This window comes from Mercenaria mercenaria, chromosome 5 (assembly GCF_021730395.1).
Source record: "Mercenaria mercenaria strain notata chromosome 5, MADL_Memer_1, whole genome shotgun sequence".
NCBI classification, from domain to species: Eukaryota; Metazoa; Mollusca; class Bivalvia; order Venerida; family Veneridae; genus Mercenaria; species Mercenaria mercenaria.
Window position 1 is genome coordinate 36610243 of NC_069365.1, and position 137273 is coordinate 36747515.

The 137273-nt window shown below is 33.7% G+C and overlaps 3 protein-coding genes across 3 annotated transcripts; 2 read left to right on the plus strand and 1 right to left on the minus strand.

The window, feature by feature from the left end:
- Positions 1-26983: 26983 nt before the first annotated feature.
- On the plus strand, positions 26984-98593 carry LOC123556896 (uncharacterized). The gene is made up of 11 exons (XM_045347962.2): positions 26984-27089; positions 45436-46081; positions 67044-67109; positions 67373-67855; positions 72289-72546; positions 76867-76934; positions 77680-78259; positions 79491-79537; positions 84359-84448; positions 86746-86836; positions 97585-98593. Exons 2-10 carry the CDS (start codon positions 45451-45453, stop codon positions 86833-86835), a joined length of 2313 nt encoding a protein of 770 aa, XP_045203897.2. The 5' UTR covers positions 26984-27089; positions 45436-45450; the 3' UTR covers position 86836; positions 97585-98593.
- LOC123558297 (uncharacterized) lies at positions 31873-35210 on the plus strand. The gene has a single exon (XM_053543208.1). The coding sequence runs from the start codon at positions 32123-32125 to the stop codon at positions 32996-32998; it is 876 nt and encodes a 291-aa protein (XP_053399183.1). The 5' UTR covers positions 31873-32122; the 3' UTR covers positions 32999-35210.
- Positions 36193-38014, minus strand: LOC128557295 (uncharacterized). The gene is made up of 3 exons (XM_053544533.1): positions 37416-38014; positions 36809-36988; positions 36193-36502 (listed from the first exon to the last, which is right to left on the minus strand). Exons 1-3 carry the CDS (start codon positions 38012-38014, stop codon positions 36193-36195), a joined length of 1089 nt encoding a protein of 362 aa, XP_053400508.1.
- Positions 98594-137273: the final 38680 nt, after the last annotated feature.

Sequence of the window (137273 nt, forward strand, 5' to 3'; positions counted from 1 at the left end):
TACACGCATAGCGATGTTAATTAATAATGTTGTTCTTGCAAATTCTACCATTCTACAAGTTCTAAATCAGTCTCCAAATGGAGTATTCATTAGTAACTAAAGAAAACCATTGCAAATGATATATTCGATAGATATTTGCGCTAAGTCTTGAAAAGAAGAAACCGCCACAAGGACGTAGATCTGGTGAAATAGCACTTTTTCATCTTTCAGAAAACTTTAAACGATTGCACTTTTGTCACCGCTACGTTGTCAATAATCAACTGAAGGCCACGCCCTGGGACGCATATGTGGTCAGGTTTTCGAAGAAAAATAGGGCTTGTAGACTTGGGCTGTCCGTGCGGATAGATGGATGGATGGGCCGACGGACCGTTGGGATAATTACTCTCATGTTACTTCTTCTGTCCATTCATTTTTCTCAACAACTGATTCACCTAGGACATTGAAACTTTATAGGTATGTTGGTCTTGATGTGTTCATGACACTTATTGATTTCGGAGTTACTGAAATAAAGGTCAAGGTCACAGGAACCTGAAATGAAAAATGTTTCTACTCAATATCTGAACAAGTATTTCTTCTAGGACCTTGAAACTTCAGAAGTATGTTGGTCTTGATACATACATGACCCATATTGATTTCGGGATCACTGGGTAAAAGGTCACAGGGACCTGAACATTGAAAATGGTATCTGCTCAATATTTAGACAAAATAGTTCACCTAGGACCTTTAAACTTCATACGTTTATTGGCCTTGAGGTGTATATGACTTCTATTGATTTCGGAGTAACTGGATCAAAAGTCAAGATCAGAGGGACCTAAAATTTGAAAAAAAAATGGTTTCCTCTCAATATATCAACAAGTACTTCACCTAGGACCTTGAAACTTCATACGTATGTTGGCCTTTATGTGTTCATGACCCTGTTGATTTCGGTATTACTTGATCAAAGGTCAAAATCACAGGTACCTGACCATCGAAAATGGTTTCCTCTCAATATCTGAACAAGTATATCATTGAGGACCTTGAACCTTCATACGTATATTGGTCTTGATTTGTACCAAACACCTATTGATTTTGGAGTCACTGGATCAAAGGTCAAGGTCAAAGGGACCTGAACATCGAAAATGGTTTCCTCTCAATACCTGAACAAGTATTTTACTTCGGACCCTGAAACTTCATACGTATGTTGGTCTTGATGTGTACATGACACCTTTCGATTTCGGAGTCAATGGGTCAAAGGTCAAGGTCAAAGAAACCTGAACATTGAAAATGGTTTTCTTTTAATTTCTGAAAAAGTATATCACTTAGGACCTTGAAACTTCAAACGTATATTGGCCTTAATGTGTTCATGACCTCTATTGATTTCGGGGTCACTGGGGCAAAGATCACGGCTCATTTTCTACTTTTTCCCTTTTCCTTCAATGGCGCTTATTAATATGGGTGTAATTTATTTTATGCCTTTATTAGAACTTAAGGAGGTAGGTTACCTTGTTACAAGGGTAAATTCAAGTTAGTTTAGCCGCAGCATTTTTTTGTATTTCGTGTAATATGAAGTTTTAACTGCTACAATCTCAATTTCGTTTGCCTCTGTCCCTTCAAGTTCAGTTTTTATCCAGGTTTGAAGAACATGACCCTCCAAAGGTATTTCTTATTGAAAGAAGAAGGAAAATACGGATATTTAACACTTTTCAGCGTATTTTAGTTTCATTGATATCCGTAGAAGTCTGCATAATTGATATTTTTACTAGTATGCACGTTAGCTTTCTAATATAAGCTCAAAATGTATATGTCGCGGGGCTCGTGTTTCCATGGTAACGCATTTTCGCACATTTTTAAACAACTATGTATAAAAATACGGGGTTTCGACGGCTTCAGCGCCATTCTGTTAATGACCAACATGGAATTTTTGGGTAATATTATCAGCAAAATACCAAGCACTTTACATGGTACCCTATTTTTCTCAAAGTTTAAAGTAACCATGGCAACAGAGATGTTTAAAATAGCTTATATCTTGCTTTTTGTCGTAATTTCTTATATAAAATATTGAATAAGATCATCTTTCTAGTTAATGTAGCTTTGAAACATATTATTTCTAACGTAAGTTATATTTTCGTGTTATTTGTATTTATTCAAACAATTTTCACAGCTAAGAATACTCACAGCAGTACCCCTCGTCTGGCATTTTTCATGAAAAAATCGTTCAGCATGCTGCTATTATTCTCATGGATATTGTTGAAATGAAAATAAAAAGCCGAAGCTGTTTTTCTTAAATAGACCAGTGTCAACGCTTTTGAATTTTACATTTAGATACATAGGTCACGGGCTTCGTTTCCATGGTAACATCAATTTAATTCAAGAAACCACAATTTTCTACTGAAATTTGAACAATTTTAGATCTTAATTTTAGTATATAAGTAACAAATTATCAACGGAACCTGAAAAATAGGTATTACAAATCAAACTGCTAGATTTTTTATTTGAAAATGGCCGTAACAAGTAACCTTTCACCCAACTGTATTCCAAATAACATTGGTTACCATCGTCCATTTTCTTACATTCCGCATATCATTTCAATAATACTACATAAAAAAAGCAAAATATTGATTATTATTCAGAGCAATGGATTCATAAAAAATATTTCAGCAAATAATGGTTATTTGAAAATAGTTAAAATAAAGAAAATGCACAGAATTACGTACTTTCAAGATAAAAGCTATTAATTTTGCGCGGTAACTGACACGTAACGTCATGACGTCAATGTCGTCATTTTAAGGCAACATTGTTTTGAAGCGTTTCTGCGGCAATTTATTCATTATTTCTGCACTATTAAGCCATAAAGCATCAGATCGAAGACAGGTTCATGATTTGTTTTCAGAAGAATGAATATACAAACACATTTAGTTTGTCGTAAACGTCGTCGTAAATCGTTACGTTAGCTTCCGGTTGGACATGCGCACATACAGATATGAAGGTAATCTACCTCCTTAAGTCATTATTACCTTATTCGGAAAGCCCGGCTAAAACGCCGTAAGGCATTAGCTGCTTGTTTTAAATAATTTCGTTTAACAGCTTTGATTGCTTAATCTATATAAAACTTTTCAGTGACTCACTTTCCTTACGGTGTAGGAATAGGTTAACAGTACTCTTTGAGTTGAGGAAGATGGAATAAAACACTTTTTTTGACACTTTTTCCATTTTTATGCATTTACTGGTCTTCGGTCACCGTTTCGCAGCAACTGTCTGTTTTCAAGAAAGCGCTGTGGCTTGAAAATTTATATCCTGGTCGCATTTTATATTAGGTGCTGTGTTATTGTGCGATCACCTAAATGTGAGAACATTATCAGTGTTTTAGCACGTTTTACCCTGTTTGCTTTTTGCTCCTTAGTTAACACGTAAGACACAGTTTGCTACAGTACTGATACTGCTTATTTCACGATTTTTCTACGGCTCCTATTGCTATCTGCTTGTTCTTCTAATGCTACTGCAAATGCCATAATTTTGCTCCTGCTACTTTAACTGTCAATTTAATGCTTTGGCTACTGCTAGATTGATTGAATAAGTCAGCAGATGAGAATGAGAAATGTAAACTCTTTTATAGAATAATATCGCTCAAATGAAGTCGCACAACATCTTACAGAACCCGTGCATATCTGTCGATACAAACTAATAACCTACAACTAATAAGAGAAAAACGAAGGAGCGGGGTAAGGGGTTGGGATCATTCAGCTGTGAGAGTGTGTGTGCGCAGGGGAAAGTGGAGGGACAGCATTAACCTGATAAAATGTGTAGGATTTGCACTAAAATGTAAATAAAGGAAATATGACCTGCTTGATTGGTAGCGATTTTATAAGATGCCTGCTGTTTAGAACATTTTCATTTTGTTAATTTCTTTTGATTCTCATAACATTTGGATTTCTCATAACCCATTGTCTGTCCACTCCTTCCAACAATGATATCAGTAAAACAATCAATTTCTGAATATTCTGTTAGTTATCTCATGTATCTCATACATGCACGTGTCACAAACGCCACATCTTTGTTATAGTTATCTTTACATGAATTGTTACCGGTAAATGAGTATAAAATCATTGGTGCTTTTTATTAGTATAACAGAATGCCTTCAAGCTGTTAATTGATTTAATAAACGCATCGTCACTTTAATTCGCACATCTTGGCCTTCACTGATTCGTGTGAGAATTGTTAAGCTTGCTGACAGAGTTCTGGCAACAGAGAGTGGTCCGACACTTCCCTCAGGTATTTTCAGACCATGGCTATTTTTTTCACTTTGTTTATACTCGTTTAAACCTCCTGTTTCTTTTACCAGAAGTACTGACTTTAAACATAGTGGAGTCCTTATTTTCAATGTGCATTTTGCCCATACTATTCTTTATGTTATAATGTACGTGACCCCCACCTCCTCTCCACCACCATCAAATAATCTGGTAATTTGCGTTCTCTGTCTTCCATTTCCTTTGCACTGGGAGTCTATTTGCGGATGGCTAGGTTTACGATGTGTTTGGATTTGGTTATGTTCGAAGTGTTTAAGTCTTCCAGGGATTACATATTTACTCATTTATATAACTCATTCATATAGCTGATTTCTATCGATCTGTTTTAAATGAAAATGTAAATGCAAGCATATATGTACTGAAATATATGATCATAATGCATAAAAACGTTTCAATGAACATGCAAACAGCCGATCAAAGAGGCTTTACGCTGTTTAGGTTCGGGAGAGGTATTTGGCGAGTAAGAAAATTTGGGATGAGAGCATGTGTTTGTAGGTTTCAGGACTGCAATCAATTGGAATTTCTGCAGTCAAACATGTGTTAACGACTCAACTCCGAATAAAGACCATTTATGGTCCTACAATATGTTGTTTTAGTAATAATGTCAACATAACATTAATGATACAAGGTTAAATCTTTCAAACAGTAGGTAACCAAGAAACATCATGGTTTAAAAGGAATACTAAAGAGTAATACAATCATAAGCTGAATCTTAAAATAATACATGTTCCGGTAGGATAATTTTTTATCATGAGTAATGACCCTTTGATCTTTATACTTATATTGTACATAGAGGTTCTTGTCCGAATTTAATAGATAACATCTTGATGCAGTTTGATGAAACTTCCAAGCAGCAATTGGTGTTAAGCATAACTGCGAATATTCTCGGCACATTTCGCTTCGGGTTAGTTTTTCCAGTGTAAGTTTGTTCCAGCTTCTACAAAATCCTTGCATGAGTTTAATAACTGGACTGCAATTTCAGTTGTAACAAATTGCTTGTGTCGGATGGAGATGGTGACATGTTTTCGACAAAATCACTCTATAGATCCTTGCGTTTACTTTCCTCTGTTATGGTTTACCTTTACCACCTATGTTTTTACAACTACTCATAAGCCTTAAATGAACTGTTTTAACGTTTCTTCTTTTAATATGTCATAAACTAGTATTACATTACCGACAGGAAAGTGCTGGAAAAGTAGCTACTTGAGACTGCACAAAGTTCCTCTCCGTATAACACCGCCAGGGGAGCTGCGTACTTTAAATCCTAATAACGCTTCCGCTCCATGTGGTGCTTTACACAGAGAGTGTGTTTACTCAGCTCGAATAAAGCCTAAATTTGCAAATAAAGAAAAACAGAAATGTAATAATAAACAACAGTGACAAGAGAGACAATCTTTCACACAATACGCCCGTCAAAACAATGATACTGAAAACTCTTTATGCGGCAAATAAACCTGTCTGGTTGGTTAACGATCTTGGCCGAGATATTATGTCCACTACCTTTTAAATGTGTGACATATTGCAAATGTTGTTATTAACTTCAAACAAATAGTGCGTATCGAGAACTGATGCTAACGTATAAAGCTAACAGGGGTTGTAATACTCTAGATGCCAGCGACACTATCGAAGTTGCAAAACCTTAACCTAAAAGTGTTGACTGGAAGGCGGAAGGTTACCCTTACATTTTATCTGTTATTATTTCCCTTGGTTGCGTTTTGAGTTTGAGATTTGTTTTTAAAATTTAGTTAATTTCTTTTTCCCATTTTAAGGGTCAGTAGTGTGGCATTTGGTGGGCATAATCAGCGACAGGAACTATTGAAGGGCAACAAAAAATAAGAAAAGAAAACTGGTGTGCTTGTAGATCTATAACAACAAAATGTCATGGACTGCTCCTCGAGTGTATAAAGTAATATGCAATTTGTAAAATAAAGTATTTATATAAATATAAATTATTGCGCGTGTGAAGACCAGGGCCTCCGCACTAAACACAACCAATGTATTTTATACATTAAGACTATTACCACAGCGATTCGCTTCTCATGTTTTGCCCCGATGTGTCAGAGCGCCGCTAAATTTATAATCTGTCCAATCCAGAGGTATGTTCGAAGCAATCTGAACACTCTTCGTGTAATTTAATATGTATCACAATAAGACGACCCTTAATTAAGTGTATGAAATTTAGTTATGCCCAGAGAAGTGCGAACAATTTCGCGTTGGTCTACGGATCGCGGGGTCGCGAGTTCGATCCCCGGGCGGGCGTTATGTTCGCGTGACGATTTGACAAAAGACAATGTGCCTGAAATCATTCGTTCTCCACCTCTGATAATTCACGTGGGGAAGTTGGCAGTTACTTGCGGAGAACAGGTTTGTACAGGTACAGAATCCAGGAACACTGGTAAGGTTAACTGCCCGCCGTTACATGACTGAAATACTGTTGAAAAAAGGTGTTAAACCCAAAACAAACAGTCAAACAAATTATTATTGACGGAATAGATGTCAACAAATCATCGTGAAACTTATCTTTCCATTAAAATAAAATTTAAATAAATGTATGCATTAAGTCTTAAAACGAAGTTAGTATACCTTTTCATCTGTGACCAGGAATACAAGTACATATACCGGAAGTCAGGCCGTCAGGCCGAGCGGCGATCTGTTCAGGGTTTGTTGACCTCCAAAGAGGTAATGAGACAGCTCTACAAGAAGCAATAGCATTTGTTATTTGCGGAACATATTTTTGGAGCTGTTGATGCCGAAATTGCTATAGGTAATATTCCAAAACAAAATAATGTCATTGTTGTTTTGCGGCTATTATCGTAATTTGAAAGGAAATCTATATATCCTTTCTTTTGAAAACTGAAGGTTTAACTGTTCGTGTTAATGTAAAACTATATATATATATATTGCAACTTTAGTCTTAAAATAAAATAAATAGTTATACATGTACCACCATATTTGCATAAGTATTTTTAACCTGAAATTTGAAAACAGTAAACTCCGCTTGTAACCGTAGAATTCATATCGTTAGATCCGGATATCGTTACACCCGAAGCTGAGTTCGGCGTTTGCCGAAACCGAAAGTAGGTAAGGTGTGCTTGATTAAAGAGAAGTGCAACTCATAATATAGAATACGTTCAGCTTCTGTATACGGTTTATTTTCATGCTACTTACTAGTCAAGTATATACGTCATTTTCATCAAAGGTTATGAAAATATATTTATAATCATGAAATAATATATATACATTACAAAAGGAATGTCACGTGAAAGTACAATAACTTTGAATTTAATTTCATCGTAATAGCAAAATGTACGTTCATTTTGCATGAGGACATGTGAAACTACATGTACAATTTACTTTAAGTATAACTATTAACTCAAATATGTTTCGCTCATCAAAAAGCATTTAGCTGTAAATGTGTGAAAATTACTTTCAATTCATTGAATTGTTTGTGCGATGGTTTGTTCAATTACCCGTAATCGTCTGAGCGCCGGTCATTCTCACGAGTTTACAACGTCTCGCCAACTCTAATTATCTCATTATACGGGAAAACAAAGCATTGGGGACCTGAAAATCGCATCGTTATATCCAAAATATCGTTACATGCGATATCGATACATCCGGAAAGGAAATATAGAAGGCCCGAGTCGGCACTGCAGCCACAGCATCGTTACAAGAAGTATATCGGTACAAGCGATATCGTTACAAGTGGAGTTGACTATACATTGTTACATATAAAACGTTACCATAACACTAAATATATTTCCTTTAAAATCAGAATAAAATAGTGTGAACGTTCTTTCCCAACATCATCTAAATCTGAGAAAAAAACACTCATTTTCAAAAAGTTAACTCTACACAATCGTTAAAATCAGCGTCAAAAGTTTAGATTATATGTAATTTCTATATGCAAGATAATAAATTTATCTTTTTAAAGAAATATATTGACGTTATATCTTATAAGATTATAATGGTGCGAGTGCTCTATGTCAATATTTATAAAATTTCATTTTGGAGGGATGTCATTCCCTTTGCTGAGATTTCGATACTATTATCCCAGCCTAAGCAAAATTTGTAGGAATTGTAAAAAGAAAACTGTTACTGATCTTTCATGAATAATCAACGTTATCGTTCAATTCTTATCAACGGGATTTCAGCTTTACAAGAGCGGAGTATATGATGACAGCAAGTGCTCGTCTGAACGCGTAGACCACAGCTTTAAATTAATTTGTCATTGCTGGGTACGGTTTGGAAAGTGGGAAAGAATATTATAACTGTAAAAACAGGTATGTTTGTTTCTAAACATTTTTTTTATAAATGAGTAAAAATGGTCAATCAGCAGCGATTCTTAATTAGTATTCCATAAAAAAATCTGATATAGCCTCACTTTAAAATTAAAGTCTACAGAAGCTACTCAAGTTTTGAGAAGTTTGGTAAGCAGTGGGCAATAACAGTATTCAAAGAGCGCTGTGTCATTTAACATTATACCAGATGTTGAAAAAATATATATCATTGTATCTCGATTGTTTGTAGTTTGACTTTGAGCTGGAAAACAGCTGTTGAAATCATATATATCACCACACCTCACATACGCCTAGTTTGAAATTTAGCTGGTAAACAGATGTAAAACATTACACCTCGCAGATTCGTAACTTTGACATTTTTTATTCAAGTTTGTCAACATATGTTGAAAAAATATATACTATCTTATCTCGAATACTCGTAGCTTTATTTTGAGCTTGTAAACAAATCTTAAAAAGATGCAGAACTAATAATGCTTATTCGTTTAGGTTTTTAGCTGGGGAACTACAAGGGGTGATGAAGAATATATATAAAGATGGTGCGGAACAGAAACAAACAATGTGGCATTGCTTCCACAGCTAGTTATCCAACAATGTAGACTTTATCACCTTTTGATAACAAGTAGTCTTCCGCATAGTCATAATAATGTATATTATTGTCATTTTTAGTTTAATTCTTTAATTATTAATATTATCACATAGCTGTCTCAAAGTATAATGTTTGTTAATTAAAGCGTAAAAATATTTTGATACAGGTAAGAGTAGCTCTCATATCACTTATTTTACGACATAAATGAAAATTAGAACTAGAGATAGACCATAAATCTTAAACAGTACACATACATTAAGTAAAGTCTTGAAAGTGATTTCTAAATCCTTAACCAAAATGCGTTTGCAAATGTGAATTTTATAATAGTTTTGTTAATATCAATAACAGTAAGTTAAATATTTCATTTAAAGTTGTGATTCAAAAATAATGACTACTCTTGTCTTAGGCCAGTACTTATAAGCAGAGATATCTATCAGTTTACTTCCCTCGCAATTACACAATTGAGTGGAAAATGAAAATGGTTTTAGGCACAATATCATACAACACAATATCATACACAACAACAACATATAAGATTTATTCATGTGTATTTGATATACCCTTTAAAACATGCTTCATATAATTTTGTCAGCTTACTTATGGTAAAACATTAACTTTTATAAGTATTTGCTAGAGTAGATAAATTATTAAATACAGTTTTGCTTGTATCAAAATGTCACAGTAGAAGAACTTTTGTAATACAGAATATGTATGATTAGTAAAGGTACATCTATACTGATCTCTATTTCCTAGTATGCTTATTAGAAAAGTATTGTTAATGAAAACGACGGGATTGGTATGGTTAAACTTAAGTCATAAAACGACCTTTGTATTCTTTTCAATGGTTTTTGGAAGATAATAGACTATATTTCAAGTTATTAAAACATCCACTTTTATAGGAAATTGGATTGATATAAAACTGTTTAAGACATTTCTAACTAGTCTCTTCAAGAATAATATCTGATTCAACATGTTTTGAATAGTTTCAAGATTTTCAAAAACAAACGAAATAAAATACAGTAATTCGGCTGACACAGAATAAGTACTTGCGGTCTCCTCGAATTCTCACAGAGATTGTCTCGTCCTGGCATTTAGCCGTTTGAATGTCATTGAAATTCGTACTTGCATTATGTAAACTTGAGATGATATTAACTACAAACCTATAAAACAGACTTAGACTTACTATTTAGTCATTTAGTCACTGTGTCTATCCCAACTCTCATACAGTTTTGCAAAACACTTTATTTTGCCGAACAGGCTTAGTTACACACAATGTCATCATTTTTTTTATATATATAGCGAGTCCAAGGCTTTCTAGAAATAATTTTGTGGTTGAATGACATTACTGTCTGTTCTATGTGATTTTTATGCGGTTTTCTCCAAAACAAGCAGCATATTTGAACAAATCATTAAAGCCGAAAGTTTGTCATTAGGTTTTATAAAATCGCTCATATATATTTTTTATTTTGATATAAAGAATAACTTACATATATTTTTGTGCCTTAGTAATCGAGCACATGAACCAGGTCGGTAGTTCAAAGATCAATGCGTCATATTTTGCGTCTAGAGCATACCTTAATAACCATTCACGGTATTGACTTCGAACTTAGCATGTAGGTAAGCGGCAATGACACGATGTGCACATCGCATGAACCTGTCGAAAATGAATTCAAATCTGTCCTTTGTATTTTGAATACTACTTCAAAACTATTCAAGTATAGACATTAAAGTTGGAATATTAATTGATGGTGATGAGGTGATGTGAGGAGTGTTACCATGGAAACGAGCCCTGAGACATAAGACGAGGTAAGATTATAAGGCATTTTACACTGTTTAAGGAACACATTTTCAGTTTCTAATTGTATTTCAAAACTATCTGCAAGGCAAGAATGACACGTGATTTTTCCATAAAAACTTAGACGAGGAGTACTTCTGTAAGAATCTTAATCTTTGATATTTAATAAAACAAAATGTATTACTAACTTTAAAAAAAGATGTTCTAAAGTGACATGAAATGGGGAAGGAATTTATTAAATACTTTTTTAAAGAAATAAGAAATAAAGATATAAGAGATTTCAAACAAACTTGTTGCCATAGTTGCTTATAACTTTAAGAAAGATAGGATACAATGTAAGGTGTTTGTTAGTCTGTTTAAATATTTACCCTAACATCTTATTTAGTCCATAACGAAAATGGCATGGCAACCGCCTCGGTAGTCTAGTGGTAGAGCATCCTCTTCGAGTGCGGAAGGTCGTGGGTTCGATCCAAAACCAAAGACGTAAAAATGGTACTAGTAGCTCCCTCACTTGGTGCTCAGCATTAAGAGGATAGTGCTAGGACTGGTCAGCCCGGTGTCAGTATAATGTGACTGGGTGGGGTATCATGCCACGTGTCTACGGCGTGATATTCAAGTGAGGCAGCACTATAAAGTTGGGCATTGTGCTCACTGCTACAGGTGGACACCGTCGTTTATATGACTGAAAAATTGTTGACAAAGACGTTAAACCCGAACACACACACACAAAGAAAATGGCAATGAAACCGTCAAAAACCTTAACATATTTAATTGCTTAAAATGAGAGAAAATGCATTGTCATGGAAACACGAGCCCAGCGTTATATATATAATTATAGCTTATATCAGAAAGCTAATGCATATACTAATTGAATCATAATAAACACGGACTTCTACGGATACGTACTTCCTAACTATATAAAGATTTTACTTGAAAGGATCTAGACAAACACACGTTTTAAGAACTAATATATTTAATTACACGAATCATTGTTTATTGCTACATTTCAATACATTTGAATCTACCCTGGTTGCAAGGTACGCATCAGCCTTAAAATTAGACACTCAAATTGGAGCGTTATCGAATACATGAATATAAGTTTTAAAAGCCAACGATTTATCGCAAAATGTTTAACATATATAATACTCAGTTGTTGCAATGCGCACAGCCTTTTACTGAGGTCCAGCGTCCAACTACATCTAATTTCTACACTTTCAGTTGGTTTAATACATATTGTACCATTGCCGGCAAAATACTTATCTGTGGTCGTCAGAGTTTAAAAATATCTTAAAGTCACATTTGCCCGAGGCAATACACTTAGAGACTTTTGTCAAAAGATAATTAGAGGTTGCCTTTTTAGAAAGTATAAAACAGTACATAATAAACTGGTTTCATTTTTTTTTTTTGCATAATTCGATCATCAATACAGTTCTAGTCAACGCATATCGGAAATGAGCCTCCATGTAAGCCAGCTAGAAGACTACTTCAGTATTACTTAAGTTTATTTATGTATTCTTTTAAAGAAGACGAAGACTGGATTTGTAACATTCAATCATTATGATATCATGGGTAATTATTGGATTTTAAATAAACTGATACTACTTAGAGGATCAGGGTAGTTCTTACAAATACATCATGGTAAAAGTGTTAATATCTATCTCACTGGATCCTATTAACGAAAATTGTTGCATAAATATCAATTAAAAACATTAGAGAAAAATGTATAGGAGGAAAATAAACCTACATCCAAAAAGGAGTAATTTGATTCAATAAGCGCTGCAACAGGCATAATTAAGTTTACAGTGGTGAAGTACGTAGAATTGTCCACGAGCGGTAGTAAATCAAATACATGTATTTCCCAAGCAGACAGTGTCAGATTCATTGAAATCTTTGGCGAAATTCAGTTCATATTTACCATGGATTAGGGTTTCAATCAATTAATGGTATCCACCCGAGATTAGAGTTGTCAGTGAAATTTTGTCAGGTTTTCTGGAATTAATATTTTTATATGAATTTCCCGTATTTCCGAGGACCCGCTTTATATATTTTTCTGACTATATACATATTTTTGTATTTCGGAGGACTCAAATGTTTCCGCTTATTTCCTATACTCGTTAAAGATTTCCTGTATTTCTGAGTTTCTATTTTTTGCGATTGAATTTGTCTTGTAGAGAAAGAGAATTCTTGTTTTTTTTTTGATGATCCCCTATATTTCCATTCCTTCATGAAAATACTTTCTCATATCAACTAATAACAAAATTGTCCTAAACAAACAATTTACCGTTTTGCACTTTCTCTATTTAGGTACGACGGTCCTGCAAAAGGTTCTGCCATTCGGTTCAGATTTCTTAAATGCTACGTTTTATCATTTTTTATTACAAACATTCAAAGTATTCCCCCTTTAATGAAACACATTTTTGTAATATTTTTACCCAATCACGAAAAGCAGATAAGTTGTCTTCTTTTGGTATCTGTTTGAGACACTGATAAATGGTGCTTTGGAGAACAAGAGAACGCATGGACTTATATTTCTTTCGAGAAAGCATTTTCTTCACCCTTGAAAATAAAGTCACAGGGACTCAGGTCAGATGAATAAATCTGATGGTTTACAACTTCCACCTTTCAGAAGCCAAATAAAAAAATGACAACATCGCACTTGTGAGAGGAGACGTTGTCGTGTATAAGATGAACTCATGGCCATCCTTTGCTTGGACGATAGTTATTGTAAAATTATTTCACTTTCTTTAGTAAGAGGAACCTCCGTGGCCGAGTGGTTAAGTTCACTGACTTCAAATCACTTGGCCCTCATCGATGCAAGTTCGGGCCACACTCGGGGCGTTGAATTCTTCATGTGAGGAGGCTATCCAGCTGGACACTGGATTAAAAAAATGGAGTTTAGATGAAAAGATATTACATCACGAGGATGATAATATTCAACAACAAATCATCGGCTTGGATATATAATTTCGATTCTAACATGACTTCTGTCAAAGAAATAAAATAAAAAAAGCCTTTTAAATCAAGCAAAAATAATAACTTGCTACTTATTTCAGCGCGTCGCATTTTATATGCGCATGTCATTTCTCTATATATAGATCGGCTCTTCCGTTTACACCCCCGAAAACTGAATACATCCAATTTCCGAGCAACAGAATATTTTACAGATCTATTTCAAACGGTGTGTCTTAAAACTAAAAGAAATTAAAAGAAGACAACCAGATTTTAACATTTTCGTATTTTAATACATTATATTCAATAATATAAAGAACAGTATGTCAGTCATTTTATGCAGTTTAAACTACAGTCAGCACATTGCATTGTACATATTTACATTAATTCTGTTGGATTTTAATATTACCAGATAAAATTTGACAGCTGGCAGCTGATTCTGACATTTGTATGTCGATGTTGTTTGGATGTGTTTTCATGCGTGTAGACATTTTAGTTTCACTGTCAGTTTCATTCAGTGGGCACAGAGGCAGGGATTTCGATCCGTTCATTATCTGACATAATTGGACATGCAGGCAGTTGCTGAATTTCCTAGTCAGACCCACTGTGCGACAATATGTCACTGATTCTCTTGCGATCCTCTTTAGATGGCCTTATATATAATGGTAGACTTTAAACATTTTTTGTAAGAGACAAACATTACTAGTATATCAATGCTAGACACACCGGCTAAATAGGGTTTCGAAGTAATAGTTGCGCGTTTACCGTGATTTGTGAATCTCTGATTAAGATTGACTTATAATAATAATAATAATAATAATAGTAATAATTTCTTTATTTTACGAAGGTAAACTCACTATGCAATCGCATAAGCAGATACAAATGAAATCACATATTTACAATGAGGCCTTCAACAGGGTACAAAGTATTTAAAACTAGAGCTATCACTAAAGGTGATGAATGTACCCCCCGCATGCACTGACACAGTACATTGCAATTTGACGCACACAAGATTGCATAATTATGAGGACTGTATGTATACAGACTTTATGTATACAGTATAGTTACAAAAAAACAAAGTCCCATAACTATGCAGAATATTTATCTAAAGGAACGTAACATGCACCATGCACAACTAGGGCTGGTACTGATCACTTGTGTGAAGCTTTATTAAATTGTGTGCAAGGGTTCGGAAGATTAGGCGCGCACAAGATTGCATATGCAGACTGTATGTACATAGTATGTTAAGAAGAAACAAAATCTCACAATTCTGCAGTTTATGTCGTTGAAAGAACCTAACATGCCCCATGCACAACTATTGTTGTTACTGATCACTTGTGTGAAGTCTCATCAAATTGTGTCAAGGGGATGAGGAGAGATGGTGCGCACAAGATTGTGTCTATGTATATAGTATAGTAACAAAAAAACAAAGTCCCGTAACTCTGCAATATTTTTCTGAAAGAACCTAACATGTCCCATGCACAACTGCTGTTGTTACTGATCACTTGTGTGAAGTCTCATTAAATTGTGTCAAGGGGATGAGGAGAGATGGTGCGCACAAGATTGTGTCTATGTATATAGTATAGTAACAAAAACAAAGTCCCGTAACTCTGCAATATTTTTTTTTCTAAAAGAACCTAACATGCCTCATGCATAACTACTGTTGTTACTGATCACTTGTGTGAAGTTTCATTAACTTGTGTCAAGGGGATGAGGAGAGATGGTGCGCACAAGATTGTGTCTACGGACAGACAGACGGACGGACGGACGGACGGACAGACGGACGGACAGACAGACAGACAACCTGAAACCAGTATACACCCCCCCCCACTTACAACTTTGTGGACGGGGGGTACAAAAAATGCAATATAAAAAATAACAAAAGGTAAAAACACATTTGATCTGAGCACCTGTAGCATTATGATTATGCAGTGCAGACTTCATCAAATAAAAGGTTTTTTTTGTAATTGTATTTGAAAGAGTTCACATTCGCTGCATTTCGGATAATAACTGGTATAGAATTCCACACTTTCATTGATAAAGATTTGAAAGATTGTTTCATATAATCTGAACTGAGTCTGAAATGAGTAATTAAACCTCGGGAATTAGATCTTAGGTTGTATGACTTGTTGTCGGAAACAGTCATCAACTGAATAATATATTCCGGGGTTGAACCATGTAGCGCTTTTAACGTCATTACAGCTATATGTAATTTATGTCTGTTTCGACAGAAAGCCATTTCAGTTCTTTAAACATAGCAACAGAAGAGGATAGCAAAGGTTTTGCTAATATCCATCTAGCAATACTTTTCTGAAACACCGATACTCTTGAAAATTATGTTTTGGGAGCATTACACCAAATTATCGCATCGTAGTCAATAATCGGAATGATGTAGGCATTATAAAACATTTGTTTCATTTTTAGTGTAAGAAATTTTGAGATATTTCGTAGTAGTGTAAATTTGTTAGATAATTTTTTGCAGACATTTTCTATGTGAACATCCCATTTTAAATGCTGATCGATATGTACACCTAAAGCTTTTTGATTTGTGACAAAATTTATACGACAGTTATTCACTATTAGATTCAGAGAGGCAGAATGTCTTATTTTATACTGGGAACCTATCTGCATCGAAGTAGGTTTTACAGGATTAAGTACCATACTGTTTGCAGCGCACCATTTATCTATGATATGTAAGTCAGACTGTAAATTTGTCTCAATAAGAGAAACTGACCGATCAGCCACATATAAAGTTGAATCATCAGCATACATGTCAAAGTTAGAATTTTTCAAATCGTTAACGTATAAGACAAACAATAAAGGGCCTAAAATTGAACTTTGAGGCACTCCTGTTTTTATGAATGATCATTAGAAACACTAGTATTTAATTTAACAGACTGCGTTCTATTTGAAAGATAAGATCGAAACCAGCCAACAGAGGAGGGAGGAAAATGGTACAATTTCAATTTTTGAAGCAAAATTTCGTGATCAACCAAACCAAATGCTTTACGGAAATCAAGAAAAAGACTGCCGACTACGTTACCCGAATCTATTTCTTTCAACCATTTATTTACAAGGTGAATTACGACAGTGTGACACGAGCGTTTTTTTCTGAAACCTGACTAAGCCGCATGCAAAATATCAGTTGACTGAAAAATGTTTTGTAATTGTAAAGCAACATGCCTTTCAAATATTTTTGATAAAGTCGGTAAAATAGAAATAGGTCTATAATTATTTGGGTCGTCTAGTGGGCCAGTTTTATGTAAAGGTAGTACACAGGCTTTTTGAAGTTTTTCTGAGAAAACACTCTGGTCAATACATTTATTTATTAAACTGGTTAAACAATTTATTAAGTAGTCAGAGGACATTTTTATAACACGAGGTCCTATACCATCAACACCAAGATCAGAGAAATTGTCTTCATTAAAAGGAACTCTATTGATATTATTCGCGATATTTACAAAGTTAACATTCATCGCATTTGCAAATTTCATGTCGCCTTCTATGACTTCATTATTGATTTTGAGAACTGAAGGGAGTTTCACTGAAGCTGAAGACTGACCAGAAAGTGTTTTAAGATTAGACCATAGATGCTTTGAATCCAACTTTGACTTAATGGCATTACTAAAGAACTGCTTTTTACTTTTTGTAATTAAACATTTAGTTTTATTACGCCATTTTTGTAGGAATTCCAATCTTTCATATGATGAAACTTATCTCTCATTCGACGTGTTTCCTTTATAGAATCTGTATACCATTCCGGTTGCTTAAGATGCTTAACCCTTTTAAGTTTGAGTGGTGCATGTTTGTTTAAGACGTCATTTAATCTATAGTAAATTATATCTAGACACTTATTAGGATCTGCTACAGTTTCAGCATCATCTATACCGGACAAGGCTAAGTCATGTAGATAGTTTTCTTCGGAAAATTTACTAAACGATCTATAAGTGATGGTTTTATGCTTTACAAATTTAATGTGTTTACTGACTTTACAGATAAAACTTACAGGATAATGGTCACTTAAACTTAATTCTGAGACATTGAACTAAATAACATTTTCCATATGTGTAGTATAAATATGATCAATAGTTCTTGTACTAGTCTTAGTAACTCTTGTTGGTAAAGTAATCAATTGAGTAAGTCCATACTTTAAAACAAAAAATTCCCACTTCTTATTTTCAAATCCGTAAGTATTTGAATAATTAATATTTATATCACCCAGCATGTATATTTCATCACAATAGTATGTTGCTTTACAGTATTGCTTTTCAAATTGATCAATCCAAGACTGCCTTGAATTAGGTGGCCTGTAAGGAAAGACAATTAGAAACGGCTTAGTGTTTTGAAAACATATTTCTAACCAAATACATTCTATGTCATGAGATTCAATATCAATTCTTCGTAAGAAAGGTATGTTATTATTAACATAGACCAACAAGCCACCGCCAGATTTATCTATCCTATCCCGGCAAACAATATTATAGCCATTAATAAATAATTCATGTTCAGCAACCTTTTCAGATAAGAAAGTTCCATATATTCCAAAACTTTCTATTACATTATTACCTTGCAGAATACAGTTAATTTCATCATATTTTGGCATTAAATGCTGTACATTTAAGCAGGCAATCTTTAAGCCTTTACCATTTAGATTAAAGGGGTTATCTGTAATAGGCAATTGATTGTCAAACTTTTTATGGGACGAAATCGTTTTTGTATTAAAAACATCATTCTTTAAATATTCCTCTTCCCATTTGTTTATACTAGCAGAGGTAAAAGTATCTTGAGTCAAAGAACTATTATAGCTAGCAATTAACATGGAAGGCATGGAGGAATCGTTTTTTAAATCAGATTCGTTTTCAGAAAATACCTCCTCACAAGTACAAGTAGTATTAAAACAATCAATGCAAATGTCATTCAAAGTATCTTCTTTACAAAAATAGTTGCAGCTGTTATTTTGATTCTGTGACAAATGTACTTCCTCTTGTAAAATCAAATCTAAACTGTTATTTATAATATTGCAAGTACATGCACGGCTCAGACAGTAACAACAAATTGTAGATTCATTCGTCTCGTATGACAAAATATCATAGCTATCATTTAACAAAAAAGAATTGTTCTGAAAAACTGTTTCATTAACATGAATAGCAGAAAAACAGGTACATGATTCATTGAAGCACTTTACGCAGGGTCTAGCGGAAAAATTATTGGAAGTACAACTTTTAAATCTTAGATGCGGAGAGTAATCTGACAAAAATGAGTACTCTGACAAAATTTGGGGATTTTCATATAAACAAATACATCTAAGTTGTAAACATTCACAGCAAATTTCTGTTAAAATATCAAAGCGATATTTGTGAGCAAATGATTTACAGGCGCTCGTAAAGCCATAGTAAAATCGGTGAGATCTATATTGATGTCCATGAAAGCCTCTACCATACCGCTGTCCTTGGATATCTCCACCAAAGTGTTGACCATGAAATCGGGAGAAGTATGACTGTTTGCGAATACCTCTAATATTTTGCTGACCGCGAGAACGTGGATGGCTGAAACCAGACGGAGACTGCACTTTGTCATTTGTCCTTTAAATTACTAGTATGGGTCAACATTTGTTCACATTATTTAAGAAAACTCGCGTACTCGCATCGTTCAAGTGTATTCCATCTCTTTGGTAGTACTGCCTTACTGGAGTTTCGTCCCCAAAGATAAACATCGAGAAGTCCCTGATGTAGTTGGCCGGTACTTCTCGACAAATCTCTTTCATTAGGAAGTTTACGTCAGTTACATCACAGTCGTTGCGTGGGCACAAAGACATAAGATATGCACTGATATTACGTGCATGTAATTCCATGATGAGCGACTTAAATTGCGCTTTGATACTGTCCAGTGGAGTGTTCCTTGCGTGATCGTTGCCCCCTCCCACATGGATAATTATCTTTCCGTACTTGGAGATATCATTAGTAGTACGGACAGAACATTCTGTACATGTCCGCCATGGATCGTTTTTACATCTACATTTCGGTTCAGACCCCTCCGATTGATGCCCTTAATTAGGGAGTCACCAATCAGCAATATTTTGTCGCCAGGAGATACTGATTGCTGATACTTACAGATGTATTTGATGACGGTTGAACATTCACAGTTTGGTCCCTCGGCACTTCTGATGTACAATCAGTGACGGACGGATATGTGTTATTGTGAGTTCGAGTCTCTATGACACTGGTAGGCTCTGGTGGGTTGTTTGCAGTTATGACTGGTAGGGATATGGGCTGATGTTGTAAACTGTCTGCAAGGGACTGTAAACGCCGTATATCAAGTCTAACGATGTAGACAACTTGTTTTCAAGTACAGATGTGGAATCATTTACAATGCTTATCTCTCTGATTCTAGTTTCATTTTGGACGACTGACTGATTTTTCACACTTGATGGGATGTTTCTGTAATGTGGTCCTTTAACATGGATCGTATAGATGCGATTTCATTTTTCAGGTCATGAACATTCGTTTCATTTCATTTGGTTTTTCATTCAAATTCTCCTGTACCGCTGTAAATCTTCATACGGACACAAGTTATCAGTAGTTTTTACACAAGGTTAATACAATAGTATAATATTTTTTGAAAAAAAAATTCAGTATCATTTGTGGAGATTTCATTCAAATTTCCGGGAATTTCATCAGTATTTGACATTTCCAAATTAAATGAAATTGGAGAAGAAATGGTCCTGTCAGATTCGATGTTGTTCAAAATACATAGCAGGTCTTTATCAATGAATTTCCTTTGATTTTAGCCATTCACTAAAGCAGAACATTTGGTATGATAAAGATTTACCGTATATTGGTGTATCTTCCCTTCATAAATTCTGTACTTGGTCTCAACCAAATTCTTCAGCTTTTTATCAAACACTGGAATTCGCAGTTGAAGTCGGCTTCCAAATTCCTTTCTTCTTCGTGAAAAAACTGTGAATGGCTGGTTGAAGCGCATTGTAAAGCGAGGAGTTCAGCACTGATTTTATACCGCCCACAGTCTATGTTATGTTGATGTCATTTCTGTTATTTGAAGATCTGTGTTTTTACAATGTTTTACAGTTATTTAATTCATAGACCCTGGTTTCTGTCAACTTTGCTTGAACTTCTGAATCAGAAACGTTAACTTTCTGTGTGTCGATCTGCTTTATCTCGCTCATATTTCAAAGATACTCCACAAAACACATGGAATTTTATATGAAACTGTTCGTATTTAAATGATCTAACATTTATTTCACGTTTTTAAGTTATCCATTTTCATGTGAATTAATTATTAATATTTTTCATATATTTAACGTCAGTTGTTTTTTTTTGTGCGTAACGTCATTTCCCGCGCAACGTCAGACTCAGCGGAGACTCGTGGCATAAAAATATAAAGCTTATTTATGCCACTGGGTACTTTTGAATACCAGACTTTGCTGTCGGGTAGCACTTTTGACAATGGTATGTGTAAGAAACTTTCAGTCTCTGGATTCAACTTTGATAGGTACTTTTCAAAACTTTTAACCGGACAATATTCATTTTTGTTTCAAACATACTTGGTCGTTTGTTTCGCTCTACACTACCAAGGCCATGGTGATTCTTATCAATTCAATGAGTGACATTTTACATACTTGCGTCATGCGTTTAATAACTATGCATTTTACATATCTAAAACCAATTTAAATCGGTATAAACTACAAAACACTGTTTCTTTATACTATGTAATTCTTCCCGGCCGCGTCGTCCTAACTGACTCATTATATCAAATACGTTATTTTAAAGTTTATGGTGTCTCATTACAAATGCAACTCTGATATAAAACTACTAGTAGCTTATTTTTGTATGCCTTTGTAATAGGAATCTTTGTGCATACTTATGTCTTTGCATTGTCTTTTTATTGTGGCATACATCATTGGTTCAAGTAATTGTTACATTGTAAAAATGTAACACAGAAAAGATAAAACACTACTAAAATTTTGTACAATTTAAAAGCTTTATAGCCCAATTTTTGTATGGTTACCTCATTTGTCTTGTCTTTCATGTCATTTATTTGTTGCGAATGTAACTATCTTGAAGCGTTTTCGACAGGTTCTAGGGGCATTGGCCATTTCGCAAACTCAGCTACCTTTTGTCTTTGACTTTTCTTTGATTTTTTTTATATATCTAACATAGAGAAGTAATTGGCCGTTTTCTTTTACATATCTCAAGGATGACATCAAAGTCGGTCCTATTTTTTCTCCAGTGGGGTTTTTGCTATCCCATTTGACACCTCTACCACCCCCACCCCCCGCGGGAGGCGTTCTCCTACTTTACCAATTACGGTAGGAAAAGCCTGTGGTGCTTTTCTTTCTCTAAAATATTGTAACTCAAATTAATATGTGTAATAAGAAACTGCTCTGACATTATTTTGCGTTGAAAAGCGACTTTTGAAAAACAGACCTCCCATAATCGTTACGGGAGGGAACCCCCACGGGAGATTGGGTGAGTTTTCCTAAATCAATTTTAAATCGAACTTAAAGATTATCATTGTGCGAAATAGAAAAAAAATATAGTTAATCCCGCGGGTGAAAACCTCTTATTGTTTTATTGGGAGTACATCCCCGTGGGAGGCTTGAAATAATTTATTTCAATACTAATATTACATTATTAGCCCAATACTAGTTGACAACTACATTCGGGGACTATAGTAATGCACTTTTCTGTCCGTCTTTCCGTCCGCCCGCAATGGCGTGTCCGGACCATAACTCTGTCATTCATGAAGGGATGTTAATATTACTTGGCACAAATGTTTCCCATGTTGAGTCAACGTGTCATGCGCGAGACTCGGCCTCCTGGCTCAAAGGTCAAGGTCACATTTTGAGGTCAAAGGTCAGCAAGGCTTTTTACTTCTCGGTCCATAACTCTGCCATCAATAAAGAGATTTTAATACTAATTGGCATAAATATACCTCATAATAAGATAATTTGTAACGCACAACATTCAGACCCCTAGCTCAATGCCATGGTCGGACTTGTCAGTCAAATGTTTAAATGACATGAACAGGATCTCTTTTGTGTCCAGTCCATAACTATCTCATTCATTAAGGAATTTTAATATTACTTGACACAAATATTCCCCATGATGATCCAACGTGTCATGCGCAAAACCCAGACCACTGGCTCAAAAGCCAAGGTTAAAATTGGAGGTCAAAGGTCATCCTAATTTTCCTATCCGGCCAATAGCTCTGTCATCCATCAAAGAATATCAATATTACTTGGCATAAATGTTCCCAATGATGAGATAGCATATCACGTGCAACACCCAGATCACTAGCTTTAAGGTCAAGGTCACACTTGAAGAACAATAGTCAATAGGATTTTTTTCCTGTCCGGACTTTAACTTTGTCATGCAAAACAAGATTTCAATGTCATTTGACACAAATGTTCCCCTGGATGAGACAACGTGTTATGCTAAAAACCCGGGCCCATAGCTTAAAGGTCAAGGTCACTTTGAAGTTAAAGGCCAAAAGGGCTTTTATTTTTCCAGTCTGTAACTCAACAATCCTAAAAGGTATTTTATTATTACTTTGCACCAATTTTCACCACCATGTGTAGGATGTCATGCGCAAGAACCTAGGTCCTAGGTCTAAGGTCAAGGACACACTTAGCGGCCAAATGTCACACACAAGAATGATTTTGTCCGAAGTACTTTTTCTTCATGCGTGGATATTTTGATATAACTTGGCACAAATGTCACCACCATGAGAGAGATTGCCTTGCACAGGAACTAGGTCCCTAGATCTAAGGTCAAGGTCACACTTAGAGGTCAAAGTCAAATTCAAGAATGACTGAATGAATTTGTTTGGAGCATTTCTTTTTCATACATGGAGGGATTTGATATAACTTGGCACAAATGTTCCCCAAAATGAGGCACCCTTGTTTTAAGAATTACTTCCTATTGTTGTTGCTGCAAATAGCTTAAATTGTAACTTTTTTTACTGGCTGGAGGGAAGAATCGAGGCCACTTTTCTGTGGTAAAATATGCATGTTGTATCCAATTTTAGGGTAAAGTTCGACTTGTTTTTTTTAACTGGTCAAGAGTTATTTGTGGACTTCTTATTATTATTAGTCCCCTACTGGTTGAAAACCAGTTTCGGGGACTATAGGAATGCACTTTTCCGTCCGTCCGTCCGCAATTTCGTGTCCGGTCCATAACTTTGTCATACATGAAGGGATTTTAATATTACTTGGCACAAATGTTCCCCATGATGAGACGACGTGTCATGCGCAAAACCCGGACCCCTAGCTCAAAGGTCAAGGTCACAATTGGAGGTCAAAGGTCAACAGGGTTTTTTTACTGTCCGGTCCACAACTCTCCCATCCATGAAGGGATTTTAGTATTACTTGGCATAAATGTTTCCTATGATGAGATGACGGGTCATGCGCAAATTCCGGACCCCTAGCTCAAAGGTCAAGGTCACAATTGGAGGTCAAAGGTCAACAGGGCTTTTTTCCTGTCCGGTCCATAACTCGCCCATCCATGAAGAGATTTTAATATTACTTGGCACAAATGTTCCCCATGAGGAGATGACATGTCATGCACAAAACCTAGACTCCTAGCTTAAAGGTCAAGGTAGGTCACAATTGGAGGTCAAATGTCAACAAGGCTTTTTTCCTGTCCGGTCCATAACTCTCCCATCCATGAAGGGATTTTAATATTACTTGGCACAAATGTAGCTCATAATAAGACGATGTGTCGTGCACAACTTTCAGATTCCTATCTCAAAGGTCAAGGTCACACTTAGCAGTCAAATGTTAACATAGCATGAACAGGGTCTGTTTCGTGTCCGGTCCATAACTCTGACATTCATTAAGGGATTTTGATATTACTTAGCACAGGTATTTCCCATAATGAGACAACGTGTCATGCGCAAATCCCGGACCCCTAGCTCAAAGGTCAAGGTCACAATTGGGTGTCAAAGGTCAACAGGGTTTTTTCCCTGTCCCGTCCATAACTCTGCCATCCATGAAGGGATTTTAATATTACTTGGCACAAATGTTCCCCATGATGAGACAACATGTCATGCGCAAAGCCCAGACTTTTAGCTCAAAGGTCAAGGTCACAATTGGAGGTCAAAGGTCAATAAGGTTTTTTTCCCTGTCCGATCCAGGACTCTGTCATCCATCAAGGGATTACAATATTACTTGGCATAAATGTTCCCCATGATGAGACGACGTGTCATGCGCAACACCCAGTACCCTAGCTTAAAGGTCAAGGTCACACTTTGAGATCAAAGGTCAAGAGGATCTTTTTCCTGTCCGGTCTATAACTTTGTCATGCAAAGCAGGATTTAGATATCAGTTGGCACAAATATTCCCCTGGATGAGACAACATGTCATGCGCAAGAACCAGGTCCCTAGGTCTAAGGTCAAGGTCATATTTAGAGATCAAAGGTCAAATTCAAGAATGACGTTGTACGGAACATTTCTTCTTCATGCATGGAGGAATTTTGATGTAACTTGGACCAAATGTTCACCACCATGAGGCACCCTTGTTTTTAGAATTACGTCCCTTTGTTTTTACTATAAATAGATTTTATTGTAACTTTTTTATAACTGGCGGTAGAGAAAAATCGAGACCACTTTTCTGTGGTACAGCATGCATGTTACATCCAATTTTTAGGTGTAGTTTGACCTATCTCTACCTATTGAAGAGTTTCTTGTGGACTTATATTATATAGATTTTTTTTTAAAGATTAATTTCCCTTTGTTGTTACTATAAATAACTTACATGATAACATTTTTATAATCAGCCAAAAAAATTCAATATGAAAACAGCTGTGGGTTTTGATATGTGCACATTTTAATCCAAGTGTGTTGTTATAACATATTGTATATGTAGTACAATATTGTTTATACATCATTGACAGATATCAGTTCATTATGTTATACTGCAGTAGAGAAAATTAGGTGCCATCCAGTAGGGGACTTTGTATTGCATGGCAATACTTCATTCACTTGTTATTTCTAGGATAAGTTCCCTTCGTTGTTACTATAAATAACAATAAGGAAAATGAGGTGACTTCCAGTAGGGGTCTTTGTATTGCATGGCTTCATTCACTTTTGTTTAATGTAATTGTCGGAATTTTACTAAGCGCAATAGTTATATAATTATAATGCCACGCATAATGGTGATCAAGACTGCGATCTCGAAGATGTCACTTAACAAGACCGGGTCATAAAACATACTGAAGCATATACGATGTATTTGGCCTGACTTACTGGCCTGACTTACATCGCCGGGATAATTAAACATTAAGTACACACTTTGACAAATATACAGCGCGAAATCATTTTTTTTAAAACATCAGAAATTAAGAAAAATTCATCACATGATATAAGATGAAAATCTCCTTTTAAAATGATGTACACAATAAAAAATCATCTAAATCTAACTAATCGAAATAAGTAAGAATTCACTAAATTCCCTAATTGAAATACATAGTCAGACCGTTAAATTTAGTTAAATAAACATAAATAAACATTTAAAGAGAGAGTCAGCTTGACATCAGTTCCGGCTTGAATTTCTTTTTTTTTTCGCAGGTGTAAGCTACAGTTATGATTTTTTGTGGCTATATACCAATAAAAGAAAATGTTCTATTTTTCATATTAAATGTAACCACTTCAGAACAAATTTGATACAGTTGCTAGATTTTCGCTGCGTTGTAGTCCTATTTTCCACAAGATATCCTTGCATTTGCTTCAAGAAAACGAAGAGAAAAAGGGTAGTTGAATCTTATGTCGTAAAATGCAAGTTAACTGAAGTCAGGTACCCTCATATTGCCGCATTTCAGAAATGGGTCCGCAGAATAAATACCCTACTTTCGTTTTCAATTAAACAACTCGAAAACATTCGAATATTAACATGAAAAGTGTTTTATTTTATGTAAAATTCCTTCCACGAGTGAGTAAAATGCCCGTTTGACACCCGATTATCGCGCATATGCGGGAAAAATGGGGAAAAAATAGGATCTATTTATTAGGGACTATTTCGAAACTTACACCACGGAAGCACATTTTTGACCGAAGTACTGCTATATAACCTTGTACATTCGACCATCTCTGTTGATATGTAAACAAGGTTATTTGTTTTATATTATAATACATCGTTCAGTGGAACTTTGGAATCTTTGTAAGTACAGATTAATTTATATCATAGTCAGTTCACTAGGAAGTATGATTTCATAGCAGAATGAAACTATATTAATAATACAAAGTAAACGACAACCACTTCCTTGTTGAGCGCGTAGAAAATGATATCAGCATACCAACATGAAGAGTCAAAATTTAAAAAGAAAACAAACATCGACTTCGACGTTCGTTTGCCAATTTAAATGGCTGAGATATTTTATCGCATCTATGCGATATGAGTGGGTTATAACATGTATTTGTACTTCTGACTATAACTGAAGCAGACTGACGTTATATGTTGATGATCTATTACTACCCATACACTGCAATCCATATTTTTCTTTTTCATACTTGTATTCCACTCCTATGCCTTAAATATATTTTATTGCATTATCATTACATTATGAATATATCTTTTAAAATATCACAGCTTAACAATAGTGTATGCGTAAAGGTTTGGATAACAAGTTCTCGAAACATTATTACATACCCTCACCTTAAAAATATTCACTTACATGAAATGTGGCTAAAATGTGTGCGTGTTTAACGTCTTTTCTAAACATTTGTTTCTGTCAAATAAACGACGGTGTCTACTTGAAACAGTGAGCACAATGCCTCACTGGAATATCACAATGTAGACGCGAGACATACCCCACCAGTAACATTATACTGGTACCTGGCTGCCCATTGCCTAGTACTATTCTTTTGATGCTACTAGAACCAGTTTTTACGTCTTTAGTATGACGCGACCAGGGATCGAACCTACGGCCCCTGTACTCAAAGCGGGCGCTGTACTACTAGGCTACCGGATAGTGCAAACAATCTTCTTTACAGGGTTGTAGTAATGCTAATGCTAATGCTAATGCTAATGCATTAGTAGTGCATTATTTTTTTCAAATAATGCCAAGTAATCATTAATGCCACAATTTTAGCATTGAAAATAATGCTAATTTAATGCCAAAGTAAGTAATGCTAATGCTAATGCTTAGCATTACTTTGGCATTATTTTCGGTATCACTGGAAAAAAACATAATACACATGTATGCTGTTATTAACACAGGTTATAGCAGTTCTCTAATAGATTGTTGTTTGATTTTGATAAACTGTCTAATGGTATAATTGCCTTTTGTTCAATATACACCTGAAAGATTTTGAAAAATACATTTAAAACCTGGGACAACTCCAAATGGCATATTTATAATAGCCATAGAAGTGTGACATAATTAGATTTGTCACCCAAAATATCAAACAGAATCTATTATCTTTTGACACCTTTTTATCAATTAACACTATGCCACTGATAGTGATGTTTAAGACCTTAAGGCAGCTAGCTTTTAAATGTCATGTTAAATTAGGCTGTTAGGGAGTCATTAAACAGGTACTTGACTTTCTCCAACAATTTAAATCCTCATGCATGCTGTACTTCAACATAAGGTGTTTTGTTTTGTTTTTTATAAAGTAATGGTAAAAGAAAAAAGTAAGATATAATACAAGGAAGTCAAACATGTATTTAACTATTCATGTAGATGACCTAGGTAAACTAAAATGAGTTAATGAAAAACAAACAGTGTATGTGATAATAACATGCAATGATTCTCAAAAAGTAATGGTAATGCTAATGCTAATGCACCCTTAGCTATATAATGCTAATTTAATGCATTATTTTGATAAAAATGAGTAATGCTAATGCTAATTTAATGCCATCTTTTTCCAAATAATGCTAATTTAATGCATTACCTTTGCAAGTAATTATTAACAACCCTGCTTCTATATAGTGTTCACAGCTACAACTAAAATTAGTGACTTACTGATTTGTAAATATATCAAAATTCAAACTGATGCATTTTGTTTTTAGTAGAGAATGATATATTAAATACTTTCGTTTGCCAAAGGATGGATCTCCGGTTTATTGTGCTTTAAACCGTGTGCATGGTTAGTAAAGACCTTTTAAAAGCTGATATGGTTTCTAATAGTCTTATTTCAATACAAAGTTCATTTCACAACGAAATAGAAGATAGAATAAATGATCTAGAAAATATTTCCGTACGTCTACTTAAGATCTCATAATCCTCTCTATTTCTTAAATCATGAGTTCTGTTATATCCGTCTTTTGGACAAAGATATATATCCTATTTCCGCATTGAGATTGTTTAGTGATACGGTCCGCTTTGTTCCAGTTACAATTCTTGCTGCTTCGTCTTACGTTTTCCAAGACTAGATATAAACACAATATCAACAGATTTATGAATATATGAAAATTACTACTTTCCATTTTGAAAAGATTGTTTATCTGAATTGCATATTCTTCTTTTCCTTATAATTCTTTTCATATATATCTTATTTTCAATCATTCAGCTATTTTATTTAATTTACAATTTGTTTGAACGCTTGTACAAATGTGATTTATACATGTATATACTATGAGTTAAGGTCAAATAAAATATAGTATTTAACTTGAGACTGAAATTCGAAATGGTTATAATTATGCAACTTTGTTTACAATATCTTAATCGTTATTTTCAGTGGAATATCAAATTAGTTCGCATTTCATAATGTTACCTTCTGACTCCGGGACATACTGTACTATATTCGAAACTACCTTAAACATGTACGATACCCATCATTCTCATATTACTAGCTGCATAGTTACTTAACGCACGACCGACTTCAACAACAGACACGTCAAAACAGTATACAAGTCAACGCATTTTTTTTTTAATTTTGAGGATATTATTACCACTATACACCGTTATGGGAATTTTAATATGTACACATATTAATATTAGTGAATTCGATCCCCGGCCGCGTCATACAAAAAAACGTAAGGAAGGTACTAGTAGCTCCCTCGCTTGGTGTTCAGCATTAAGCAGGTAGTGCTAGGACTGGTCAGCCTGGTGTTAGTATAATGTGACTGGGTGGGTTATCATGCCACGTGTCTACGGCGTGATATTCCAGTAAGGCAGCACATAAAGTTGGGCATTGTGCTCACTGCTACAAGTAGACGCCTTCGTTTATATGACTGAAAAATTGTTGAAAAAGACGTTAAACCCGAACACACACACGCACACGCACACGCACACGCACGCGCACGCGCACACACACACACACACACACTTTTGTAATAAAAGGTACGAAAACTTAGCCAGTATCCAATTGCTAACACATGTCAAATCAGAAATATTACCATAAGATATGGATAGATAGGCATTTGTGCGATGCAGAAAAGTTGGGTATCTATTACTATCCCTTTTAAAATGTTGTTAATCGGATTTCTTTCGGAAAAAAATGAGGCGGCGAGCGAAAAATTAATTAAGATATTTTTTTTTGAGAAAATCAGGAGCGAATGAAGTGCGAAGAATGATATTTATCATGTTTTGCTCCCGATTATCTAATAAAGACCTTAAAAATGAATGTACAGCTCCATTCCATAAAAAAAAAAAAATCAACAGGAATTGAGAAAACAATGAATACATTTTAGTTGGGTACGTTTTGACCTGCAAGCGCACAACAAAGCGAATTCGTGAAAAAAAAGTAATAACACTGGCACAGTACAGTGTAATCAAATAAGGCATGCGTTTGAAAGTATTGTTAGAAAATATGTAATAAACACCAATGCATACAACTTAACTATATATAATCATGAAATATATTCCGGATTTTCGTATCTGTAGTCAATCACGAGTTGTCGTTCGTGCGGGACGGTATTATGCACTTCCGGTGATAATGTAAACAATGGGGAAATATTATTGCTCGATAACTTACTCCCACAATTTCAGTGGAAGGGTTGGAAAATTTGGTAAAAATGTAACCCTGCACAAGCTCCCTAAACATCAAAGTACTCGACAGGCCTGGATTCGCGCCATCAGCCGAAAGAACTGGAAACCGACGAGTTATACTCGAGTGTGTTCAGACCACTTTACGAACGGTGTTTGACCGGACTCTGTTGAGAGAAATAAAATTCCATGTGTAAACTTGCCTCAGAAAAAGCACTGTGAGCGATCAGAAAGGAAGGAACCACGCTTGAGACCATCCACTGTACCAGTTGACACCGTCAAGAGTGATATTATTGATCATCATACGTAAGTATAGTGACATGTTTTTTCTTCTACTTGTATACGGTGCAGGGCCAGTGACGGCGTACATGTACATTGTAGATATATTATTTTTACATGTACTATACAGTGTACATTTGATGTATATTTAGAAAGGTTGAATTGAAAAGATTGAGAGTAAGTCTATGGATTGCTTTGAAATTAAAATACTTGCCTACGGTAGTTACTAAATGATAATTATAAAATATTCTAAAATTAATTATAAAATATTCTAAAATTTGATTAAAATTTAATTTTTTGCTACATGAGCCAATTTTATTCATAATAAAATGTCAATATGAATAAAAAACCCCAGTCATTAAATAGAAATATCATGAAAACAACTATTTGAACCGCAGTTTGCCTTTGCGCGCAACTGTATAATTAATTATACAAATTACTCTACAATACTTCTTAACATGCTCAGCTAAAATGATAACCATTGAATTAACTGGAACCATCATTGCTTATGTCCATAATCTACATATATACAGACTGACATGCATACACGTATAAATTTTCATTAGATTTGGTTTACACAACAACATGTACATGTTGACATTGTATGTGAATATAATGAATGTTTATATAATTTCCATGTGACACTGATAAATATTTGACCATTATTTTAAATAAGATATTATAGCTACATGTACATACTGATGATGTTTGCCTGTTCCTCATAACTTTTTCACAAATAATAATATAATCCATACCTAGATGTAATGTTGAAATTTTCATCATATTTCAATAGCCTGTGTTATGTATTTGTTGCAGGTACTGTAAACAAGAGAAAACCTCCACATTACCTGCAGCCAGCTCTAACACCAACTGTAAGGACCAGGAGTCACAAACCTATCAACAACCCCTGAGTAGTGCTGAAACATCTGTCTGTCTACCAGAGATCACTATTGAGAACATTCAACACTCCACAGGTCTTATAATGTTCTACACAGGCCTTCAAGACTTTCAAACATATGATGCCCTATTTAGTTCATTAATTGACCAAGGTGCAGATAAGTTGTCAACAGAGATAACCGGCAGCATGAATGAAAATAAATTGGGTCGTAAAAGCAAGTTAAGGCCCATAGATGAGTTTTTGTTGGTAATGATGAGGCTAAAATTGGGACTTCTTGTGAAGGATTTGGAGTATAGATTTAAAATTTCTTCAAGTGGTGTGTCAAAGATTTTCAATGAATGGATTCTTTTTATGTTTGAATGTATGCAATCACTTGTTTTCATGCCAAAGCTTGAAGTACTTCAAATAAATGTTCCTAAATGCTTTGAAAAATTCTCAGACACAAGGGTGGTACTTGATTGCACTGAAATATTTATTCAGAGTCCATCATCATTAGAAAACAAAGCTCTCACATTTTCTAATTACAAGTCACATAACACTTTCAAAGCATTGATTGGTGTGAGCATGACTGGAGCTGTTGTATTAGTGTCAAGATTATGGCCTGGCTCTACCTCAGATGTTGAAATTACTAGAAGCGGTGGTTTATTTGAACAACTTGAAAAAGGTGATGCTGTAATGGTTGATAAAGGTTTTGTTCATATTCATACAGATCTGAAACCAATGGGTGTTAAACTTTATTGCCCTCCTTTTAAGTCCAAATGCCAGTTCAGCAAAACTGGAGTTGAGACAACCCGCAGGATTGCATCAGCTAGGATACACGTGGAGAGGAAAATGGAGCAAATAAAAAACTTTCGCATACTTCAAGGCATAATGCCCTTGGCTATAAGTGACTTTGCAGATCAAATGTTCTTTGTTTGTTCAGCACTTACAAACATGCTACCCCCACTAGTGTCAAAGTGAAATGCTAATTTTTTCTATGACTTGAAGAAGTTACTAGTTAGTATATGTTTAGTGTTGTTTGTTATAAATGAATATATATTGTAACATGTTCTCCCACATTCAAAGACAACAAAATATGTATGAAAGTAGAATGATATCTAATATATGCACAAACATGTTTTATATTCTATGATTATTGGTTATTTATACTAAATTGATTTAAATACTCCATGATCATATTCAACCTTTCATGAAAAAAGTTTTGATATAATGTTCTACAGAGAGATTTTGTTTCATTGGATGAATAGTGTCCAGTCATTTATACAAAAATGATTTTTTTTCTATTTTCTGTTGTATTTTAATGAATTACATAATCTGTGAAAAAATTAGAAGTGAAATGTGAAAATAAATGCCTTTATAAGATATTTGTCAACAGTTTGTATCTCAAAAAGCTGATTTATTTTTGTGCAAAATGGTTGTAACTGCAGCTACAACCGTTTTGCACAAAAATATTTGTTAAACACAAACATGGAATGGGTTGTAAGTGAGAAGTATAGTACAGTACTGTGTTTTAAATTGATGACATCATTGATAACATCACAAAATGTTGACATATAAGTATTTTTTCAACTTTGATAGTGAAATGAAGATTGATTTTGTTTTGAAAATGTGATAAGGAAATTGAAAAACAAGATAGGCAATGCAATTTGCTTTTTATTTCCCTCGATAACAATTTCATATGCAACTACAATGTGTGTTTGGTGTAAAAGTAAAAATCATAATAATAATTATTAGTAGTAGTACATTTAAAATAACTATAATTATTAAGACAAGTTAGGAATATTAGCCAGACATCTACTGATAATGATCAGATTTAAATTTACCCATTGACAACATGTCCACTTAAGACAGGTTAAGGATATAAGACAGACATCTACTTATAATGGTCAGATTTAAATTTACCCATTGACAACATGTCCACTTAGGACAGGCTAAGGATATAAGACAGACATCTACTTATAATGGTCAGATTTAAATTTACCCATTGACAACATGTCCACTTAAGACAGGTTAAGGAAATAAGACAGACATCTACTTATAATGGTAAGATTTAAATTTACCGATTGACAACATGTCCACTTAAGACAGGTTAAGGATATAAGACAGACATCTACTTCTAATGGTCAGATTTAAATTTACCCATAGACAACATGTCCACTTAGGACAGGTTAAGGATATAAGACAGACATCTACTTGTAATGGTCAGATTTAAATTTACCCATTGACAACATGTCCACTTAAGACAGGTTAAGGATATAAGACAGACATCTACTTGTAATGGTCAGATTTAAATTTACCCATTGACAACATGTCCACTTAAGACAGGTTAAGGATATAAGACAGACATCTACTGATAATGATCAGATTTAAATTTACCCATTGACAACATGTCCACTTAAGACAGGTTAAGGATATAAGACAGACATCTACTTATAATGGTCAGATTTAAATTTACCCATTGACAACATGTCAACTTAAGACAGGTTAAGGATATAAGACAGACATCTACTGATAATGATCAGATTTAAATTTACCCATTGACAACATGTCCACTTAAGACAGGTTAAGGATATAAGACAGACATCTACTTATAATGGTCAGATTTAAATTTACCCATTGACAACATGTCAACTTAAGACAGGTTAAGGATATAAGACAGACATCTACTGATAATGATCAGATTTAAATTTACCCATTGACTGCATGACTGCTTATTAGCTTAAGAGTAAGACATGTTAGGGATATTGGAGAGACTTCTACTTATAAACTAGTGATCAGATGAAATTTACTCATTGACAACATGTCCCCTTAAAACAGGTTAGGGGTATTAGACAGACATGTACTTATAATGGTCAGATTAAATTGATCCATTGACTGTATAGCTGCTTAAGACAGGTTAGGGGTATAAGTCTGACACCTACTTACAGTGAAAACATATAATTCATCAATACTAGGGACTTTTATAACAGCTAGTACATGTAGTTCTATGACAAATTGACCAAATTACTGAAGTAAGATTTAATAAGAATACAGAAGAACAGCATTTGACTAGCAAACATTTTTGTTGATTTCATACATTTGCAAATAACACATTTTTTAGCTTTTCCAAATAATTTGCATGGTATCAAGTACACACGTTTAAAGTTTTATGATTAAACTTAATTAAAAGATAATCAAAAGGAAACATTAGGGTGGGGGGGGGGATCATAATTATTATGACATTATTATTATTAACATTGAAAATATATAAATAATATTTAATCTACAGAAAATTCTTTTCATTTGGAAGCTGTTTAGAATATGAAAATATCATTTAATTTTTTTTACAACTGTTTATGCACTGCATGTACTGAAATAATATTAGTATTTTACTAAAGACACAGTTTTCAAATTCTTTTTTCAGTACTCACACCTTTATGTTTTATAAGTGGGGCAACCTATGTGAATGTTTCTAGATTGAAACACACCATTTTCATAATGTTCAGATCAAGATGGTAAATATCTGTTAGATTAAAATATTTGAATATTAAGACATAGCATACTTTCAAAATTCTAAAAGCTATAGTAACTGTACTGTGTAAAACTATTAGTTTACATGATAACATGTTAAGGTAAATTAATTTTTATATTTATAGTATGTCAATCATTTTGACAATTTATGATTGAATAAAGTGTGATTCAGTTAATGTTTAGCCACTTGTTAAAATAAATAATGTGAAAGTACAATTCAGTATTGTTCTTTGTTTCTCTTTTGGTCCTGAATTTAGCAAATCCATCAGTGATTTCAATGTTTTCCAACTAGTTTCTGAAAAACATAGCCTGTGTAAAATTCATTCAATTGACGAAGAATGTCTTCCCAAAATGACTTGTCAAATTCAATTGGTATTATTATAAAGTCAGACACTGTATACACTACAAATTCACATTTGTGTATCCCACTCACACCCATTTGACCTTGAACTTGAGTGTAGTATCTATGTGTCTTTTTCAACTGGATGGTGTTGTCATCAGCAACATAACAATAAAATTCTTTGTGTTTACATGCTTCTAAAATTGAGCAGTTTCTCCACTTATATGGACACTTTATCTCCAATAGAAATGTTTCTGACTCACAGGTAACTATCCCATCTGGACTTGCTCCTATGTATGAATAATCAGGATGCACAATCAAGCCACTGTCTGTCAGTCAATTTTATTGTTTTTCCTTCCTTCAACTTCTTGTGTGCTTTGTACCTCTTCTTAGCAATGGGCTCCTGTTTCCTGCCCCATTGTAAAGCACTGTTATCAAATGAGGAATTTTCACCAAACACTTTAGAAAGTAATGTGTCAGTCTTGGTTGAATCTTTCCTGGACTTAATATCATGAAAATATGAAGCTGTAATTCTCCCTTTCCTTGCATTTGTCCACAGTGAATTCTCATGTTGCCCTCTTGTTCTCAGTTCAGTTTCACTTCTCACCTCTGAGCTACATGATGACATAAAGGTTTTCACTTCATTTTCGCACATCTGCTCATCTTGAACAGTTTTAGTCAAATCAATGAATCTATCAGAGGTTTAAGTAATGTACTCACTGGTTTCAACTTCTTCATGGTATGACACATTCAGGTCACATGACACAGACAAACTACTTTCTGATGATGGTGCAATGATGTCAAACAAGGCTGCTTTTGACTGATTTCCAAGTTTTGCACATAATGTATCTCTGAATTTAACAGGATCTACCTTGTACTTTGGTGTTTTCTTCTGTTAAGGTGAAATATTATCTTCATACCTTATTCTTTTGAAAGTTAGATCTTTAACTGGTCTTGTTTCTTTCTTCCTTTTACTAGGTTGGTTCCATTGACAGGGCTTGGAGGTACATGGGACATTGTCATCATCCTCCACTGGTGTTATTGGTCTCCCCTCTAAGGCAAACAGTAACCCTGCCACATGGGTACAGCCTTCACCATTTCTGAAATAATAATGATAATTTCTGTAAGGATAATCCATTATTGTAAATAGTAATATCAAAATCTATATTCATCCCATGATAAAATATCTACAAAGTACTCAAAAGCCTATGCAATTTCATATTCTAACTGTTATGAAGTGTCACCTTGTACTTTGTATGTATAGATCTTTGAACTATTTCAATAATTGATGTAGCTAATTAAGATCTATCATCAAATATCATATTATTCAAACTTGTCCTGCAAATGCCCCAGACAAAAGATAATAATGATGCATGTACATTGTTATTAATATAATATTATATGTACTACACAACATTGTTTGCTAAATTGGGTTTCTGTATAAGCTTAAATAGTTTGAATGTATCTATTCATTGTATAGAGCTACTTGTATATTAAGTCTTTAAGATATAAACTGACATCTCTTACCCTGCAGGACATGTGCAGTTGGCCTTCAGTATTTGGAAGGGAGCATGCTTGCTTATCAAAACCCATTGCTCATAGACACCTTTTTGCATGGATGGGTAGCATTTAGATCTTACATAAGAGACTGGGCTGTCTGGACTGATCTCATTTATCATCATCTTATGTATGTACCCCTCCTTATAGAAGTTCAATCCTCGAATGTACTGGCGGTAGCATTGCATTTTCCCTGCATCATTGGTTCTGTGACTAGTGTGAATAAGGTAGTTTTCAATATCAGTTATGCTGATTCTGGGGAACTTGTCATCGTTTCCGCTCCACCCAGCTGTCAATTCAGTAATGCATGGCACTTTTGACTCTTGTGGGTCAAGTGTAACAACTGTTTTATCTTCGTTAATTGAAGAAATCCCTTGATCATGCGTCGTGTTCTTGGATTTTTGAATAGTGTCAACAATACGTTGAGCAAGTGTCAATTTATTGCCGCTGATTTTTAAATGGTTTGCTCTTAGAAAAGACTGAATTTCTGATTTAGAAAAGTTAATGATATCTTCAACGGTAGTTTGTGGTGAAATCGGGAGATTCGTAGTATTTAACAGACCTTCCATATTTATTTACAAGTCGAGTGGATGTTCGCGCTATGTAAACATTAAAACCGGAAGTCGATATTACCGTCCTGCACGAACGACAACTCGTCTTCGACTTTAGTTACGAAAAGACGGAATATGTGTTTACTGCTATGAGAATGTAGTATTTTTAGCTCGACTTTTCCAGTTTTCGAAGTTTTTGATATTATCAGTCAAATATCTGTTACTATTGAAGATTTTGACTTGAAACTTAAAATATTTATTTACTATCAGTCTACACCAAAAGAAACAGTTTTGACAGATATGCCCCTTTATAACTTATTATTTTTGGTTAAAAGATTTATATAAAGTCCAGTATCTTTGTTACTTTCAAAACCATTGACTATTATGTCCCTTTTACTGGCAAAGCTCTTATTCATAGTCAAGCACTGAGAAAAGTCGAGAGCTCTTGTTCTATGTTTACCTTCTTAACGGATTAAATTTGTTGAAACAAAGTCTCAATTAAGGTCTTCAATGTAGATTAACGTGCATTAACATTATTCTACTCGAGGATTGGAAAATTTGAATATCTAAATTAGTATGAACACAAATAAAAATGTAAATTCCTTACCCACATACTTTCGTATACAAAAACTATTATTTTTAGAAACTCCGAAACATTCGAAGAAAATGGCGTAACTGCATAAGGGGAAATAACTTTAATGCAACAAAATAAATGTATCATGATATGTATCTATTGTTAAGTCCATTTTAGAACAATCTGGTACTGGAATTATAAGCATTTGTAACTGTTACGTCCGTAAAGAAGCGCTTGATTGTTTTCAATGGGCGAGTACAAGCCAAAAACAAATATATATTTTTTTGTGTTTCTGAAATAATACGAGCGGCAAATCCGATGAATAGCTTTTTGATTTGTAGGGGCCTCAAGTGTTTATTTTGAACCAGTATTTTATGCTGAAATGTACAGTTTTCACATCGTAAAATAATACGAAGTCCAAGTACGCGAAAAACTTAAACCAAATACTTATGACCAGAAATACTCGGGTAAAGTTAATGAAAGGCAAGACTGTTTAAATGCTTAAAACCCTATTTGAGGGCAATCTCGGATTCTTACCTACCCGCTTCTTTGTTCCGATGAGGTCTATAATACGAAATGCTGTGATATTTCCAAAACGCGACAAAATGGCAGGTGGACGCTTCTGAAAATTGCAGGTTTTTCGGTAAGTTGCTGTGACTTGATAAGAGATTTTAACCACCATAGAAGAAGTACATTGCCTTAACTGATAAGAGTTTGATACTGTACTTAATAATTTAGTATAAGGGCCCCCGTGGTGGAGTGGTTAAGGTCGCTGACTTCAAATCACTTGCCTCTCAACGATGTTGGTTCGAGCCTCACTCGGGGCGTTGAATTCTTCATGTGAGGAAGCCATCCAGCTGGCTTACGGAAGGTCGATGGTTCTACCTAGGTGCCCGCTCGTGGTGAAATAATGTATGGAGGGGCACCTGGGGTCTTCCTCCACCGTTAAAGCTGGAAAGTCGCGATATGACCTATCATGTGTCGGTGCGTCGTTTAATTCAACAAAATAATAGTAATAATAATAATAATAATTAAGTACACTTGTTAACTTTTCCATACAAAGTTGCCCCCCCCCCCCCCCCCTTAGTATGTTTACCCTACCAAAATTTCATCTGCAATACAAGACTCACATACATTTCTTTTTTGCTTTGTTCCTTGGGCTATAATAACCATGGTATTTTGACTGCTGTTCAAAATATGTGGTATGTTTTGTTGTGTTGAAAATCCTGGGCATTTTCGAAGACCGTATTTATACGTCTTGTATATCTTCGTAGGTTGAAGACAACAACCTACAGCCAAACTCCAAAAGTTATTTCTAAAGGAGCCAAAGATCTGTAAAGGTCGACTGCACCCCCCCCCCCCCCCCCCCCCACCCCACCAGCGCTAAACAAACGTATGGCCATATCTTTTCGGCATTCTTTACCAGGTTTTTATCCAAAGTCATCATTCGGACTATCTCATTAATTGTAAGAATTACATTCATGGATTTAGAGTGTTAAGGTATTTGACCCCTCATAGTAATGCTTAAAAAATGGCATTTGCTTGGTATATTCTTAAAATTGATCATGTTTTGCATTGTGTTGCACATTTTAAACAATTTTTACCGTGCCGTATTTTTGTAAGTTTTGTATAATTTATGAAATTTTCTCAAGCTCAAGGAGAGACAAATTTCAGTGTGATGGCCACTATCTAAAACGTTTGCAAATAATTCATTACAGCATTAATTTTGATAAAAGAAACATCAAACTTTTGTTAAACAATTATAAAACACAAAATTAAAACTGTAAATATAATTTTTTCTAGGGTGCCTCAAGTAAACAGATTTAATGAGACAGAATTATAACTCCAACATTGAAAAAGTAGGTTTATGGTAGGAATTGAATACTCTTCAAAAAGGAGGTACTCAATATTACGGGTCCATACCTTAAAAATTCTTTCCGATAACATGTTAGGCAGAAACTCTTAATCTGCGATGGATTTCATAAGCTCTACTTATTAGATTGTTGTGCCTGTTACCAGTATAAAAATCGTTAACAGGTTCATTTCGTCATGTTGTTACAAACTCATTCACCAAAACATGTCCACACACACAAAACTAGTCAATTCGTAATGGATGTAAATGAAAGAATTAATGACGGCTATTATCCACTTTCAAAGACAACACATGTAGGGCATTATCCGTGGTCAATTTCGGCTATTAACCATTTTTCAAACAAGGATCAATATAAATGGTTTTGACATAAAAACGGCAAATGTTAACAACTTACTCTAAAGTATGTCAGATAATGGAATGGTAGAGCTTTATATACAGTGAACAACAAGCATAAAAATCAATTCTAAGTATTTTTTATGAATTTTCAAACTAAACTTACATAAATTTTGTAAACTATTTAACGTATTGTGTATTGTATTCACAAAAATAAAGTAAAATAGTTTGAGTTCCATGAAAGCAAATCACCATTAATTTTAATCTTTTTGCAACATCTAGTGGTTAAAATCTCTTATCAAGCCACAGCAACTTGCCGAAAAACATGCAATTTTCAGAAGCGTCCATCTGCCATTTTGTCGCATTTTGGAATTATCACAGCATTTCGCATTATCTGGATAACAAGATTGATCCGTCAGAGTGGAGAATGCTTCATCAAATAGGACAGTTTATTTAACAAAGAAAAATATTGATTGCAGAAAAGTGCAAACTACACAAATTTCCTCCAAGCTAATTAATAGTCTGCTAATGCAAATTGTGACGATTTTCTGTACAATTAACATGGAACATAAGTTACGAAGTTGTATTTTTGAAAATAACCCAGTTAAATTATCGTGATACATTCCGAGCGTTTCTGAAATAAGACTGACAGTTTAAACATATTCAAAGGCAGTTTTAGGTAGTGGTAATTGGTGGAAAACTGGTTAAAGTACATTTTGTTTTCTGAAAAAAATGTTCCAATTATGCTGAAAGTCGTTAATTCATATCGAACTGACAGTTGACAATTTATGCTTTCAAATAATATTTGATATTTTGCACTGTACAAGGTTTCATTGATTCTATACTTGACATCCACAAGTATATGACAACTTCGAATTCTTCACCTGAATCAGGTCTAGAGAACCAAAACGACATTAAACTTTATAATGTTTATTCAAGTCGTTGCCATGTTAATCAAACCAGTGGCCTCTAACTACAAACCTCTTAATTAGTTGTCCTCATTACTTTCATTGTCAAGAAAACTGAAGATTTTTTATATCTTCTCGATGGTGTGCGCGCAGGTTTAAGCACATTTTCATTGTGCCAAATCAGGGTATATTACAAGTTAAAGCATAGCAAAAGTTCCTTCTAGGGCACATCTATATAAATATAAAATGATCATCTTGTAAAATTTTGGTTGCAATGTCTGTTTTATACTGCCAAAAATGTCAAGTAAGTATTTACGCTAGTTATTTTACATAAATTGTTAAATCCAACAACAAATTAAATCTGTTACCACTTTCAGTAGAGTGTAGAGTAAATACGGCAATAAGAAATTGACCCGGTCAATCCATTACGATTCGAAGCGTAAATTTGTTGCGCATAATTAGAGGGTCGCAATTGGGTTTGTTTTCACATATTAACCATGCATTTGAAGGTATAGTAGTCGCAACTTGTCCGCGGTGGTTGACCTTAGGCTAATTATTCATATCGATTATTTCATTGTAGAAATATGGGGTGCCTAGGGTTGCCTTCAGTTTAAAATTTATGAATGCAAAGAGCTGAAGAGTTTTATGTACACTCCTTTTCAATAATAGGTTGTATCTAATTATGTATTATAATACAAAGGTCAACCATCGGGGTCAAGTTGAGTCCATTATAACGATAATATTTAGTTTACATTTAAATTTGCTGATATATGTCAATCTGGTCGACTGAATATACATATGTTATGTTCTTCAACAATGGAGGAAGTGAAAGAATCAATCAATCATCCTCGGGTTTAGTAATATGTAATCCACGGAACGCGTTCAGTCAGAGAGTCGCCTCAATTAGGAAAGAATAGTTTAACGTCAGAGGCTATTCCTAAGGTCACGGAGTTTAATTGGCCAGCTTGTAATGACAACAGGTTTCGATATCAGTAGCTCAGTCAAGTGTGACTTACCGAATTAAAATATTCCTTCTCAAGAGAAGGAACAATGAGACGCATTTCTTGTGATAACGTAATGATAAATCTGTATCAATATTTTTTTATACGGCATATTAAAATAAAAAAAGAGCTAAATAAATTTCTTTTTTATTAAAAAATACCCATTTTACCCCCCCCCCCCCCCCGCCATAAAATACCAACTGCGTCAAAATTCTGACTAACTGACCAGACACACATTGATGATCTCAGAGAGAGACTATTTCCCAAATATGCACGGATTTTTCATGCAATGCAAAATGTCATGTCCTAATTGCTGACATATATTTACAGGTTCGTAGCAAGTTTGGCATTTTGTTATATAAATAGTATCAAATAAATTGTGACATATATTGTCTTGTTCTTTCTTCTAACTATTTGTTTTATCATACATACACATTGCAAATGTTCTTCAAATCCGAAACCAATCTGGACTATGTAAAACAAAGAAGCCTGTAAGTAAGACAGTTATCGCTACGCTCGCTCGGTTCACAAATCCCTCGCAGGTCTATAAACACAATGCAAACCTATTACTCGAACAATAACTATTACTTATGTTGTCAAAAGATCATGGACAAGTTGTATATTTGGCAAACTTGCTGAAATAAAACTAGAGTTATAGCCCTCTAAGTATATTATATCCAATTTCCATAGTTAAGACATGGAAATCATTTCATTCAGTTTATGTAACATAAAATAAGCAAGTTTATATGTATTAACAGTACTATACATTATGTTTAAAACAGTACACGCTGTATACATATTAAGATACACATAGTGTTTGTTTGTTTGTTTTGGGTTTAACGCCGTTTTTCAACAGTATTTCAGTCATGTAACGGCGGGCAGTTAACCTAACCAGTGTTCCTGGATTCTGTACCAGTACAAACCTGTTCTCCGCAAGTAACTGCCAACTTCCCCACATGAATCAGAGGTGGAGGACTAATGATTTCAGACACAATGTCGTTTATCAAATAGTCACGGAGAACATACGCCCCGCCCGAGGATCGAACTCGCGACCCCGCGATTCGTAGACCAACGCTCTTACCTACTGAGCTAAGCGGGCGGGCACACATAGTGTAAATGTGTACTACCACTGGTTGCGTTTTAAACAATCAGCTGTTACTGTGCGACATTTACAAATGCAGCTCTAAACGGAAACTTAATTCATATATTTAAGAAATAATATATCTCATCGGTGATATTTCGCTGAATAAATCACTGTTTGGAGTTCAGATGCGAAGGCATTATATCACGAGGGCGCAGCCCGAGTGATATAATACTACGCATCTGAACGAAACAATGATTTATTCAAGAGCAAATCACTAAATAAGATATATTATTTCGATTCTAACACGTTACCAAGGACTTTAGAGTACATCCTTGTTGGCATTCATTAAATATTTGCCCATTTTCAATCGGTTACTTTTCCAGCGCGTCTCTACGCCGTTTCACGCTATGACGTAATAATTGTGACGTCAGAACAGTGAATTGTTGTTTAATAATTCACTGTTACCAGCCTTCTTTGTTTAATAGGAAAATGAATCGGATCGTGTTAGAATTAGTATTATTATACCTCACTTTTGTCTATAATGATAAAATTCCGTCAGCCGATAAAGAGATATTTTGACTATCAAGACAAATCTCAACCTTTTTGACACGTGACCAAGCGAAAGTGACTGTCAGGTCATGTGACCGCGCTGATATTTTTGATGTCATATTGGATTGTACAACGTATAGTGGTGACGTCACTATTAAATGTCTGCACAGGCGATTCAGACGAAATATGAAACTGTTGAATTAAATGATTTAAAAAATAATTAAGTTTTTTTATATACTTTTATTCGGTATAATAAAATGAATATCATATGCAGCGTGTGTGACATTGATATTGTCGCTCGTGACGAAAAATGCAGTAGTGTACGGAGCTATCAAAACTAGAAAGTCAATACAGTACAGTACAGTAATAAAGTGAGTGGATCACGTATCAAGTCATTTGCTGTAGAAAGGAATTGCAGTCTTGACGACCAAGGAGCCACATTGAAAAGACATACCTAATACCTTGCAACAAGTCTCTTGTTAAACAATGTATTCAAAAATGATAATTATACATATTGTTAAAGATCAATGAGTTTGTGTGAGATGTGTAAGAGGCACTGAAATCCATTCTTTGGTGACTTACAAAAGAGCTGACACCAAATTATGATAAACATATTAAATTCTTTAATGTGTCTCATTGTAAAACTTCGATTGTACTGCGAAATCGATAACTGATATGTAGCCAGTTAAAAAAAAGGAGTGTGACGACCAAAAGGATAATGATCGCCAGGTAGATAGTTGTGACCTTCTTTTTTCATTTAGCAGCTTTGAACACAAGGTCATTTCTTAGCAAAGGAGCTTTGAGCCAAGGGTTTTCCTTTGTCTCCCGAAATGACGATAGTTTTGTGTGCTAATTGCTAATTTTGTCAAATATAACTTTGAGTGTAATGCTCACTGTATTAATACAAAATTGCATTCTATTCATCAAGTCATAGGCAGCACAAAAAGATTTAAGAAGAGTATGCTGATGACTCTGATACGTGCAAATTATGGTTAAACGGTTTATATAATCAGCCGTATCGTTGTACTTGGTATAATTTTTTTTTCTGATTATAATGCTACAAACCTAAATGTTCGATCTTTCAAGACAAAGCTTTATGACCTTTTTTTCATTTCAGAGCATAGGTGCAGTCATGGTGACCCAGGAGAATGAGTATTACATACGACTGATACTTCTGATGCTAAGAGCTGGAACTTTAGTTTTGAGGCAGACACTTTTCAAAGAGTTAGAAGATCGGGATATACAACTAAACAGTTTCCTTCAAATAAATAAAGACGCAGTAAAGCAATTAAAGGAATCAAAAGTATTAACTTTAAAACAGTACAACATCCTTTTCCCAGATAATGACACAATGCCTGACATATGCAAATTCGATATTTCCTTACTTTCTTGTTTATTACTGAATCTGTTTGTTCCGTCATTGCACAGATCAGATGAGAAGGCAATAGAAAATATACGAACATTACGAAATGATTTTATTGCCCACCACCCGAATGGCTGCATTGACGGAAGGACATTTTCCAACAAATCGAATCAACTTCGTACATCAATTTTGAATCTAGGAAAAAGATTGAGTAGTGAAGAATATTCGAGCCTCGCCGAAATGATTAAGAGTGTCAATGATGATCCGATAGATATAAAGTGTGCACTTCAAGACTTCAAACTAGATGCAGCTGGTACCTGTGAACAGTTTATTGAGCACGTCAGCCAGCAGATAGAACACCTTTCTCTCACAGTGGAGCAGCTAAGAAATAATCAGCAAGGTCTGTCTAGTATATTTACGTATATTTATATTTCTTCTCATGTTGCATCAGCTACATGTAACATCTCGGAATGTGAAAATTTGTGTATAATTCTTCTTTAAAATGAAGATAAGACAGGCAGAACGTCGTGGTAGAACATAATATCTATTCCCTAAATGGTTTAGTTAACCATTCTAAGGTAATATATAAAGTATTATCAGTACGATCAGTATATTTTGTTGGGTTTAGAGTGAGTCACATTTTTGGTCTCATGCTGAGATTGCCAATTGTTTGTATTGGTTCAGGCATAAGCGGGATCCGAATAGTCTACCGACCGTCCGTAAACTAGCTGGATGGCTTCCTTAAATGAAGATCTTTTTACATTTTAAGCGAGATTTCAAACTCACATTAATGTGGGCCAAGTGATTGGCAGTCATCTACTTTAACCACTCGATTACAGAGGCCACCAGGTCAAGGTAAATGTCAAAAGATTGAATCAAAAGTTAAATGACAGTATTGTATGTGTCGGTTCCAGGTCATAGTCGTCCACTAAGTTGTAGGCTAATTAGACTTTAGTTTCCTGTTTGATCAATATGTTTATAATTTTTTCTCCCGTGAAAAATCACCCCCCCCCCCCACCCCCACACACACACAATTTGTTTAAGAGCCAGGTGTTTATATGTAACACCCATATTTAATATCAAATAAACCGCTGTATACATTCGCGTAGGGTTATACCTGTTTCGAATAGTAATTCCGATAGATTCATTTAGTTAATTTGATTTGATAAATAAGCAATCGTTAACAGGTAGGTAGTTGAGTATTTTGCAATTTAAAGAAAAGTATTTCGCTGCAATATATATATATGCAAATGACTAAGAATATTATACAAAACTATAAATTATATAAAATGTACTTGTAATCCGTCTACAATGTATTTCCGTTATAATAACTTCTTTTGGTTGTAGGCCTACTTTGCAAATGCATGGCTCTGAGGCTGTGTTTGTGATGCTTTGTGTGTCTGAGGAATCTACCCTTAAGGGGATGCATACTTTGAAATTAGAAAAAAGTGGGTGGGGTATGATAAAAATTTACCTGCAAAAAAGTACAAGGTTTTGGTACATGAAATGGATACTGTTTCAACTGTTATAAGTACACAAAGGATTTCTCACTAAAATAAAAATGAGAAAAACTGAAACAAGAACGTTATTGTTGAATTACATAAGACTTATTGTGTACATTCAAAGTCTACAATTAATACTTTTTTGTGCGAAAATAATAGTACTTCACCTTGTCCAAACATTTATCAATCTCCTACAGATTCTAATTTAAAGAAAAAAAGTGAAATAAGTTCACTGTCTTGCTTTTCATTTTGCATATGTAAGCTAAAACACATTATTTAGTTTGTTTACAAAGTAGTGCATAAGAAAAGATATGGTGGTCAAGGAATGCCACATTCCAAAACTAAAAGAGTATATTCCCCTTAATACATTAAACATTTATAGTTATAGAAGTCGAGTGGCTTACAATAAGGGCCTAGAAATGTTGCCATTATTAATTTTCAACTTGGTACTCATGAACTACAATGCACTTAAATATCAAAACACATTCAACAAACTTTTGAAAATGTATTGTCTTAAAAATCCCTAAAATAAGGTATGAAATTTGGTTGAGAGGTCCAATCAATGTGTATATGTGCAAAAGTAACATTCTAATCTTGTTAACAAAACTTACTAATACACAGCAGGAATGTCAATGATCAAAACTGGACGAATATACAGTTATCCTCACTTTAATGTCATTTACTCACATTTTACTGTGAGTAAATCAATTATTTACTAATTTTGTGTTCCTATACTACAAAAACAACAACAACAACAGGTTTTAGGTAACAGGCATTAGTATTTGGCAGCATTTCAATCGACATGTATTGGCAGCAAAAAATATATATTATATTATATACAAGCGGTACATAAAGCTACTTCTTAGATATTAAGTAGCGAAGTGTCTTTAACACATCAGAACTTGAATGTTATTTTTACGTACATAACTCCATGTATCCGAATAAGAATTGTTCACATTATCCATAAAGGTTATGAATGTTCTGCGTCATTATATAGATCCTGAGGGCGGCAAATGTTCCAATAGTAACTGCTTCTCAAACTACTTATTATGTAAAATTCCATTCAAGTTTATTGTTATTTGTTCTGTAGGAGATATAAATAGTAGGAACATGACCAATGCGATGTGTCTGACATCAGTATCTGAAAAAGACTAACTACATATGTTAAATATAATGTCAAAAATAAGCAAAGACACAATATCAAAACGTATGCAGCAGTTCTTTGCAACTGAAAAAGAAACAAACTTCATCATTACTGAAGAGACTGTAGACTTGCTTGATGCTGAGGGTGGGAGGGTTAGTATGCAACAAAAACAACTTCGGTGTGTAACTGCCAAATACCTAGCCTCGAGTGATTGACAAAGGCGAAATCCCCAATAAATAACGCTATAGAAAATCGCTCAGTCGAAACAAAGAAGCGCGAAACTATCAAACCTTGAAAAACATAGACTAGCTTAAAACCCAAAATAGACTAGCAACCACATACTAGTAACAGCGAAAAACGTAAATAATTTTATTTATAATTTGTCCATGAATTCTCCACCATACTTTTCATAACTCTGTTTGCACGAGTTGCACGAGAATGCTGTCATTCACGTAAAAAAAAAACGGAGTCAGATAAGTTGTAAATGCAATATCATCTAAACGTAATTAATGGATTATGCAGTTCAAGATAAACTTTATCTCATAACGTAATGAACAAGTATAATGTTGTAACAACAACTATACTTACACTGATGTAAGTAGCAGTCGGTTTATAAGTGACTTTATTGATTCATTTTGTGTTTTGTTATTGTTGTCAAAAAGTATAACGGAAGTGCCTCACAACTGAAGCGGAAACCAGTTTGATGCACAAAGTAGTCCACTGTAAGTAATATTTTTTGATAAATGTCCACAGAAATTAATAATTTTCTAATATTAAAGACGAATATCTGAATAGGATTCATTATTTGATAAGAAATTATAATCATCGACATGTTTTTTTTTAAAATCATACACGTGCTGACACCTAAGTTGTCTCCCGTTGTTTATTAGAGTTACCTTTCGTCCGGCACAGTAATACTTTTTCAGTGAATCGCCGAGAAGTCGTGGGAAAATTAAAAACCATGTAAATAAACTAAAATTAACCACCTTTTCAAGATGAATTTCAAGCGATCGACATTATGCATTTAACCCGCCTGACCTGTGTAGCATCTTAGATATCTGTTGTAAGGTATTCATTGTGTAGAATGTCATGTTATGCCCTTGCAATGCTAATCCCACTCTGATTTTTTTGTTTACATTTTTTATCAATGAGAAATATGGCGTCCATCCCGAGCTGAAATGACCTGGCGTTACATTTTTACATGTTTAAGCAAACCTGGTGTGTTAGAAAGAAATTTTCATCCCTTCAACATTATTTGTAACACTGTTATTGTAAAACACCTGTTTTTGTCCTTATACAAAAGCTTAATATTTTGTGTTGAATGTACTTTCACAAAGACCTCTGTTTTCCTATTACATTCATAGTACCACATCCTTATCCACAAAGTACTGAATATTACAGGTGTCCATCAGTATTATATCAGTTTAAGAATATGTTTTTAATCTTTCCACCATCGATTTCTTGAATATGCACCCCTTCCTCATTTCTGTATGAACTGTGAATGTAGCAATATGCGTCCCCTTAACTATTTTCTTTCCTTATCGCACAAAAAGTACCCATCACATCTATTGATTTAGAATAAAATAAGTTATTTTTAACAACAACAACAAAAATAAAACACAACAAAAACATCCCCTTATCACAAGAAAACAACAACAAATCATTCAGAACAATTACATTCGATTTTTATCAATGGTTTACACGTAATAGTGATTGTTCGAGGAATAGGTCTGCATTGTGTTTATAGACCTGTGAGGGATTTGTGAACCGAGCGAGCGTAGCAGACCTATTCCGTGAATGATAACTGACTTACCTACCTGTTTCTTTGTTTTATATAGTCCAGATTGGTTTCGGATTTGAAGAACGTTTTCAACGTGTATGTATGATAAAAACAAATAGTTAGAAGAAAGAACAAGATAATATGTGTCACAATTCATTTGATACTATTAACTGATTAATATAACAAAATGCCCAACTTGCTACGAACCTGTAAATATATTTGTCAGCAATTAGGACACGACATTTTGTATTGCATGAAAAATCCGTGCAAATCTGGGTAATAGTCTCTCGTCTCTCTCTGAGATCATCAATGTGTGTCTAGTCAGTTAGACAGAATTTGACGCGAATGGTATTTTATGTGCTTTTTTCATAATTATTAAAAAAAAGAAGTTTATTTAGCTCTTTAATTTGACACTTAAATATATATTGCCGTATAAAAAAGTATTGATATAGATTGATCATTACATTATCGCAAGAAATGCGCATCATAATATACCCTGATTTGGTACAAACCAAATGTGCTAAAAACTGCGCGGACACCTTCGAGAAGATATAAAAATCTTCAGTTTTCTTGACAATGAAAGTAATGAGTCCAACTAATTAAGAGGTTTGTAGTTAGGGCCCCCGTTTTGATTGACATGGCAACGATTTGAATAAACATTACATGTATACAGTTGAAGTCGTTTTGGTTCTCCACATCTGATTCACGTGAAGAAGTTGTCTGTTACTAGTGGATGTCAATACAAGTATAGAATCAATGAAACCTTGGACAGTGCAAAATATCTAATAATATTTAAAGGCATAAAAATGTCAACTGTTAATTCGATATGAATTAACAGCATTCAGCAAAATTAGAATATTTTTCAGACAACAAGAAATGTACTTTTAAATTAACCAGTTTCCCACCAATTACCACCTCGTCAGTCTTATTTCAGACACGCTCGGAATGTATCACGATAATTTAACTGGGTTATTTTCAAAAATACAACTTCGTTACTTATGATCCATGTTAATTGGACAGAAAATCGTCACAATTTTCATTAGCAGACTATTAATTAACTTGGAGGAAATTTGTGTAGTTTGTATTTTTTGCAATTATATCATTGTCAGTATTTTTCTTTGTAAAATAAAGTGTTCTGTTTCATGAAGCATTCTCCACTCTGATGGAATAGTATGCCCGTATTAACTTTCAGACAAATATCAAGACCTGCTTAGAACTGAATGTTAAAACTTTATAGTAAAGTCATATTTAGATCAATTTTCAGGATATGTAAAACTGGTCGGAATTTTTTCACATCAAGGTCCATTACTAAGGGAAAGTGAGTTGGCAATTTTTTTCACAGCCAGTGCATAGACTTCTGCAAGACACTAAATAATGAAGATTGGCAGGTCAAAATTTACAGAAGGTCTTTGGAACTCAAAGAAATGTATGTGTATTATGTTGAAATTTCAATGAATCGACAGAATGACCCCCCAGGTCTTTTTAACTTTCTTCATACTTCATAGAAAAATAATTGTACATATACTGCAATTTATTTCGAATTTCTACATACCAACTTTCATTTTCCAATAAAATGAAATACTTTCTGTGCTTTTTAAAAGAAATTAAAATGTTCACTTTCCTTAGTATTGGACCTTTAAACGTATTTTTTTGAAATAATTGATACTATATTTACGGAGTCAATCACGCGTTCACCTAAAACGTTATGCACGGACTTCTCGTGATTCTACTGCATTGTTTCGGTCGCTTACGCATAACTTTAAATTTAATCTGTGACATGTGCGTTAGTGTGTCGACAATTTGACTCAGTGGTTAGAGCATTGGACTAGCATCGGAACGACTCGGGTTCGATTCCCGCTACAGGCACTTGAGATTTATGTGTAGACAGTAGAAATATGACAGGTCTGGAAATTCTTATAGACCTCATAAGCGGTCTATAAGGTGTTTATAGACCTCATCGGAACAAAGAAGCCGGTAGGTAAAACTGGTTATACACATATTCGTTCTATAGTATATATATGTGTTACATATAGTAAATACATAAGAATCATTTACTGTTAAAATTGATACACTGAAAAAGTTTTGCATGTCCTTGAGTAAAAACCAGTAAATTTAAGACGAAGACATAGCAAACCATTTAAACCACAAACATTTGAATAATGGATTTGTATTTGCACAACATCTTATCTCATGCTTACTGCATTGTCTCTTATCTAGGTTTCAAAGTAGGATGAATTGTAGATGGAACTTTTACCGTTCACTTGTTTATTATTGTCTACATAAATTGCACACTAGTTTCTACCTCCTTTTCCATGAAAGTCTGTATTAGCAATGAAAGTGGTGGGTAATTTAGGAGTCTCACAGGTAACTGATCAGCGGTTTATACACATAGAACATTTCCACTCAGAACAGGAACGCAATTAACGCGGCACTGAAGCTCTGATGTATCCATTTTTAAATGCTTTTTCCAACACAAAAACAAATCTTTACACCAGTGACGTCTGTGCTGCGTCAAAAATGTAGTCGTGTTATGCTTATAACACAGTCCTATTCTATTTTTAAAATATAAGGGCCATTAGGGTGGTAACTTTTCAGTGACGCTGGGTATATCATAAGCAGTCAACCCGACCAGTGTATAGTCTAAATGAATATATAAAACTGAGGGTGATTTCTTCAGGCTCTTGGAGATAATATACCCATACAAATTAGCACCAGGTCATATAATAACAAGTAAAATTTTGATGCAGAGCATCAAGTAGCCGGAGAGCTGTCGGCCAGTTATATTTTTCACATGAAATCTAAGATAGTCCAGTCCATGGGGACCTCCCGTGTGCAAAAAAGGCTACCGGCTAATTTTCATATCAATGTTTAGATGTTTAAATGTCTGAAGTGTCAGAAAAGTTAGGGTGGAGTTGCCGCGTCATGGTACGTTTTCAGAAATCAACGACAAAAATTAAAAGAAAATAGGGGTTTAGATAGTTCCTAGTGAAATGTCATTCATTTATGGACTGCTACCCAAAAAATGGCACATATTTGTTCTTGTCCGCACAATAACCCATTCTTTCGGTTTCGATCTGCAAAACTTGCCTTGTGGGATGTATAAACATGAACACCGTCTCGTTTCATTCAGAATGTATTCTAGCAGGGAAAAAGTGCAATTAAAGCACCCGTTTTACACGAATTTGCGCTAGAAACGGGAAAATTAGGATTTATTTACTATGGAATTCCTTCCACTACACCACAGTAGCTCATTACCGACCTTATTCCAACAGACAGGAGACAGTCATAAATTATGCCCTTTAACCGTGTTACTTCCCTTGTCTTACATGCGCTCATGTAGATTTTTATCGTCGTTTTTTTTTGTTTTGTTTTATTTTGATTTATTCGTTTTTATTTGATAACGCGCTGCGTAGTTTTGTCCATTTCCGGCCGAACTAATCAATCGTAGGCCCAGCGAAATTTGAATTGGGTGACTGATCTCAAATACAAGTCGATGCCTGGATATGTTCCAAAATATGATAGATCTATGTATTATTATAAAAGGGGGCCTTAAAGCGGCATGCCTGCAGCTCGTTCGACAAAATTTTTTTATATATCTTGAAGTAAATGCTATATTTTTTTAAGAAGGCTTTAAAACGTAATTACTGACAAACTTTATGTTATGGAAACACATGAGAGTTTGCTGTTTTTACTACATTTTACGATGAAAATCGAAAAGCGTTTGTCACGCTTTTACTCCAGGTAAACTGTCTCGATTATAAATATCTATATTTTGAAGTCATTATTCACAACTTCAGCTATAGCGCTATTGGTTACGACGGCGGGAAAATGTCTTTATTGCCGCGGCGGTCCGTGGTTCGATTCCCGGCGCGGTCATCTTTTTTCTTGATTTGGAACTTTTAAAATACTTTTAAAACAAAAATTCATAATCTGATATTCATAATATGACCAAACTTCAATTTGGAAGAAAGATTATTTTTAGCCAAATCTGGAGGCATGCTGCTTTAACTCAAGGCCAAGATGTTATTTCAGAACATGTCTGGGTACTGGCAGAGGTGTTTTTATTTGTTTTTGCAATGTTTTTACTGTGATTTTCCGATGTATTTTGTCTCATTTGCCAAAATTTAAATAAATTATTGAATATTTCGTTAATATTGTTAGGCAAAATCATATAAGAGGAGACCGGCGGTTCCCTTCCTGACTTACATACAAAACACGCAAGGTGAAAACTGCCATCGTCCATGGACTACATCTGTACTCTGCAACTTTATTTTTGTAACATTTAAACCTTTATATGATAGAAGCTATTAAAACTTTAAAAACACATTTGTAAAAACTACTTATTTACGTTCGATATCTGTCACTACACTAATTTATTTATAGACTACACGCTTATGGTATGTATCGACAAATGTGTTATCTTATATACTTAACCACTCTAAGTATGTTGACTAGAGCGTTATACTCCATGTTTTTTTTTAATTGATGCCGTTTCATTTTTCAATATTGTTCTATTCTATTTTTTGCTCTATCAGACCGAAAGTTTGAATTTAACGGCGACTAATTAGACATGGTGAGATATTACTCAAGATCATACCGTAAAAATTCAGATTCATTGATCTAATCCACCAACATCCTCGTCTAGCAGACACAAGGGTGACCGCAGTTAATTGATTCGATTCTGTTATGTATTTTAGCGCGGCTGATTTAAAGCTCGTTCGACAACAAAAATAGTTTTTTTTACATCTTGAAATACACTCTATATTTCGCAAGAAGGCTTTAAAACGTAATTAATGACAACATTTATGTTACGAAAACACATGACAATTTGCTATTTTTACTACTTTTAAGGATGAAAATCGAAAAGCGTTTATAATTGTCACGCTGTTACTCCAGGTGAATTGTCTCGATTATAAATATTTATATTTTGAAGTCATTTATTCACTACTTCAGCTATATTGCTATTTGTTACGACGACGGGAAAATATCCTTATTGCCAAGGCGGCCCGTGGTGCGATTCCCGACGCGGTCATCTTTTCTCTTGATTTGGAATTTTTAGATTATACTAGAAAAAATCCAAAACAAAACATATTCTAATGTTCATAATATGACCAAACTTCAATTTGAAAGAAAGATTATTTTTAGCCGAATCTGGAGGTCAGTGCCTTAAAATATTTAACTGCAATATGTTTCTCGGTAATCGAAAATATTTAGCAACTTCAACTGTTTATTTGACATTGATTATAAAGTATTATATACACTTTTCTCTTGTTTATCCGATTAATTATTATACTGGAATATGTATATTTACAATTTTTTGATAATCAGTTGTTTATTTGTCATATTTTCTAATTAGTTTTCCAAGACTGTTTACATTATAACTCGTTTACTCATTCATTTCGATTGATTTGTAAACTTTTCTTCATGCATCATTTCCTTTATTCTTTCATTGCATCATTCAACCAATCAGTCAATGTATCAAACGACCAATGATTTTATTATTCATTCTGTCATTCTTCTCAAGAATTTCCTTAATGAAATTTAGTATACAATTATTCGTTTAAATACTAATTTATTGTTTTAGTCGATCAATCATTTAATTAGACAGTCTGTCAATCAATTAATCTATGTATCAAACATTCATTTAGAAAATTTATCGATTTGTTGTTAAAACATTTAAGTCAATCAGAAGAACATTTCATTTCTTGTGATTTGTAGATGTCAGTCAGTCAGTCAGTCTGTCTGTCAGTCTATATTTTTCTAATTAATTTTCGAAATATTCATATATTGGATCAATCAATCAATTGTCTTAAAATACTTTATAAACATTCGATCATATTATCAATATTTTCAATGGAATATAATTGAGAGCATATTTTACAGTAATGAGTCAAACAAAAACAAAACAGCTCCTTCTCTGTATCTAATTCATATCTTTTCATCAGACGCTGAGGACGATCAACCCCTTCGTAGCAGATTAAGAGATGCAAACCTATGAGATAATCTTAGCCCCTGATACATTATGTTATGGGGTGTACGAGTATGTGGTTGTCTCACCAGAACACATGGTTCCGAATGCCTCATAAGATCCCCGTGCCCAGTTTGAGGTTACCTCATCAGTTATTTTCATCCAGTTTACGTTGAATAAAATTATTTTATTATAAATACTTTGCTGTTCAATTACTTCCCTTATCTGGGTCTAAACTTGAAGAAATCATAGCCATCACGCCTGACATGTCAGATGCACAGTTAGAGTTTTGTACATGTATCATTTTTAACAAATTTAATTTCAAGTAAATATTACATATAAAATTTACTGGAATTTACGTTGTATGAAATTTACCAGCATTTGAAATATACTTTAAATAATTTTACTTCAAATACCTGCAGTAAATTGAAATTATATTTTTTCACATGAAATCTAAGATAGTCCAAGTCCATGGGGACCTCCCGTGTGCAAAAAAGGCTACCGACTAATTTTCATATCAATGTTTAGATAAATGTCTGAAGTGTCTGAAAAGTTAGGGTGGAGTTGCCGCATCATGGTACGTTTATAGAAATCCAAGATGGCGTCCACGATGGCCGCCAAAATTATGAAAAATCACTATTTATCATATTTTTAGTTATAAGTTTACGGAAATTCGAATAGTTTTTAATCTTGATGTTCACAAAATATAGCAAACATATTTTGCCACCCATTTAAATCATTTTCTCTCAAGTATTTGTACATTTGTTGTAAAAGAATAAAAATGTTCTTCAAAATAATGCGAAAAAAATGACTAAAAAACTGATGCTGCTGTATATTTTCACTGCTCATATTTATAGTTTCGGTGATTTTTACAACTTTTTAGTTTAAGGTGTAAAAAGCATTAGGTTATTTTACATAAATATCATTTCCTGGTATATGAATGCATGACTCTTGGTCTATTATCATTTTAGTGGGTGGGGTAAATGGAAGGTAATCCCTGATTTTCTTTACTGATTCTTTTATTAATTTTATACCCCCACCAAACATGTTTGGAGGGGGTATATAGGAGTCATTTTTGTCGCGTCCCGTCCCGTCCCGTCGCGTCGCGTCCCGAAATCTATTATCTCAGTTATTACTAAATGGATTTGATTCAAACTTAAAACAGATGTTCCACCTTATCACCCACATCATGTGACACAAGGTGCATAACTCTGACACCAAGTTTTCATGAATAATGTCCCCTTTTACTTAGAATTTAAGTTTAATTTTGTTGTATTTTCACTATATCTCAGTTACTACTAAATGGATTTGATTCAAACTTAAAATAGTTGTTCCACCTCATCACCCAGATTATGTGACATAAGGTGCTTAACTCTGACATCAATTTTTTATGAATTATGTCCCCTTTTTACTTTAAATTTAAGGTTGATTTTGATGTATTTTCACTATATCTCAGTTATAACAAAATGGATTTGATTTAAACTTACAATAGATGTTCCCCCTCATCACCCACATCATGTGACACAAGGTGCATAACTCTGACACCAATTTTTCTTGAATTATGTCCCCTTTTACTTAGAATTTAAGGTTAATTTTGATGTATTTTCACTATATCTCATTCTGATTGGCTTAGAGCCAAAGGGAAGTAACCTTTTCTTTAACTTTTGTACTGAGTTTCTTCCCCTTAAATTCCAGGAATTAATATATTTTTAGAAATCCTATTTTTAGATTTTCAATTTTTTTGGTATTGTTCTAACTTTTTTATTATCAGTCCTATGTAAAAAGTAAATACATTTTTCTGTGGTAACATGGGTCGGGAAGACACTTTGTTGTATTCATGTTTAGTGTATCTCTAATATTAGAGATTTTTATATTTACCTCATCCCTCATCCAGGGCACATAATTATACTAGTATTACCTATATGTGTGAAGTACTCCAAAGACGAGTAAACTTCTTTTTACGTATTAAGGTTTTTTGACATTTTTATATTATTCTAAGTATTTTTAAGATTACTTATGTTTGCCATTCTTCTGTGACAAAACTTTATGGTGGGGGTATGAGTCACTCCTGTGACAGTTCTAGTCCACATTGTTTCTTAAAATATATGGTATTTATGTGATGTTTGCCTTGATCTTATGCATGAGTAATCGTTACAAATATATCTTTGCTTCGAAATTCGACCATGTATCATTGTTGCCATGGTAACAGCTTGAGGAAAATAAGAGGAAAGGTTTAAATATTTGTTTCAAAAATTTGTGATTTTCACAAGATAACCAACCAGTAATTTATATTTTTTTATCCAATGCCAGTACATAAAATTCAAACTAAGAGAAGTAGAGATTTATATTTTAAAAATGTGTATTAGGACGGATTACACCAAACCGGAAGTGACTACTCAGTGTTACATGTGAAGTAGTCCAAAATGTAGTTCCATGCTATGGATGAAATCTGGTATAATGAGTGTCATGAGGAGGTGACAGTTAAATTTTTGGCTTATGTTTATTGCTTATAGTATTGAGAATAGATCTAGACCATTTTCATTGTAAATTTCTTGAAATAAGTTCTATTCTTCGCGAGAAATGTCTACCTACGCGTAATTGCTAAACGGCTGTTTTCATGGGGGCATTTTTAGAGGGTGATGTTTGTCAGAACAGATTATTTTTCTTATATACAACATAACATGTCAATATTTTTCTATTTTTGATAAGAAGACATGTTATACTAAATGACCATATATGGTTTTTATATCATTGAAATGCTGTAAAGTGCTGAAAATGAGGTCTGAATGTTTTGTTATTAATATGAAATAAATAAGGAATTGAATTGGTAGAATGTAACCTATTAGTACTCGGATATTTGAAATTTCAGATGATAGGGGATATTTTATTGTTGTTATTCTGATGAGCTTTGTTTTATGAAAAACGATTTGTTAAATTAGTATTGTATGTTATCAAATTAGATTTCACAACAAAATCTTATAGACTTAGTCGAAAAATAAAATCTTCAAAAGTGTACCAGTACTCGGATGATAAAAATGTTTGGATAAAATTTTAATCATTACCACATATCAAGTGTCTCGAAGTTGATGTTATACATGCTTAAAATAACAAGTACATTGTTTAGATTTGTGGTACCATAGATTAAAGCTTAAGATTTATTGATAGCTCATGCCAAAAAAAGGGAAGGAGTATACTTTGATTGTAAAATATTAATATTTTTTTTTAAATTCCATTTCTTGAAAATTCTCCTTCACAAAAACATAGAATCCAAAATGGCCACAAACTATCATGCTATAATATAGAAAAATCTTATTGTATTGTTTTCTTATGAAATCTATAATTATCGCTTTTTAATCTGTTTCATTGCTCGAAAACGTTTAATAAATGCCAAAATACATGTATAAGTAAAAAACATATTTTGTGTGAAAATTTCGTGCATCAGTAAAACAGAAACAGTAATAAAAACGACAGGTTGCCCAACACGACATAAACGAAAATGCTGCAGGCTCGGTTTGATTTACAAAGCATTAATACTTTTTTTTTAACATTTATTTTATTTCTCTAGAAGGTTCCTCATTGTAGACATTTCATTGTTGTTATATTTTCTGGTCCTTATTATTCCTTACTGATTGAAAACCAGTTTCGGGGAATATAGGAATGTGCTTTTCCGCCCGGCATTCTGTCATTCCGTCCGTCCATCCGCAATTTCGTGTCCGGTCCATAACTCTGCCATTCTAGACAGGATTTTAATATTACCTGGCACAACTTTCCCCATGATGAGACGATATGTCATGTGCAAAACCCAGGCCCTTAGCTGAAAGGTTTAGATCAGACTTGAAAGTAAAAGACCAAAAGGGCTTTTTACCTGTCCAGTCTATAACTCAAAAATTCTTGAAGGAATATTTATATTACTTCGCACAAATTTTCACCACCTTGAGTGTCATTTGCAAGAAACAGGTCTCTAGTTCTAAAATCAAGGTCGAACTTAGAGGCCAATGGTCAAATTCAAGAATGACTTTGTCTGGAGCATTTCTTCTTCATGCATGGACACTGCTCCTACGCCTATGAGATTTCATCAACAATATTATTTATTTCCTTACTTACAGATATACATAAGAACTGTAGTATCAAATTGGTGCAGCATTTTGTATATTTGATTTGAAAAAAATGAGGATGGGGGAAATTTACAATAGATAATAATTTCAGCAATAAGATTTTTTTATTTGTAATTCTAAAATTGAAAATTTCTGATTTCTTTGAGCGATGCAGATAGATAAAGCAATGCAAAGAAAATAAACGAGTATGAAGGTATCTGCTTTTTATTTTCATACCGGCTGAATGTAACTAAATGTTTTCCCTTCAGCTTATGCCCTTGCTAGACAATGTAGGGATGTTACAAATTTTACAGATGCACAATGTACACTCCCACAAGCATGAAAATACAAAATTTCCAGAAAAAGACAATTGAAGATTAACCAGACTCGAAACAACAATTTGACAATCATAGAACTCTTTGAAAATACAAGGACAAACCTTTCCATTACAAGACTGGTGCATATAGAGGCATATGTACATGTAAAAGGAAGTAGATAGATACGCCGTCTACTAAAAAATAATAATTTGATGGCGCTTCAGGTATTGGCTCCAAATGTATGCCATACGAGGCAGATACAGAATAACTTGACCAGAAGTACAGAGCGGGACAAAGCTCTCAGAACAGAGAGACAAAGAAAGTTTAGATACAGCCATGTGCTTCAATGCTTCAAATTTAGCAAAGATTTTGTAAATAGAAAATCCTGCTTCTTTCACTTGCCCCAAAAAGCAGGATTCGTTTTCAATATAAGAGGCCAATTGAAATGAATATATTTGTGTTGTGTTCTAAACTTTAAATTTTCAAAATACAAGAAATTTATCGGGGTTGGAAAAAAGTTCAATAAACATTTATTTTCTGTGCACTTTTAGTCTGTAGTACTGAAAAAACAACAACAACCCAAAAACAATACAAAATATAGCTTTTATGTAAATTAACATAGCTTAAATAGTCATCAAGCTTACACAGTAGTTGTGAGCTTTGGAAATAATTGGTGGCCATCTTGTGGATTGTTACAGAAATCCAATCTTAAAGTGTTATAATTTCACTTCTGCTTCATTAAAACATGCATCTTATATATACAAATTATCCAAAAAAACTCATATATGCGAGTACTGGTACACTTTTTATATACATAAATTTTCGCATAACTTCTTCTTCTTGTTTAAATTTTGAAGCATTAGCGATTGATAATTAAAAAAAAATTTAATACTGATTACTTGTTTAACTATTTCTTTTTGATAAGTAACAACAATAAGCCTTTCTTATATTTTCCTGAAGTTGTTACCATGGCAACATTGACACAGGACCAAGTTTTCAAGCAAAGAGATCTTTTAAAAACATACAATTGTACAAGAATTAGGTAAACATCCTATAAACACCATTTTGTTTGTAGAAATGTTGTGGAAAACTAATTAAAAATCAGAAATTAAAGCAAACCTGGGATTATTTTCTTATATACCCAAACCACTTAATTTTGTTTTGATCATCCGAGAACTGGTACACTTTTGAAGATTTATTTACCGACTAAGTCTATAAGATTTTGTTGTGAAATATAATTGATAACATATTGAACTTATCTAACACAATCTTTTTTTTTATAAACAAAGCCTATCAGAATAACAATAATAACAATATCCCCTATTACCTTAAATTTCAAATATCCGAGTACTATTACGCATTTTTAAAATATGAATTTCTACTTCTCTTAGTTTGAATTTTTAGGTACTGGCATTGGATTAAATATAAATTACTGGTTGGTTATTTTGTGAAAAAAAAAATCACCAAAACAACAAATATTTAAACATTTTCCCTTATTTTCTTCAAGCTGTTACCATGGCAACGGTGATATATGGTCGAATTTCAAAGCAAAGGTATATTTGTAAAGATTACACCTGCATAAGATCAAGGCAAACATCATATAAATACCATATTTTTAAAGAAACACTGAGGTAAATTAATAACAAAATCAGTAATTAAAGGCACTCGCTACAGTTTTTCCGTACGGGTCGATATTTACCCCAACACCGTGCCAATTTGGATCGATGTAGCTCACTGCAGACTTGGTGGTTGGACTTCTGCGCATGCCCGGAAGTGATTATCTAATGTCGCGTACGGCAAAAATTCGCAAACTATTGTATGTTCGCATGCATTTAATCTACACAATGTATAATATACTGACTAAAGGTTAGGGTAAGTATCACCATGGTTACAAAATATATACATTTAAAGTACTTTTAGTTCAAATTGCTTCAGTCCGACATATACTGGAGTCTGTTTTTTATACCAGCGATCAAACTCTGCATTGAGTCACAGCTGTTTCTAATACCGTACCGTACCCGTACTGTACATTCGTAAACTATAGGTTTTGTTAAAAAAAGGCAGAAACTTTCATCGTTCTATGCCATCAAAATGCTTCAGAAACACCTTAAAATCCGCTTATTAAGAAATCTGCCGTTTGATAATTTTATATATATATTTCTAAGTCATTTGCTCAAACACTGAAATAGTATTTCGTACCAACCTGCGTTGTATAAATGCCCGCCACACCCCACCTCGTTGTAATTTGATTTAAGTGAAATCTAATATGGTGACCTATCAATTGTTTTGTTGTTTTAGATTAGATAGACATAACCAAAGGTATGTGCAGAGTTTGATTAATTTCTATTATTTGAAACTCGATGAAATAGCAGAAGTACCAACTTAAAACTGACAAAAATATGCAAAAATAGCCCTTGGGTCTGCTGAACAAGTATTACTTTCTTTACAAAATCATGTTTTTTTTTTATTTCTCTGAGCATGTTTCAAATAGATATATTTTTTTCCTTTACAAAAATGCTTAGATAATCAAATTTATGCTGATTATTGTACTTTACCGAAAAATATTTTAGGATTACAGAAATTTTGAAAAATGTTTAAAATAGCACCATATCAAGGGGCAAATTAAATTGAAACAAAGCTGGTGACCTAGTATTTTTATTTCATTTTTCAATACATCATAACATGATCTTTTAATACAAAACATTTCATCAAAATCTATTATTGAGAAAAAAATTACGAAACTAGCGAGCGTCCTTAAAGCAAATCAGGGATTACCTTCCATTTACCCCACCCATTAAAAATGAAAATAGACCAGCAGTCAGGCATCCATATACAAGAAAAATGATATCAATGTAAATAGAAATAATGCTTTTTACACCATAAACTAAAAAATTGTAAATGTCACCGAAACTATAACTATGAGCAGTGAAAATATAGAGCAGCATCAGTTTTTTAGTCATTTTTTTCGCATTATTTTGAAGAACTATATTCCAATTTTCATGCAGTGAAACTAGAGCTTCCGCTGGGTTTGCTTTGGGTACGACATTCCACTTAGTTGAATGGGTATTTTGCATTCTTGGATTTAAGAATTTCTGCATGGCTATAAATGTCTGCGGGATGCACACGTAGTTTCTAAGCCAAAATGTAAATGTCCTCTGCTTCTATTTTAAAGGCTGGTGATGTCTCTTTAAATGTTAAACATATTCTGGCGAACGTCTGTAGAAATTTACTTTGACGTCCACTTGTTTCAACATATAGCTTGACATGGAAAGTATATCGTGAAATATTGGTCATTGAAGATCCTGTGCTTTTGAATTGGCTATAAGTTTAGTCCTTTCAAAAAAACCTTTATTTGCTCCACCGGGATCTATGACAGTATAGTTTTCAGCAGTGTCCATGAAAAAGAGTTGAGGCAGAGACTTGGCACCTTGTCCATAATATACAGGATCGTTTGAATGTAGGCACTGTAGGAATTGAAGTTTGAGGTGATAGTGGCCTTATTCTGTAAGGTGACTTCGGTAGATGAAAACAGGGTCTGGAAAAATAAATTTACAGATCCAACATTTTCACTCTGTAAGGCAGTATTTGCAGCCGGTTTTACTCTAAAATGTTCATACAGCTGCGTGTCTTTATGTCTAAATAGAATGTCTATTGTGCCGGGTCATTGTCCGGCGTTCTTCGTGCGTCTTCCGTCAACATTTGCCTTGTGAACACCCTAGAGGCGACATTTGTGACCCATATATAAAAAAATATCTCTAGGTCAGGTTCGAAATTGAGTCTTGTGGGGTTAAAAACCAGGTCAGTAGGCCAGATCAAAGGAAAAGCTTGTTAACACTCTACAGGCCACAGTTGTGACTCAATCTTTGTAAAAGAGTTTGCCTAAATATTTCAAGGTCAGGTTTGAATCTGGGTCATGTTGGGTAAACACCTTGGCCACCCGGCCAGATCAAAGGAAAATATTGTGAAAACTGTAGATGCCACAGTTGTGACTCAGTCTTAAGTAATTTGGTCAAAGTGTTTGTCTTGATGATCCATGATCAACTTTGAAACTGAATCTATGTCACTAGACCAGATAAAAGGAAAATTTTAACACTCTAGATACCACAATTTTAGTTTAAAACTCATTTGAATTAGTTGAATGTTTGCCTTGATGATCTTTAGGTCATATTTGAATCTGGGTCATGTGGGGTCGAAACCTAGGTACCCAGTCAATTCAAATGGAAAACCTGTTAACACTCTAAAAGCCACAGTTGTAACCCTGTCTTGATGAATCTTTGTCAAAAATGTATGACTTGATGATTTCTAGGTTAAGTTTGAAATAGGTCATATGAAGCTCAAAGAAGGCCAGATCAAAGGAAAAATGTGAACACTTTAAATACCACAGTTGTGACTAAAATTTTTATGAAACTTGGTCAGAATGTTCGTCTTTATAATCTCTATGATAAGTTTGAATCAGGGTCATGCAGGAGTAAAAGGCAGGTCACCTGGTCCAATATAAGAAAAAGTTTGTGAACACTGTAGAGGCCACAATGCAATCTTTATTAAACTTTGTCAGAATGTTTGTTTTGACAATCTCTAGTTTAGGTTCGAAATTGGGTCATGTGGGGTTAAGCTAGATCTGACCAAAGTAATTTACACTCTAGTGACCACAATCAATTTAAGTTTGAAATTCATGAGAATTAGTCAGAATGTTTGTCTTGATGATATTTAGTTCAAGTTTAAATCTGGGTCATCTGGGTTCAAAAACTAGGTCACCCAGTCAAATCAAATGAAAAGCTTGTGAACACTCTAGAGGCCACAGATGTAACCTATCTTTATGAAACATTGACAGAATGTTTGCCTTGATAATATCTAGGTCAGTTTTGAAAGTGGGTCATGTGGGTTCAAAAACTAGGTCAGTAGGCCAGATCAGAAGAAACAGTCGTGAACACTCAAGAATGTTTGCCTTGAAAATATGAAGGTCAAGTTTGAATCTGGTTTCTATGGGATAAAGAAATAAGTTCATCCAGTCAAATCAAATGAAAAAAACTTGTGGACACTGTAGAGGCTACAGTTCTGACTACTTCTTTATAAAACTTAGTCAGAATATTTGTCGTTTTAATTTCTAGGACAAGTTCGAAAATGGTTCTTTGAGGTCAAAAGCAAGGTCACTAGGCCAGATCCATGGAAAATTTTGTATACACTCTGGAAACCACAATTCAAATGTGAACCTCATGAGAGTTAGTCAGAATTTTTTTGTGAACACTCTAGAGGCCACAGTTGTATCTCAATCTTTATGAATATTAGTCAAAATGTTTGTGTTTATACGGTGGTGTACATGGAACGTTCAAGCCAATTTTTAAAATACTAGTCACATTTAACTTATTAGACTTATTTGCATCCCGAATATTTTCATGTAATGGTAGGTAGCATACAGACAGATGATTGTTAACCAATGTTTACAGGTAAATAGTCGGCAGTTGGCCAACCGGCTACTTTGGTGAGGTTATCATGTGTCCGTCCTTGATGCAGTATGCCACGGTCTACACATATGTAAATAGTAAAAGGCTAAATTTCTGGACAAATATGAAAGTAATCTGTACGAAATTTTCATATATATTCACACTTCACACATATGCATTGCAATTGCAAATGTCCTGTGCCCCTAACACTTGTACAAATATTAGACTCGACAGTGAAACGATGTATGAGTATTTTTATAGCCATTTTAACAAAGTTGTTTTGTAGAACACAATCCAGCCATTATAATATGTATCAGATTTTATAGATCTACATATTAATATTTAATAAAGTACATTGAATAACACTGTCACCATCTCAGTGTGATTTCATCCTCAAAAAAGTATTGTAGTTGATCAAATAATGTACATTTGAGCAATTTTATGTTGCTTAATCCATGCATAAACTGCCATTTGTTGAAATACCGTATAACAGGTTTTTTTTACTGCTGTAAAAATTTGACTTTGGGGTAAAAAACACATGGTTATTATTTTATACGATTTCAAAATTTACGAAATCACAAGTTCTACCAGTTTATTTGACTTTATATGGCAAATACATACGAGTCCAATATTTACGTACCTGATTTGGCAGCAGGTAAAAATACCCGTTATACGGTATAAAGTAAATATGAAGTACATGGGTTGTCAAATTTTTCGTTGAAAATTCATTACATAATATACATTTACAAATCTGGTAATTGTTAAAACCCTTCCATTATAATGGATTTATTGTGAAATATGCTATCTTAATTCCACCTGACTAACTGAAGAACTTTAAATTAATTGTATACCATCTTACAAGTTATAAGACGTATATGATTTTCTAAAATCGGAAAGAAAGGAATGTTAGTCACGTGACTAAACAACCGGATTTGTATACCTTACTATGGTTTATGATTATGATTATTATGATTTGATAATAAATTTGTACCCTGAAGAAGGCTCTGTAAAATCCGAAACGTTGGTCTAATACTAAAATTGTTAAACTAAACCTGCTTTGATTGTTTGGTTTCTTATTAAAGTAATATTGACTAAATGTATTCTCCATACGAACAGATATACAGCAAGTGGTGATAGATCTGCAAAATATTATTCAAAATGGAAATAAAAATATTTCGACTGGTAAGTTTAAACCCTTGTTCCAATGAATAGCTAGGAAATTGTATAATTGGAATAAACAAATTATTTGGAGTTAAACAGCCTTTGTAAAAAATGACATTTTTTATTTTTGTATCATTAATATTTACTGATTTTTAATGAATTAATTTCATTTATCTTTTCATCTCCTTGTATTGGCGTTATAGTCTATTGTCTAAATGACTGTATAAGCATAATAAACGTAATTAACGTATATTCACAATTTTTTAACACGTTTATGTTTTAAGTAATAGTTGGTGAAGTGACTGTAAGCGGTAGAAACCCAGAAGCGGTAACAGAAGCAGCAGCAACATTAATTGCGCATGCCAAAAGATCAAAAGGATTTATTAAAAGGTTCAGTTCGGCTTTAGAGTCCAGCAGACAAGGGATGGCAAACAAAATATCTACCGTATTTACCCGTGTTAAAGGTTTTTTCTCAAGTCGAAATCCAGATGAACAAAGCGCTTCTCAGAGAAGTGTAGCATTACTTCTTGAGGACATTCAAAATGCCCGAGGTGAAGTTATAGATGTATCGGAAGGTTCCGTGCTCTTACATATTCGATGCCATTCCGTTGTTGTGCTGTTAAGCGTATTGAACTATTTTAAGAGTACAGTATTAGAACAAAGGTTGAAGGATATAGAAGAATGTTTAACAGAAGAAACAGGATCGAAAATAAACTTGTCAGCATGCATTCAAATAAAACCACTACAAGAAGCCGTTCAAAATATAAGTAGGTATCTCTCTTTCGTTTTACACACAGACACCTGGTGTCAGGAATCTTCACCCACCCCACTCTCCTCCGATATAGTCCGATATTTGATTGGCTGTGGATCAAAATTTAAGATGATTATGTTGCCCTATGATAAGTTAAAATATATTTCTAAAGCTCTTGTGCAATATCCATACCATGCAAAAACTTATTCATTAAAACATAATTACATACATTTACAAATATTATCAAACTCTTTAAGTTATTAAGTAAAACGAAAACTTTTGTTAGACTAAAGCAGCTGTACACAGGTCCGTTACAGAATTTAACTACGTAGTCTCATGGTTTTTGTATACCCCTATGACGCTTCATTTGTAATTACCATCTCCAATATTTATGTTTCATAAAGCAGTTTTTGCTTAGAAAATATCTGACAGTCCTTTCGTAACTATAAAATTTTCTTATGCTTAGAATATTTATACATTATTTCACTTCATACCATTGTTTAGAAAAGGCAAAAGCTAACTGTAGTTTCATCCTTAATATTTTATATAAGGCCTCACCAAATTAAAAAGTTGTTCATCGGATTTGCCGCTCGTATATTTTCAGAAACACAAAAAAAATATATTTTTTTTTGTTTTTGGCTTGCGTTCGCCCCATTTAAAAAATCAAGTCATATTTGTTTGGTGCGCTACAATTTTACGGACGTAAAAAGTGTATAACACAACCGGATGCACATACCATTAAACATGGTTGAAAACCCTGTTAAATATCCATTAAAATAGGAAAAACCGTTAATTAACCCCATTAATTCTTGCATCACTTTATTTAACAGGTTTCACAATATTAATGGGTTACATGTTAAAATACCATTAAAACACCCATTTTTGACCATAATCATGCTATTAAAAATTTAATTACGTACCTAAAATAGTTAATGGTTTTTGAAAAAATAGTGAAATTCTGTATATTTTGAATTTAACAGGATTATTCATGGCCCTTAAATTTGATTTAATGTCAATTAAACGTTCAGGTTGTGTATGATTTCATTTAAGAGTAAACTTAATGGTCCTTAACAGCAATGTAATGCCCATTAAATCCGATATTCGTAAATTGTGATTTTCATATATTCTCCTTTTGGATCTTGGCTTGCTCTTCTATTGAATGCTTATAATTCCAGTCTTATATTGTTCTAAAATGGACTTTAATCACAATAAATACATCTTACGCACACATCGTCTATAAAATATCATGATGTTATATTTAGTTGCATTGAAGTTATTTCTCCTTGATGCAGTTACGCCATTTTTTTTAAAATGTTTGCCAAATTATGTTCCTACAAAAATCGGATTTATTTCAATGAAAGCCGGATGAAAACGTATTAATTTATTTGATAACATCAATCTACAGTATTTTGGTAAGGGTAAATATGTGTTGATGCATGCCACTTTTTCTGTTCTTTGTTTTTCTCGTCCAGTTAACAGCATTTGTATAAGAAAATGGGTGGGGTATGGAATTTACATTATAAAATGTGTTCAGACTAGTTTAGATTTTCAAATTTTCCAATCTTGAGTAGAAACTTAGGTTTTTAGGGAAGTGAACAGTACACATAATTGTGATGATTTACAGTCTGATTTAAATTCATTTGGGGCATGGGTAGATCAATCGCTACTTCGTTTCAATGAATCAAAGAGTGTGGTACGCTTGATTGGAGATGGGAGAAGCTACTTGTGATGCAATCCCTCAAACATTTGCTCCTAGCTGTTTAAGTGCATGCACGTGAGCACAAAGTACTGAAGTAGAGCTAAATTGTGATTGCCCATTGTGCGCTGACATTGTCATCAACAGTTGCTTTTTGAATACACCTGATGCCTAATGTCTGTACCAATAAAAAGTTGGTCAGAATGTTGGTCAATATTATAATGTTAAATAGTTAAAACTACCCACATGGTCACTTGATCTATTAAACCGGTACCTGTAAACCCTTTTCAGTACCACTTAGTACAAAACAATATCCATTTATTTTCTCATTTCATATATGAACATATGACAGAATAAGGATACAATATAACAAATGTTTGTACGAGGCTGTTACATGTGTTTACATTACAAAATAATAAGAGAAAAAAGAAGAAACAAATATTCTTCTAGCATTTTACAAAACCATTAATTAATTTTTAATAATTAACGGCCATTAACAGAGTATTAAAAAAATTAATGGCCCCATTAGTTCTTACTAATTAATGTGGAATTAAGGGGTACTTTTTTAATGGCACATTAACTTCATGCCAATTAAAATTTACGGAGTTTTAAGGAGCCTGTTAACTTATTTCAATGGTTTATTTTAAACAGCTTTTCATGACCATCAAAGTCATTTTTAATGTATGGCATTAAAACTATGGTCATGAAAATCCCATTAAATAGTAAGAAGTAATGGGTGAATTTTAATGGTAACCTGTTAAAACTCTGTTAAAAACGTTTCAAAAAATTAAGGCCAATTTCACGACCCTTTTAATGGCATGTGCATCCAGTAGTGTAACTGCTTTTAACTCCAGTCCCAGATTGTTCTCAAATGGATTTTAATCAAAATAGATACATACTACGCACACATCGTCTGTAATATATCATAACACTTATATTTAATTGCATTATGGTTATTTTCCCTTTACACCATTTTCTTCAAATGTTTACCAAATTACCTGCTACAAAAATCAATTTATTTCATTGAAAACTGGATGAAGAAAAACACTAATTTATTTGATAACATCAATCTACATTATTTTGGTAAGGGAAAATACCTATTGATGCATGTCACTTATCTGTTTTCTGTTTTTCCTGTCGAAATGATCAGCATTTGCATACGAAAGTTTGTGGGGTAAGGACTTTACATTATGAGTCGGACCAGTTTCGATTTTCAAATTTTCCAATCATTTAGTAGACTAATGTTAATGCACATTAATCTCCATTTCAGACCCTTATTGAGACTTTGTTACAACAACTTTAATATGTTATGAAAGTTTAAAGTAAGAAAAAGACATCATGCTCGACTTTTTTGAATCAGAGCTTTGCCAGTAAAAGGGGCATAATAGTCAGAAGCTTTGAAAGTAACAGAGCTATTGGTCATTATATAAAATATAAGCAAAAATATTCTATGTTGAAAAGGGACATAACTCTGTCTGAATTCAGAGTTAAGAGTATTGTTTCTCCTGGTGTAGACTTTGACAGTAAATCACTATTCTAAGTTTCAAATCAAAAGCTTTAATAGATCTAGTAACACTTACAGAGATATTTGATGTATCAAAATCTTTGTAAAGTCAGCTAAAATGTTACATTTTCATAGCAGTAAATATTCAAGTCACATATCTATGTGATAAGTATGGTTTAAGGTTATGCATTTTTGTTTATTACATATTTTCTAACAGCATTTTCAAAAGCTTACATTATTTGATTACACTGTACCGTATGCAAATGTTATTAACTTTTTTTCTCACGAGTTCGCTTTGTTGTGCGTCTGCAGGTCAGATTTTCTCAATTCCTGGGGAATTAGTATTTAATGTAAAAGTGCTATACATTCTATTTTAAAATTTTCATTAGTCAGTCGAGAGCCAAATGAAGACAAATATATTTCTTCGCTCTTCGCTCGCTGCTGATTTTCTCAAAAACCAAAACAAATATTTAAATTATTTTTTTCGCTCGCCGCCTTACTTTTTTTCAGAAACAAATCCGATGAACAACTTTTCAATTTGGTGTAGCCTAAATGCTATAGAAGAACAAGTAAACAAATTATTTTTATTAAGTTCTCAAACATATCATTTGTTGTATGTGATGAAGTTTTATAGTTCACAACAAAATAAAAAATGATAAATTAACAAATAAAATGATCTACATTTAACAAAGTACATTGAACATAAAAGAAAAGTTTTCTTAGTCGAAACCCTTTGCTTCTGAATAATAATCAACATGGGATAATAAAGGTTAGAAATCGTAACGATATCGAAGTATTTATGCGTATAGTTTTTTTCAATGGTGTGCAGAATCCTAAATTGTTATAAAAATGATAAATATACATGAATATGAATCCGTAAAAGCCATCACAGGGAATATATTTTTTGTTAAATGTTGAACTTCTGTCAACCACAGGTTCGAACGCTTAGAAGGATTATTAAATTATTATGACAACCAACTGACTTTTCATGCCACACCATTAACATCTAAGGGCAATTTGTGGCCGATGACCGTATATTTACTAAGAATTCAGGCAGTATTCGAAGGGACGGTTAATGTCAAGCGGTATAATGTTATTGATGTATTTCTTTGAAAAAAAAAATGGTAAAGACTGTTTACTTTCTAAACAGAGTAAAGATTACACATGTGAAATAATACGAGTCAAATCACTATGTATTTAAGTATTGCGACGGACCACTTATATTAGAAAATAAATTTTGAATTTTCAGTGGAAAACCAAAGTCAAATGTTCACCAAATTAGTACGTTTTTCCGTTAAATGTCGAGATGCGGAAGGTGTTCTAAACGTATTCAACTTATTCGAAGGTTCTAAAATGTCTGACAATGTCTCCACATTATCGAACAGTTTATCAAGTGAAGTTGGAGAGCCTGTTACGTTGAAAACATCCGTTGATTCGTACTCAATACAAGAGTATATCAGAGGAGCAAGAGATAATGCATCGGAACAAATAGAGACGGAACAAAGCGGTAAGTGTATCTATAGGACTTGCATTAGTATTTTGTTTTATTATACCTCACTTTTGTCTACAATGGTAAAATCCCATTACCCGAAAAGGAGATATTTTGACTATCAGAAACATTTTCAGCCTTTTTGACACGTGACCAAGCGAAAGTGACTGTCAGGTCATGTGACAGCGCTGATATTTTGAATGTCATATAAGGGCAAATAACTGCTTCAGTTTTTAGCCACATGTTTGCCTCCCTTGTACACAATGTCATATTGTAATGACGTCGCTATTCAGTGTGTACACAACTGATTACCGCGCTAAAGATGAAATTGTTGAATTAAATGAATCAAAAACATTTTCAAAACTTTTTTATGTGTTTAGTTTTGTTCGGTATAATAAAATAAATACTATATGGCAGCGTGTGTGACACTGATATTGTCAACCCTCGGAACAGAATGTCACCACTCGGCTATCGCCTCGGGTGACATTCTGCCCTCGGGTTGACAATATCAGTGTCACACACGCTGCCATATGATATTTATATAATATCACATTTACATGTATATAACTTTAAATATTTTTGAATTAGAGATTTCTATCGGTAATATGTATTGATTGAATAAAAGAACAAAGTAGTTTATAACATAGAAATTACAGTAAATATCTTTTATATTGATATTTAATTACAAGGTACATGTAACTTGTATTTTAAGGTAGGATTATGCCTGATAATATTTTTCTTCTTTACACCGATGTGCAAATACCCAATACCATTAAGTCCAATCATGTTAGAAATACACAAAAAGTCTGATGTTTGTGTATCAGCCTCGCAACACTGTGAATTGAAGCAGAGAGCATACAGATGTAATCAAGACCAACAACGAACAAGAATATGGACATTGGAAGAAGCTTCCTAGAAAAAATATTTTATGCTTTAAAATGAAACTTCTCAGCGTTATACATCAACATACTGTCTATTTATGGTCACATAAATGTATATGTCAATGAGATTACTTTTGAGATATTTACTAACAATATATAAGGTCAGCAAATTTCAAGCGGGTTTGAAGAAATTATTTCTTTTACCAACGTTTTTGTAATCACTTTTAACCTGTAGGATGTAAGTAATATTACCGTTTTTATAGATGTACATATTGGTCACATTTATACACAGTGCAGTTGAACTTTCTGCTTGCCAAGTCTATGCTTTAGTCTATGTCATCCGAATAAATAACGTTTCGCAGTGACTTCCAGTTTATCAAACATGCAAAACTACTTAAATACATTTTTTGTTTGGCCAGGCTGTCTATGCCAACTTTTGACCTACTTAACGAACCAATAAAAGCTGTAAATTTATAATCCTTCAACCAATAAAATTAACGGGACTGGAAAAAATGAATACATGACTGTATACTTTTTAATTGTCTGAAATCAATATAATGTTTCACAAATAGCTTCGTTACATTTCATCAGAGAATTACATAGATGCTGAAGGACCTGTCTCTTATGAGATTAATTGGATCACAAAAGATTATTGTAGACAGGATGCATTTATATTTGAAAAGTTGAGGTCTTACCTGAATGATGATTTTTATTTTAGAACACGAATTTTTGAAACCGAAATGTGTGTAACTGTTTAGGATAGTATAGTTATGGCCGTGGTGAACATCGTTCTGTCTGTAAACACTGTCATGTACTTGCGAACTGATTTCCATTGCTTGATTAAAACTAATAGTAATAATTCAAGTTTTGGATTCACAAAATACCGTCTTTTGCTGAAAAAATGTCAGAGATGCAGTTTTAATTTAAATTCTAACTTTATTGTAAAGCGTCATTATTTTGTCAAGAATTATATTATAATGCATTTTTTTTTATGTAAACAAGGTTTCATCTATAAAGCAATCCATCATGTTCAATACATTATATCCCGATCAACACCGTATATCTTTTGAAAAGATAGTTCTTGTTTGGAATTTTATATCTACATATTTTTCAAGTCATTGAGGTAATAACTGAACTATATTACCCATTATTTTAGTATTAATTAAAATCGTTTTAGTTAATACATACATAAGTTTTAGAAATGTATTTTAAAAATATATTATGATGTTGAATGATTGTCGTTTTCTGACGATTAAAGTGTTTAATTAATTCATTTAAGGAAGATCCTGAGCGAATAACACCAACAATAAATCAGTTTTTTTCTCATTGTCTAATATTACTTTGAATAAAGTTTCAAAGAATCATTTATGCGCGCTCGTTTTCAATGACGGCATGTTTTAAATAACATGCAACCAAACCAAGAATTAGTAAGGTACACTATAGTACTGAATATGTATAATTGTCAATATTTATTTTGTACAAAACACAATGATACGTTTGATAAGCATTCTTTTCATAGATATTCCTTAATATTTTTGTTTGTAAAGAAAGATGCACGTAAAAAGATACTATTTAAACCGTCATTAGATCGGTTTTAATAAATACAGTCTGAGAGTTGAACATAATAGGAAGCAAAACTAGCGAGATTTCCAAAACGAGGATTTTCAAACCGCAAACTATATTACCAATATCCTAAGTGCAAAATGCAACAGGACGGTTGATCTTGACCTTCTTAACTCACCTTATGATGATTAATACATGTACAGAACAGAATTTTAAAGCTAAAACATTTTACAGATAAGTTGACCCAAACAAAAGAAATAAAGAAAAAATATCTCATAGAAATGTAATGTTATGTTCAGTTCAACTTGGAAATCTCCCGAATGAACGAATAATGTAAAAACATAACTCATCATTTGAAGCACGAATATATTTCTATGAATTATGATAATTATTTACACCACGTGATAAAGATAAAGAAATGGATCGACTTTTCTTATCAAATGGCTTTGTGTATATCACCTGATTTACCACATGTTGTAAAAAGGAAACTATTGAATAACTGGAACACTACAAACGATAGATTAGTCTATTGTATGAAAAAAAGGTAATGCTATTTTATTTTTAAGTTCAGTCGTTTTACTTTCTTTCTGCGTAGTATTGACAAAATATTATCTAATGGTAAATTTGAATTGTTCAATATGATGGAAAATGAAAATATTTATGCTAACAGTCTAGTCTGAACAAACATTTAAGTTACTACCTTCTCTTGAGATATAAACCATTCCTTCCGAAGGCACCAGTCGTTTACTTTTACTAAATATTGCATAACATCATCAAAACGTGTCACCGGAAATATATTTCAGCATCTTTTATCAATACGTAAATAATCATTTCTTAAACAGTCTTTTTCAGTGAGCTTTTAGTGCACTCTAACTAATTTGTTTCGACAACCAGCATATGTAAAATGACCGCTCCTCCCGCTATCAAAAACAGTTCCAAATTCCATTAAAGACGCCGGCCTTAAGGTCGGCGCCAGTAATAAAACAAGTTGCCGCCAAGGAACCGATGTCCTCCTGAATTTTTACTGACCAACTCCTTAGGCCACTACTTATTTCAGAACTTATTTCAGAACATCTTTCAAGCCATTTATCAAGCCATTTACTTTAACTAATTGCAACCAGTGTATGTAAACTATTGTGAATGAGCTTTCATTCATGGCAATAACAAAATCTTCTATCAACCTACTACCGCCTAGAAAATTGAACTTGTTTTTTTAATTTAAACTCCTGTGCATATTTCCTGGTCGGTAAATATACACAGACCCGATCGAATATTTGCACAAATTACTGCGGCGGACTACATTTCACTATTATTTAATAGTAACATATTTAAAAAATCTGACTATGCATGCAAACACTGACATAAATCAATTTCCTATTACAATATTTTACAATGTAAAGTTTAAAAGTTTAAAAACACTGTTATAACCTAAGTTGACATGTAATGTTAACGCGTTATCCGTATGTGGAACCGTTTTTCGTAAATTTAAAATTTATTAACTTAAATTTGATGTGTTTACGTTTAACCTACGTATTCGCCAATGTTATGTCCTCATTGAAATAAGTCAAGTGTAAATAATGTCACAATCAATATTTGAACTTGTAAACACACGTATATCCCCCTTCTTGTTATTGATAAATCTGTAGCAACAACCTAAAATGATACATCATGCTTTCAAATTAAAATATAAGCTTGTAGTGAGGGTTTATAGTATTGAATTATACGCTACAAATCACCCTCGATATTGGACTAGAATAAGGCTATGCTTGTAATGAAGGTTGATGTAATTGCCTTTCACGGTACACGTGACCCTCGATATTTGCCTTTTCCATAAAACTCTCCACCGCATGTAATTATCGTACTAGGATCACATGGTCTAAAATTACCTTTGCAGTGACAAGATTGATATCAGAAAAGAAAGAGGGAGCGAGCGGGGCACTGCAAAATGTCTCCATAGAAGAGGTACAGCACAATAAAACGTGAAAATAATATCACACGCCTATCTTTAGATATATATTTTGTTCTCAGGAATAAAATATTTATTCCGTAGATGATCTTATTCATTCATAGATTGAAGACCAACAAAGGAAATTTAATACTTGTGTTGTTTATATATCTTTTTCAACATAAAAGATATACGTTTTCTTGTAAACAAAGTTGGACCGACACATTTGATGTCATATGGTGGCTTCTACAGACTTTATTGATGGAAAAAGACTCTAGGGGCCTCTCCGAGCACTGTGTCAGATATTGGCAGACACCTGGATAGACATATCGCCCTTTCATTAGCCTGCTGGATGTTTTCTTCACATGCAAAAAATGCAATATCCAAAGCGAGTTTTCGAATCTACAATGCTGAGGGGCAAGTGACACAACGTCTGCGTTACAGAAGGTCGGTGGTTTTACTTAGGCATCCATCTACAATGCAATAATGGACAGAGGTCGTCCTCCATCAAAGCTAGAAAGTCGCCTTATGACCTATAGGTCATAACTTTGTCGGTTTGACGTTAAACCTAACAAAAAGAAAACAAAGTTAGGGACCTTTATCATTCGGCAACAAAGGTCTCCTTAAAACTTTTAGAAATAATTATGTCCTTTTTATTTACTACTGCATTCTGCTTAAATATTTTGATATAAGCAAGCAATACAATCTCATTAAGCTACAGTATAACTAAAACATATCAATATCAAATGTTATTCCTTGCAGACTGACCAACCGTTTGTGACTGAAGACCCATCTACTCCGACGGTATCAGGTTTAAGCTGGTTGGCACAAAAAGACACCTTCAGATCTTTACGCGATCGGTCGTATTATGATGGCATCAAACTGCTTCAGAAAGGTGAAAATCAGTACGAATTTGTAGCCTTCCTTTTGTACAGTGATACAGACGAGAACGTCAGCAGTTTCGTCATTGACAGACTGAACACACATTTGCATTTATTGACGGGAATCCAAAGAGACCTTATTTGCACTGAAGATAAACATTTTAGAATAGGGTATTTCATTTTAGGGGAGTACATACAATGTATGGAAAGATCTGCAATGGTAGTTGTAATTGTATCAGACTTGGCTGATACGTCACACTACGCAGTATTGAAAGACGCAGATGCTTGTGGGAAGCAAATAGTACCTATTATATTAGAAGGTGGTGATATCAATGCATCATTTTTTAAAGGATTTGCTAACTTAAGTAAAGTTAAATTGCGTTTAAAGAAGGAATATGACGGATACACTCCAGAACCAGAGTGGACAGAATTTTGTTCATCGATCATACGGCTTATTCCAAGTAAGTAAAAAGAATTCTTATTCACAGTTTGTACGATGTTCCTTAACATTTTGACCTATGGGTAACATTGCACTTTGTCAATTATTTCTTATAGATTTGATAATATTTATCGTTAGAAGTTAGAGTTTTAAAGCAGTTTGGCTATGCGGATGAATACGGAAACCATAAAATAGCATTTCTAAAACTTGAGAGATATGTTAAGATATCTAAATCATGTTTCAGGAGAATTACCAGGTTGTGTAGCCACTTTTCCTGACATGTATATAGTGGTAACTTTGAAAACCATTTTGTGTGAAACTGATGACTCGACTTTTCAACAATTTCACGCAAAATGGCCCCTATGTAACCTTCTGCCATCTTATTACGGTTCGTTAAAAACATTTCCTCCAGGGGACATAGCCTTTTTCCCTATATGTATGTAGTTGAAACTTGAAAAATCTTCTTTTATGAAATTGATTTTTAAATATTTCCACACAAATGTTCCTTGTGTGATCCATTACTTTGATCGTTCAAATTACTCCGATTCTTCAAAATTGCATGGCCACCAGAGGGCGTGGTCACTTTTCCCTATATAACTATAGTGAAAACTTTATAAAAGAATATCTTGTTTGAAACTGCTTGCCCGATCTTTAAAAAGTTTCACGCAAATGAATGGTCCTTGTGTGACCACCTACCAAAACTGTTTGAATTATTAAGATTTGTAAAACAACATGACCACCAAGAGATGTATACAGTGAAAAATAAAAATCTTCTTGTATGAAACTGCAGCCCCTATTTTGAAAAAGTTTTATACAAAACAGTCTTTATGAGACCCTCTACCAAGATTTTTAAAATAATTTTGTTTCGTCTAAAACATGGCTTCCAGAATGTTTGACCAGTTTTCCCTGTATGTATTTACTGGAAACTTTTAAAATATTATTGTCAAGCACATTTAAAAAATACTAACACACACGCATTTTTTGGGTGACCCCTTACGAAAATTAGTAATCATTTTGTTTCACCAAAAACCATTGTTATCAGGGCGTGTGGGCACTTTCCCCTTTTTATGCAGTGGAAACTTTGCAGATCTTTATGTTTAATATTATCATTTCTCATCATTCCTAAACCTTTTTATCGCTACCCAGCACCGCCTTAAACAAATTACTCAAGTTCCTGATAAATATTATCTTATCCTTTCAAATTTAGCAATATCCACTACGAGTATGCCTATATTTCTCCATTTCCTTTGTAGATTCAGGCGTAAAAGTGATGTCATATAAAAGACAGCACAGAATCAAGGTTTGTATTTAGATTTGGATTTAAAGGTGTTTTTTTTAACTAAACAGCTGTTCGACAAAGTATTACACACGATTATGACTTGACTACCTAGACACAATACATAGGTGCAGCCCTCTTGGACTGTTTACTAAGTTCATTGATAGGAAGAACTCAAAGCACATTGTGTCTATGCTGCAGATCCTTGTGTTTCCCCAATTCGTGCCCTCTCCTCAATTCGTGACGTCATTATTTTTTCCGATTTTACACACGTGCCGAACTGTATGACATAAGAATTTTATACATTCTTTTGCCCATGCATTGCTGGCTGTAAATACTAAGAAAAATGTGGAAAAAGCATGACATTGTAAAAATGTTTAAAAAAATGATTACCTTTACATTTTTTCCCCAAATATCTCCTAAATTTCCACTATAAACCATACACTTGCATAAACCACCTGTATTTTTTAACATCTTGCAAACGCCATCCGTGTCTTGGAGGCGCTCTTGAAAATTCTGTACACAGAACTGAGTTTTACAGTTACGTTCACTGCTACTATTCCATTATTGGCCAACATGTCTTTTTCAATTCTAGGCTCAATTAACGTAATTTTACGACTGTACTATGATTTATTGATTTTAATGGTTTTAAAAAATATATGATTATAATTACTTCCCCAAATTGCAATAAAATGAGAAACAGATAACTAAATGATTTTGAGCTTTAAAACTTTAACCCTGTAAATGTTATAAACAGTTTACATTTGGAGTTTTTTTTTGTTATTTTATCCTCAGATAAATTACACTAGTCTTCATAAAGTCACTAAAACATTGAGAAACTGGCAATAATATGAGATAAAATCACATAACTTGACAAAAAATGGATAGTATTATTGGAATTGAACTGTAAATTACTATTCACCATAACAACCTTGACCTTAGTGAGCAGCCAATCAAAAGTCACGAATTGAGGAAACATCTTCTGGGTGAAGCAGATCACCGCATTTATACAAATCAGATACGTGATTTTTTTGTAAATGCTGAAGTTTACTTAATTTTTAAGGTCCAGTGACTTCAGATAAAAGTTTGTCTGTTGTTTGATGTAATTAAAGTAACGAGTACTTGTCAGCTGTACTACGCATGCGCAAAAATGGAAGCTAAAGGTCACGAAATGGGACACAACAGGGAAAAGCCCATTGTTCTATCATGCAGGAATAACTTAAAGCCCATTGTGTCTATGCTGCATGAATTACTCAAAGCCCATTGTGTCTATGCTGCAGGAAGTATTTAAAGCCCATTATGTCTATGATGAAGGAAGTACTCAAAGCCCATTGTGTCTATGCTACAGGAAGTACTCAAAACCAATTGTGTCTTTGCTGCAGGAAGTACTCGAAGTCCATTGTGTCTATAATGCAGGAATTACTCAAAGCCCATTGTGTATATGCTATAGGAAGTACAGAAAGCCTATTTTGCATATGCTGCAGGAAGTACTCAAAGCCCGTTGTGTATATGCTGCAGGAAGTACTCAAAGCCCGTTGTGTATATGCTGCAGGAATTACTCAAAGCCCATTGTATCTATGGCGCAGGAATTACTCAAAGCCCATTGTGTCTATGCTGCAGGAAGTACTCAAAGCCCATTATGTCTATGCTGCAGGATGTACTCAAAGACTATTGTGTCTATACTGCAGGAAGTACTGAAAACCCATTGGTTCCAAGCTGCAGGAAGTACTCATATCCCATTGTGTATATGCTGCAGGAAGTACTCAAAGCCAACTGACAAAACGCCGCCTGCCAATCAAACCAATAAATTGATAAGCAATCAATCAAACAATGCGCTTGAATCGGCGCACACCTCCATGCGGTGTTAATGTAAATATTTTCCAAAAAATTTCGGTCTCGACACCGATTAAACACCCGGGCGCTGTTCGATAAATTTGTCTACGATTTTTCTTGCGGTTATGAGGCTACGGGTAACTGAGTATGTGTTCACATTTTATACGAGCATCGTGCCATTTTTTACAGGCTGTCGGGGGAAGGCCGGGAAAAATCCGTACAGACGCTGCATGGAGATTATACGGAAATCTTGCAATTTCAGTGCAGTTGTCGTGCAGTCACTGCAAGCTTCCCACGGATATCGAACGTGTCTCCCAACAATGCTCGTGTGGAGATGCCTCCTGCGACATGTCTAAGAGCTTACGATTTATTCACATTTTGTATACTTAAATTTTGTACATTTCGCTACACAAAACCGTGGAGGCTGCGGAGCCTGTGAATCCACACGAAAATCGAACTGCTGTCCCCTGACTCTACACGGAGGCCAGAGAGAAAGTAGGATACGGGCAGTCCAAGGGCTCCGTAGACGCATCGCTGGCCAGGACCTGGGCATTTTTTGTTTGTTTATTTTTAAGTCAAAACAGTTCTTATTCGGCATTGACTTAACGGGAACCTGTGAAGAGAAATGGCCAAATAGTTAGCAAGTAGTAAAAATATGTACCAAAACTTCTACATTATTTGTACCCTAATTATTACAAGAACGAGTCGAGAAAATTGTTAGTGAATCAGTAAAGAAGCAACAACAATAAATATCATCAGTAATTGTCGTGTAACGTGTAACCCTCTTCCGTCGTCTTTTTACTAATGGATATTTACGCTTTACAACTTATTCCGCGTCCGACCGAATGTCGGAAAATCCTGATACTATCAATGTAAGACTCCTTACAGTACTTCTCGCATTCTATTCAATCGTTGTCGTAAACTCATATAATACGGCAAATTTCTTGCCAATCTTTTCAGGAATATAGCATTATTCTGAAGCTGCAGCCGTCATCGACCTAAATGTCGGAGGTTAAGATTTTTATGATACCACGTGACCAGGCGGAGCGATAAATAACTTGGAGTATGGTCAGTTGCGTCTACGCTGCAGGAAGTATTCAAAGTCCATTGTGTTTATGCTGCAGGAAGCACTCAAAATCCGTTTTGCCTCAGCTGTCGGAAAACTCAAAGCCCATTAAATATATGCTTAAAGAAGCACTCATAGCCCATTTTTTCTATTATGCTGCAGGAAGTACTCAAAGCCCATTGCGTTTATGCTGAAAGAAGTACTCAAAATTCGTTTTGCCTCTGCTGCCTGTAAAACTCAAAGCCCATTATGTATATGGTTAAAGAAGCACTCATAACCCATTTTGTCTATTATGCAGCAGGAAGTACTCAAAGCCCATTGCGTGTATGCTGCAGGAGGTACTCAAAATCCGTTTTGTCACTGCTGCCGGAAAAAATCAAAGCCGATTATGTATATGCTTAAAGATGCACCCATAGCCCATTTTGTTTATTATGCTGCAGGAAGTACTCAAAGCCCTTTGCGTTTATGCTGCAGGAAGTACTCAAAATCCGTTTTGCCCCTGCTGTCGGAAGAACTCAAAGTCCATTATGTATATGCTTAAAACAGCATCCATAGTCCATTTTGTCTATTATGTTGCGGGAAGTATTCAAAGCCCATTGCGTTTATGCTGCAGGAAGCACTCAGTTTCCATTGTGTATATGGCGCAGAAAGTACTCAAAGTTCATTGTATTTATGCTGCAGGAGTTACTCAAATATCATTGTGTATATGCTGCTTCTAATACTATTTCAATCCCTTAATGGTATTACTTCTGTTATTGTGTGTTCTGCAGAGTTATCTAGAAAACGAGTATAGGAATGTTAGGTTATCTTGGTCTTTGCATTTTATTATTACTTGACTCCGTATATAAGTCGCCAGGCAATAAAATATTCTATTGACCGGTCTGTAGTTCAGCTCGACAATTTGTTGGGTTGAAGTGAAATACTAATGATAAAAACATTATATCGTATATCTTATATGTTATGAAATAAAGGTTGAAAGGCCTGCCGGTCAATAGTCAAAACTATTTCTGACTATTGAATGTCAAACATTCAAGTGTAATAACACAAAGTACAGGAAAGTCATAGCTACATAGTGCTCAATTTATTCGAATATTAATTTACTTCAAAACATGTACATTGTAGCTGTAAACTAAATATATAAATAAAATTGTCGTCTACAAATATATTCAACATCAACCTGTCTGATATTTATGTTCGTTTCAAATGTGTGTACCCCTTAACAATTATTTAACAATTAACGAAGATGAAACATCGTGCAGGACGTATTAGTACAATATTAAGGTGAGATTTAAGGCCAGAGGCCATGTATGAAGTACTTTATGTACACTGCTCACCTTATTTTACCCCTGAAGGAATTTCAAATCATTTGGCAAAAATATTAACTATCATAATAAAATTCTCTATCCTAACAGTTCAGTACCAATGTAATTTTATGACATCGGAGGTTACACCACAAACAGTTTTTTTTCGACTCCTGATATTTTGAACATATTAAACAACGTTTAAGCAACTTGTACTTGGTACAGTAGTGTGACTACGCGCTGCAGTCAATTTCTAAAGTTACATATTTGGGAATGCAGTAATTTGTATTCCCACGCGAATGAATTGTGCATCTCTTTTTGAGACGGTAATGAAGAAGATTTATATTATAGCAGCATTTAACAACACATCACGCTATCTGGACGATAATCTTTATCTTTAATATTGTTAATACTGACAACCTTGTTTGTTCAATTTGTGGATATCATTTATCCATAGGAGCACAAGTTAAATATAACGTACAATTCGGACAATACTATTTCATATTCAGATTCAGATCGCTTATTTTAATGATTTTGAGTAGGTCAATGTCACAACGACGCGAAACAGTTAAACGGTTTCCGGAGATCAGTAGGTCAAAAATCAAGATCACAGAGACCGAGAACAGTTTCAATTAATCGTTTCAGGACGATACCTTGAGCAAATTTGGGCCTATGATCACGAAACTACAAAGGGAAGTTGTTCATCACCAGAAAATGAGCCCCATTGATTCTGAGGTAAGTAGGTCAAACTTCAAGTTCACAGTGATCAGGAGCAGGTAAACAGCTTTCGGACAACAACTTCAGAATGTTCGGCCTCGTGAAACATATAAGGAAGGTTGATTATGACCTGGAAATTACCCCTATTTGAAATTAAGTTAGGTCAAAGGTCAATGTAAGATTAACCCAGAACAGAAGAACATTTTTTATTGCCAAATAACTAGAGAATATACGGAGATACGGATGCCACTTATGACTGGTAAAGGACTAATAATTATTGATTTGAGGTAATTACATCAAACGTTCTGTGCACAGTGACCAAATAATTTCTGTTCCTTGTACAGTTACTGAATGCAACAAGGTAATGGGAGGTTTTCGTGTTCTACAAGCTTTTGATTGTGTAAAAATTTTGCTAAATTTGAATCGTAGTTCATATTTGCTTTTAAAATTTGATAGTAATTTAACCATTGGGAAATGATTTATCAAAACACGATTTTTATTAGGGTGTAGTTTAAACACTTCGCAAGACTTTGAGCAATGAACATATTCTAAAAGGTATGCGCAACTTGAGGAAAGTTAGAATCGTCTTAAAAATAGAAAATGGCAAATACATTTTGAAAACATCATGCAGGCAAGTGTGAAAGGACATCTTGAAACTTGATGCATGTACGTGTCGTTCTTTAATTTGTTTTTGTTTTGATGTTTTATATACATGTACAGCTGCGTTAATGTAATTGATATACTCACGTCATATTTCAAATTAAGTCGCACACCGTGGCCATTTTGCAAAAGCGATAACATCATTACAAGATAAAGTGAATGATGTGAATAAATTATGCCTACTAAGGTGATTCAATATAAAAAGCATTTTCCACCTTAAGACAAGCATAATCAATGTATACAAATTAAGAATGGCCCGATAGAAGAAAATACCATTTCAAGTTTAAAACTGCTGGTTAGGAACACGGTTTGTCAAATGATTTTTAATTGTATACTAAATAGAACTTTTAATCGTACACCGTTGATATTTAATTCCATATTTTAGATTTTAAGACGTACGGATGTCATACAATTCTTGAAATAAATGTGCAATGTTTCGCCAGTCTTTTCAGGAATTTAGCGTTATTTTGCAGCAGCAGCCATTATCGACCTAAATGTTGGAGGTAAAAGTTTTTTATGATACAACTTGACCAGGCCGAACGATAGATAACTTTGAGTATGATGAATTGCGTCTATGCTGAAGGAAGTACCCAAAGCCCATTGTGTTTATGCTGCAAGAAGCACTCAAAATATGTTTTGCCTTTGCTGCCAAAAGAACTCAAAGCCCGTTATGTATATGCTTAAAACAGCATCCATAGCCCATTTTGTCTATCATGCTGCGGGAAGTATCCAAAGCCCATTGCGTTTATGCTGCAGGAAGCACTCAGTTTCCATTGCGTATATGGCACAGGAAGTACTCAAATTTCTTTGTATCTATGCTGCAGGAGTTACTCAAATATCATTGTGTATATGCTGCTTCTAATACTATTTCAATCCCTTAATGGTATTACTTCTGTTATTATGTGTTCTGCAGAGTTATCTAGAAAACGAGTATAGGAATGTTAGGTTATCTTGGTCTTTGCATTTTATTATTACTTGACTCCGTATATAAGTCGCCAGGCAATAAAATATTCTATTGACCGGTCTGTAGTTCAGCTCGACAATTTGTTGGGTTGAAGTGAAATAATGATGATAAAAAACATTGTATCTTATATCTGATATGTTTTGAAATAAAGGTTGAAAGGCCTGTTGGTCAATAGTCAAAACTATTTCTGACTATTGAATGCCAAACATTCAAGTGTAGTGCACAATTCATCAGATCGACATACAGGACCTATGTTAAAAGAGCGCAACACAAAGGACAGGAAAGTCAAATGATAACCAAGCTACATTCGTCAATTTTTAAAAATACATATTTGGGAATGCAGTAATTTGTATTCCCATGCGAATGAATTGTGAATCCCTTTTGATACGGTTATGAAGAAGATTTATATTATAGCAGCATTTAACAACACATCACGCAATCTGGACGGTAATTTATCTTTAATATTGTTAATACTTACCACCTTTTTTGTTTAATTTGTGGATATCATTTATCCATAGGAGCACCAGTTAAATATAATGTTCAGTTCGGACACTACTATTTCATTTTCAGATTCAGATCGCTTAGTAGGTCAAGGTCACAATGACCCGAAACAGTTAAACGGTTTCCGGAAATCAGTAGTCAAAAATCAAGATCACAGAGACCGAGAACAATTTCAAATTAATCGTTTCAGGACGATACCTTGAGAACGCTTGGGCCTATAATCACGAAACTACAAAGAGAAGTTGTCGATCACCAGCAAATAACCCCTATTGATTTTTGAGGTAAGTAGGTCAAACTTCAAGTTCACAGTGATCAGGAGCAGGCAAACAGCTTTCGGACGATCGTGAAACATATGAGGGAAGTTGATCATGACCAGGAAATTACCCCTATTTAAATTTAGGTTAGGTAAAAGGTCAATGTAAGATTAACCCAGAACAGTAGAACATTTTATTTTTTGCCAAAAAGCTAGAGAATATACGGAGATACGGATGTCACTTATAACAGGTAAAGAGCTCATTATCATTGAATTGAGGTTATTACGTCAAACGTCTTGTGCACAGTGACCAAATAATTTCTGTTCCTTGTACAGTTATTGAATGCAACAAGGGTGGGAGGTTTTCGTGTTCTACAAGCTTTTGATTGCGTAAATAACGTGCTAAATTTGAATCGTAGTTCATAATTGCTTTTAAAATTCGATAGTAATTTAAGAGACCATTGGGAAATGATTTATCAAAACTCGATTTTTATGGGGATGTAGTTTAAAAACTTCGCAAGACTTTGGGCCATGAACATTTTCTAAAAGGTATGCGCAACTTGAACAAAGTTAGAATCGTCTTAAAAATAGAAAATGGCAAATGCATTTAGAAAACATCATGGAGGCAAGTGTGCAAGGACATCTTGAAACTTGCTGCATGTAAGTGTCGTTCTTTAATTTGTTTTTGTTTTGATGTTTTATATACAGCTGCGTAAATGTAATTGATATACTCACGTCATTTTTCAAAATAAGTCGCACACCGCGGCCATTTTGTAAAAGCGATAACGTCATAACGAGATAAAGTGAATTATGTGAATAAATTATGCATACAAAGGTGATTCAATATGAAAATATTTTCCACCTGACTGCAAACATAATCAATGTACATTGCATGCAAATTAAGAATGGCCCGATAGAACAAAATACCATTTCAAGTTTAAAACTGCTGGTTAGGAACACGGTTTGCCAAATGATTTTTAACTGTATACTAAACAAAAACTATAATCGTACATCGTTGATATTTAATTCCATAGTTTTGATTTTAAGACGTACGGACAGTTATACAATTCTTAAAATAAATGTGCAACTTGGTTCATCCCTCATAGGACGTGAAGTTGAAAATTTAGCTTATATATGACCATCGAATTTTTTTAAAAGTTTTGGTTGGCCTCTATCATATTTCAGATTTAGTCTTTTTTTAAGCAATTATAACAATCATTTTTGGAACATGGTTCAAGATTTAATCTCTTCTTAATCTCATTTACATGTTCTTTTTTGTCTTTCGCATGAAGAATTATAGAAGAAAAGAAGAATTTTACAACAGTGATATCTGCGACATTCAATTTCATTTTGATTATTACCAAAAAATTTATCAAATGATCTGTGCATCATGATGATCTCTAGCAGACGACTATGACTAGTTCAAAGTAATGTTCTCAATCCTTTCAGTCAATGTAAGGGGAACGTGTCAGACGTAGGTCAATTTCCGAAAATGCTAAAATTAGGCAGCAGTTGTTACAGAAAGTTGTTTATAGTTATAAGCACTTTGATTATTATTTTTGCGAATGTGTAAAATATACATGAAGAAAAATGCCATGTAATTTATGCAAATGAGAATGGAACTTTTATAAAAGTTACATTCTTATTTGCATTAATTACGTGCACCTTATAGTGGATTATCAATGGTTAAAATTAGGGATCAGCTTTTAAATCCTCCTGAACCTTCTACTTCAAAAGAAAGTATCATCATCCAATTTTCCTGTCAATAGTTTGGCGGTCATCTTGAATTCAAAATGGCCGGCATGGAATTCAGTGATATAACCAATGAGAACTATATGTCTTGGTCAATTTTAGATATTATAAAATAACCTAAACAGTATCAAAATGTTTCTTCAGCATTGTCCTTCTCTTTTCAATTACATTATTTAAATCAACTAATTTGCATATTTATGAATATTAATGAGTATGTAAAAAATATGACCAAATTCGCAAAAAGATAGACATATATTAAAGTTATTTAAATTATTTATTGGTACGTTGTAGTCAGTGAAGAAGTCAAATTGTACCAAATGAAAGGTAAGACACTGTGCTATTGCTATTTTATCTGTATGGTCATATCTAGCAGATAATAGGCTTGAGTTTAATCATGAAAGGGTGGGGTAAAAAATTGACCCCTGAACACAAAAATCCATCGTGTCATCTTATCTTGGTCAATTTAAAGTATGTAAGAACCCAACGAATATCAAAATGTTCCTAAACCATTGTCCTTCCCTTTCCAGTAGCTTTATGTAAATTAAATAATTAGCATATTTATGAATATTAATGAGTATGTAAAACATATGAACAATCTTCGCATAAAAATTGGAGATATATTAAAGTTATACAAATTATTTCTTGATACGTTTTTATCAATGAAGTTGTCAAATGGTACCAAATGAAAGGTAAGTCACTGTGCTCTTAATATTTTATCTTTTTTCGGTCATATCTAGCAGATACCAGGCTTGAGTTAAGTCATTTTTGGGTGGGGTAAGAAATTGACCCCTGAACACGAAAATCCATTGTGCAATCATATCTTGGTCAATTTTAGGTATAAAAGAACCTAAAGAGTATCAAAATGTTCTTAAACCATTCCTCTTTCCTTTCCGGTTATTTTATGTAAATTAACTAATTAGTATATTTATGGATATTAAAGAGATTGTAAAAGTATGACCAAATTCCGCTAAAATTGACATGTATGAAAGTTATACAAATTATTTCTTGGTATGTTTTAGTCAGTGAAGGTGTCAAATGGTATCAAATAAAATGGTCCACAGCTATGTATTATCGCGCTCAAAAGTTGTTGAGAAATATGGCCACATACAAGGTATACAAAATTATTCCTTGGTGAAAGACAGATATAATATGTAAGTATCTCTTCTCAAGTTCTGGACTGGATCCAAAAATGACATCATCAATATGGCGACCGATTACGAAAGTAATACTGCTGAACAATTTCTGAAATCAAATTCAGTAACATTGCTCATAATATCGGATATCATGTCATTAAACCAGTCAATGTGACATTTCAAATGAAATTTATATTTTATCAGGGAAAAAAAAACTTAAAAAAAAAAATTATTTGAAGACTTTTTTTCTACCCCACCCACACAATGCATTTTTATACGTCGCTTCTACCTCTTGATATTAAATATTTTCAACAATCTTTATGATGTTGAATTTGAAATATGATTATTTCTGAAAGTTATAAAAAGTATAACATACAATAAGAGAATATAAGTTACCAATATCTACTTTAGATAAGTACAAAAAATAATTTGCCGTACATTCAGCACATATCAATGTCGACACAAGCAGTTGTCTATGCTCTAATTATAAATTTGTACCAATTACATGTATTGTTTGCAATTTTATCTTGATTAGATTTAAACATGATCAATACAACTATGCCAGTAGAAGTTATACAGAAATTTTTAACTTAATGCTAATGTGTTAAATTCATGAAAGTCTTCTTAATTACTCAAAACTACCGGTTAATTACATTCATCCAAACAAATTCAGTAACATTGCTCATAATATCGGATATCATGTCATTAAACCAGTCAATATGACATTTCAAATGGAATTTATATTTTATCAGAAAAAAAACTTTAAAAAAAAAATTATTTGAAAACTTTTTTCTACCCCACCCACACAATGCATTTTTATACGTCGCTTCTACCTCTTGATATTAAATATTTTCAACAATCTTTATGATGTTGAATTTGAAATATGATTATTTCTGAAAGTTGTTAAAAGTATAACATACAATAAGAGAATATAAGTTACCAATATCTGCTTTAGATAAGTACAAAAAATAATTTGCCGTACATTCAGCACATATCAATGTCGACACAAGCAGTTGTCTATGCTCTAATTATAAATTTGTACCAATTACATGCATTGTTTGCAATTTTATCTTGATCAGATTTAAACATGATCAATACAACTATGCCAGTAGAAGTTATACAGAACTTTTTAACTTAATGCTAATGTGTTAAATTCATGAAAGTCTTCTTAATGACTCAAAACTACCGGTTAATTACATTCATCCAAACTTGACAGCAAAACTAGGAGTGTTTTACTTAATTCGCCATCAGCCCCGCAATAACAAAGCTATCTACACACGGAATTCTTTATTACCCCTACATTCAAATGCTTTGCGCTTTCCGCGATTACGGTCAGCTAATTGCAGAAGGAAGGGCATCAGCGGCAGGTGGTAATGATGTAGCAATCTTTTCATTGTATTTCTTAGTTAAAACTTAAAACTATAACACTGCAGCTTTAGAACATGATAAATACATAATCAAAGTAAAGCATATAGACAGCAAGCTCAAAACGTAAAAATAAGAGAACGTAGTGCAGCAAGGCCTGCAAAACAATGTTGGTATGTTTAAAACGGTAGGTTGGCAAAAATACTCACACTTATATCCCAACCATATTCCAGTGTTATAGAGCAGTAAACATATAATTAGTATAGATATAATTAAGCCCCTGACAGCTAAATGTCTTTTTTTCACGCAAGGGTATCTAAAGGCACGTTATATGAAACACAAAAATGATGTGGTAAATAATTATATGAAAAACCTCTGTTCCTTTAATATTATGGAATTCATTTTAAATTACCATAAAAGTACTCCGCTTAAGCTGGTGCTAGGGTGCAAGGGGTATTTCATCTTCCTTTCTAAACCTCTCATGAACACAACTCTGTCAAACCAGGTCTTCTATTACTTTGAGTAGTTGATTTCAATATTTCAAGGGATCTAAGAGCTTTTAACAAACCATTTACGAATGTTACCCATGCCGTTGCAGACAGCAGAACAACAGCAGAACATTATTAAAGATACGACGAATCAGGAAAGCAGAAATATATCAAAGCAGCTCAATACCAGTTTATGAACGACCTATCATGGCGTTGTCCCCTTTTCTTTTTTGTTAGCCACGATAAAAGAGGAAAATGTAGCATCCAGCTGACAAAGGGCTGAACACCAAATATGCACAGTATCTCTAAATAAGTGGGTCAAATAAAACATTTTATCATTTTATCAAGTACATTTGGAAAATTTTCCATTGAATTTGATATATATAACTACTGTTTTGATACACCTTGTAACAGAAGTGTTTTCAAATTGCTAATTTACTTAAAAAACACACACACAAGTCTAAATTACGATAGTGATATATCGTAGAATATTCTCGCAGTTGATAATAGCGGCCGGTAGTTATGCAAACTAACATATTGATAGTGTTAATTTAATTCTTGAAAGTCGCACTTGCAAAGATGTATTGACAATTATATAAAGGTACAGGAAAAGGTATTCATTTAACGTCGCCTATAACCGACAGACAACATAACCTATAAAGCTGTTGTGCGGGAAACCAGGTATCTAAGTAATAGTTATTGTTCGAGGAATAGGTCTGCATTGTGTTTATAGACCTGTGAGGGATTTGTGAACCGAGCGAGTGTAGCAAGCGAGGTTTTCAAATCTCCTCAAAGGTCTATAAACAAAATGCAGACCTATTCCAAGAATGACAACTGACTTACCTATATGTTTCTTTGTTTTATATAGTCCAGATTGGTTTCGGATTTGAAGAACGTTTGTAACGTGTATGTATGATAAAAACAAATAGCTAGAAGAAAGAACAAGATAATATGTGTCACAATTCATTTGATACTATTAATATAACAAAATGCCCAGCTTGCTACGAACCTGTAAATATATTTGTCAGCAATTAGGACACGACATTTTGTATTGCATAAAAATCCGTGCACATTTGGGAAATAGTCTCTCGTCTCTCTCTGAGATCATCAATGTGTGTCTAGTCAATTAGTCATAATTTGACGCGAATGGTATTTTATTGTTGTTTTTTTTTCAAAATTATTAAAAAAAGTTTATTTAGCTCTTTAATTGACACTTAAATATAAATTGCCGTATAATAAGTATTGATATAGATTGATCATTACATTATCGCAAGAAATGCGCATCATAATATACCCTGATTTGGCTCACGCCAAATGTGCTAAAAACTGCGCGGACACCTTCGAGAAGATACACAAATCTTCAGTTTTCTTGACAATGAAAGTAACGAGTGCAATTAATTAAGACGTTTGTAGTTAGAGGCCTCTGTTTTGATTGACATGGCAACGATTTGAATAAACATTACATGTATAAAGTTAAAGTCGTTTTGGTTCTCCACATCTGATTCACGTGAAGAAGTTGTCTTTTACGAGTGGATGTCAATATAAGTATAGAATCAATGAAACCTTGGACAGTGCAAAATATCTAATAATATTTAAAGGCATAGAAATGTCAACTGTTCATTCAATATAAATTAACAGCATTCAGCAAAATTAAAACATTTTTCAGACAACAAGAAATGTACTTTTAAATTAACCAGTTTCCCACCAATTACCACTACCTAAAAGCTACCGTGTCAGTCTTATTTCAGACACGCTCGGAATGTATCACGATAACTTAACTGGGTTATTTTCAAAAATACAACTTCGTTACTTATGTTCCATGTTATTTGGACAGAAAATCATCACAATTTTCATTAGCAGACTATTAATTAACTTGGAGGAAATTTGTGTAGTTTGTATTTTTTACAATTATATCATTGTCAATATTTTTCTTTGTAAAATAAAATGTTCTGTTTCATGAAGCATTCTCCACTCTGATGGAATAGTATGCCCGTATTAACTTTCAGACAGATATCAAGACCTGCTTAGAACTGAATGTTAAAACTTTACAGTAAAGTCATGTTTAGATCAATTTTCAACATATGTAAAACTGGTCGGATTTATTTTTACTTAAAACTTATTTTTTGAAACAATTGATACTATATTTACGGCGTCAATCACGCGTTCACCTTAAACGTCATGCACGGACTTCTCATGATTCTACTGCATTCGGTCGCTTACGCATGACTTTAAATTTAATCTGTGACATGTGCGTTATGGTGTCGACAATTGGGCTCAGTGGTTAGAGCATTGGGCTAGCATCGGAGCGACTCGGGTTCGATTCCCGCTACAGGCACTTGAGATTTTTGTGTAGACAGTAGAAATAGGACAGGTCTGGAAATTCTTATAGACCTCATAAGCGGTATATAAGGTGTTTATAGACCTCATCGGAACAAAGAAGCCGGTAGGTAATACTAGATACTTACTTGGGCTGATATATTTCAAAATATTGTATGGGCAACATCCTCATTTAAATAGAGAAAAAAATCGAGTAAATCTGTTAACTGAAATGAATTTTTGATATAGAGATATGTCAATCACATGCGATGCAGTACTGTAGTCTTTGCATTGTTAGTTTTATTTAATAACTGCACTTCCCCGGCATAAAAATTTCAACTATTTGGGCAACAACGGATTGTCCGTATTTGAAAACATCATCAAGAATGCATTATTGTTAATAAAGTAACCGCACCGGACTCTGTATAATGTTTTATTATTCATTCGAAAAAGTCTGTGACAAGTAAGGTAGAGATAGTTCTAACAAAATATTAATTACCCCTCCAAGAATTACATGCATTCCCTAACCGGACATCAGTATACTTGTTCAAAAAAGGAGAGGGATATACAAATTGCCTCACAGGCTCACATGGAAAACATGTTTAACAATGTTACAAGAAGAAAGACTTTACTTAAATTAAATGCACAAAAAGTGCGTTTAATGAAAGCAGCCCTTTCTTTAATTTTTCTTGAACTTGCAAGACTTAATACTGATTAAGAATGTTTTTAGCAGAATTAGCATAAACTTAGTCGCAATACCTGTTCACGTGGTGTAAAATAGCAGTTCGACGTGAAATTATATATTTAGATAAATTAGAAGTGGACATGTATAAGAGGGTAAATTATCTATTAAGCGAGCTTAATGTGATTGTACATGCAATTAAGGAATCTAACATCATCCTGCTGATCATCTCTGCGAACTTTAAAAATACATACTTCAGGGATGTGATGAGTGACCAAATCCTGTTCTTGGAAGGACTTAAGGTTTTGGGTTTAGTACTATAAATTCCCTTATGTATAACGTAAGACTTTTTTATTTTAATCGAACATACTGCGTCATTAAACAAATATTTGCTCACTTAATATCGTTATTTAGTCATTTGCTTACTTTTATGGATTTTGTTTTTCATTTTCATTTTAATCAAAGACATAATAAATTCCATCTTCTACGTCATAAAAGTGTTTTATCTGCTAGAATGAATAGAATGAACATTACCTTCAGTAAATATATAGTTTTCAAAGACGTTGTCACCTGTAATTTTTCAGCAGTCATACATTTACTGCCTTTATTATTTTCTCTTTTAGCCGCCATATTTATGATGTCATAACTGTTTCTAGTCGCATGTCTGGAAGAAATACATGGGAAATAAAAATAACTTACTTCAATCTACAATGTGGCATAGGTCTCTACATTTTACAATGTCTTTCTCACGGCGGCCCATATCCTCACAAGTCACCATGTACTATAATAATTTGGTAACTCATGTAATTTTATGTAACAGTCCTAGAAAATATACTTTCAAACAAAGGTATGAATCCTACATAGAATTACACAGTTATGACGCTAGTTGAATATACCACATATCACAAGTTAAAGCATACCAAAAGTTCCTTTTAGGGCACATCTATATAAATATAAAATGACCATCTTGTAACATTTTGGTTGCAATGTCTGTTTTATACTGGCAAAAAATATCAGGTAAGTATTTATGCAAGTTATTTAACATAAATTGTTAAATCCAACAACAAATTAAATCTGTTACCTCTTTCAGTAGATTAAATACGGCAATAGCACATGGTATTACTAGGTCACACTCAATGCGGTCATCCCTATTATTAGTAACAAACACTCCGGGAAGAGAGATTTTCCATCCGATGTGTAAATTTGTTGCCATACTTAGAGGGTCGCAATGGGGTTTGTTTTCACATATTAACAATGCAATTGAAGGTAACGATAATATTTGGTTGTTTATATTTAAATTTGCTGATATATGTCTATCTGGTGAATGTACATGTGTTATGTTCAGGAGGAAATAAAAGAATCAATTAATCATCCTCGGGTTTAGTATTGTGTAATGCATGGAGTCGCCTCAATTGAGAAAGAATAATTTAACGTCAGAGGTTATTTCTAAGGTCACGGAGTTTAATTGGCCAGCTTGCAATTACAACAGCTTTCGGCATCAGTAGCTCAGTCAAGTGTGACTTATTAAACTGTAATATTCCTTCTCAAGAGAAGGAATAATAAATAAGCAATAATTATACCAAGCCAAAACTAAGTTTTTGTTTATTCAAGATGCATTGTTCGAAAAATAATGGAAGAAAACAGGGTCTTTTGAAGCAGTTGGCGGCCATTTTGAAATAAAAAATGGCTGAAATGACCTATAATATTGAAGAAAAAAATTGACATTGCATCTGAGCTTTGAAGTGTCATTAAAACAAGAGAATTGTGCACACCTATGCATTTAAACCCTTCTTCTTTAACATTTAGAAGGTACAGTCAAACTTGTCATATGTGACTTTCCACGGGACCATCCATAAAAGGTCACATATGACAGGGAGTCTTTTAATTCAGGTTCACTAAATAGCAAGGTCATTTGTTAAATATAACTACGTGTATGCCATTTTTGGATTCTATTATCGTTTATGTATGTTTAAGACATGATATTATGTTGTCAAAATATTTTAAAATATTATGTAAAAAATAAACACAATAAAAGTATGTTGTGTTCTTACAAATTGATTATGTGCAAGTAATGTATAAAAAATCATGATTAAAACTCTGAATACATTGTACAGTCTAGTAACTAACCTTGCAACATCCATATCATCAGTTCAAAAAGACAATCATATCAAGTTCCACAGTATTTACTTTCATTAATTTCATTGTCTACAGAAGTTAAATACGTTTGTTTTTTGGTGGGTTTTTTTTGGCATTGCAATATTACCTAACTTTTATGATGATCAATCGACAGCACATTATGGGTGACTTCCGCTGCAATTAACTTTTGTGGTGTCATAAAATATTTGAAAGCCGCGGTCCTTCTGTTTTAATTAACACTTTCCGTTATACAAGGCCGTCGTATACACATCGTATACACAAATTGTTGTTTAGGGGAAATCCGCATAAATCACGTGTGACCCTCATGACCGTACACATTTAAAATATTTAGGTGTTTAATGGCTGTTATTTTTAGAATGAAGAAAGTCCCGCGCACTAGCCATCTGCACATAGCTTTCCTAGTAAGTTTCCATGACGCCATAAAAGTGACATCAAAAATTGAGGATGATACTTTTCTTTTTTTTATGATATGAGAGCTTATCCTTTCATAAAAACCTAGTTTCAGAAAATCCAGGAGGATTTAAAAGTCATTCACCATTCACAACCCACTATTATATAAAAGTTCTGATTTCCATCAATTGATACAAATTAGAAGGAAACATATATAACACGTTCATTAATAGGTTATTTCTTTGGAATTAGTTCCCATGTTAAGTAGACGTTGCAGTCTGTTTAAGTACTATATTTATCAAAAGCATGCCCTTTTAAATATTCAGCAATTTAGTAACTACATATATCACTCTAAGTTACAGATATACTGTCCAGTAAATTGTAAAAAGATAATGTACCTTCCTAAATGCCTTATATGGCTGCGCAGAACTCCCTTCATAAGGACGTAGATATTTATGTTGGGCTTTATCTTTATGTTATTCTTCTATTTCAGTGTCCAAATATAAAAATAAAAAGTCCTAGGCTTAGCCAGGATTTTCGGAAGGGGTGCATCTACTTACATAGACATTTTTAAGGGAATGAAATAAGGTTTCCATGCCGAGGGAAATGAATTACACACTGGATCCTGTATAGAAAATACACAGAACAGTATAGTATGAATAATTTTAAAGATAACTATAACATGAACAGTGGTGACAATTTATTTAAACCATCTGAACAGTCCTTATTAAAGCTGTCATATCTTAGTAAGTGCCTTATTGTTGCGAAAGAAATTAGTTCCTGATCAGATGATGGAATGTATCTGATGAAACGACTTGTCCACGGAAGATGCATTCCGAATTCCTGATACCCTTATACTGATATTAAACAACCCGATACAAAAGTGGCATACAGATCACAAATAGGAGCGGCTGGTAAACCTATGGATAAAATAATCAATATGTTTAACAGATACCTAGTCAACAGTGCCTAAGAAATTTGATTTTTTACAATTTCATGTACATGTAGATAGTTTAATGAGATGAACATTTTTATTACTCTTAATACTTTTTCACTTATTGCACAGTTTTCTTCTGTGCTGTATATATCTGAATGTACAAATCTGATGGATCTGAAAATTATTTGTAGCACATGTATACATATTACCAATCTATATATTTTCTAATGTTTTCGGAGAACTATTATATACTACTAAATATTTAAGAATTTATTTATATTAAGAATTTTCTGACAGAACTAAAAATGTTACTGCAAAAACGTCTCATATAGACAGTGTTCTAGGTACTGGCTATATAATCGTGTGGTTCTCTTTTAAAGAAAGTTTATATATGCCTGTGTGTATGTATAGGTATAAATATGATTTATGTTCACAATTTTGGCGGTTTTTCTTCCCCCAACTTTGATTCTCAATAAAAATATTTCAAGAAACAGTCTATTATTTTGTTAAGGTAATTTGTTTAGGAATGTATATAGTTATCCGTCATTTTATCATTAAAATGACAATATTTCAATTCATCTAAGTGTTTGTCTTTTCTTTCATTGCTAATCAAACAGGGCAAAGCTCATCAGAATGAGGTGGATTCATAAATAAGAATTTATATGAAGGATAAATTGATTTATGAATACCGAAGTGTTACTACGCAGTCAGTTACTGAATTTTATCATTTAGTGGTATGACGTCTACTTATTACAATAATTTAGACATCTCAGCCTAAATCCGATTATCAGTTTATCACGATAAGTATATATATATCACGGGTCACAGAAATATTATAATTAGCTTATGAAACAAAGGAAATTGAAACAATCGCTTTTTACCTTTTTACAAATAAAATACGTGTTAAAGGTGAATATTTTCGCTTAACCCACCCTCCCAACCCTATCGTCATTTATTTTCCTTGACTGTGGTGACATTTCGATATTCATGCGGGTTTTCGGTTTTTCTTCCCCCAACTTTGATTCTCAATAAAAATATTTTAAGATACAGTCTATTATTTTGTTAAGGTAATTTGTTTAGGAATGTATATAGTTATCCGTCATTTTATCATTAAAATATTTCAGTTCATTTTATTTGTAGCATAATTACAGGCAAATTCTCCTTTTCAAATATCATTTAAGAAATTTTTTCGCTTTGTTTGCATTTGAAATTTGTTTTAGATAAAAAAATATCTTAGAGATTTTACATATGCATATAAGAAGAACAGGATATACAGTGACGTGAAATCATTCTACAAAACAAACAAGTCATATGGAAAGTGCGAAAATGAAACGATGTAAGTCAAGTTATTTTTTCATTTGTTTTGGTATTTGGTAATATTATAGGGTTATTATAATAAAATAATAAAAACACAGTGTGATTATCTTATGTGGTTAAAATTATGTAGTAAATACACAGATATGGACGATGATTTAATTTTTGGTAATATTTACGTGCCGCCTTTGCAGTCACGTTTTTATAACAGTGATGAATATGAAATTTTTGAAAATGAAATTTCAGACATGTGTAATAGATATACCTATATATACTTGTTTGGAGATCATAATGCTCAAACAGCTGAAATGTCAGATTTTACTGTCTGCGATGAATTTTTAGCAGATATTTTTGAATTTGATTACGATGCAATTAAATTTTTGGACCAGAAAGCATTAATGGAACATTATGGTGTAAAGCTTAATCGTAAATCACAGGATAAGAAAAAGAATAATCACGGTTATAGATTAATTGATGTTTGCAAGAATAACAACCTAATAATACTTAATGGAAGATTTGGGAAAGATAAAGGAATAGGTAAAATGACATTTAGAAATACGTCTGTGATAGACTATGCAATTTCCTCGTTAGATGGTTATACTATATTGGAAGATTTTAATATAACTGAACTCGATAATTTATATTCTGATAGACATGCACTCCTAGATTGTAATATAAAAATACCATCAAAAAATGCAATGAACTGTAAAGCACATGAGCAAAGTTTTCCTAAATGGGATAATAGATTAGCTGACGAATTTGTCTCAAATATACCAGAAAAGGTAGTCAATGACATAATAAAAAATATTGAAGAAAATAGTCAACAGGCTAACCAAACCCACGTAGATAGTATAACTGAGCTCTTAAATAACATGTTCATAAATAGTGCAGAAAAAACATTCCCACCTAAAGTTAATCACTATATTCCTAAACACAAGAAAAATAAACCATGGTTTGGTTTTGAATGCAAAAAAGTCCAGAAAATGTTATATTAAGGCAAGAAAAAGGTATAATAAAAATCCATCTGAAGAAAATAGGTCAATATTAAAGTCGTTGTGTAAAAAATATAAAAATACTATGAATAAATATATGAATGATTATAATAAGAATAATGAAAATAATCTAAGGAAGATGCAAAGTAAATACCCAAAGGATTACTGGAAATACCTTAACAGAATTAATGCTAAAAAACCTGTAGAAATGCCAACCTTAGAATCTATGTATGAATATTTTAAACAAGCTAGCAACAACTATAATCATGATACAGATGAAACTGATATTCTAAGCACTGCTGACATAATGAATAACCAAGACAATATACTTAACTCTCAGATTACCCCAGAAGAAATAAAAACATGTATAAAATCACTTAAAAATGGTAAATCTGTAGGAATAGACAACATTTTAAATGAATATATAAAATCAACCAGTCACAAGTTACTACCTTTGTACGTTTCTCTTTTTAATCTGATATTAGACACTGGAATCTTGCCCATTAAATGGACACAGGGAATAATAATACCTATATACAAAAATAAGGGTGATTCAAAAGCTCCTGAAAATTTTCGACCAATAACTCTACTTAGTTGTGTTAGCAAACTCTTTACCTCTGTACTTAATAATAGGCTGAACAGATTTCTTGAAGTAAACAATGTACTAAATGAAAATCAAGCTGGTTTTAGGAAAAATTACTCGACTTTAGATCACATATTTACACTGAACTCAATTGTTGAAATACTAAGAAAGCTCAAAAAGAAGATTTTTTGCATATTTGTAGATTTTTCTAAGGCGTTTGATTCTGTATGGAGAGTAGGTCTATTGTATAAATTGTTGGACAATAATATAACGGGTAAATTTTTTAATTTGATCAGAAATATGTACTCCAATATAAAATCTTGTGTCTCTCAAAATGGAGAAAAATCTCCCTTTTTTGATTGCAATTGCGGAGTTAGACAGGGTGAAAATCTTTCACCTGTGCTTTTCTCGTTATTCCTAAATGACCTCGAAGGTTTCCTATCAAATAGAGGTAATACAGGAATCGAACTCCCACAAGCTGACCATGATATAGATATACTTTTAAAAATTTTAATCCTTCTGTACGCTGACGACACAGTCCTGTTATCAGAGGACCCCACTAAGTTGCAAGAGTGCCTAAATGATTTTGTACAGTATTGTAATACTTGGAATTTGAATATAAATATAAGCAAAACTAAAGTGCTAATATTTGGCACAAGAGCTGACGGAAATTATTCATTTAAAATTGGAGATACGCCAATAGAAATTGTTAAAAAATATAAATACTTAGGTACTTTTTTTGCAAAATCTGGCAGTTTCCTTACAACTAGAAAACACTTGGCTCAACAAGCTAGGAAAGCTCTACATTTACTGTATAAAAGAATATATAATTTACATCTGCCTGTCGACTTGATATTTAAACTTTTTGATTATACAATACTACCTATTTTAACATATTCCTCAGAGATTTGGGGATATGAAGACTGTACTCTGCTAGAAAAGATACATTGTGAATTTTTAAGAAAAGTACTTCATCTTAGAAAAAGCACTCCACTGTACATGTTGTATGCTGAGTCAGGTAGATACCCTATTGACATAACTATCAAGACTAGAATGATTGGATTCTGGAACAGAGTTGTCACAGGAAAACAAAGCAAATTATCATTTAAGTTATATCAATATATGTGTAATCTACCAAATTTTGAATCAAAATGGTTAAATAAAATTAAGTCTATCTTTTCTGAAACAGGAAGGAATGATATCTGGTTATATCAAAATGAGATTCAATCTAAAACTGTAAAACTTACTATAAAACAAATTCTTATAAATCAAAATTTACAAAACTGGCATGCATCTCTTACTAATTCTAGTAAGGGCAGAAATTATGCATTTCTAAAAGATTCCATTAAGCTTGAAAGCTATTTACTTGAACTTAATAATAAGGACCTTATAAACATGATAAAATTTAGAACTGGAAATCACCATTTTCCTATTGAAACTGGCAGATGGGCAGGTATAGATATTTCTGAAAGGAAGTGCATGTTCTGTAATCTTAATGATTTGGGCAATGAATACCATTACTTGTTAAAATGTCCCTATTTTGAGTTGGATAGAAAAAAATACGTCAAAAGGTATTACTTTCGTAGACCAAACGTTTTGAAATTTAAAGAATTATTGACAAATACTTCAAAATCTGTTCTACAAAAAACTTGTAAATTCATCAAAGTGCTACTGAATAAAGTAACAAGTAACAGAACCAATTAACTCTTACTTCAGTTATAATTATATTATTATTTTTTTTATTACCAAATGCGGCAACACCCATCTTAATTCACTGACGTTTGTCTGTTTACGAACATTTTTGTTAATAACGTATATATTTTTTGATTGTTTTGTTTATATTATTACTTTACAACATTTTATGCTTCTACAAATTAGAAACGTTAGAAATTAGATACTGTTGAATTTTCAACGCCAGCCATTTGCAAACTCTGCTTTCACTTTCTATTTGTATTCATCAGTTGTATTGTATTTTATACATGTAGCCTAATGACACATTTTATAATGCATACAATTTGTTTTGACATTATTATACAAGTTAGTCACTTATTTATCACTTTTTACTTCTAGCCATATTAACCTGAATACATATAAACAATATGACTGTCCACTCACCTATTGCTGTACAATCACCAGTTGTTTACAAACACGTGGTCCCCTAATCCATTACTGTTAGATCTATTTATATTCGTATATCCGTGATAATGTACATGTATGTAAAACCAAACATGCTTTTTTCCCAAGTCTTATAATTATGTAAAACCACAATCGTAGAATATATAATCACATGTGTCACATTCTACATTTCTGAAAAACCATTCCATAACTCTCACATGTAAATTACACACCTTGACCTGAATAAACCACGTGACTTATGTTTACTCACACGCCAGCTTTAATCATGCTTTTCTCCCACGCACAGTCTATAGTCTATTTCAATAACTTAGTACTTCTGTCCCAATTTACTTGTCCAGTTAAAATTTGATAGGGAAAATTAATAAGGTCAACTGGGCATTCACGTCATGAATTAGTCAGTTATAAATCGTCCCGGGTTAAAGTATAATAACGAAGGTAAATATGTTATCTGGGCATTCACCCCCCCCCCCCCACTTCCCCCTCCCCACCATGCGCACCTCTTGTCCCACTATCTATTGAAGTACGATCATCAACTCTTCTCTCTTTTCTTATAGTCACTGTTTATAATGTTATAATGAAATAGAAATAATGTTAGCATACTTACTTTTATAGAAACACCATGTCATATGAAAATTTGTAATAATTTACTTCTGTCTGTATACTCACATGTTGCATATGTAACTTGAGTTAATAAAGTCATGTTCTGTTCTTTTCTGGTAATATTATAGGGTTATTATAATAAAAGCTCGATCTTGGAAGTTGTATTCGACTAAAACGGATTTTGTTAGATCAGATCTCACGAGGCGTAATACATTGCTGGTCATCTAAAGAGATATTAATGTAATTTGAATATGAACCTGAAACTGTTTCTAGACCATTGATGAATATTAAGCCATTGAATTACAATAATAGTAGTATAATTAGTCTGAAGGAAGAGAATTTGATGTCATCAATTGTAGAGTGGGGAAGCAAGAAATGTTCGAAATCTCTGTGTTCACAATGTAGGGTATAAAACATTACTAGAATATATGAATGTACTTTACTGTTACATTTCAAATTCGATTGTTGTTCACACAACTTGAATTCTAGCACGTTAAAGCGTTTTATATCATCAGAGGATACTAGTGGGAATTTTAAAGCAAAATGGTAATACTGTTTATGAGAGTACAGAGGCAGCCTGAAAGTTACTTCTAACTTTGTAACCCATTTACGTGTAAGTAGCGCTTTAAACTATCTTTTAAAAAGTTCTATATATCGTTTCAATAGAGTTTTAAGATAATGGTATTAAGATAAAATTGTTGGTTTATTATTATACTGTCATAAGTTCTTACATTTTATTTTTGATAGTAATACCATGATTCTATTTGTTAGAGACAGAACCTAAAAATTCAAAGTCATCTTTACATTTTTTTTTCAGAGTGCAATGATTGCTTAGTGCACCAATTTACTACATATATTTATGGGTTTTCCCTTCTCCATGTAAAAATAGAAATATTTGATATTTATACAATGACTTTCTCAAAATATTTGAAGCTAAATGGACAACTCTTGTATTGACCGTTTTTCAATGATTTTAGGATTTCCCTAATTATAGTCTGTATCAAAAATCTCCACAGCTAAATAAATTCATTATAGAGTAAATTTAGTCTACTTTCAACACTTTGAAAGAGCCTATACTGAACTTCCTTTTGTCTTTTACACTAATGAAAAATAATCTGAGTGAAAGTGAATAACATGCTATTTATTATAAGCTTACCAAACCCAAACCAAAAAATTACCTAAAGAAGTTATTAAAGATTTTATAATGTAAACAAACCCATTTTACCATCAATATTTTTCATTCATGAATGCACTCAATTCAGGTGATAATTGTTGATATATTGTAAATGAGAAGCTCCCAATAAAAATCTTTTTTCCAGGTTGTGTAAACAGTTTAAGTTGTAATTTAGTGTTGATATCTGAAGTTACCCACTTACCTTGTTTACAACAATAAATAAACACCTTATAGTTTTTTAGGGTAGCTGACCTGAAACGAAAATCATCAAATAAAATAATTTCCATAAGCTTTTTCAGCATTTATTTGTTTTTCATGGTCAGCAATGATCGTGAGAGTTCCATCCAGAAAATTTTGAATTGCTTAAAATACATTGCAGAGTCATTACCTTTCAGCTACCTCAGAATGTTGTACTTACAACCACTACCTTAGAATGTTGTTATTTTATTTGATGACAATGACTTTTTGTGTTACATTATTTGCAGCTAAATACACTTGAATAGTAAGAGCAATGCTTCAAAATGACGAAACCATAAGAACAATTTCAAAATGATCCAATGAAATGACGAATATAACCAGTCTAGCTACGTTGTTACTCAAATATGATATCAATTTATTTTTTGTAATTTTTCATTGTTGGATATATATATATCGTATAATTTAGTATATAAATTGTGTGCAAACCAATGTATCATCATTTAGAATAAAATAAATTTGGCTAAAAGATCAAAACTTAATAACGTTTCTAAATGTCGTAAAATTTCTTTAATGGAATTTATGCATTATTTTACTTTATTTTCATGCTCTACTAAACTTTCTATCAGGGCCTCACTACAACTTATAAAATAGCTGTCAGTGTAAGCCATGAGAAAAGTGTGCATGTTGTATACTGAATACAAAGAGGTTTAAACAAATGTAGGTCATATTTTGTCTGTCTGATCAGTTGTTGGTAAAAGGACTTATTTGATTTTCTTTCACTTTTGACCAATGTTATATATGGACTTCAGTTTATTTGTAAATTCAAAGTTGTTCCCCTTAGATTTTCTTGAGTAGGTACCATCTCTAAATTTGTGAATATTGCGCCAAATAATTAGAAAAATAATTAATTATTTTCCTTAAAATAATATTAATAATTTAATTACTTTTATAAAATGCAAGTAATAATAATTGTAATTGATGAATTACTTTTGAAAACAGTTGAACCATGCAGTGTAAAATGTTGCGGAAAAAACATTTTCTTTATATTCTAATAGAAATTCTACAAAAGGTCGAGGGTAAAAATTAAGCGGCGAATTTTTGTTTTCGCAGAACGGTCTTATAAAATGTCGCGGCGTAAAATAGCGACATTTTATGAGAGACTGTTCTAAACATAAACTTTTTAAACTCGTCTTTTTACAAGGTACGCATCAAAAATGTACCGCAGGTTAAAGTCGGCTTTATATAGTGGCCGGTCGCATCCATTTTAAAGCCGCAAAATTTTTTACCTCAGTTCATAAAATGTCGCAGGCAACTTTCAAATCCACGAGATTGTATGTAGAAAGTGTATAAAATATCGCGGCCAAGAGAAATTCTGAGTTCTTCTGTTCTATCGTAAATTGTCGCGAATTAAAGACGGAACCGCGACATTTTCTGCCTTTATAGTAGAATAAGCCACGCAAATATATTCTTAGTTTAGGTAGCCCATTGCGACAATTTTAATCCGCGATATTTTTTTTTTTTTTGATACGTACCTTATAATTATAAAAAGACGAGTTTAAACATTTAAACCTCTAGTTTTTATGACAAGAAATGTCTCATAAAAAGTCGCAGTTTCTTTAAAAAAGAGTAGTGGATATCCTTGCGACTTTTTATGAAAATGAACAGCGTGATTCACTCGGAATTAAAACGGTTTTGAAAAGACGTATACTAATAATGTCATAATGTGATACTAGCAGGATCAGTAGCAGTAGCAGTAGCAGTAGAAAACAAAGGGTATTCGGCAGTAGCAGTAGCAGCAGTAGCAGTAACAAAAGCGTGAAATTGGCAAGAGCAGTAGCAGTAGAAATAGAAAAATGTGAACTTGACAGTAGTAGCTAGCAGTAGCCGTAACAAAAACTTGAAATCGGCAGTAACAGCAGTCGCAGTAGCAGCGGTGACAGCAGTATCAGTAGCAGAAGCAACAGTAAAGAAGCAGCAGTAGCAGAAGTAGCAAATGCAGTAACAGCAATATCATCATCAGCAGCAGCAGCGGATGCAGATATGGTAATAGCAGTAGTAGCAGAAGCAATAGCACACGGGTTATTACAACTGCTACTGCTGCTATTGCTACAGCCGATTTCATGTACTTGCTACTGCTGCTTCTGATACTGCTGGTACTACTAATGCTACACTGCTTCTACTGCTGCTGCTACTTCTAATACTGCTGTACTACTCCCAAGGCTACACCGCTACTACTTCTACTGCTGTTTCTGATACTGCCGGCACTGCCACTGTTTCACTGCTAATACAGCTGCTGATGCTGCTACTCCTGTTACTGCTACTACTGCTGCTACTACTCCTGCTACTGCTACTGCTGCTATTGCTACATGCTACTGCTTTTCTGCTATTGCTACTTCTGCTACTGATAATACAGCTTCTTCTACTACTGCATTTACTGCTACTGCTTTCACTGCTACTGTTGCTACTGCTACTGCTACGTCTTCTACAACTGCTAATCCTACTTTTGCTTCGGCTACTATTGCTACTGCTGCTAATTCTACTGTTCTTGTGTTACTGTTGCCACTGCTGCTATTCGTACTTTTGCTACTACTGCTACTTTTGCTGCTGCTACTACTACTGCTAATCTAACTGCTGCTGATCTTACTACTGCTACTGCTGCTACTGCTGCTACTGCTTATCTTACTGCTGCTTCTGCTACTATTGCTACTGCTGCTATTGGTATTACTGCTACCACTGCTACTGTTGCTACTGCTGCTACTGCTTCTATAGCTGCTACTGCTCCTGTTGTTTCTGCTAATGCTGCTACTGCTACTGCTGCTACGACTGCTGCTGCTACTGCATCTACTTCTGCTGCTACTGTTCTGCTGCTACTGCTACTGTTCTGCTGCTACTGCTACTGCAGCAACTGCTACTGCAGCTACTGCTACTGCTGCTTTTACTGCTATTGTTGCTACCGCCTATTTCACGTTTTTGCTACTGCTGCTACTGCTACAGCCATAAATTTGTCAAACTGTAGTATAAAATAGCCTGGGAAGGGCTTTTAAGGTGATGTCACGTTTTGAGTTTCCAGTGAATAACAAAAAAAACAAAGAATATTCAGTTCTTTCCAAAAAGCTTTATGTTATGATTCAACCAAAAAGTTTCCTTTTCTACCAGAAAGGAACAATTCTTATATCTTAATATTGAGATATAGTACCTTTATAACAGACAACAAACTAAAACAATAGACATTCATAAGTGACTTTGGTGAGCTCAACAAAGCAATTTCAAGCACAAATATTAATGTGGAATGTAAAGTAAGTTACACAGTACAATATCCGACCAAGATACTTACAAATACAATGCATTTGCAGAATAGAGAGATAAAATTAATTTTGACAGCTTGTAAAAACTAATGAAATATATTTTGACAGGTATATGATGACTCATAACCTAATTAAATTTTTCTGTTATTTCTAACTTCCAGTTTGATTTTTATAAAATGGGTATTCTATATTGGAGCTTACAACTCATAAATTAAAATAATAAAAGAATATATTGTTACCTCACTGTACACAATTTCAATACCGATTGTGAAATGTAATAATGCTAAACTATCTCAACCGTGACGTGTCCGTAATACATTTTTGGAAATAAAATTTGAACTGTTTATTGTCGAGCCTGTTTGCGAGGGCGAAGATATAGTTGTCCAAATGACTGTTCGGTGTATGTGCGTGCGTGCGTGCGTACGTGCGTGCGTGCATCCGTCCGTCCGGATTTGTTTGTCCGGACTATAACTTTGACATGCTTGGAGCAATCGCGTTTATATTTGGCAAGAATTTTAACCTCAGTGAGTGTCGTTCATATCCCAAAGGTCAAGGTCATACTTTGCGTCCAAAGGTTAAATTCAATAATGCCTTTGTCCGGAGCATTTCTTCTTTAAGCATGGAGGAATTTGGATGTAACTTGGCACAAATGTTCAAAACTATGTGACTGAATGTCATGCGCAAAATCCAGGACCCTAGGTCTAAGGTCAAGGTCACACTTAGAGGTCAAAGGTCAGATACAAGAATGACTTTGGCCGGAGCATTTCTTTTTCATGCATGGAGGGATTTCGATGTAACTTTGCACAATTGTTCATCATCATGAGACAGAGTGTCATGTGCAAGAACCTAGAATTACTTCCCTTTGTTTTTACTATAAATAGCTTATATTGTAACATTTTTATTACTGGTCGTAGGGAAAAATCAAGACCACTTTTCTGTAGTACAATATGCATGTTACATCCAATTTTGAGGTGTATTTTGATCTATCTCTTCTGGTAAGAATTTTTGTATGGACTTAGATTTTTTTAAAGATTTACTTCCTTTGTTGTTACTATAAATAACTTATGTTGTAACTTTTTGCAATAATTTTTCATTTGGCATAAATGTTTCCTCCTTTTGACAGCTGGCGGGCTCGACATGTTGCCCGTGGGCATCTAGTATAAACTTAAACCTGAACTTTAAGACTTTTTATATATCATTACCATAATAAACTTTTGCCTACAGTTATAAAACACCATGACTGTCAGGTCATGTGACCGCGCTGATATTTTGAATGTTTTATAAGAACAAATAACTGCTTCAATTTTTTAGCCAAAGCATGAAATGATTGCCTCCCATGTACAAATATAGTATTGACGTCATTATTCAGTGTGTACACAGGCCATTCAGACGAAAGATGAAACTGTCTAAATTAAATGAATTAACAATTCTGTTTTAAAAACGTTTTTATTTTCTTAATTTTGTTCAGTATAATAAAATAAATATCATATGGTAGCGTGTGTGACATTGTTATTGTCAACCCTCAAAACAGAATATCATCACTCAGCCTTTTCCTCGGTCAACATTCTGCCCTCGGGTTGACAATAACAGTGTCACACACTCTTCCATATGATATTTATATAGTATCGTAAAATATGGGATAGGAAAGAAGGCAGTGAAATAGAGGAATTGAGATTAATGGGTCAGGAATAACAATATAGATACATGGAGATTTAAGGATTCTTTTTTAAAGCTGTGTAATAGGGCTAAAATGTCATGGGGCCTGGGACACGAAGCTCATTGCGAATAGTATTAAAACTTCTCATCAAATCTCTTTGATTTCTGTATATATTTATATGCATGTAGAAATATTCATTCATTCTGAGTGCTTGAAATTGAGAGATTACCATATAACAATATATTAATTTAGTATAACAGTGGATATTGGCCTAACATTGTTTAGGAGTGCTGTGCGTTCTCATTAATATAAGAGGGATCTGTATAAAGATACGATATGTGTTTTCTACCCCTACCCCTACGCCCAACACACAATGGACAGTTTTAAATGGGTTTTTTTTTGTTGTTGTTGTTGTTTTTTAAATAGATCTAAGCCTTCCATGAAGAATCTGGTAGTTTCGTTCACATGTATAATAATGACACTGAACTTTCAAGTTGTTTAAAGTGGGAGAATTCCTGTGATCTAATGATGGCTGGTTCCAGTCTGTGATAGTTGATGGCAGAAAGGAGTTAGCAAAAACTTGACTGTGACATTTCAGCTTTCTGGAATCTTCAGCATTTCTAAAGTTGTATACGGATGTTTGTGCAACAGTTTCATGTACCAAAAATTAATTTTTGATACATGAATATGATTCAATGAAAAATGGCATTGTCTCCAGAAAACAACATTATTTAATAAAACGTTTTTGTATTAGAAAGATAGACGGACAGACATGCGAACAAAACCAAAAACAACATATCACCTACAGAACTTAAGTCAGACATATCAATCACTTGTAGGACAATAAAAAATGTTGATCAGTCAGCACATAAGGTTCGCAAAAGTGAATTGATTTAAAAAAGAGGACGTTATTTTTAATGTTAGTACAGACAGGTGTACAAACAGCTATGAAACATGGCCTTACTTTATGTAAATGTATCATTAATGCTGGAATCAGGGAGAAAACATTGTTTGCAAGTTTTAAACTGTATATGCTCACTTCCACATGTGCAGTCAGAATGGGCTCTGTCCTTAAAAAGAGGTTGTAAAAATTCAGCTGAATTGCGACACTCAAACATGTACTTTGCGTCTGGAAATAGTAGTAGACAGTTAGCTAACTTGGAAAAGAGGCCTGGTTAACAAATCCGTAGGCATTTTTTAGTACAATATGGTATCATATCTTAAAACGTTCGTTATTCTTTCTTCTATTCAACCAGGGTGGATACCAGGCTCAAAAATCCATTTTTTTTGTGTAAAAAGTTTAAGTTTACAATTAGTTTTTTTTCTCAATTTTGAAATGTGTATCTGTTTTTAAAATTAAATGTATTGTAATATGAATAAATATGTTCATCACACTAATTATTTTAGAATTTGAGGGCTATTACAGGGTTTTTAGAAAAAATATTTTGAAATTTTTGATAGGTATCGCATAATTTAGAAGTATATTGTTTTTACTCTGTGAAATCTCTACGATAGTAAGGTCGAGTATTTAAGGTTCAGGTGTGTAACAGGCATTCTAATACATAAAATGATAAAAAAGGCACCACTATGAGGTCATGTTATTGAAGAATAATTGATAAGCAAATTTTAAAGTTTGTTGAAAAACATTGGTAAATTGCCCTCTTCTTTCATATGTTGGAAACCATAAAATTTATCAGAATATTTTCTTCACAGCAATTTAATATTTGTTATTAGGTAGTTATTTTACACCCCCCCCCACCCCAAAAAAAAATGAGGCTCCAAAGGGGTTTAAATTACTCACATTTCATGATAATTTAGATAAGTAGTTATTAGTTAACAGAATCATTGCAGAAATATATTTAGCATATGGCGATTTATGATTCACCATTTTATATGTATGGTGGTATTCACATTCTTTAATAGTATGTAAAACTAATGGAATCTTTACTAATATGCCATAGTATAAATATAGCTGAAAGACCAGATTATTCTTAAATGTCTGCCCTCTTGATATGCTAGTAGCAAGCCTACAATTATATTCATTGGCAATGTCACCTACACATGTTTCTTTATTTATCTGATCTCTTGTAACATTGGAATATACCCCAAACAACAATCAGATCACTTGATTCAGCTAGCCAGAGAGACAAGTCAAAGACGTTTTTAACCAATTTGGTATCAGCGGAGCAGTTGTCAAATATTTAGGTTTCTGCTGCTCAATCTGGAGGTCAGCATTTCATGTACCACATGATACCAGTACTGGTGTAAGTCCACTTCAGTAAATGTCACAATGACACTGCACAGCTGATAGTTATGTCCCCCAGGAGACATATTGTTTTTGCCCTGTCCGTCCGTCCGTCACACTTCATTTCCGAGCTATAACTGGAGAACCATTTGACCTAGAACCTTCAAACTTCATAGGGTTGTAGGGCTGCTAGAGTAGACGACTCCTATTGTTTTTGGGGTCACTCCGTCAAAGGTCAAGGTCACAGGGGCCTGAACATTAAAAACCATTTCCGATCAATAACTAGAGAACCACTTGACCCAGAATGTTGAAACTTCATAGGGTGATTGGTCATGAAGAGTAGATGACTCGTATTGATTTTGGGGTCACTCCGTCAAAGGTCAAGGTCACAGGGGCCTGAACATTGAAAACCATTTCCGATCAATAACCAGATAACCACTTGACCCAGAATGTTGAAACTTCATAGGATGATTGGTCATGAAGAGTAGATGACCCCTATTGATTTTGGGGTCACTCCATTAAAGGTCAAGGTCACAGGGGCCTGAACATGGAAAACCATTTCCGATCAATAACTAGAGAATCACTTGACCCAGAATGTTGAAACTTCATAGGATGATTGAACATGCAAAGTAGATGACTCCTAACGATTTTGGGGTAACTCCATTAAAGGTCAAGGTCACAGGGGCCTGAACATTGAAAACCATTTCCGGTCAGTAACTTGAGAACCACTTGACCAAGAATGATGAAACTTCATAGGATGATTGGTCATGAAGAGTAGATGACCCCTAACGATTTTAGGGTCACTCTGTTAAAGGTCAAGGCCACAGGGGCCTGAACATGGAAAACCATTTCCAATCAATAACTTGAGAGCCTCTCGACCCAGAATGTTGAAACTTCATAGGATGATTGTTCATGCAGAGTAAATGACCCCTATTGTTTTTGGGGTCAATCCGTTAAAGGTCAAGGTAACAGAGACCTGAACATTGATAACCAATAACTTGAGAACCACTTGACCCAGAATGTTGAAACTTCATAGGATGATTGAACATGCAGAGTAGATGACCCCTATTGATTTTGGGGTCAGTCTATTATAGTTCAATGTCACAGTGGCCTGTTCATGTAAAATCATTTTTTGGAAATAACTTGAGAACCACTTGACCTACAATGTTGAAACTTAATAGGATGATTGGACATGCAGAGTAGATGACCCCTATTTATTTTGAGGTCACTTGATCAAAGGTCAAGGTCACAGGAGCCTGAACAGTGACTTGAGAACCACTAGGCCAAGAGTGTTGAAATTTAGCGGGATGACTGGACATGCCAAGTAGATGATCCCTATTGCAGCCAACCATCAGTGTCTCTTTGACTTTCGCTCCTGACCCCTATTGACTTCTTGTCTATAGGACTTTGCATTGGGGGAGACATGCGCTTTTTTACAAAAGCATTTTCTAGTTACATTTTATTATTGTAAGTATTTCATTACCTGAAAAGGATAACTGATGTTCATATGAACATGTAGCACCTATTTTCCCAACCAGCTACGTTTTTGGTAGGCAGTGTTTATGAAGTAGCCACAAAGGGGCTAGAAAATTCTAATATTTTCAAAAATAATGTAATCATTAGTATTTTGTGTAATTTTGTGCCTTGCAGATTGTAGAAATCGGCTCTTCTTTGTCCTCATATACTCGCCTCTATTCATGCTATAGGAACAAGAATGTCAAGGACCTGTGAAATCTGTTTGTTTACAATTTTGATAATAGATTAAGTATGTATATTTTGTTGTTCGTTATTAACGATAGTTATACTAATAAGGATTCCTGAGACTAAGCATTTTTATGTACAAATGACTGCATGAAACGATTTTCCTGGCATCTTAGTGATGGTCAGAACTAGATTCCAACCTAAGGGCCCTCCATGTAGTTTCAGCTCAACATTAAAAATTGTTTATGGTCATGTTTTCACTTCTAGACTTATTATGCTCTAGAAGCCTATTTTGCTTAGGTTAAAAGAACTGAGTACATGTCTTAATAGTTGTTAGGCTTACTTTGTATCTAAATTTACCGAAACATTTCGTATTGTTCATACTGCCATCACGTCTTTTATTTACACTGTTATGCAACTCTGTAAAGTTGGAAGAATTAGGTTAAAGGTTTACTTCACTTTTTACTGGTTTAATTTCCAAGTTGTGTTTTTGCAACTGACAGTTCCAAATCTGTGCTCCACTTGTTCCTTTGTGTGTCCGTATCTTTCTCGTTGTCTATATATTTTACTTTGTTCATGTATATTAAGTGTAAAGTTAATCATGTACACAACTATACAATCACTGATATGGGGTTTTTGTTTGAGGGGGAGTTCTTTTTTCCAACGTAGTTTTCTTAATGAATATTTGTCCATGCGAATTTTTCTTGTCTAGCCTTGTGCTTTGAAAATACTCGCAAAAAGTAAAAATGCAACATCCATTCTTTAGGACAGTCTAAGCATGACTTGTGTTACATGAGCATATGGCGCCTGTGTTGTAATTCATTTCACTACCACCTTAGAAACTCATATTAATTACATTTCGATATACAGAAATCCGATCATCAGTAAGGAATGACATACCAAATATCCGCAAAAGTCTTGATACTGTTAAATAAATGATTAATAAATTGACCAAGAGTTTAAGTTTGATAAGTTTGAAGTTTTTACCTTGCAAAACACGTTTGTGTGATGTAGACGCGATCACAAACACTTACGTGTAATGTCACACAAGGTTTTCTATATTGTAGTAGTACATACAAAATATTTTTGAAAAATGCCTGTTTTGGCCATGGATAAAATCCAATAACGATTTTAATAACAATAGCTGCCCAAAAGCCTTGCGCTCGACTATTCAACAACTTCTAAGTTTAACAAGGACTATAACTTACAAAACCATATATTGGTTACTTCCCGAGGTTTGATGACCGGAAGCACTAAGTGAAATTTTAATCAAATACATGCAGTTTCTGAAATACACCTTGTTTTTTAGGTACATGCTAAACTTTTACCAAATATTCTAGGTTGAAAACGAATCATATTTTGTATTAAACTCGATCAAGATTATTTTTATTTCAAATGGTTAGATGACACAAAAGCCTTATGTAAAGTTTTAATCCAACACATATATTGGTTGCTAAGATATGAACTTACATGCAAAACTTATCCAAGGTGAGGATGTCAACAAAGGCGACACCAACACCAGAGTGAACAGAATAGTTCTCACTATTCTTCAAATGCACTGGAATTTTTAAAGTTTGGCAATTTATATGTGTATATCAATGTACATCAAATATTTACACACAATGTTTTGCTAAAAAAATGAAATATTTGCCAGAAAGTGATGTTGCGTATTTACTTTTTTGAGAGTATATATCGGTTCAGTATTCCAACTTTGGGCAATTTGACTATATGTGTTTCAAAAGTTAGTACCTATAAACCGATTTTTTACGCACTCTTATTGTAGTAACAATTAAATGAAGATAAGGAAATGAAATGCAGCGAGGTAACATGTATATGTAATATATTGGCTCTACAATTTCTTAAAATTCTCAAAGATACTTATTCTATATCTATCAAAGTGTTTTGCGAAAGTCTCGGTTTTAGTGTTCTCAGACCTCAATAGAAAGTGATGCTGCAATAATAAAAACAATAAAATTACTTTACACAATAAGTTCTATTACAGTTAATGTTTTAAGACTACGTGAGTATATTCACACACTTAACTGAATATTACGTTGATGGCAAAAATGATATGCAGCATGTCCGGTTAAAAATTGTTCATTTTTAGTGTAACTCCTTTTGGGGCCTCTTGAATTATATAAGAAATTTCAAAGAAAGTGTAATATGTCTTAGTTTTTTATATGCAATGGATACTATAGAGGATAAACAATCATTTCTTAATTACATGTTAATACCAATGTACCGCAAATTTTAACATATTGGATACGTCACATCATCATGTAAATACCGTCTGACGGAGAATCCCCAATTTAGGGCCTCTTAGTCTTTAATTTCACTTGAAAATTACATTTATACATCAAATATATTATATAATTGTATCTTTCCACCCTACTATAAAGACTATGAGCCAGAAGGGGTTTTGCTCCACCTACCTCCAGGGGGAATTTTGTGGACCATATTTTTTTGAAACTCCAATGTGTGTTGAAAATTTTGCAACTGGCGAGTGGGGCTTTTCTCCGTAACAACGCCTTAAAATACGTTACCCTCAAAACCAGTAATTTTTTCATCAATTTTTACAGACAAATGGTACCATTATGTTAGTTAATCATTTTAAGTTTGCGTATTTTATTTCAAGGTGTATACTAGATACTGCAATTTGATTAAATTTCAATGTCTAAAATGTGATGTTAAAGAAGAAAAATATCGGAAAAAGATACGTTACCCTAAAAAATCAAACTTTTTTGGCATAAAGTTTCATGAGGAAGAATTGACCTCATGACCGATATTGCAGAAAATCGATATCAGGGGAGACAACAGCTATTTGGTATTGGTAACATATATTGGTAACAGGTGACCGGTATTGCGATGTCGACATCTACTGCCTCCGGGTATTGTCACCTGGATGTTTATTTCAATATCAAGTGTAATAAAAGGGAAGGTTTTTCATAAGATAATTAAACAAGCTTCAATTATCACTGGAGTTACAAATTATGGAAAAGGGATTTTTCTTTAGAAATAAAAGAAGTCATTTTTATCAAATAAATGTTTAATATGTAATTTTCTGAACCATAGCATTTTTAACATGTTATTTTATAATAATTAAATTTATTTTTATATCAATAGACCATATCTATCAGCAATAAAAACCATATTTTCATATAAAATTATTTTCATACATATTCTTATATAAGAAGAATGTATATTTTAACATGTTTTCGAAAAACAATGTAACAAATCGGCTGAACATTGCTATCTGTAAACCATTTAGATTCAAGTTAAAGGCAAATATCGATGAAGTCTTTTATTTATTTATTTTTTTCATTTTCAACCAAATCTGAAATGTAAATGACCCTTAATCTCTAGAAAAAAGGAGGTTCGATCGTACCCATAGGCACATCCTTTTATATTTATATAGCACTAGCATTGATATTTTTACGGCGTCTCCCATATATAAAATATGTTGTCGTTGAAAAATAAAATCTGACATATATATTTAAGAAATATGATCTGATTTTACATTGTTTTAAATAACGCTGTCTTTAAGTATAATATGTGTAAAAGACCTAGGTACCACCGCCCCTTCACCCCCCCACCCACACACAACAAAAAAAAGAAGATCGAACCATGTTTTATCCGATTTTATAACTTTTACGGCCATAACACATTCTTGTCAAAAAAAAGGAAAACAAAGACAAATATCAAACAGGGAAGTCACAAAATACTAATAAACTTGACGAATATATTTTAAAATTGTCTGATTGATATGTATTATACCTGCTGCCACTACCACGTCCATTCTTATGTCACAAAAATACATACGTAAGTTATTTTGTTGTTGTTTTTTTTTTTTAAACAGCTGTTTACAATTTATAATTACACAAGTGTAGGTTTTGAATTATTTTAATCTGAAATGGTTGAACATCACACGTATATCAATTCAGTAATTCTTAACATATAGACAAAATAGGAAGTTTAATGAATCGAAAATTATGGTATGTTTGTAGAATTTGAAAAAAAAAAAAGATAGTGGCAATCAGCGTGGTACAGGTATTTTGCCGTATCCAGGCAGACATTATTCATTTTAATATAACTACACATATTCCACCAATATATGAAAACTGTTTGCAAAATAAAAAATATGCAAAAGATTAAAATCGCATGATAATTTTACCTTGTAATTACAAAACAAATACCCGTATTAAATTCAAAACGCAATTATAGCCTTATCAGTATTATAATCGTCTGTGTTGTTTTAACGTTCCTTATTTAGAGGTAATTGGCAAGTTTTATTACAAGTCCAATAAAAAGTATTTATGCTTGATGCATACAACATTTTATTACTTCTATATAGAAATTTGTTTCATGTAAAATTATCTTGAATTGAACATGTACAATAAATTATGAAAGTAAGTTAATCACGACGACATTTACTGAAAAGATCATGAAACCAGGTAAAATGTTCACGAAACAAAAATATATCATTAAGTTACTGAAGTAAAATTCAATTCTGTTTTAAATGCAGATATTATTCGCATTGCAAAAACATTCTTGTACACAAAAAAAATGCTCCGGACATATTTTCCAGCTTTAATTTATTTACTCAAATTTATTAAGTAAAATATGTATAAAAAATTCTGTATTTTACTTTATTACGACAGTTTGCATTTGTGATCCAAGGGTCGATAGGAAAGCTATCTCTTTTAATGTTTAATTGACATAATTGGCATAATTGACACTTGATATTTAAATGTATATGAAATAAGGTGAGAACAACAACATAAGAAGAAATGCGCATCTCTTTCTTTTTAGGGGGGATGATAACGAGGCTAAATCAAGATGGCTGACAATTTTGAATTTCCAAATAAAATAAATAAATTTTAGTAATTTTTGTGGTTTAAACTGGATTAATTTGATGGATTTTAATTAAAAAGTTTGGGATATAGATACGTTTTGAGGTTACAAGTGTGCTTAAGCTGATATACTTTATAAAATGAGTGCAAACGAAAAGGATAACCAAAACAAAGGAAATAATGGCGGTGCTAGGAGAAAAGAACAACAAAGTGACTCTAATCAGGTAACAACCATTCCGCCCTATACGGGCCCGACTGGCTTCTTTCCACCTTTTGGAATACCTGTATTACCTGGACAGCAATCGCCTGAGTTATACCGTCCTCCGTTACCGTTTTCCGGTTACCCAACCCAGGGCCAAGACAATAACATGATTGGACTTTTCCAGGAAATGAACTCTAGACTTAAATCAATTGAATCGAATGTTTCTAAAATTGGTCCAATGGAATGATCTCATTTTGGTCAAAAATATGTACCATTGAAGAAGGTGATACACCGAAGAAATTGTCGTATTTTGTATATAAAAATATTTTTCAATACTCCCAAAATATACCTGATGGGCTTCTCATAGTAAAATTCCCATGGCTTTATAATGTTAAATCAATTTTGATAAAATGTGGTTTCATAAATATATGGAATGAACATACTTTTCCAAATTCAAAATGGTTAAAATTAGCAATAAAACAAAAACTAAATGATTTATTTTTGAATAACTGGTATTCTCAAGTAGATAACTCTAGTAACAGTACGTTTTACCGTGTATTCAAAAGATCATTTGGAATCGAACTGTACTTATCAAATTTACAAAACTCTTCACTATATAACATGATTAAATTTAGAACAAGAAATCATAGGTTACCAATAGAAACGGGAAACTGGACAAGAATACCATTAAATGAACGTTTATGTAATTCATGTAGAAACAAAATCGGGGACGAATTTTACTACCTTTTCGAATGTGATCAATTTACAAATGAAAGAAGACAATATATTAAACCTATTTATTATAGACGACCAAACATGTTTAAATTGGAAAAACTTATTTGTACCAAGAATAACTCAGAATTTCAGAAATTGTGTAAGTTTGTCATAATAATATTGCGGAATATAAGAATGTAGCTAAACATATTCATTTTTTTCTGTATTCTGTATTATTTGATACATTATTTTCTTAAAATGTTGAAAATGTCCGATTTTTTATAAATGAAAACTACATATAAATGTATAAATGTGATTTTGTATTGCAGCCTCGTTTACATGTATTATTGTTGTAAATACCTCATATTGCATGTTTTGTACATGTTTGAGAGAATAAAAGAGATGTTCTGTTCTGTTCTGTTCTAGAACCGAAATATTAAAATGCAATATTTATCTTATATTGTTTTTGTGATATTAACACAAAATGAATTACTCGCGAAGTAAAATTACATTAAATGATTAAATCATTACTTTAACCTTTTGATCACAATACCGCATGTTCACGCGGCATACTATAATATCGTCTGCTTATGACGCTACAACAACAACTTCGCGCTGAAGTTAATTTTTCTTCGAAATTAGTGGAAATAAACCGTTTGAGAACGAATCAAATTTTTATTTCACAAAAATGAAATAAATATCATTCAAAAGATAAAGTCAATGAGAGTAGGAAAGTTCTTGCACCTAAGCTTTCATATCAATGGTTTTATACAAAAAAATGCTTTGAAGAAACGCATGTATGAGATTTTTGCACATTTCATATGGAAACAATGAAGGGAAAAAATGACGAAATGATGGCATCAAACTTCATGCGAAGAACGAATCAAAAATTAAGATTAAATTTAATTAAAAAAAAACCTTGTGATGAATCAAATGTTGAACTTTGGTAATATGTTTGCACCTAAGGTTTCTTTTTTTTTAATAATTTTGTTATTAAGTAAAATGTGTACATGCCCTTCTTATTTCTATATAGAAAATCTGACCGCTATCGATTATTGGCCTGAGGAATATTCTTCGGTATGTTACTGCAAATTTAGATGACCAGGTAATTAAAAATTGAAGTTACTATTAAAAAGTTCAAAGTTCAGCAAAAAAAAATGATATATAGATTGCTAGTATAAGTTAAGGGAAAGCATACTTTTCGCGATTCTTATAATGTAACGTCATTCTTCCAAAATATGCTATTTTTCAATCATACCTAATTCAAACATGTTTTTCATAAAAATGTTCTATCAATTTTATATTGACATTCTTTAGTTACATGTAATACAACTATATACTTACTTATTAACAAACCTCTAACTTGTAAGATGTGTTACATTGAATTCTACATTACATTTTACGTTACCAAACATACAAATTATATTGTATGTCTTCAGTTTCTTTAAAACATACTTTATCATTTGAAAAAAAATATTAAAATTCTGTTCTCAACAGTATAGTTTTGCATTTCAAACTGAAGGTTTAACTTAAAACACATGTATTAATATATCAAATTAAGTTACAATTTACGTTACCGAACACACTAACTATATCTCTTGTGTTCTGTTACCTTAAATATACTGTAGCACTTAGAAAAAGCATATTTACAATTCAATCAAAATATGTTTTGACATAGCTTTGCATTTAAACTTTAAACCCATGTATTTAAAAAACAATCTACGTTACAATTTACGTTACTTAACATATAAGCTATACATGTTCATGTATTCTGTGTTGTGAACATATACTTTATTCTTGAAAAATAGCAAACTTACAATGATTTTTTTGTTTTAAATATTTTGCTTTCAATTCTAAACACATACATTTAACAATCAAACTATGAGACTAGAACCTAATTTACATGGTCCATGATTACACCTTCGCGAGAACACTATGCACTCAGACATTTTTTAAACAATTAATATATATATATATATATATATATATATATATATATATATATATATATATATATATATATATATATATTAGCTATTTGAGCACATTGTAGTGACATACTTATAATATATACAGACAGACATTGCCCGAAACAGTGCTCTATAATGATGCTAAATTTGAAACAGGCATATAAAGATATTTAGAAATCTTGTGCATGTTTATGCACACAAATGTTACATTTTATTAACTGCTGTATGTTGTAACTGTGATTGTTTCGAATGTACAGTAGATTCATTCATCAACATATACTTCATCCAACATGTTGTCAATCTCAACTGTATACTTAAGTAGATATACCATGTATATATAGCTTCTATGGAGCCGGTATACAGTAACGGTCATGACTGGAATACTGTGACTTTCTTTAATACTGTCTGTATATATTGATGGTAGTTCAATAAGACAATTATAGGAACTTCCTCAAAATAGGATATTCTGTAAGTGAAATTAATGTAACTATAGTAGGTAAAGTAAAGTGCAAAATGGTACATTAGATTGCCCAGTCTGAAGGCAAGTTCTTACAAAAATACCGTAACTCATTTGATGGCAAATATGGGACTTCAAACTTTTATTGGTGAAGAACCTAAGGTCGGAGACAAATAACAATATTGGGGAATATTGTTACTAAAAGTCAAGCCACTTGTGTGAAGTTCGGAGGCCACTTCCTTCCAAAGGTTTGTGGACCTCATACTAGCAACCCCATTCAACATCAAAAGCTCGCTAGAGTATTGCCCTTCAATCACACTGGGCAGTTGCCTTTTAATAGTGTTGGGTACCAACAGTTAATTTATTATTGTTTTGTCTAGGTCATGAGGGCATACAGGCCTAGTGGTTACCACCACTAGAAACGGTGTCATTGTATTCGGTACCACCTTCTCTAACAGGGTTCCATCTTCCTGCATTTAACCTAAGTGCATGTACATCAAGTCCATCTCCATGACAGCAACTATGGAACAAATATATGTTGAGCAATACTTGTCCTGCATCGCAAACTGCAGTGTCGTTGTTTGGGGATCTGTGTCCTTTACGTCCATTTTACTAATTCTTTCATTCCGAGATTGGTAGTTTACACTACTTTCCTTACTGTGCACATTTCGGGGGAAAGGGTTGGGTTATGAAAACAATTACCATATGGACCTTGCTCCTGACAATATGGCTTCACACAATTATGGAAACATCGGCTTGGAGGGGCTGGGTCTATGGGATGTGTTTAGGTCTCCTGTTCTGACGGATAGAGTCTCACTTATGGGTCTGGTTTTGGCTTGCTAACCCTTACTCAGTAAGTGGACGTATGGATTTGGATAAGTGGTGGCAAGATCAACTTACTTCCAGTGTGAGAATGCAATCTCTAAAACTGATGGTAGATATGGCTGTGCAGCCTTTATTTAACCACAACATCCTTTGTAATTGGGTTGAAACATGAGTCCCTTCCAGATGGGAATTGGTATTTTGGGACCTGTCTGGTTTAAGCAATAGAGACCCTTGGGCTAGAGGCCTTAGGAAAGGGACTCCGGGTCTTGGATCATTTACTTTGGATCCTCTTTTAGATATGTGTCAGCAGAGGCAAAGCCCAGTCCAGCAATAGACGCAGAAACTGTGTCCATCTGTTTGAAGTCTTCTCAGCTTCCTGGGCATCCCAGGTTTATCCTTTTGAAAGATGCAGAAACTATGTCCATCCATCCTTCCTCCAAACTTTCAAGAAAACCCAAGTTTCTTAGATTTGTATGTTTTGCTAGGTATCTTGACTGTGGTTTAGAAATCTAGGTCAGAATGGGTATCCCATAGTACACATTAGTATGGGTATGATAGTCCCATTCCTGGGTATTCCAGCACGGTAATAATTTGGTACATTTCTCCGTGCAACCCAGGAGTTTATGAACTAATGCAGTATGTGTATCACATGGCATACATTAGTGTCAGTATTATGGTCCTTGCTCTGGGTATCCCAGGGCCTTAATAATTTGGTATGATTTTCTAGGCATTCCGGAAGTTTATGAACTTGGGTCAGGGTATACCTTGACCTTAATTTTTGTTATTATAAGATATGTGTGGAATAACTGCTTCAATATAGTAATTAACCGTCCATTGGGGAATCTCGTCTGTTTTAGGAAGGAAGTACTTGTGGTCTGCTTCACATTACATGTACAATCGTTATTGGCAAAACCTCCATGTTAATTATCCCGCAGGGTATCCCTGTTATCTGCTTCGGCAAGGAATCCATTTGTGGCCTCCCAAGCCCTTGATACCCACTTTATAGAACAGGGCTGGGGTGTAGTGGGAATGCTGTTAATGGTTACCAAAGTCACTGTCAGAGGTCAGAGGAGAAACGGCAAATCAGCAAGGAGGATTGACATCACATGGCTAGGAGGACCAATCGTTAACAAGGAGTATCTCCTCTCGACCAGACTCTATTGAATGCAGTTGTATTTATCATCAACAATCGAAATCTAAGGTCATCTGCCTTTTAGCGTTAGAAACTTCTTCCGCCCCTAATAAGAGTGTCGACCCTGGTATAGTGGATACCATTTTCACTTCAAGCTCAAGGTCACACTTAGTCGTCAGAGGTCATACCTTAGGACTAATTCTGCTTCATATTGCTGAGTTCATTTTATTTATTTATACTAATGATAATTATGATATGCAGTCATACTGGTAAATTCAAAGAGCTATATATTCTTAATATACATTTAAATAATATTGTCTAATGAATTATAAAATCTATATACATTTATTTGATAATGTTGTTCATGTCTGTTGATGTTTGTTTATAGTCCAATGTATAATTTTTTTTAAATCCTAATCGTATAGGTTATACCAAACATTTTAATATTTTTTCTTTAACACATACAGTCATATTTTGGAAAGGTAACGTATTATACGTGACGTATTGAATAAGTTAACTCTGGGGACAGTTTTGTTGTATATAAATTTAATTATTGAGCTGTGTATTGGCCATTATTATTATTTTACAACTTAAAAAATCATCATATTTGTTGATATATTTTTATGTTCTAGTAATTTCAAAAAGAGTAACGTAAATTACGGATAATACATAGCATCTGTTCACCTAAAATGATATGAACATATGATAATTTCAATTTTAAATACATAAACTTATGTAAATGTCTTGTTTATTACGATTAATTTACAATTGGCATGTTTATAATATTACATTAACATAAATGGTAAGTTAAATGAAAATTTGCATGGTAACGTATTTTAAATCTCCGTAACTCATTAAAGCCCCAACGGAAACTTGCAAACTTTTGTCTGTGAATGCCAACTACCATATGGTTTAAGAAAATCATAGTGTTGAAAATTCCCCCTGCGGGGTGGGGGGAGCAGGGTCTATTGTCAGCTCAAGGTCTAATATATTTAAGTCAGATTTATCTTAACCTGTAATTTAAACAACATTTTACTTTCATTTTCATTTCTTATCATGTGCACCCCTTTTGGGGCCTCACGAAAACATGAATAGGGATATTTGAGCCTGGTATCTACCCTGGCTGAATTCCATATACCCCTATGAACATTTTGATGTATGATACTATATTGTACTAAAAAATGCCTATGGATTCTTTTCTCGGGGCTTTCGCCAACAGTCTATAATAAAAACCTACGACACAACCAAAATATGAGTAATGCGATGGCCTTAGTTCGCTCATTTATATAATGACTTTAGAATAATTTCAGATAGCCAAATTAAAATGGACGTTATAAACAACGACACTTGTTTTCGAAATTTTGTGGGAGACATCCAAAGGTTTCACTTAGAAAACCAATGGCTTTGTGTCATGAAAGGGCTGCCGTAAGCTTAGAAATGATCAGTGAGTGGTTCAACGGTCTACTTACTTACCTGAAAAATGAAGTTCCCGATTACCAGAGTCTCCTGAAAGATCCAAGACGATTTTTCAACGCAGATTTCCCGAGGCAACATATGCAGCAACTGTCAATGGATGGATGGACTCTGACACATTAGTAGAGTACCTGAAACTGCTGCATGCATTCGCATAAGAAAAAGAAAGAAAATGTTCAATCATACTTTTTGTTGATGGGCGTTCCTAATATATGTCTCTGTTAGCTGCCCAATTCTGCCATTACAATGGCATAATATTATACTGCCTTCTGGCAAATGCAACTCACGTCTTACAGGCGTGTGGTATTGGCCCTTTTTCGCCTTGAAGACAGCGTGGATTTCAAGCCCGAAGGAATGGCAGATTGAACATGTAGGGAAAGTGCAAAACACTTTCCAGCCGTATTCCGAGTTTCTTGGCATAAAGTTGCAAATTTTGAAAATGCTTGTAGTGCATTTAGACGCTCTGGACTGTTCCCTCTTAGTCCTGATGGTATTGACAAGACGAAACTAGGCCCTGTAAAAATGACCATCAGGCAGCCTGTACCCTCAGGTGATAATGAAGCATGCATAAAACTCAGTCTGTAACTACGACCTCCATACCACCGAGCTCCAGTTGCTTGAATGTACCACTTACCACATCACCATCTTTAACTCTGGCAACATCTTCATCACTTAGCTGTTCAAGTGCCCCACTTACCCCCAGACTGCCATATGCTACAACCTTAAAAGATCCAAACTTTGTTTTGCCAGCTTTTGCAAAAATTGCATAAGTCGGAACCAGTTGTTAAAAAACCTAGGCAGACTCTCGAACAAAAGTTGCCAAAAGCCATGTCAGGCTCAGAGGCTCTTAAAATCTTACAGGAACAAGAACAGAAAAAAGTTGAAGAGGCAAAGGCAAAAGAACTTCGGAAACAAGAGAGAGAGGTGAAAAAGAAGCCTAAGGAAGAAAAAAAAAGGAACGAAAAAAGAGAGAAAGAGAATAAAAGAAAAGGATTAAAGAGCTGCTAAAACAAAAAGAAAGAAAACCCAGAGTCTCTGAGAGTTCGCAAGAGTCTGATGTTTCAAACATTTAACGATAATTGTGACGATTACAACAATTTTGACGATTTTTCTTCATATGGATAAAATGATGATGGACAGTCTTCAGAGAGCGTAGACCAAGTCGGAGATGTGGTCAGACTAATAGGAAGCCAAATGAATGGATAGGATTTGATTAATGCGCCGGGTGGTGGCACATTTAATGTACTAAACAACCAGAACTTCAGCTTCTGAGTCAAGAAGAGTTACAAAATGTTTATTTTAAATGTATAAAATGTTTTAGTACGTTGTTAAGACTGTAGACAATATGGATAATCAAAGAAAAGGATTAAAGAGCTGATAAAACAAAGAGAAAGAAAACGCAGAGTATCAGAAAGTTCGTCAGAGTCTGATGTTTCAATCATTTAGGATGATAGTGACGATTACGACAATTTTGACGATTTTTCTTCAGATGGACAAAATGATGATGGACAGTCTTCAGGCAGCGTAGACCAATGTCAGGGGTGTGGTCAGACTAATTGGAAGCCAAATGAGCGGATCGGATGTGATGAATGCACCGGGTGGTGGCACATTAAGTGTACTAAACTACCAGAACTTCAGCTCCTGAGTCGAGAAGAGTTACAAAAAGTTTATTTTAAATGTATAAAATGTTAAAATACGTTGTTAAGACTGTAGACAATATGGATAATCAACTATGTTTGAGTGTTTGATTTATTTATCTCATGAGCGTGGCTAATGTTATATTACAAAAAAAAAACCAACAATATCTGATATTTGCATAATGTCAGTCAAAAGACCAAATATGAAACTGTGATAGTATGAAAAACCAAATTTATCAGTCAGAAAGCATATATGAAATAATATTTTCTACTTTTTGTGTATAAAATGTGATGAGATGGCATTTTAATTTATCATTCAGTCTCAAGTTTCTTTGAACAACGTGTGTCTATTGTACTGATTTTGAAACAAAAATGAACATATCAGCAAATAATCTAAAGAAGAAACCCAAACTAAGTCTTTATGGTACCGATAAAAATTGCTCCGCTCTCCAGAAGAAACTTGAACACATCAAACGGCAGTCTGGTTATGAGAAATTGAGCTCGATTGACATTTTGAATACTGCTCTTTCACAATACATTGACTCTCATGATGATAGTGTATGTTATGTACCTGTACAGCAGACAAGTGAACGGGAAAATGCACTTAATCTGTTGATCCTTACCTCACAAACGTCTATTAACAATCTGGTAACAATGCTAAATCAGAAAAATGTGAAATGTACAAAGAAAGCCGCAATTGAATGTAAATTCCGAGGACTGTGAAAAGATCATGTGACTTGTGCATTTTTTACCAGCGGTGGAATTTTTCTCTTACACTACCTGGAGGAAAAGATCTTGTTTCCATGCGGCTAACACACGCGTATGTGTGCAGTGGATTATTGTATCGACAGCTCGAATGTTTCTGTGAGGCTTCTGGTATTGATGTTATATCTAAACACACTGTGCAGAGCTTTCTGGTGAATATAGTGCAGTTGCTATGACAGAACGGGATATATCATCATGGAAGAGAAATCAACTGATTCGTGTGATTCGGTAGACATTATTATTGATGCACGTTACTCTACGCGTAGAAACTCTAAATTTACAGATGTTGTATGTATTGGGTACAACACACACAAGGTTATTCAGCATGACGTAGTTAGACCTGATGACGATACCTACTCACAACGACATAACTCATTGGGACTAAGCGTGTGTATGAAACATTGGATCGTAAAGGCGTGTCTGTTCGCAAACATGGTCATGAGAGAAATGCCAGCATCAACAAATACATGTGTATGTTCGAGAACCGAGACCAGGCACTATCAACCAGAATGACACTTGGTATGTTTCAGTTTCATTTGAAAAGGAAATGAAAAAAAAATCATCTGGAGCAAAATGTCGCAATGGAAAAACTTGGTCTCTCCTGCTTGTGAATAAAGTACAGCCGGTGAAACTCAAATCCAGTATGCAATAAGAAACTGTAGCCAGGATTCTTCCGTTCTAAATATTGTTTCTCACTACCAGAACAACCATGAACAGTGCCCACCCACGTCACGGTGTAAAAAGGACCCAAATTACATAATAAGTCGCCAAATACTAACAGACCCAATCGCAGTTTCTCTGCTAGAAAATTCGTTGAAAGCAGCAGATGTGTATAAGCGTCCAGAAAATTACATCTATGCCATGGGCACATTCTGTGTTGAATCTTTCAATGACACTTTGAATATTTTCCAAGATAAAAGAATCGGTGCGTTCGGAGATACAAATTAAATGCTGAGAAGTAACATGGCAATTCTACATTGGAATGAAAATGTTGGATCTAACAGACTTACACATAATTACAGGAATAATATATGGGCTCGGTGGATGAACGGAATGTTTGGCTACAGACCTTTTTAATGACAAACTATGAAATGTGAAATGTGTTATGGGTCTCGTGTTATGTGAACTGACTTATAAGAAAAATTCATTAATTGCAGATAATTCTGATTATAGGATAAGAACTTTGATTTGGAAATATATAATACCACATGTGTAGCCTAAATTAAGTTTCTTTTATTTATAATAAAATCCAGCAATAAAGAGATATCATTGTCTCTTTCTCAACAATTTTTCAGTCATATGAACGACGGTGTCTACTTGTAGCAGTGAGCACAATGCCCAACTTTATAGTGCTGCCTCACTGGAATATCACGCCGTAGACACATGACATGATACCCCACTCAGTCACAATATACTGACACCAGGCTGACCAGTCCTAGTACTATCCTCTTAATGCTGAGCGCCAAGCGAGGAAGCTACTAGTACCATTTTTTACGTCTTTGGTATGACGCGGCCAGGGATCGAACCCACGACCTCTCGCACTCGAAGCGGACGCTCTACCACTAGGCTACCGAGGCGGTTACCAGAATCAGTGTCTTTAAGGCGACTGATATAAGACTAAACGATATTTGATTTTTTAGCTAATAATTGATTTTTTTTTGTTTTCTTTAGTGCTAACATGAGGATAACGTTTCTTTAAAAATGATTAGATTATTCGAAATAAGTATTTATGTTTTAATATGGTTGGAAAGGTACATCGACCGAAACGTTTTACATTTTTTTCGGTATGTATAAATCAAAGTAGCATTTTCTATCGATGCAAACTATTGATAATTTCAGGTAATGAAAGAAAATCTGTGATGAGAAAAGTCACATAAGTTTTTTTTTTTACCGTTTTACCTATATAAAGTTTAAATTGCATTACTTACCGTTGTTAAATATTGTCATTAACTTTGACTGACATATTGTTTAGACCGATATTCACCCTTAAAATGTGTCCTGTATGATAATAAAACATCGTGATATAGCTCAACCTCAGTTGCGACTTTTCATTTTTTTTTGCCTTGGCCGAGTGGCCATTATGTCAATACAATAGGGTATTATAATAGCCGCTTGATCTTGGATGCTGTATTCGGCTCGTATGGATTGTTCACACGGGGGCAGATTATGAAATTCCAAAGAGCCTTATACATAATCCTAGATCTAGCTACTGCTGTAATGACTCTTCTTATTATATGCCTGCACATTTTTTGTTTTGTTTTGTTATCGAACGAAATTTTTAATGTTTATAGATATTTTTATAACTCAGCCTAGTGTTTGTACGCGCCATTTACCTGTGTCAGATCATGTATATTAAATGATAGTAGTCCGGCGAAATACAATACAAAAGCTGAAATACGGGATTTTTTCTGCCTATTCGTATTTACTTGTATACCTAAATGATTTTTGTCAAAAATTCGGATTTCGTTTTAACATTTATGATTTCATTTGATATCAAATAAATAAACAAAAAGGTGGAGGTATATAATAAAAGGATCAATATAACAGTAGCTCAATCTGGGATTTTGTATTCGGCTCTCATGAATTTTACAAGGACGGATCACACTCGGCGCTTGAGTGACTAGAGAGATCCGATCTGGCGCAATTCACTCGAACCAAACCCAGATCAAGTTTCTATTGAAATAATCCTGTTTCATCTATCATTGGTCAGTTATGTGGCAATGATTTGAGGACAAGACAGATACTTGCTTATCAACGACACAGACATCGTCATATTTCCACAGAAGATTAAAATTTTAGATATTGTAAAATGTGTTTAAAATGAATAAAATTTTTCATCAAATAGCTTGATTAATGTTGCCGTTTCGGAAAGGCAATTATTAACATCCGTCTGTTTTGTTTGTTTTTGTTTTTTTTTAATTATACGTCAGTTCACCAGTTAAATAAATATGTTTTAGTTCACAAACTTACATTAGAAGTATTTTATGGCATACCTTCCAGCACTGCCTATCTGCATACTGTGGAAATAACTGTTTTTGTTGAAAGCCTTGGAGCTATTTGATGGTTGTTGTTAGGATGGTTTCAAGAACTAGCTAATGCTTCAAAATAAGTACACTTTTGGACACGAGTTGTAGCAGACAAAAAAAAATGAATATATATTTTATGAAATGTGTCATTTTATGCCGAATGAAAACGAACCATACATTTTCTGAGAAACTGGCATGAAGAATTCTATCTCCTTTCGTTCCTTACCTGAAAAAAGTGACCGGAGTAATAACGTTAAAGCGATTATTTCAATGTCGCATGTGACGTTCATTCCGGCTAATAGTTCTATGGAAGATAAATTACCACTTGTGCGCACTGGCACCAAATCAGAAAGAAAGTGCCTCCGTAGGTGTTATACCCTACCCCTAGGTATTCCATAAGAACCATGGTCATGAATTGGAAAATTTACTACCCGTTTCAATACCTAAAACACGCAGTAAATGTGTACTATGGGTATCAAACAAGTGGTAATTTATCTTCCATTGTGTACCAGTCACATTTTTTCAATACATCTTATCTTAGAAAAACAACGCGTAGTTTATAGTTATTTCAACGTTACACAAAAAACTTGCTTGAAGTTCCCTGGTGAAGTTCCGTTCTAGATTACAAAACCATTCTGATTGGCTGTTGTGAAACTGTATGTCAATAGTCATTTTACTACACGTGTTCGCTAAAATGTGAAAATGCAGCATAAATATGCAAAATGAATCAAATAAACAGAACAGATGCAGACCAATGTACGATTTCAAATCAAAGATCATATACAAGATGAATTTCATTCATCATTTCGAGTTTTAGTGTAAAATTGTGATTTTTTTTAAATTCTGTTTTTGTTTGTTTACGTTTCGCCAAACATGTGCACAATGCCGTGACCTCTAGATCGGATCTTCATTAGGGAAGATCAAGCAAGTTTTTTCAGTAACGTTGACGAAAGTATAAAATATGTTGGTAATTTCAGCAATATGGAATATTGAGACAATGTGACTGGTGCACGATGGAAGATAAGTTATCGCTTGTTCAATATACTAGGTACCCATTCACCGAACTGCGCGTTTAAGTTGAGAAATGTACGATTGAAACGGGTTAGTGCACTTTCCCGTTCATGACCATGGTTCTTATAGAATACCTAGGGGTAGGGTATAACACGTACAGAGGCATTTTCTTTCTTCGAGATCTGGTGCCAGTGCTTTTGCGTAGTTGATAAAATTAGCGGTTGAAGTCGGTTAATATATTTTCCCATTCATGACCATGGTTCTTTAGTATTCCTGGGGGTAAGGTATAATTTGTGCAACGATATTTTTTCTGGTCTGATGCCAGTGTCTATGTATGACCATATTATGCGTTTTGTTTTATCTGCAAACTTATCAAGCGATTGTTTGTTGGTTCATTTATTGCAAAAAATACGCTAGTTTGAAAAGTCTTCTAGAAAACGTCGATATAATTTACCAGCGTTACCAAGTATCTGCAGTAAAAAGCAGGACTGGGCAAGCATTTGTTTATTCAACGGAAAGTCAAGTAGCTGCTGTCGGCAGATGGACAGTTCTTAAGGTGCCGAAAGAGGTTAAAGAAACCTTAAGACTTAGGATGCCGCAACGGTCAAAGCGAGTATCTTATAAACCCAGAGATGGATTTGACGGGCTGGGTCATAGAAAAAACATTGAAGATTTTTGTACTCACCATCGTCGGCTGCCAACAAAAAGAAAACATATGTACTTCGTAAAAAGCAATTAAAACTAAGGAAAAACGTAAAAATTGAGTAAACAAGCAAGATCTCTAATATTTCAATAATTCATTGAAACATTTCGCTTAATAATAGCGTGCGATATCTATAATTGTGTAGTTACTAAACGCATGACCAAATTTCAAAACATTGATATTCATGCTTATGGGTTTGGTTTACTTGATTGAGTGGAAATCATTATACATTGTAATACAACACACCTTTCAGTGAAATTTTGAAATTTTGGTAAGTACAGATTAATTTATATAATAATCAATTCAAATGAAGTATGATTTAATAGAATAACAAAACTATGTTGATGATACAACGTACACGACAACTTTCTTTTAGAACGCGTAGAAAATTAAACAGCATAACAACCTGGAGGGTCAAAATTGAAAATAAATATTGATCCAGTCTGCGTACGTTCGTTTGCCACTATATGCGATATGAGTGGGTAACATTATTTGTACTTTATGCCACACCTAAAGCTGACTGAAGTAAAGGGCTATCCATAAATTGTTTATATTTTTCTTTTTCATATTTTTATGCTATTCCTATCATAAAATAATGTTAAATAGATTTCAGTATAACAAACAAACTGTGTAATACATGAATTAATAAGCGTTAATTTAATCTCATTCACGCCTACTCCATATCTTCAACGGTAGTTTTGATATGAAAGCAATTCGGTGCATTTTGATTAGAATAGTAGTAAACAAACAACACCAACATAATTATATCATTTCTTCAAAACATTCACCATGTGATATACATAATTTCATTCCTCCAATCTAATTTAAGGTTAAGGAGTATATTATCAAAACACAAAATATTTGATAAACGAACAACATCTTTTCCTGTTGGGGAACCCCAACAACCTTTTCCTTCCTGTTTCAGAAAATCGCGTACAATGGCCGTCTTGTGTGAAGACGCATTGTCATGAAAAAGAGTAACACCCAGCAAAGCCGTTCCTGGTCTGCGTTTGTTAAAGTGTTTATTCAATTTGTGTGTAAACCTAGCATTTACGCATTTTTCTTTTGGTGCCGCTATTAAATGACCTTAATGGCATACATGACCTTTCTGACGCTCATGATACATTTTGCAATGCAAGGTCTTTTGTTTTATTTAGTGTCTAGGTCTTTCGCCCGAGCGCATAAAAATGAGCTTACGTCCCATCGCCGGTGACACGTTTACAAAACTTTTAATTTAACAGAAGTTTCTGTAGTTGCATTTCCGCCAAGTAAATGGCCGATCGATATACAAATTAGATACGTTGCATGTCACAACAAAAAAGTGGAATAATAATTTGTTGTGACAATTAAATAGAATATGTGTTATATCATTCTCTTTTTTCTCATTTAGTATGAGAAATTAAAAAAAAAGTCGAAGGACTCGATATGTGTGTGTGTGTGTGTGTGTGTTTTCTTGTAAATGGTGTTGTTTTATTCTTCCTGCGATCATACCCTTCCTGTAAAATAATCAACAAATTGAAAAATAAATACTATTTCTGTCCTCAAATTAATGTTTATTCAGCGGTCGTACAGTCAGTGTATTTGTATACACATGACTTTGGTATTGTGTTATGAGAAACAGGTACATCAGCGATATATAGGGTTCTCAGGGGTCACACTGGGATTTTTTTTCTCTGAGCCACTGCTTTTTCCGAAGATGAAATTATGAGGCCAACAACAGCGAAGCGCATAGCATTGACGTTCTTGTAGAACTACATTATATGTATCAAAGTACTCATACTACTCAGGAAATTAATGTAGTTATTTCATATTTCTTAGTAAACCTTCAAAAAGCTATTTAGAAAATCAATTTGGGTTAATTTCTAAAATTATCATTTTTATAAACATCTGCCATTTAATAAAAAAAAATTCTGAAAATCACATTTAAAATAAAGATGTCAAAAAAGAAAAAAAAATGTTTTAAAAAAAAAACAGTGTCTTATTTTGCACATTGCCTATAAGTGGGTGGGGTTCGATGCCTTCGCATGTTTTATTCTCGAAAAATACTTCAAAATAAGAGCTCCTTTTGCAACAGTTGTCATATTTTTCTTAAATATATACCTTTTATTGGTTTTTCATTAAGACTGCACTAAAAAATCTCGTCAGAAATGACAGAAATATCCGAAAATCACGGTCGCGAAAACGGGTGACAAATTTGGAAAACGTAAGTTAGAATTAAATATTTGATAAAATATCTATGTTTTATTGCTTTTCTATCATCATAGCTATTCAGTACTTACAATTTCTGCTTGTCTAAAGCATTTTTATTTGATTTTGCCAAAACTAACCCTCGGGTTCTGGTGGTTAGCGTATTTCTCATTTTGGTGGAAAAGGAAGCAGTACTTTTGTTTACATAGTGTAACATACCTTTGTTAAGTGTCATGTGCGACATAATTCGCACATTTTGCAGTATGTAAATATACATTCACTTGTATTCGATCATTACCTTGAAATAAACACTGTATTAGGTCTTCTTACAGATGTAGAGATATTTAAGAAAAGTGTTATTTTCTGTGAATGCTAAATCCATTTCGAAAACATTGTTTATCTGATTTGCATGTATTTACACAGTTTTTTCTCCTTTTCTCAAAATTGCATGTGTATACTTTGATATAAGGTCAAACAAAACATAGTACTTCATTTGAAAATGCAACTTTGTTTATGATAGTTGAAACGTTAATTTTAAACTAGAACATTTAAATTGGCTCGCATTTCATGAGGTTGCATTTTGTCTCAAGACTAACTTCATTCGGAACTACCTTAAACGCGTACGATACTTGTATTAATGTATTTTAATTAAAAAGAATCTGAAGTTTAAAAATCATAGGATTATATTCAATAATTCACTATTTTCTTATTAAAAAGGTACAAAAATTTGGCCAGTATTCAAATACCTAAACATGCTAGAACATTTAAAATGTCGTTTTAAACCTTAAAAGTTATTAATAGATATATGTGCAATGCATAAATTTGGGTATCTATTACTATCTCTCACCTGTTTGTTTGTCGAAACATTTTTTATGCTAAAATGTACAGAATTCACGTTGTAAAATAATACGGAGTCCTATCAGGCGTAAACTTAAACCAAATAATTATGACTTAAAGTACTAGGGTACGTTTGATAAAAAGTAAAACTGTTAAAATGCTTGAGGGCCTGTTTAAGGACAATCTCTGATTCTTATGTTGTAAAAAGAACTTGAAAAAGTCGTAAAATGGGCCTACCGGCTTCTTTGTTCCGATGAGGTCTATAAACACCTTATAGACCACTTAAGAGGTCTATAACAATTTCCAGACCTGTCCTACCTATACTTTTTACACGAAAATGTTTATGACGAAAATTCTCAAGTTCCTGTCGCGGAAATCGAACCCAACTCGCTCGGATGATAGTCCATTGCTTTAACCACTGAGCCAAATTGTCGACACACGCACATATCAGAGATTAAATTAAAGTTATGCGTAGGCGATCCAAACAATGCAGTAGAATCATGAGACATCCGTGCCTGTCATTTAAAACCCTGCTCCCGTCCTACCTTTTAACCTTGAATTGTCACTGAAAAAGCATGAAAATCCTGACTATGAACAGTGATGCCTGTCAAAGTAGAGTCTATTTTATATAAAATTCTATATGAAATACCTGTGGTTTTGCATGCTAAAATGTGGCATGTGGCCGTTAACTGTTACCTGTTGTATTCATGGGTTGCATACACACAAAAGAATTTGAATAGCAGCGGAGCAGGGCTTTAAGGTGAACGCGTGACTGACTCCGTAAATATAGTATTACTTGTTTCAAAAAAGTACGTTTTAAATGAGAAATTTCCGACCAGTTTACATATCTTGAAAATTGATCTAAACATGACTTTACTGTAAAGTTTTAACATTCAATTCTAAACAAGTCTTGATATTTGTCTGAAAGTTAATACGGGCATTCTCTTCCACCTAGGTGGAGAATGCTTTATGGAACACAGGACATTTTATTTTAGAAAAAAAAATCCTTGATATAATTGCAAAATAATACAAACATCACACATTTCCTCCAGGTTAATCATTAATCTGCTATTGAAAATGTTGACGATTTTCTGTACAATTAACATGCCATTGGGCAATAAATTTAGAAAATATCCCAGTTAAATGGTCGTGATCGATACATTCCGTGTCTGAAATAAGATTGACAGTTTAAACATATTTAAAGGCAGTTTTAGATAGTGGTAATTGGTGGGAAACTGGTCAAAGTACATTTCTTGTTTAATTTCTGAAAAAAAAGTTCTTATTTTGCTGAATGTCGTTTATTCATATCAAATTAACATTTGACATTTTATGCCTTTAAATATTATAAGATATTTTGCACTGTACAAAGTTTTGTCGACCTGGCAGTCTTTCATTCGTGTAACACTATCCGTTTCCTGGATTCCATACTTGTATTTACATCCACAAGTATCTGACAACTTCTTCGACTTTAACTACTTTAAACTGCATAATGTTTATTCAAATCGTTGCCATGTGAATTAAAGGCCTCGAACTACAAACCTGTTAATTAGT

What these genes read in the sequence shown, in the direction of transcription:
- LOC123558297 (XM_053543208.1), top strand. Translation starts at nt 32,123, where the DNA reads ATGTTCTACACAGGCCTTCAAGACTTTCAAACATATGATGCCCTATTT.
- LOC128557295 (XM_053544533.1), bottom strand. Translation starts at nt 38,014, where the DNA reads ATGGAAGGTCTGTTAAATACTACGAATCTCCCGATTTCACCACAAACT. An exon ending in AACTGCACATGTCCTGCAGG is followed by an intron (nt 36,989 to 37,415) that starts GTAAGAGATGTC and finishes TTATTATTTCAG; the next exon opens with AAATGGTGAAGGCTGTACCC. An exon ending in CTAACTTTCAAAAGAATAAG is followed by an intron (nt 36,503 to 36,808) that starts GTATGAAGATAA and finishes GTCATCATGTAG; the next exon opens with CTCAGAGGTGAGAAGTGAAA.
- LOC123556896 (XM_045347962.2), top strand. Translation starts at nt 45,451, where the DNA reads ATGGTGACCCAGGAGAATGAGTATTACATACGACTGATACTTCTGATG. An exon ending in GCTAAGAAATAATCAGCAAG is followed by an intron (nt 46,082 to 67,043) that starts GTCTGTCTAGTA and finishes CCATACGAACAG; the next exon opens with ATATACAGCAAGTGGTGATA. An exon ending in AATAGAGACGGAACAAAGCG is followed by an intron (nt 72,547 to 76,866) that starts GTAAGTGTATCT and finishes TTACCTTTGCAG; the next exon opens with TGACAAGATTGATATCAGAA.